At 39.6% G+C, this 108,122-nt stretch overlaps 4 protein-coding genes across 6 annotated transcripts; 2 read left to right on the top strand and 2 right to left on the bottom strand.

Annotated features, from left to right (window-relative positions):
• Window positions 1-1,285: 1,285 nt before the first annotated feature.
• On the bottom strand, window positions 1,286-4,928 carry rpl35 (ribosomal protein L35). The gene is made up of 4 exons (XM_023285232.3): window positions 4,777-4,928; window positions 4,096-4,232; window positions 2,380-2,461; window positions 1,286-1,476 (listed from the first exon to the last, which is right to left on the bottom strand). The coding sequence occupies exons 1-4, from the start codon at window positions 4,777-4,779 to the stop codon at window positions 1,327-1,329; spliced, it is 372 nt and encodes a 123-aa protein (XP_023141000.1). The 5' UTR covers window positions 4,780-4,928; the 3' UTR covers window positions 1,286-1,326.
• Window positions 4,929-5,258: 330 nt separating this feature from the next.
• golga1 (golgin A1) lies at window positions 5,259-29,433 on the bottom strand. 3 transcript variants are annotated; one of them, XM_023285221.3, is made up of 24 exons: window positions 29,253-29,433; window positions 28,256-28,485; window positions 24,701-24,791; window positions 23,043-23,117; window positions 21,666-21,763; window positions 21,546-21,578; window positions 19,486-19,614; window positions 19,031-19,200; window positions 18,241-18,352; window positions 18,066-18,149; window positions 17,527-17,652; window positions 17,299-17,394; window positions 16,745-16,840; window positions 16,420-16,515; window positions 15,358-15,498; window positions 14,611-14,685; window positions 13,926-14,015; window positions 13,621-13,723; window positions 12,538-12,698; window positions 12,027-12,185; window positions 11,848-11,907; window positions 10,502-10,726; window positions 10,287-10,373; window positions 5,259-7,488 (listed from the first exon to the last, which is right to left on the bottom strand). In XM_023285221.3, exons 2-24 carry the CDS (start codon window positions 28,382-28,384, stop codon window positions 7,408-7,410), a joined length of 2,517 nt encoding a protein of 838 aa, XP_023140989.1. In that variant the 5' UTR covers window positions 28,385-28,485; window positions 29,253-29,433; the 3' UTR covers window positions 5,259-7,407. The 3 variants fall into 3 exon arrangements, with proteins under 3 accessions (XP_023140989.1, XP_023140992.1, XP_023140991.1); XM_023285224.3 differs by lacking the exon at window positions 19,486-19,614; XM_023285223.3 differs by lacking the exon at window positions 23,043-23,117.
• Window positions 29,434-32,519: 3,086 nt separating this feature from the next.
• niban2b (niban apoptosis regulator 2b) lies at window positions 32,520-68,907 on the top strand. The gene is made up of 14 exons (XM_023280963.3): window positions 32,520-32,779; window positions 49,939-50,069; window positions 50,752-50,880; window positions 50,976-51,081; window positions 52,425-52,592; window positions 56,725-56,840; window positions 58,828-58,932; window positions 59,536-59,698; window positions 60,111-60,298; window positions 60,556-60,711; window positions 63,088-63,201; window positions 64,546-64,653; window positions 64,758-64,869; window positions 67,195-68,907. Exons 1-14 carry the CDS (start codon window positions 32,725-32,727, stop codon window positions 67,971-67,973), a joined length of 2,430 nt encoding a protein of 809 aa, XP_023136731.2. The 5' UTR covers window positions 32,520-32,724; the 3' UTR covers window positions 67,974-68,907.
• A 3,685-nt stretch (window positions 68,908-72,592) lies between these two features.
• npdc1b (neural proliferation, differentiation and control, 1b) lies at window positions 72,593-107,869 on the top strand. Its single transcript, XM_023280961.3, has 9 exons — window positions 72,593-73,006; window positions 89,230-89,397; window positions 92,463-92,552; window positions 92,645-92,845; window positions 94,143-94,209; window positions 97,256-97,337; window positions 102,512-102,591; window positions 102,738-102,837; window positions 104,037-107,869. The coding sequence occupies exons 1-9, from the start codon at window positions 72,937-72,939 to the stop codon at window positions 104,106-104,108; spliced, it is 930 nt and encodes a 309-aa protein (XP_023136729.2). The 5' UTR covers window positions 72,593-72,936; the 3' UTR covers window positions 104,109-107,869.
• The last annotated feature ends 253 nt before the right edge of the window (window positions 107,870-108,122 follow it).

The raw sequence follows: 108,122 nt of genomic DNA, 5'->3' as shown, positions 1-108,122 counted from the left end.
TCTGTCCTGGACTGTTCCCTGGACTCCATAGAGGAGGTGGGTGAGAGGAGGATGTTGGCAAAGCTCACATCCATCATGGACAATCCCTCTCACCCACTGCATGACACTGTGGGGTCTTTAAGCAGCTCCTTCAGCAGCAGACTGAGACATCCACCCTGCAAGAAGGAGCGCTATCGCAGGTCCTTCATTCCATCTGCTATAAAACTTTATAACATCAGCATCACTGGCTGATGTTAACATAAACTGGACTCATATCATATCATCCCAAACCATAACAATTCGCACAGCAATTATTGCACTGCTACATCTTTGCACTTTTTAAACTTATTTTTTCAAGCCACTTTATATTGTTTAGTGTGTCAATACTGTACCATTTCATTCTCATTTCTCATCCCTGTACATATTGTAAATATTATTACTACTATTTTATTATTATTTTACTATTATGTTTATTGAGACATAAGCTGCTGTAACAATGTGAATTTCCCCTGGCGTGGGGAGAAATAAAGGACTATCTTAGCTTCAAGAGGTATTTGTTATTAAAACAAATACAATAACAATAACATTTGTTTTAAATTATTAAATGTTAACAATAAGTGTAAATAATATTACCAGTGTCATGGCTGTTGTATGCAAAAAACACAGTAGTTTATGCATATATAAAGTCTATAGTTTAAGCAATGAGTTTAATATAGTGTTGCCCTCCCTCTCCATGGCCACCAGAGGGGCGTAAACACCTATAACTGAGGCATAATGTTGAAATTTCAGATTTTTCTTAAATTTCAGATTGTTTTGTAAAAAAATTAAAAAATTCTTCAAATGTGAATATTTTCAGAACATAATTTTTTCCACTAAAACAAAGGGAAAAATGTGGAGCTGTGATTATTTACAGGTTATTATACTGTTATTTTACTGGTGCGGCCCACTTGAGATCAAATTGGGCTGAATGTGGCCCCTAAACTAAAATGAGTTTCACACCCCTGCAGTAGATGCTTTGGGGTAGATTCTAAAGTCTAAAATACGGATACACAACCTCTGCCTGTATGTGAGGGAAAAAGATGCAATGTTAAATTAATAAATACATCTTTCCTACTCTGTTACATCCCCTTCCAACATGCAGCTACACTAAATATTTCCAGAAGATTCACTCTATTTAATCACACCTAAATTCAAACAAGGATTCTTATTGCCGATGTCGTTTGGTTCAACAGAACCAAATAAAACGATTGGTGCAATGACTGACTGAATCCAAGGTATGGTAGTTGTTGAAGAAATACGATAATAATTTGTCTTTTACAGATTTTATTTTGTCAATAGAAAAAGCTTTTAAGCTTTGACAGCAAATTTGCGGATGGAGTAGAGGAGGTCTTTCCTCTGCTGTTTCTTGGTGCGCAGACTCTCTTCATGCTTGTTGAGCCGACGGCGCAGAGCTCTGGTCTTCTTGGGTCTCAGATCCAGGGGCTTGTACTTCTTGCCCTGAAAGAAATTAAATAAAAACTCAGAACTGAAAAAACTATTGTGGCAGGAGGAAAGTGCTGTTGACCTCATCTCTAAATGTTTGATGTGTTATCCAATACATTTCACACAAATGTCAAACACTGCAGACAGCAATGTAGGTAAAGTGTTGAATGCATTTTTGTTTTGCCAAGGAATGAACACACACCAGGGCTTTATTATCCAGGTCAATGATGTTATTTCTACATGTATTTAAAATTGAATACTAGAAATAACACTTGTGTTAGAACGTCGCCAGCTCAGGACACTTGACATGTAATGCATCAGAAGAGGAGAGCACCACACTGTCATTTACTAAGTTCACATCGACTGCAATCTTTTAATATGTAACAGAATTAGACAGGATGTTTTCTGATTAGGGTAGAAGTGGCTTCCCAGATGTCACATTCTCACAGCTTTAAATGAGCTACACTGCTATCCTGCTCTTTCAATTTGTTCACAAGAACACAAGCTGGGCGGCCTTGTCATGTCAGTTTTTTGGGGAGACAATCTTTGCATCTTAATCTGCAGACGCTTTCTGGGCAAATTTTCACCCCAACAAAGGAAAAAAAATATCCCCCAAAACACTGTGTAAATAGTTACACAATCAAGAAAGGACAGCAACACAAGTGCTGCACTTAGCGTCACCATCCAGCCTATATTCTGCAGTGTGCCAACAGTCAATGTGAACATAGTCATCGACATTTAGGAACAATCAGGTCATCTCAAGTCTCAGTCTTTTGGTAAGCAGTTGTGAATGCATCAGCAAAACATCAGCTCAACAATTATCATCTTAGACGAGAGAACCACAGAAGAAAAGTCCCAAGCTGGCATGTCTGAGTGCTCACTGAGAAGCCGCTGTTTGTTCAGTCCAAATGGTCTCACCTTGTAGAACTTCCTCAAGTTCTCCTTCTGTGTCTGGTTAATTACAGTCAGGACCCTGGCGATGGATTTGCGAACAACACGGCTGTGAAGAACAGAGAGTTAAGTCAGACACTTGTGCAAAAAAAATTTGAATTAGAGAGGATAGCCCCAGAATAACAGGACTATACACAAATCACATTAAATTGAGAAGAAACAGTCCACAATAACAGTTACACAACTGATGGATCTGCAGACCTCAATCCCTACTAAAGAGACATCTACATTCCGGAACAGGGGTGTCAAAAATGCGGCCCGTGGGCCAAAACCAGCCCACCAGAGGGTCCAACCTGGCCCAGGATGACTTTATAAAGTGCCAAAATTACAGAGAAGACATTAACTGCAAATTTGTAAAATTATAACTTTAAAATAATTTCTAGACCATGACAAGTGGTTCTGATCATGAAGTAAAACACTAGATTGCTGACTGTTATTTTGTCTCATTTTAATAATTTTTTTCAGTTTTTTTTTGTCTGATTTGTCATTTGTCTCATGTTTTTGTCGTTTTGTGTTTCCTGTTTCGTCTTGCTTGGGTTATTTGTCTATTTTTTGGTTGTTTGTTTCATGCTTGTGTCATTCTGCGTCTCGTTTTTGTCCATTTTTTTGGCGATTATTTAGTAACTTTTTTGTCTAATTGCTGTCACTGTTTTCTTTCATGTCGTTTGTCTCATTTTTGGTCGTTTTGTTTCTCGCTTTTGTCGTTTTTAATCATTCAGTTCCAGATACCTGTGACTAAATGTTGTGTTCCTTTGTGGACATTCTGTGATCTGTAACTTGTAATGTGTAAATGATAAAGTGAAGCATAATGTTGCTGAAATTGAATTTATTTTTTGTTTCAGGTTGTTCATGTTTTGTTTTAAAAAAAAAAAAAAAGTAATTCCTTAAATATGAACTTTTTGCAGTAAAACAAAAGAAAAATTTGGAGTTGTGGTTATTTATAGGTTATTATGTTTCACGCAGCTGTTTTAGAATACTGTAATTTGTAACATTTGCCTTTTAATTCAGTGGCACTATGTAGTCGGTCGAATTCAAACCCGTTAGCTACACATAAAAGTGGTAAACCTAACCTCCCTTTAGCTTAAACTCGCATATCAACATAATCACTCTATTTTACATATCTTTTTAAAAAAATGTCAATAAAAACAAATAGTCAAAAATGAAACAGTGCAGGAGATTCTGTAAAATAATCTAAATTCTGCACTCCACGGTCAACTAATATGCCATTACTGACTCAACAGGACCCACAGTCACAGGAGAAAAATTCAGGTAATTTTCTGGTGCGCTGCTGACAGGGAGCCAGAACGAAGACACGCATCGAAACAAATAAAAAATCTAGGAAGTAAAATTGTACGTAGAGCCCTCGTTGTTCCTGCTATTAGAAAATTTTGGACATGCTTTCTAGCATTGTGAGTTGTAAAAACACCCAGCAAGTGCTTGACGTTTAGATGGTTTACCAGTTCTGAATACACAGCATTAACATGAATAGGTCTTTAAAGCCTGTATTTTGATCACATTTCAGAATAATAGACTGATCAAACCACAAATAATAGCATGTCATCCCCTGGCCGTAATCACCTGTGCTTACTAAAACCATTTATTAGGAGCAGCAGCAATATAAAAACTGGAGTACGCTGAATCCATAGGAACGTGTACTTGTGTGTTATATCATTCAGTACTTACATCTTGGACAACTTGGAAGCAGCTCCTCCGGTAACCTTGGCCACACGGAGCTGGGACAGTTCATTTTTCAGGTCGTCCAGCTGCTTGAGCAGCTCCTCTTTCTTCTTGCCCCGCAGATCTCTTGCCTTGATCTTGGCCTGGATAATGACAGCATAATGAAACGTGTTAGTCGGAGCACCACACTGGCTTAAAACGCGCCATTTCAGAAGCCCTAACAGAGCCATTAGATCGATACCGCGTATACTCTAAAACACATTTTTGGAACCCTGCGCTTCTTCCCTAGGAGTGGGCCAAGCTAACACCATGATTGACAAAATTAAGTCTTCATGTAATTCAGCCGGTAAATAAGCTTTCCTCCACTAATATTTACAAAACGTTAGTTTTACGTGTTCACTATCCATGCAAAGACAACGTTTTACTGTCAATAATATCCAACGGTACTAGCTAGCAGGCTATTGCTAGCCTGCCATATTTTCAGTAGCAACTCGGCTTAGCCGCATCAGTCGGAACTATCGCTCCGTAAAATACCATTTTATTCCACTCCGGCAACAAGCTGCTCAACAACAAGAACACAAACAAGCAACTAACAAGCTTATGTGTACGTATAACACGAGTTAAACGAGTTTTGTTTGCTGCTACGGGTGAAAATTTCATATTTAATTGCAGAGTGTCGCTTCTCACCATGTTCCTTCTCGCTGCCCTGTTGGAAAGGCCGGACGCACCGCGTGCTCACAAGAAGTAGCTTCCGGACAATTTCTTCTTCGTCGAGTTAGTGCAGAGGCTGCATCGCCCCCTGCGGGCCGGAAGTCTGGACAAACATAGAACAAAAAAAAAAAAAAAAAGAGGAACCAGAACACAAAACCAGGACCAGAACAATCTTTACAGTAAAGTATAAAACAAAACAAAACAAACAACAAACAAACAACAGTTTAAAAAAAAAAACACAAAGTAAGAAATACAAAAATAAAAACAAAATGTGCCCAAAGGGAATCTTTGGATTTAATAATCTATATGGTACAAATATTGTTCCCTGGAAATGGAACCTACAAAAAGTTTGACATTTTACAAATTAGTTTGTGTGACAGATGGTGACAGTGTGTAACAAAACATGAAAAAAATGTTAAAATGACATTCTGACAAATATGCCGGATTTGGAGCCTGAATGCATGAATTTCATTTCAGGTTTATTTTTAATAAAAGTTGGAAAGGAAACCACAATAGTGGCAGCAATCTTCAAATCATAAAAAGCAAAAGACAGAAAAGCTGTAGTGATTGTACAGTTGTGTTTTAGGGTTTAACACACAGAAGTTAAAAAGTGCATTCACGGTTTCTTTGATTCTCATGGAGACAGTATATTATCCAACGGAGTCAGTGTGACCACATCAGTCTGCTACCTGTCCTTAGTAACACAACATTATGACAGTTCCACGTTAACAGATGTACTGCTGCAACCCAATATCCAAAGAATGAATTAAACAGGTACAACTTCAAATTTCAGAAAAATAAATGTTGTGACTGACGTCACACTCAGGAGTGGAAGATAGTGATGTGGAAGATAGTGATGGGCAGAGGGACTGAGTGACAAGCCGAGGCAGAAACATGTATGGGTTCAGGTCTATAATGATAAATATTGCAAACTGGTCACATCAAACCATTTACATCCACTGATTTATAAAGATCTCAATGCATACAGTATGTACAAATTTCTATATATAAATAGACAGGTGGAATGTACTTTCATTTAAATTAGCAAAGGCAGGTAAAGGTAGAGCATGTCCTCCAGTCATTTACATAGCATTTAATTTTATTACCACATTGTTAACATTGTCCCACTCTAAAAATACAGCCCATTTCATTCACATTGGTGTTAAAGCACCTCCAACAGTCTGCATGTACACACCGTGTTTTTTTCACCCTAAACTAGGCAACACAGTCAGTACTTCTGATTAATTTACAATTCAACAACAATCTCTACTGTTCAGATATTTAAGCTGACGGGTGGTTTCAGTTAGTTACCAAACTTGGTGACGGAGGAAGGATCTAAGAGCAAGGTCTACTTGGAGGGTCAACTAATTGTAAAAATACTCCAATGGTAAAGCTGTTTTGATACACATTAGTAATAAATCTTTAGTTCTAAAAGCCTTTGTCTGGGGCATTCAAGATTTTAGCTTACCACACATATGCTGGCATATATATAGTAGGTAGTAAAAAACAATGCAGTACAGAAATGCCAAAGTGTTCCAGTTACATAGTTTCTCTATCACAGACACAAAATTCTTTGTAGCCAAATTTAATGGATCCTTAAAAAAATTTATTTCGATGATAAACATTATCATTGTCAGATTTTTTTAAAGTCAAAAATATCAACATTGTCAATATATATTTTAGCCTCAAAAATCTTGAGTCATGGTCTACTTCGGGGCACTGAGAAATGCTGATATCAACTAAGTGGTTACTATAAAGTAAAAAGACAGCATTTACATTTCACTGTTTATAATGGTACTGATGGCAATGTTGTCAAATTCTGTGATTTGGTGGGGCAACTGTACAGCAATGCTGCTTGGAATCCCTTGATTGTTCAGATTGCGTTGATATTTAAGTGACATTGACGTGTGCTAACATACAGACAGATTAAGGTCCTTTGACACCAATATGAAGTATTTATGTCCATTAGACAGATATTATTAAACTTTCGTTGATACAGAAGACAAGACAGTTACAGTATCCTGCACAGATCCTTAAAATGACACATCTTCATCAAATAAGCCCTCTGTGATTAAAATGAAAGAATAACCAAGTAGTAACATGCTAATAGTTCCTTCAGCAATCAAAGGCTGTAATATCTGTCCAGTGAAGACAATTGCATCACATTATGATGCTTATCCCAACAAAGAGTGCAGAAGTGAGGCAGTCCCTAAAATAACAGTCATTTTGTTATTTCTCTCTGATGTCTCATTTTCTTACATGCTAACTCATTTTCAGACTTTTGTCATATGTCAAAAGAAAAATAAGACAGCTGACAAAGGTTGGTCTGCCTCAGCCACTGAGAAAAAAAACGTCATTTTAAAATCAACAGCTGATTATGAATAAGCCTTTATCCCTCAAAGATGTGCTGTCCCTTCTCTGTCCCCACAGAGCAAAAAGACTTATTCCCACAGAGAGCCAGAGAAAACTGTGGGAAGCTGTTCAAAGGTTAAAGCTAAAGTGCTGCTTAGTGATGGAAGCCACACTAGAAGGACATTGTTTGTTTTTTTCCTGGAGGTGGCCCTTTCTGTCCTTTCTCTCCATCACTTCAGCTCTTACTGCTGCCCATCAGCTCCAGTGAGTTGAAGTGCCTGAGATTGACGGCCGGATGATACCCTTTGGAGAAGGTTTGGACCCAAACCAGGACATCTAGAGGACAGACAATAAACCAGTCATAAACTGAGCTGAACATAACTAGCTCTCATACCAACATGTCGTAGCTGACATTGATATAGTCTTGGCTGTGTGAGGAAGTTGGTACAGGGGTATTGAATAACTGCTCAAATTGTACCCTCCAATAGCAAAGCACAGTCACTATATATCTGGTTTAAACTGAGTTATACCCTGTATCTGGCTGTTCTACAGGTAAACAATCTGTTTTCCTATACAGAAAAACATTCTGATATAGAAATACATAGTTTCAGAGTAAATAGCTTTTGAAATTATCAGCAGCACAAAATGATACTAAACCCCAAAATGCAGTGTGGCTAATCTGTGTGTGCAGTTGCCGTATTGTGTTTTTACAGCTGCCAGGTTGCAGTTACTGTACTCTGGTTTGGAAATGTGTGTGCTAAATCCATAGAAAGACAGTTAATTATACAGCTAACACAGCTAATTAGCTAAAGTCATAGACAGACAGCTAACTACACAACTAAAGTCAAAGGGCTGAATTAAGTGAAAGTTAACCAATATGCTAAATGCTAAAAATAAAGCTAATATTTAGTTCATGATTTTACCCTAATAATTACACTATAAATGAAAAAATATTAATTTCACTTAGTTTTTCTCTTGAAAATCAGTATTTTCTTAAATCAAAATGCATTAAAATAAATGTAAATACCTTTATTCAAAGTAACTGGGTCAAACAAATTGTAACAGCTATTATATGAATAGTTATTGCTAATTTCAATGATTTTCTTTATTAATAGCAATACCATCCCAGGTTCATTGTACAAAGCAACACTTGGAAATGGGACAGTGTATGCAGCTGCTTTACAGCAAAATATCTGGTCACAGGATTTGGATTTCTAACTATCATCCTGTAGTCAGCTCCATGACAGAGTAAACTTTAGAGAAAATTTTAATTAGCAGTCATCATTGATTACAAAAAAGAAATTGTTAAAATTAACAAATTACCCTTTGTAGATAGATACAGCGGTAGAAAAAAGCTTTTGGACACCCTTAAAATTTTACACAGGCTGGAGTTACTGAATGCCAACTCAATAACGATTCTTTTTTCCCTTTAGCTTTTAAGGATACAGTCAAAACAAGTAGACATACAGTGGTGGAAAAAAAGTTTTCAGACATCCTTAAAATTTTACAAAATCTCAAATATTATCATGAAGTACTTGTGGAAAATCTTTTTTATGTTTCAACAGGTGTGGCTGCATTAGACAAACACAAATACAAATGATGTTTTTCTTTGTTTATTGTTTACAAGAAAAACAAAACTAAATTCTTGGCAGTTTCAATATGACAGTTCTCAACATTGTTGGTATCAAAGTCAACAAATTACAGAGAATGTGTTCAAAACTGAACAAAAAATAAATAAACCATCACATCATCAAATTAATATTTAGTAGTCCTGACATTAGCAGCAGTACAGCTCTAATCCTGGCTGGATGTTCCCCACCAGCCTTTCATACTGTTGAGGGCTAATCTGGTCCCATTCTTCTTGAATTACTGCTTTTAAGTCTTCTAAATTCTGTGGTTTATGCTTTGAAACAGACCTTTTGATAATCCACCACGGATTTTTAATGGGGCTCTTGTCCGGGGACTGAGCTGGCCACTCTAAAACCTGGATACTGTGCTCCTGCAGCCAAGTTCTACTGGCCCTGGATGTGTGGCTAAGGAGCATTATCTTGTTAAAACATCCAGTTTGACCTCGACAGAACAGTGTACGTGCAGAAGGGAGCATGTGGGTTTGGAGAATGACACAATACTTGGCAGAGTTCAATGTGACCTGACCAACACCAGCAGCACTCATGCATCCCCAAACCATGATACTGCCTCCACCATGCTTGACAGTAGCTGCTGTCCATGCTGGAGATAATGCTTCAGCTGGTCTTCTGTGTATCCTCACATTAGCAGGAGGAAGAGAAAGCTGGAAACTGGATTCATCTGACCACAGAATCTTCTTCCACTTCCTGGCTGTCCAGTTTTTGTGTGCTTGGGCCCAACAACGTCAGGCTAACCTCTGTCTGTCATAGATCAGGGGCTTTATGACAGCCTTGTAGGAACTTGAGCCATGATCTAAAAGTCAGCCACATACAGTGCAGGTGGAACACTGGACACCAGTTTGGTTTGACCACTGCTGCTGAAGCTCCTGTGATGTCATTCAGTGGTTTTCCTGCACATGCTGATCAGGATGCGGTCATTTCTTGCTGAGGAAACCCTTGGACGCCCAGATCTTGGTTTGTCTTCCAAGCTGTTGGTTGGTCTGTTTTTCTGCAGAGTGTATCCAACTGCTGAAGGCCTGCATCTGCATTTCCTGGCTATCTGGCAGCAGCTGTATCCTTCCTGATTTTCAATCTGTATCTTCAGGTGTGTTTCCTGCATTAGGTTCCTTGTTTGAGACATTTTTGTCTGTGAAGAACTTTCAAATGTGCTGGCTTTATATAGATGCAAAGCACGGCAACAAAAATAGTGTCTTTTAATAAAAAGCACGACCTTCATTAGTGGATCACTGGTACCAAAATTACTCAATACTCAAAATTTCTTATGTATTTTTATGGAACCAATCAATTTGAAGTTTTTAATGGCTTTTTTAGGATTTTAGTATTTTGGCTGTGACTGTACTAAAATAATTTACGCTTGAAGACCTAAGAGTGATTCTTAATGCAATATTTCACAAATGCATGGAGTGTCCAGAAACTTTTTTCCACCACTCAAGTAAAAAGCCTCCAATGATGAAGACTGAATACAGTAAGCGTTATTCCAACACTGACCTTGTACTCCAGAGTTTGCTTCAGCATATCTTCTTCCTCACGAGTGAAATTCAGCAGCACAGATACAGCTCGTATTAGCTGATAGGCCTGAGGAAGCAAAAAACAACATGGATTCAGTCTGGGTTCACAGCACAGCCTGGATCTGCCATGCAGTCCATACATAACAGACTGCTGTAGTGGCACACACAAAAGACTTGCTACCAAATGAGACTCACCTCAGCTTCTCTAGATGACATGAACTTGAGGACGACGTGCTTGAGATACTCAAAGTTGATTTCTCGTGAGTCGTTGAGGTCTGAGGTGTTGGTCACTGTGGTGTTGGAGGTCGGGGGGCTTGGAGTGGATGCCAGTGGGGAGTCTGAACAAACTTTCTCCTGTTTTTCAGCTCGGCTTTCTGGCAATTTCTCCTTGCCTTCAGCTTCTGGCTCAGGCTTTATTTTCTACAGATCACCCACAGGAAAAGACACATATAACGTTCATTATAATTTACACTGAATAGGCAGAAAAAATACAAAACTCTGTAAAACGAAGAACAATCTAAAACAATCATTCGGCAACAAATTCCCCCTTTGTGAAGCTTCTCATGTTCCGCTGAAGTCAAAGCTAGTGTTTCTGGCAAACTGGACTGCATTATGTAAAAGTGTTTCCTATGTGATGTTCACTTGCAAGTCATTGCAGGACATTAGGAAGTTTAACATAGTAAACTTCAAATGGAACAAAAAATGTGAAACAAAAAGAATTATTCATCTATAGTTTGGCACTAATGAAATTCATTAAAGGGATTACAGTTGTCATATTATATAATGTACAAGTGAAACCTCACACATTTTTATTGTGCTATGACACATTTTCATTTCTCAAATCAATGTTTCATGACAATGTGTCAGGTTTAATTCCTAATCTGTATCTATGCCAGAACTACTCTGGCTGATATCAACAGTTGTCCTGAGTGTGCTGCAATATGAGAAAACACATGAAAACACAAATCAAGAAAGCAACTTCACCAATTTAAGAACTCCTGCACAGGTTTCGAACAAAATACTACAAACAAGCAAACACACCCAAACATTGAAATATGCTAAAAATACAGAAAGCACAACTAAATACTTGGAGGAACAGTGTAAAAGACTACTTGTCCTCTAGCAGTGAGGTTGTATCTTGTCACCAACTTATTCACCCTCCCTTTCTAAAAATGCAGGAGGACTTAAACTGGTAATACTTCAGTGAAAAACGCAAGTCCTGATACCCGCAGCATTTCAATATTTAAATGTCTTCTGTAATTGCAGCATGCTTCAATATTTGGTTTCACACTTTGCATTTGAATTGTATTTCTTCTTAAGCTGTAGCCATAACTGTGCTTTTGAAGTATTTATATTCAGAGCAGCTTTAGCATGACATTTAGCCTAAACCAGAGCAGAAAAGTATAAAGATGGTCATCCAAATTACATTGCTTCATTTTGTTTTTCTCCCATTTGAAGAACAAAACAGATCAACTATCTTAATCACAACATTTTCAACATGCAGACACATTCGCACCACGATGAGATTGACTGGATCTTACCAGTTCCTTCTGCAGAGTTCTTTTCAGTTCTGCCAGTCTCTGCTGCAGCTGCTTAATGGTCTGCAAAACAGCATCAGTTTGTTTTATGTTCGGTGATATACCTGCTTGTATGTATGTGCAGGTTGCTCAGAGCTAATGTTGGTATTTTAGAACAACAAAATGTGAAAAAGGTGGCCAACCCTGTTCTTGTCACTGAGTTGCTGCTCCAGCTCTCTGTTGACTTTCTGAATATGATCTAGATCGTCCATGGTCACACTGCCATTCTGATCCTCTTCACACACTTCAGGGCTGTGAAGCTGTTCTGTCAGAGTTTCTACTTCTACCTCCAGGTATGAGATCTGTACAACACACATCACACAACACAGATCATGATTTGATATTCCAGGTAAAGTACATTAATTTAAGGTTAGTTAGTTTTAAAGTAAATGCTGCAACCTGGCCCTGGCCTTTTTATTAATTATTTGAAAAATGTTGCCCATTGAATGTTGCGCATTAAATTAAATAATATCAATCACCCATTATCAAGCATTCGCCACTGTTCTAAATCTGCTTCATTAACACACAACTAACCTCAACAATTGCTACAGTTAAAATCTAATTCTTTTTTTAAAAATTATACAAGCATCTATGCTCTATGCGAGAGTATGTACAAGTATGCTCAAAGGTTTTTGACAGTGCGTAGGTTCTGACCCGCGCCTGGCAGCTGTCTAGCTGCTGTGTCTGACTGAGCAGCTCCTCCCTCAGGCTGATCAGCTGGGAGTCTTTGTCCCGCTCCATCTGCTCCAGCTGGGCTCGCAGCCGCTCAGTCTCCTCCTGCAGCTGGTCCAGTGATGCCTGCCGACTCTGCACCTCTGCATGCCACACACACACACACACACACAGACAGACAGACACACACACAGACACACAAACAGACACACACACACACACACACACACACACACACACACACACACACAGACAGACAGACAGACAGACAGACAGACAGACAGACAGACAGACAGACAGACAGACACAGACACACACACACACACACACACACACACACACACACACACACACACACACACACACACACACACACACACACACACACACACACACACACACACAGCAACAATCATATGGAATGGCGAGGACAAATTCTACAGAATCAAGCTACACTTTCTATCTTTCTATTTCTTTAATTTCACAATTTGAATTAAATGTATTAATGTGGAATCTGTTTATAAGGGGCTTTAACAGATGCACATCTTTAGTAAATCCAATACACAGGTAAACATAATCACAGCTTTCCTTTTGGCAGTGAACAACACTGTATGGACCACACCACATCTGATTTGTAATAAAATGGTAAGCTATTGCTTGGTTCAACCCTGACTCCACCATTCAGGTGGTAATTTTTAAAAAGAATTTATAAAATAAAATCTGTAAAGTAGTAGATCATTAGGAATTTGAGTAGAGCAGATTCTGTACTGGCACACGCCTGAAGTGTGACTGGAAATTCTCCACAATATTTAAAACCATTTTATATATAATTGTATATATATGACAGAAGCTCTGCACAGACCACTTTCTCCAAAACTCTGGACAAGAATAGGAAGTTGATATGGAATGGAATTTTTTTTTTTTTTTTTTTTTTAAAGATTTGGCTAATAAATAATGTGAAGCTGGACTTTTGGGGACAGTTTGATTAATAGGACTGCTGTTCATAACAAATACAAATAGCATGTTCTACAGTGTCCAAAATTTCAATGTGTCGTGCATCCATACCAATCTGGAGTGTTTCAACATCTTCATCTCTCAGGACCAGCTTCTTAGTGGCAGTGGCTTGTTCCTGCTGTGAGCTCTGTAGAGAAGTTGTCAGCTCTTCAACCTGACATCATGAAAAGGGAAGCACTTTTAATTACATAGAACACACTTTTACACTTGCAAAAAGAATGACAAACAGCTACGTATGAATTTCTGGATGTACAGATATGTATTTGGAACAAGTACAGAGGAAGACAGCTACATCATTTGCAGGAGACCACGTTTACTATTTCTGATTGCTCCATGAAGTTGATTTACCAACAGACCTTTGTTTGCAACTCTTCCTTCTGTCGTCTGGTTTCTTCCAGAGCTTTGGCAATTTCTGTGCTCACCGTCTGCCGACTGTTCAGCTCTGCCTGAGGAAACACATTGAGGAATACAAATACACTCTACTTCCTTGCTTTTAGGTAGACTATACATCCTATAAAATGTTTAATGTCTTGTTTTCAGTGTTTAAGCAACAGAATTTCACTATTTCTCCAAACTGGAGATGGAACAAATCAATTTGGAAAAAAACAGGAGATAATTTGTGTTACATAAACACGTTACAAATATATATATATAATCTATAACTTGCAATGTTGTTTCTTTTTGTATATAAATAGCAGTTTGTCAATAAATGAACATAACTGATCTGTAGCTTTGACGTAATATTTTTTTTTTTTTTAAAGTATATGATATTGATATTTCTCAACCAAAAATTATATTTACTTGTTAAATTTTTCACAGATTTGGTTTTTGTATTGCACTTTTGTTGTATTGGTTAGTACTCTTGCCAACCTAGTTAGATCTTTAACTGTAAAGAATGTCATTAGCTTAGATCTTTACAGTTAAAGAGTTAAAGGCAAGTTAACTGCATTTAAAACCACAGAATTTCAGAATAAAAGTCATCTTTCAAAAGTGAATAAAATGTGAACATGTGCAAATAATCTATTGTGTTGTAGTTTATACCTTGCATCGTTCCAGCTCTTCTGCCTGCTCCTGTAGAGTGGCGTTTGCTTTGTCTATCTGCTTGTCCAGGTGAGCCTACCACACAAAAACAAGGAGCCTGAAGAACATCAGTCAACATAAAACAGTTTCCCTACTCTAGTCACACTCTTTTCTCTATAATTATTACATACATTTGTTTCCACTAGTAGGTAACCCTTTAAGCCCTTGGTTATTTTTGTGGAGCAAAGTTCATAGTTTGACCTGTTTTTTTTTTATTCTGATCGGTCCTTTCTTCAAGTCGGGATAATTCTTAGCTGAACCTAATGAATAAAGTTACTACATAAATGTGCACAGCTCTCCTTCTCTCTTTGGAGACACTTATCTATGACTACATGTCCATTTATTGATGTGACGGTTCAGTTAAGACTGTTTCAAAACAGACATGGAAACGTTACTCGGTCCAACCTAGTAACATTGCCAGTGCAACTTTTACAGAAACGTGACCAGGGTTCACATTCACATATGTTAAATTGCCATCAGATTAACAGTATGTAATGCAAGTCAGACAGGGGCTTTAGAAAGCTTTGGGGAGCCACGTGTGCCACAATGACAGCAGTGTTTTAGTAACAGGTGTAACCTGAGGTGGAATGACTGGCAACACGATTTAGCCATAGTATTACATATTATTATTATTATTATATATTATTATTACACAAAAGCTTAACAAAGAAATTAAAAAGAGGTGAAAATTAGAAGCAGCAAACATACCACACTGTCAAGCAGTTTCTCTTTGTCTGTCTGTAAAGAAGTGATGTTTTCTTCCAGCTGGCTGGCATTCTTCTGATTCTGCTGCTGTAACAAACACGCCTGCTGGTCGAGAAAGGCTTTCTCTTCACTCCACTCTCTTCGCTGAACAAAACATATAAATGCACAATTAAACAAATGCATACAAAAAATCTCTTTAACCTCATATTATCCAGATGAAAATTTACACCTTCCTATAGAGAAGGACCTGAGTGCACACAGCCAATGTGAAGTTTTTAATAGGAACATACGGTGGCTTTCTTTTATTTGCTCTGGAGTACAAATAGTTGTAGGCTGTAGATTAATAGCCTATATTACTATAGCCACTCTCCAGCCATTGATTAATCCCCTATAAAATGATCTCAGTCAAAAAAAACTGACAGTTAAAAGTGTTTTTCATGAACATAATCCCTTCATGCTTCAAAATGAGATCGTCATTGGTACACTGTAGTTTCTAGGCAGAAATGCTCAGCCATGGCGTTGGCTGAAGTTGAAGTCAAGTTTAGCTTTTGGTATTTTGCTTCCTTAACAAAGTAACACTTTTACTGACACCAGGACTGTGCTATGACAGTTTTGCATAAATGCATTTATTTATACACACAAAAGCGACACAATCAAAACAACTTTCACAGAAACATTTCTGTGTTGCTGTTTGCCAAATTTTTACTCTTGATAGAACCACCAGATGGCACTAAAGTAAAGAACATGTTGGTTTTAGTACTTTGAATTTTGTTTTGTTCGGTCGTTTTCTGAGCAGTTATTTGGACTTTTGTTTAATTTCAGTTAATACCCTTTTATTAACTAATAAAACTGATTTAGTTTGGGATGCATGCCAATTTTGCATGTATGAAATATTACAATATTCTCTATTCTAGAATCAGTACTGATTTACTTTACCTGGCCATTTCTACCCAGCTGGTCCAAGCTCAGAGATCCAATCAAAATGAACAAGATATAAGACCTATTTATGTCAAAAAAAATAAAAAAAGAGACTCATTTTGTGCTCCAAAAGCAATTGGTACTTACTAGTTTATCAATGTGCTGTTGTTTCTCTGTGATTTGCTGCTCTGTACTCTTCAGCCTCTCACTGCTCTCTAGAAGTTGCTGCTCCAGGTTAGCGATCTAAAGAAGAAAATAATACAGTGAATGTGCAATTACTGAATGAATGCTTTATAGGGGATATGTATCATTACCACCGTGGCATTATGAACTTGTGGAGTAACCTCAGTTAGGTTTTCTAATCTCTGTTTTAAATCCCAGGGTAGCTCATGACTTTGCAAATGTGATTGTGTGATACGACCATTTTACTATCTTTTTCTTACAGCAGAATGTCTGGTGTCTGACAACTTACTTGTGTGTCCGTTCTCTCCTTGTAGGCCCTGGAAGAGTCATCTTTGTGTCGGAGAAGAGTCTGCAGCTCAGTAATACTACAGCTCATCCTAGATACCTGAGGACAAACAAGAGACACATGCTCACATTATATATTCTAAAACGGTTTATTTTTCTTATGATAACTTGATCTGTTAAAGGAGATTTTGGGAAAACACCACATTTTTTGCTGATATTGGAACTAAACTCAAAGTGAAAGTGACCAGACTGGAAATGAAGGAAGTCAAACAAGTCACAGGAGTAAATAATGGTACAGCTGTTTTGTTAATCTGACGTGCTCAACTGGGTATGTGGGTGCAGCATTTTGTACAGCTTGTACTACGTAGCGTCTGATTTGATGCGTTTTAATCATCACAGATTGTTCCACTAATTGGGGACTTCTAATTGTAATTACCTCATCAGGTATTATTTTACTTCACTACCTTAAATTACATTTATTTGTATGAGGATTGCAGACTTGGTGTGTGATCACTGCCATGTATTAGATCTTAGGGCTGTATAAATGCCCTGGTTTACCTGTGTCTCCAAAGAGCTGACAGTATCAGCATGGTTTGTCCGCACAGCCAGCAGCTCTGCTCTGGTCTCTTCCAGACTTTGCCACAGGCTGGACTTCTGAAAAGGCATCAACAGCACTGATAAATGGGCGTTTGTGTCCTTGCTTCTTTTTCTATTAGTCAATATGATGTCTGAATATAAATTCTCAAGAACACAAAGATGGCGTGGACATTATAAAATTATATTGACCTCCTGGAGAAGCTCCTGCAGATGCTCATCCTGGCTCAGGTTCCCTTGCAGCCGCCTCTCCAAGGAGGTTACTTTCTTCTGAAGGTCCACCAACAGGCGCTCCTTGTCTTCCTCTGTTACAGCTGCCTGATGATAGATGGCCAACACGTTCAAAACCAGGTACAGAATCCAGGCTTTCTCATCTTTGAAACTATTACAAATTTGCATCAACTAAATTGAAAACTCTATTTAACTTTAAACGAAGGATTATTTATGGGGGTTTTTTGCCTCAAGAGACAAGAGAAACATCTGGAACAATTTGTTGTTTTTCTGTAATTTGACATATTTATAAGGCTCCCTACTATTTCCTCACAACCCCAGAGAACTGATCAAACACACTGACATACTCTGGCTGGAGGACATTCTCATTCTGCAATACCTGACAGTTTTATTTGAACCCAGTTAGATACAGACTGTTTGCCTTTCACCTTTGGCTGCAGGATATTATTGTTATTATTATTACTAGTATTGATAACATGTACTGCTCTTTATGTTCTGACCTTTTGTTGTTGCAACTTCAGGGCATCGTGTTCAGTCTGTAATTCATGGAGGGACTTGTCTAAAGTTGACACCATACTCTGCGACTGAAGAACAACATTTTGCATTTTAACAGAACAGTCAGTGAATGAAGAGCGCAGTACAGTGTAGCCTGTGCAGTTTGTATGTGGGACTCACCTTCTGGAAGTCTTCAGAGACCTGCTGGATAACTGACTGCAGATCCTTGCATCGTCCCTCCAGCTCACCAATCTTCTTATCTGCCTCCTCTCTGAGCAGCAGCAGTTCCTCTCTGTACAAATCCAGTTAGATGCACTTTGACTTCTAGCGCTCTTTAACAATAATTACAGTCCAACAACAAATGCATACTTATTTGTAGAGAAGGATATTTAACTTTTTCTTAGGTTTTTCACCTTTGAACTTTGCAGGCAAATGCCAATAGTAATTGTTTGTAATGTGGTTTGCAGATTTTCAAATTGCGCGGAAATGTTAACACAGACACTTGACCAAAAGTCTCTCACTTCAAAAAAATCCATCCATCCATTATCTATACACCGCTTAATCCTCACTAGGGTCGCGGGGGGGGGGGGGGCTGGAGTCTATCCCAGCTGACTCAGGCGAAGGCAGGGGACACCCTAGACAGGTCGCCAGTCTGTCGCAGGGCCACATACAAAGACAAACAATCACTCTCACATTCACACCTACGGGCAATTTAGAATGATCAATTAACCTCAGCATATTTTTGGACTGTGGGAGGAAGCCGGAGTACCCGGAGAAAACCCACGCATGCACAGGGAGAACATGCAAACTCCATGCAGAAAGATCCCGGGAAAGCTGGGACGCGAACCAGGGATCTTCTTGCTGCAAGGCGAAAGTGCTAACCACTACACCAATGTGCAGCCCAAAAAAATCCAAATTATGATATAATGTCATCAACTTGCATGCTACTGCCTGTTGCAATCTCACTTACCGCTCTATTTCAAGCTCAGAGTTGAGTCTGCAGCTCTCCTCATGCTGCTGTTCCAGAGCCTGGAGTTTCCTCCGAGCCTCTGCTAGGCCTCGTTTGGCTGATTGAACATCAGCCTCCTTCTGCTGAATCTCTTGTTCCCGTTGGCTCAGCAACTCCTCCTTCCTCAGCAACTGATGGGCATAAATGGGTAATAAATCACAATCTAGAATTGAGCCATGCACTGAAAATGTGCTGCTATGAACCCACGATACTTGAATCACACCTCAACAAACTAAGTGCTTATAAACACATTTAGTGCCAAGAGAGCCTGCTTTCCAACACTGAGGCACATCGATAGCACTGAGTACAAAGCGTAGTTCTTTAAATGACCGCCAATCCTTCCCAACTTCTCTCCAATTTTCATTTTCATTGCAAAAATATCATAGAAAAAGTATCCCAGCTCCACAGGTACGCACCATGTGCTTAACTTTAGCGAGCTCCTGTTGCTGAAAGCCCTCCAGTTCATCCAGGTCATCTCTTTTCTGGAAGAGTGCTAAGCTTTGTTCCATCATTTCTTCTAGCCGGGCTGACAGGGCAGCCTTCTCCTAAACAAACACAACAGCTATATTATACCATTATTCTGTTGCATTGTCCACTCTATCCATGTAGGTGGAGCAGAATTTTAAACTGTTCCAGTGGAGTTTATTGCAGCGTGTAGCACTATGGCACCATTTTTAAGGCTACCTTCACATCAACTTATTTTCATTTTAAAACATTGTTTTAAAAGGAAAATGTTCTCCATCCAGACAAGCACTCTAGCCCAGTTTAACCCTTTGATGCACAACATCCTATTCAATGGAAAATGGGTATCTCTTGACCCATGTTGTGAATCAAAGGGTGAAGAAATATTCATTGTGAACACTAGCATGCCCGAAAAGGCAAATCGTAGGAGTATGACCAATCATGTACACTGGGTATGTGGTGCTGGTGTAAACGTAAGGCAGAGGGTTGGTTGCACAGCAATAAAAAACAAAAAAACAAAAACTGGAGAAGCAATGGCAAAAAGAAAGACCAAACACTTCCATAACTGTACAACAGCTGCTAGCACAGGCAACAAGGTCAGCAACATCTGTAACCCAATATCCATGTTCAACTGATCACTAGTTGACAAGGGTGATGGCTTAAGGCTGGGTTGTGCTTTCCGCATGAACGTCCCGGGCGGAAATGAGACGCTTGGAAATCCGCTCGAGAGAATGTGTGTGGCTTTATACTCTATGCGGCGTTCTGCTCCCAAATGGCAGGGGCAGTATATCGCAAGCATATGTCTATCTAGTCTACTCTAGTACTAGACTAGACTAGAAGAAGTTTGCCATCGTTTACACCACTTACAACGTGGCATTTTACCGAATAGTTGCATTTCAGCAGTTAGTTCCAATTTCACGCCATGAATTGCTCATAAGTCGGTTGTCACGGTGATCTCTGTGTGATGAATTGTATAAATGATTGTATTTCTGAACTTCTGCTACTAGGAGCTCCTGTTCTTCCACCAGTTTTACGCGTCTCCGTCCACATTGTTAGAAAAATTTGGAGGTGTACGACATGGAAACTTTCCGCTTGAAAAGGCCGTGTGAGAGGGCTTTGCTGCCAAAATGATGCCATTCGTCCACACCGAGCCACACGGACCTCGCGGATGCGTCAAGCATAAAACAAGCTTTAGTCCTATTTAAGCAAACAGTCATGTGACATGAGCGTGATGAATCAAGAAACAAACCTAACAGTACAGTCCAATCAGACAGCAAATGTGTCTGCTGGCTAGACTAAAACACAACCCCAGAGTTTTAAAACCAAATCAACATCAGCAACATTTCCAAAGGTGTCTATTTTAGGGGTCATACAACTCCAGAGTAATGTGAATACTTGTCGTCAACACAGTAGAAGCTACACATTTATAAAATAAAAACATAGTAATGTTGATGAAGCCTAAATAAGTCTCCAATTGATCCCATGCTTTCTGAGGTGATGGGATTTACAGCTAATGGTTTTGTACAATTCCACAATAGCAACACAGCAAAACATGCATCAATGCACCAGCAAAAGCAGGAAAGATGACCCCTACCAAGTTCTCATGGATATAAACAGTGCTTGAAACCTAACTTTAACTTTAGTTGACACCACAGGGCACCTTCAAGTTAATGTTACACCAGTAAACACTTGCTCCTGACCATAGACTGTATAAGTAGATAGATGACATGACATATTCATGTAATTGAAGCAAAAAATATCTTGGGAATGGCCGCCACTCTCTCTGTACTGAGGATTTCTTTGGCAACCAGACTGCACAATAGTGACTGGGGCTAGAGATGTGGTATCAAGTACCTCAATAGCAAACAGGTTAGGTGGAAAGGAGTTCCAGCTGAAATTTCTGATCCTTTGCATTCGATACAGCCAGGAGTTTGAATATCTTTAATTGCAAAACAAATTGCAGTTGAGTCATACACAATTTACATCAACATCAAATATAGATTTAAAGACGTACCTTTTCTACACTGGCCATCTTCTCCATCCATTCCTACAGGTAATGAACATTAAGAGGTAAGTACACAAACAACAAACCAGCACTGTTCAGTAAAAATAAGTGAGAAAGAGCAGTATTTACCTGATCCTTCTTTTCTAAAGCCAAAGTCATCCCCTCTGCCATTTTGGCTCTGCTGGCCTGATGAGATTCATTCTGGTCTTGAAGTTTCTTTATGGATGCTGAGCATTACAAGTGTGAGAGAGACAAAGAAAAGGAAAGATGAAAACCATACACAAAGGTCTGTAAGTAACCAAAGAGAACAAATAACAGAAGCATTAAATAGCACAGATAGTGGCACTGTTAGTAGCTGTGAAAAGAGTCAGATTAAGAAGTGTGTTCATCCCAGAAGGAAAAACAGGCAAAGACAAGCGATGCATGGCAACTGACAAAAACTAAAATGCAGTAAAGCAACCGTCGCAGTAAAGCTACCATCTATAAGATATCACAACAATGAAAATGCCCATGAGTTTCCTGAAGACCAAGGGAATGCCACCATTCTTTGTTTTGTTTAAAGAACAATCCCAAACCCTAAAGACTAAGTTTGCTACACACAGAAGCAACCATTTTTCACACGATCAACTGAAACAGGAATTTTTTTGTCAATGGTTATTTGACCATCAAATTTGCTACAGATTAGTTCTCTGTTGATTAACTAGGTATTAAATAGAACAATTGCTGCAGCTCAAATTTCATGCTTCAGAGATGCTAGTCCGATATGTAAAAATCTGTGGAGTGGTGAAAAGATGGTGAGTCAGAAAACAAACCAACTGCACACAGTGGACAAGACATTTCTTGCCTGCATAGACTTGGGGTCATATAGTCCTCAAAACTACTCAGGATCATAAATACACTATGAAAACTAAATCCCAACAATATCAGACAGTTCAACAGATGCCACAAAAATTGATCGATGTATCAGTCGTAATTTATCAAAGAGGTGGATACACAAGTTTTTCCATTGGTAGTAAGGACAAGGAGAACAACTCAACTATAAGATATTTAGATATTTAAATATTGTGTACAGTGCTGCAGTCATTACCCGAATGGTCACAGACATTTCTAGAGTAGCCAGTGAACTTTATTTGCATCAGTTTCTGCCCGAAATCAACATTATATCTTTAGGAGTTGCTGCCACACTTTATAGGAAATAGGAAACACCAATTAACTGATGTAAAAACGTGGGGGGAACTGAGGGTAGAGTAACAGACAACGCATACATAACTCTGAAATCAATGTGCTGAACAAATACCAGTGTAGAAGATGAGACGATGGGTTTTTAGATTCAAAGGAAAAAGCATCCAGCCCTCCCAAAGAAAACCTTTAAAGCCCATGATATTAGCAGCTGGAATCAGAAACTATCTTCATGAGAGGAAGTGATGATGCACAGGTTATGGTTATTACAGCGGACAGACAGGTAAAAGAAAGGAAGCTAATTGGGAGGAGAGTAGAGGTACGTACAATCCTGATGCCTTTCTAATGCAATTTCAAGCTTGTCCTTGGTCTTCTGCATAATTCGTAGCTGCTCAGCGTAGTCTGGTGTTGGGAAGTAGGATGATGGGATGGGGTATCAACAGTACACACATGTACGTAGACACACGCGCACACACACACACACACACACACACACCACAAACAACACAAACAACAGTGGGGAGCAGGTAGATGACAGTCAAGAGAGAGGCAGGGGAGGAGGTGAACAAAAGGAGAGGGAGAAAACAAAAGGGAAAACATGATTGAGAAATAATGGAAAGTAAAACAATTAATGATTTTCTTATCTGAGAAAACCATAGTGGTTTAAAGGCAGCATGAGAATGTGCGACCTTCAACCTTTACTAAGGGTGAAAAGTCACTAAAGCCACCTAAAGGAAAGGGGCACTAATGCACTGAGATAAGGAGGGGAAAAATAACAAAAAAAACCCTATCATATCTTATGTCTCTTTCACCTGGAATAAACACACCACAAATATTGAAGCAGTAACAAATCATCATTGTCATTCTGAGACACGCTATAATTGTACTTAACAAAAAAGATTTTTCTAACATCCTTTTTACAGCATGTGGAGCATGGTGACGTGTACGGAGAAATCAGCCATCCTGTTATAAAATCAAAACAGGAGAAGGATCCTGCTCTTCTAAGGCAAGCACAGCTCTAGTTTCTTGGGTAAATATAGATGGCTTTGAGAGTGAAGGGCCAAATGAAAAATAATTTGCATTTTTATCACTAATATGACATTGCTAAAGTGATGTATGCCATTTCCGATAAGCTGCCACCTTCTTACTGTGAAGTTCACTCACTTAAGATTGGACTCTGGATCTCAGGCAAAATTACAGGAAATAGAACTGAATGAAATGAAGCAACCAGGGTCATTAAGTGTTGCAGTTGTGTCAAAGAAAGATTTAAGCTAGCCCTATTCTAATTTACTCTACACTACAACACTGACTCCAGCATTTATAATGTACAGCTTGCAAACTTGTCAGTGACAAAATTTTACCATATTCCTTTGGCAAAGATAGCTGAAGCTGAAGCTGTTGGCAGACTCATAGACTCAGAGGCGATCCTTTAAGGCATACATGAAGGTTTTATTACCAAGATCAATGTTTTATCCACCATAGTGCCTTCAACATGGATATTTTTTATCCAAATGATTCTTTTTGTCTGTTTCCATGGGTGTGTCAATGGTTAGTCATGTGTGGTCATTATTATCCAATTTCTAAAGTGCTTTTGCTCATAATGGGCACGCCGTTTTGCAGAGCAGCAGACAAAGTAAAACTACTTGTTTTGTACTATGCTTGATGTTTGCTTAAAAGTCAATACACTGTTAACTGACAATTTAGTGCATCACTAACAGGCAAATTATTAGTGTAAAATACTCATCAACACTGTAATTCCATCTCTGGTTTATGCTTTAGCTCCCTGTGAGATAATGATCACGAGTTTGAAATAAATCAGATATTCTTACACTGTCCAGCAGGTGGGAGAGGGTTTATCATTTACAGCCTTGTGCACTGAGGTATATGGTGCACTTGGGTTTGACTTTGACTTTTGGTACTGATCTCTCCTGGAAGTTTTAGGCTGAATCTTTCAACTTGCTTAACCTTAGCCTGACATGTCCTACCTGATAGCTTGGCCTCCAGCTTCCTGATCTGATCGTTTCTTCTGAGGAGCTGGGCGGGCAGGTCATCCCTGGAGCTGCTGCCATCAGATGCCTGAAGACACACACAAAGCATTAGAGCGCTGCAACATATCATTGAATGAACAGTGTGACAATCAGTAGAAACTATTTTGATAGCTGACTAATTATTTTTGTGATTTTCCAAACAAAGGGTCAAATATCCCGAGGTTATAGCTTCCTTAATGTAAATGTTTGCTGCTTTCTGTTGTAATATGCACTAGTAAACTAAAAATGTAAACAGCTACCATTACCATTGCCTCTGAGAAAATGCCAATTTAAACATTTCATAGACTAACAAGTACTAAATAAATTAGAAAGTCAGAAATCACCAAGTTGCCAGAGTGTAAGTATTTTAAAAGTAAACATTGCTCTATTTGCTATTTCTCAATTTTGATGACCTGTCAGAATTCCCTGGACATCATTTATCAAATCTAAAAACTTAAATTTATCCTTAATGTTACATAACACAGAAAGATGCTCTGTAATCTCAGTGCGCTGATGATATGCTACAGATATGATATCACATCATTGGTATTTAGCCAACTGGCTGCAAGAAAAGTTTATGAAATGGATGATGTGCAAACAAGATGGATAAACTGTGGCACCAGGCTACTATGGCTGTCATCATACCAAAGGCCTAATGTCACATATCGGCTGGCGGTATTGTTACTCAGCCACTTCACTAAATTATTTAGGAAGTGCAACTGAGACAACACTATAGCCTCAGGAGTCAGTGAGAGATGACACCATCTTGTTTGCACCAATGAACAGAGCTTTCACACAGATACAGATTTTATTTACAAGCATTGACAGCAACATTTCTCCTGAAAACAATTAAGGAAGAATTTGACAAAACTATGACTGCGAGCATGAAGGCATTAAAGCAGGTCCGAATAAGCAGCCAGATCAATGAAACAAAGAGAAATACAAAATCTAATACAAAAAAAGTCAACTCTGAGTATTTTTAATGACACAAAAAGGGAATCTGTCAAGCAGAGTTAAATATTGAGCAGAGCTTTATAGTACACAGTTTGGCCTTAATACTGAGTAAAACTCAGGGCGTCCCAAAAGCCAGAGGGTTAGGACACATACCATATGGGCACATAGACTGTGTGATGAATAGCTGGCCAGATCATTTGCTGCATGTCATTCCCTCTGCTCACTCAGGTTTTGTCTCACTTCACTGTCTTATCAAAGGAAATCTAAAAACTCTAAGTAACACACTGTCTTGAATAAGCATCAGCTGCCAGCCAAACACCTAACCATATATTTAACAATAGCCAGCTACTTTATTATATGACTTTCTTATTCAAATAAAATAGTGTACATTTAAGACCACTAGATGCCCCTTTTAAACAATGTAAGTATAATAATGGAGGATTGTGACTATCTGTCCGTACTACAGTAGTGTCCTGCCAATATACAGCAGAAAATCATCTTTAGTGTTTGATGATTATTAGCACAATAACTTTACAAAATGTGTTGATTGAACAGACATCCTCTTTAGAAGGACAACAGCAGAAAACAACAGCGAAAGTGGACGATTGTGCAGCAAATATTAAAAAGTTCTCTGAATACACAGCGCTTTTCACATCTAAAGCAGAGTAAAACGAGAATGATAAATGGCTTCAAATCAAACAAGATGACAATAAAGATTGGATTTGTTTGAGTACAAGTTGAGTAGATTCAATAGATTCACATGATTTGAGATTCAAGTGATTCATTCTAGTTATTTTTGGCATTGGTTTATTTATAAATAATTTAATACCAATATGTAGGGCCTGATAAGACATGGGGGTAAAAATGTGTTCTCCTTCAAATGCCACTGCTTATGTTGGTTGGATAAGAGTGCATTTGTGCTTCTGGTTAGAAAATCAATTCACAGTATAACCAAGTCTAGTGACTGTTGTTAGTCAGTCAGTCGTCATATAATCAGTCAGGAGTAGTTGCAGTTTTAAACATGACAGGTATTTACAGACTACATATGTGAAGCCTAATTTTCACATTCTTAATTTTATAATATTTCATGATATGTCTACAACCGAGTACGCAACCTGATCAAGATATGGAAAAATTACAATCAGTATATATGATGGAATAAGGATATAACAATGTGCAAAAGCCCACCAAATCTGGACTATGACATAAAAATCAAATAATAATTCTGTCTACTCCCTATCCTTGTTGAAAGCCCTGAATGTCCTGCCAATACACACTCAGCCTGGCTAGTTACTATTTCGAAAAACAGCCAAAATTCCTAGGATAACATTAACCCCAATTTCCAGGATTTTTCTGTGATTTTCAGTGACAAATGACATGCACCAAAGATGACAGAACATAATATATCCATAGTCTCTGATACTGCTGTATTTAACAGTTGGCAATTTAACAGCAGCACAAAATATACAACTACAGTCTTTATAGTTAATTTCACAAGAGAATTAATCAAATGACTGCCTTTCCAATATCATACAAGCACTGAAAAAAATGTGGACAAAAATGGCTTTAATTTATCATGTTTTATTGGTAAACTGCTGATGTTTTGTTACTTTTTGATTAAACTTACTAAATTCAGAATTGAGTTTAAATAATTACTTTTATGTATTCTTCTTCTTGAGAACATTACTGAAAGGAAAGATGCTGTTCTGATCACAACTTTATATTGGCAGGAATGGAGAGGGGTGGTAAAAGCTTTAATACTGCCACAGAGGGGATTAAGAACACAGCTGGACCACAATCATCAACAGAAGCTGATACAGAATCTCTAACATTAAGACAAGTGGGCTAAACATGACAGTGCTGACCCACAGGGAGGACCACCAACATCATTCCAAGAGCTTTGCTTTCATTCTGTGGGTGAGAGGTGGCATCAAATACTAAGGTCTGTCTGCTTTCAAGAGAACTTATTAAAAGTTTAGGCAACAGTTCACACCTAGCTGTTTTATTCAACATGACACAGGCCAATGTATTATTAAGACTTCTGTGTTTCCCTGTTCCAAATAGGTTAAGCGTCACAGAAAAAGAGGCACATGGCATGGACTGGAATTTCTTCTGTTAAAAAAAAAAACTTTTATTCTACCTGTGAGAATTCGGTCAGAGCAAAGAAGTCCTATCAGTGTTGTTTGGTATCCACTCCAGGATGGAGAGTTTGATTTTATCTTACAAAATACAGGCCTTCTTCAGGAGAACGTCAATCAGCAATGAACAGCTTTCACACCGATAGGTGTCGTGATGAAATACAATGTGGCACATGGCGTACAAGACATGGCCTTTAAACATTTAAGAACAATTCATCCCACTTATTACCTGCTGTGATAGCATAGCTGGTAATGGCTTCCCCTCTTCAACTCTCGTGAAATCCATAAAAATATTGTTTGGTGTGCAATAGATCATCCAATCAGTGTTTGGTTATGCACCAAAAACATAGCAAAACATGAAAAAACACACACAAGAAGAAATGGTGAAACATAATTCTAGTGAGGATTTCAGAGTACTTACAAAGTCATCCCCTGAGTCTGCCCCCACTGAGGTGATGGATTCCTTGCTGATGGTGCGGGGTATACGAACACCACTCTTGGGTGCTGTGGCTGCCTCCTCTGCAATCTTCTTCTTCAATTTGGCAAACATATTGTTCCTTTTAGTTTCGCTTTTTTAGTGCAATTTGCAGCCACGTCTTTATGCAGTACCACTTCAAAGAGCTTTGCATTGGTATTTCCATTCTGCTACATCTAGAAAAAGAAGAGACAGTCAAGAAAATGCCACGAACAACAGTAGCAGTGTCTTTCTTAACAATCGCATGTCACTTTGTTGTAATCTATCTTTTTTCTGCCATCCATTATATGCATGACAGAATAGGTGTGCTATTTTGATATATCAATGACAGCTGCAAAATTGGGTGTTGGTTGTTTAGTCTGTCTACTAAAGGCCATTTCCAGCTGATTCAATACTAACAGTGTTTTGTTTTTTATTTATCCGCGTTTGTCAAGCTGACATTTTACAGATACCTGGAAGACAAAATGTTTCCAACAGCTGTCCGACAATTTCGGTTACATCAAGCAGGTGACAACCTTGTGAATACTTCTGTTGTGATACAAACTCCACCAGACTTTTAAATGTTTAGCAGTATAAGACATGTTTTCCAAAAGCTCCGAAAATTTTATATTATAGAAAGAATGGAAGTCATCAAAAACAAATGTTCTGGAGAGCAAAATCAGATTTTGACAAAGCCTCTTTAAAGTGTGTAACTAAATACTTTTCTATGGCTGAGCTCTACATTTTAGCTAAAGTGTGGATGAGTTCGGTCATATGTTGCTGCAAAGCAAAAGCTAAGCGTGTCTAATCCGTATAAATCCAATTATTAAATGTATAATTACACTGTCAGACAATGTTTTGACAGCTAGCTAGCTAGCTCGCTTAGCCTTAACAATGAGAGTCAACCACCGAGTAATGCTAGCTGTCGTTAGCCTGCTGGTTAACTGAAGTCGTCTTTTCTTACCATAAACACTTCGATTAAAATATCCGTCCTTGGCGTCTTTAGATGCTCGGTGACTGTGCGTTTGCTATTTCTCCGTACACACTCAGATACAACTACAGCTTTGGCAGTCGGTGTGTGGTATGAACAGTCTCGTCTCACAAGCTAAAAGCTGCTAGTTGGTGAGCTACACGTAATCAGCCCAACACAGGTGACTGAGGACGTCACGGCGAGGCCGTTGCTCATTGGACAGAAGAACTGAGAGGCGTGGAAACGGAGCTACAACATGCGCCGCATGCAGGCAGGAAAAGCAACTGCTGCAGCCGTTTTAAATCGTGCACATGAATTATTTCCGAAGTGTTTGCTTCATTTTGATTTATTTCACGTTGAATCAATATGATTTGCAAAACTGTTTTAACTGAACTGAAAGTGAAAACAATTTGTGTTCAGTATATGACAGAGATGAGTGCAATATCATTAAAATGTCACCTTACAGTAATAGCGTCACTTCTAAGTTGAACAGTAGGCTATTGGCTCTTAGGTGAAATTAAAAACGAACAGTTTCGATTTACTGTATCAAAAATACATGTCCCACATAAGAACTCAGTGCAACTGTAGTCAGTACACCTTTCCTGGCTGAGATTTAAATATTTAATTTTGTTTTTTTAGTACTTCATATGTCCATCTTGATTTTTGTTGACAGACTCAGTCTTCCTCAGCATGGAGGATACCAGTGTATCACAAATATGTGGAGAGATTTTGTGTCTCTTGTGAGTTTGGAAGTTTCTTACTTTTCTTTCGACTTTTTCCTTCAGGGGTCGCCACAGCGAGTCATTTGCTTCCATCTAACCCTATCCTCTGCATCTTCTTCTCTCACACCAACTAACTTCACATGACCTCTTTCACTACATCCGCAAACCTCCTCGTTGGTCTTCTTCTAGACCTCCTGCCTAGCAGTTCAAACTCAGCATGCTTCTATCGATATATTCACTATCCCTCCTCACATGTCCATGTGATTTTGGAAGTGTGCTTCTCATTATCATGCTGGAATATTCGTCTTCTGCCAATCCTCTACAGACTGGGCATCACCTTGTCATCTAGTATTTTGGTATATCCACCGGCATTCATGGTGCCATTTATAAATACCATCTCACCAATACATTTTGCACTCATGATTAAATTAGATGTTTTTATTTGTCACATGCACATACATTATGGCAGTAAAATGCAGTGACTGTCTACCAGGCTTTATACATACAAAATGTTAAAATAGGTAAAAAGAAAAAATACTGAAGAAAAATACAAATAATATAAACATACAAAAAAATACAAAATGGTAAAAATATAAAATACAAGAAATACAAACAGGTAGAATGATAACATTTAGGGAATGTACGCAGTGCAAAAGGTAGTCGATGTGCAAAAGTGAGGATGTGCATTCAGACAGAGAATGTGCAGTCTATGTGATGTGCAATGTAGCAATATGTACAGTGCCTTGCAAAAGTATTCACCTCTTGTTGGCTTTTTGCCTATTTTGTCACATTACAACCTCTAATTTATTATTTTTTTTTAAAAAATCTGAATTCTATTTGATGGATCTGCACAAAATAGTCAGTTTTGAAGTGAAATTATATATATATATATATATATATATATATATATATATATATATATATATATATATAAATAAAATTAAATAATTAGTGAAATGAAGTCCACTTGTATGTCACATGATCTGTCAGTATATACACACCTTTTCTGAAAAGCCCCAGAGGCTGCAACACCTAAGCAGGAGGCACCGCTAACCAGACACCGCCCTGAAGACCAAGGAACTCTCCGAACAAGTCAGGGACAAAGTTGTTGAGAAGTACAAGTCATGGTTGGGTTATAAAAATATATCCAAATTTTTGATGATCCCCAGGAGCACCATCAAATCCATCAAATCAAATGGAAAGAACATGGCACCACAACAAACCTGTCAAGAGAGGGCTGCCCACCAAAATCCATAGACCGAGCAAGTACAGCATTAATCGGAGGGGCAGCACAGACTCCAAAGGTAACCCTGGAGGAGCTGCAGCATTCCACAGCAGAGACTGGAGTATCTGTCTATAGGACCACAATAAGCCGTACACTCCATAGAGCTGGGCTTTATGGAAGAGCGATAAGAAGAAAGCCATTACTTTTAGCTAAAAATAAGAAGGCACGTTTTTAATTTGCAAAAAGGCATGTGGGAGACTCCCAAAATGTATGGAGGAAGGTAGTCTGGTCAGATGAGACTAAAATTTAACTTTTCGGCCATAAAGGAAAACGCTATGTCTGGCGCACACCCAAAACATCTCATTACCCCAAGAACACCATCCCCACAGTGAAACATGGTGGTGGCAGCATCATGCTGTGGGGATGTTTTTCAGCAGGAGGGACTGGGAAACTGGTCTGAGTTGAGGGAAAGATGTATGGTGCTAAATACAGGGATATTCTTGAGCAGAACCTGTACCAGTCTGTAAGAGATTTGAGACTAGAACAGAGGTGCACCTTCCAGCAGGACAATGACTCAATATACTGTTAATGCAACACGAGTGGTTTAAGGGGAAACATATAAATGTGTTGGAATGGCCTAGTCAAAGCATAGACCTCAATCCAACTGAGAATCTGTGATCAGACTTAAAGACTGCTGTTCACAAGCACAGACCATCAAACTTGAAGGAGCTGGAACAGTTTTCCCTGGAGAAATGGGCAAAAATCCCATTGGCAAGATGTGGCAAGTTCATAGAGACTTGTCAAAAACGACTTGCAGCTGTGATTGCCGCTAAAGGTAACTCTACAAAGTACTGACTTTAGGGGGTTGAATAGTTATGCACATCGATGTTTTCTGTTATTTTGTCGTTTTTTTTTGTTTGCTTCACAATAAAACAAATAATCACATCTTCAAATTTGTAGGCATGTTCTGTAAATTAAATGACGTAAACCTTCAAACAATCCATTTTAATTCCAAGTTGTGAGGCAACAAAACATGAAAAATGCCAAGGGGGGTGAATACTTTTGCAACAAACACACATAAAGTGCCCGACGCATAAACGTGGGCAACAATTTTAATTATAGCAGTTTTCTTGGGGTTTTAAATTGCTGGAGTCAAACTGACCCGAATGATTAAAGATGTTAGTAAATATGAAGATAATAGGAAGGTTAAATCGTGGTCACGGCCCAGATGAACAAGTCTGCTGTTTCCCCACATGACGCGAACGCACCGTCGCTGAGGGTGGGAGTCCCTCCCTTCTTTAAAGGAGGGTGTGTCTCTCCCAGGAACGGTTTGTTTGCTGACCACTTCTCCTCGGCTCTCCGACCACCCCGGGTTGAGTGTTTGACGGCCAGAGGTGCTGCAGTCTGCGGTCAGTTGAGGTGGAGGAGCTGCTGGAGTCCAGGAGTCTCCTCTGTGTGCCTCTGGGACGGCCTGTAGACCTGCGCTGGACTGAGGCTGGGACGTTGAGTTGAGTCCACGATGGGGGACGTGATTTCCAGCCACCTGGATGAATCCAAGCGGGAACTGATCTCAGGTAAGCAGCGGTTTGTCTGCATCTGCTGGTATGGAGTTTCAACACGTGCGTCTGTGAAGGTGAAAGAGTTCAGAAAAGTGAGAGTGACTCGAGTTATCAGAGTGATTCTGGCGCCTCTGGTGGGTTTTTCGTGACAGCAGGTTTTGTTTTCTAACTTTACTTTTCCAACTGGTACTGGTTCCCCGTGCTGTCGGTATTGGACCAGTACTACTGGTCGTTGGATGGATCCTGCTGTGTTGTCGATGGAAGAGACGGTTTGGACACAGGATTAGAAATGGGATTGATTTCCTGCCCACCCCTGGAGTTTCCTTCCAATACTCCATCAGCCGCAAAGGAAATCTGAAATGTTCTGATGTTGTGCTGAACACATTTACTATTAATATGAAAGTGTATTGGTTTTTTAGGGGGGGGGGACTGTTTAAAAACGAAATATATGACTTTAAGCAAGTTGAAGAAAAGCACTGAAGACATGGAACTAAGGAACATTTGCTTGAAAATGTATTGAAATGGTTAACCAGTTATCAAGATAGGTCATTGTCTCTTACCAACAAACTGACTAGTCAGCTAACTGTTGCAGCTGAAATTAACACTCTCATATTCATCCCCTTTACAACAAATTCAAAACTTATTGAATAATCAGTCATTTATTTAACTTTTCTTTTTTTAACATATATACTTAAAATGTCTCAGTGTGAATGGTCTGAGGTTAAAACAACATTAGAGAGAGCTATCAGGTGAAATAGTTTCTACAGAACACACTGCCCCACCCTTTCTAATGACATTATCACAATTTATTAACTCAGGTTAACTTCACTGTCACTTTGTTAAACTTTGGTTTCGCTTTAAATAATGTACAGAACCAGTCAAGAGTTTGAACACACCTTCTCATTCAGTGTTTTTTATTTAAGTGATTTCTACATTGTAGATTAATACTCAAGAGATCAAAACTATGAAAGAACACATATGGAACAGGAAAAGTACTCAGAGAGCAGTACTCCACCAAGGCTGCTCAGTCGTATGATTTCCAGTGCATGAAGTCTTTAAACAATTAGTGGTCCGCAGTGGTTTATTTGTAGTTGGATCACAATCATGTGATCGGCAGCTGACAGTGTAGCATAGTGACGCCATGCTGCTATCTCGCAATGATAAAGAAATCTTTAACAAACCTGTGGAGTGAGACTATAAGCCTCATCACTGGCAAAATCTAGTCACTTTGTCCTTGTGTCATTTCTGACCTTCCCCGAAAATTTCATCCAAATCCGTTTGTCCATTTTTAGTAATGTTGCCAACAGACAAACCAATGCCGATCACTGCATTCCCTGGCGGAGTAATTATGCAGTTAAAAAAAAGGTTAATTAAACCAGAAAATGTTTTATATTTGAAATTTTTGAAGTAGCCCCCTTTTACTTTGATTACTGCTTTGCACACTCTTGACATTCTCCTGATGGGCTTCATGATGTAGTCACTTGTAACTGGTCTGAAATGGTTTTCCAACAGTCTTCAAGGAGTTCCCAGAGATGCTGAGCAATTGTTGGCCCTTTTGCTTTCACTCTGCGGCCCATCTCATCCCAAACATCTGGAATCGGATTAGGTCAGGTGATCTGATGCAGCACTCCATCCCTCTCCTTTTTGGTCAGATAGTCCTTCCACAGCCTGGAGGTGTGTTTGAGGTCATTGTCCTGTTGAAAAATAAATGATGGCCCCATTCAGGGCACACCAGATGGGATGGCATGTCACTGCAGGATGCTGTGGTAGCCATGCTGGTTCAGTGTGCCTTTAACTTTGAATAAATCCCCAACAGTGTCACGAACAAAGCACCCCCACACCATCACACCTCCTCCTCCATGCTTCATGGTGGGGACCATGCTTGTAGAGACCATCCGTTCACCTTTTCTGTGTAGCACAAAGACACAGCAGTTGGAACCAAAGAGCTCAAATTTGGACTCATCAGACCAAAGCACAGATTTCCACTGGTCTAATGTCCATTCCTTGTGTTTCTCTTCTTCTTCTTGTTCATCCTCAGTAGTGGCTTCTTTGCAACAGTTCCACCTTGAAGGCCTGATTCACTCAGTCTCCTCTGAACAGTTGATGTAGAGATGTGTCTGCTACTAGAACTCTGTGTAGCATTTATCGAGGCTCTAATCTGAGGTGCTGTTAACTTGTGATTTCTGAGGCTGGTGACTTGGATGAACTTATCCTCAGCAGCAGAGGTGACTCTTGGTCTTCCTTTCCTGGGGCGGTCCTCATGTGAGCCAGTTTTGTCGTAGCGCTTGATGGTTTTTCTGACTGCACTTGAGAATACATTCAAAGTTCTTGAAATTTTCTTGAGTAACTGACCTTCAGTTCTTAAAGTAATGATGGATTGTCGTTTCTCTTTCCTTAGCTGATTGGTTCTTGCCATACTATGGGTTACAACATAACTAATGGTCTCAAACACATTAAAATGGCAGGTAATCCCACAAATTGACTCTTGACAAGGAACAGCTGTTAATTCAAAACCATTCCAGGTGACTACCTTGTGAAGCTGATTGAGTAGAATGCCAAGAGTGTGCAAAGTTGTAATCAAAGCAAAAGTGGGCTACTTTAAAGAATCTAAAATATAGAACATAGTCTGGTTTAATTAACTTTTTTTGCTTACCACATAATTCCATATGTTTTCATTCATAGTTTTGATGTCTTGAGTATTAAGAAGAAAAAATCGTTGCAATGTTGGTTATGTACCATAATAACAGATATGAGTATTGGCAGTGAGATGTAGCCCAAGCAGAAGCCACTGTACCATGGAAGTAATGACCAACTGTGAAGAAGCTGCTCATTCTTTGTCTGAAAGCAAACAAACGAGCCGCTTAGTAGGCCTCATGCAAATGTGTTACATGGTGACATAAATAACGGGAGAAAAGCTTGGACTTAAATGAGGCGTGTCAGGAAGGCAAAGAGCAGTGAGGAATGGGGAGAATAACTCCATTTGGCATCGACTGGCAAGTTTCCAGACCTTTTACATGCACAAAATATAACGAAGGAAAGGGAGACACCCAAAAAGCATAATAAGGGTTGTTTAATACTGGCAGTCTGACTCTGATCAGCTGAAATATTTTTTAACTGAAATAAGAACAGGTCGCCCTATTCCAAGCGTTTAATTACATCTAATTTCACTTCCATGGAGATGGCTTTCCTTTTCTTCGAAGCACTGCCATCACAAGAGTCTGACTTACGCTTGGTAGCCATAATGAAGGGCAAAAAGTTAGCGAATGTAGCACAATCCAAGGTGGTGTACTGATGACTTTTCTGTCAATCTCAGTTGTAGTTGGAATGTTTTTAGAGTCAGGCTAGTTCCCTTTTCTTTTTTTAATTGATCCAAATCAGAAAATCATTGATGAGCACATAGACTGACTTTTGATGTCAGTATTCAATACATGGTGTAATTAATTTTGATCACTACCTGAGTTTGATGCCTAGCCTAGCCCTGTCCTTAGGCCCCAGATCCTCAAGGGGCCCAGGGAGTCGATGTTACTGTGTGGTAATTTAATTATTACCATGGTACATTGATTATGAGAAAAGCTGCCACGTGTCCTCTGTTACCTGGCAGGAGCAGAAACATAACAGGATACAAATACAGTCCAAAGCTTCTCCCATTCTTTTTACTTTCTGTACAATTTCGTATTTTAACATGTTCAAAATCCTGATGGCCTAGTCTCTGCTCTGACCTTTCAGGTTTACTGAGCTGTTGGTCTTAGACTGGCTTTCCAACATTGCTTTCTGCGTAGTTTAGGAGGAGCTGACTACCTCTTAAGAAGAAATAGAGAGCGAATGCTATGTTTAGGGCAAGTGACTCTTTTCTTTTTATTTATTTCTTTTTCCCTTTACTGGTCAGTTCAAACTGAGGCACACAGATGTAAAAGATGTGGAATCTGAGGAATGCATGAAAGAGTGTGTGTGTGTCTATGTGGCTGGATGAAAACCTCCTCCAGGCCTTGAGCTGCACAGCTAGCGCCACACAGTCTCTGCAGCCAAGAAAACCCCAATGCCTGGCCGGCTTCATGGGAAATGCCTAGATTTGTCATTGCATACTCACAAACACACACACACACATACACATTCCTACACACTGATGAATTCAGTCGTTTTGTTAATTCCTGAAATAGTGAAAATGCAGCAAAGCAAAAAGCCAAGATATCAGATTATTACTTTACATTTTGTGGAAGGACTCCTTATCAGATCTGAGATGATCATGTTCACAGATGGCATCTTCATTCTGTACTGTGATCAGCTGATGAATGAGCTGCACCTATCTGTTGTCATCTCACTGACAGAAAAACATACTCTGACTGCTGATAAGAAAAACTGTAGAAGAATATTTAAGCAGCTAGCAGCATGTTTGAATTCTCTCTGTAGAGCAGTGGAGGAAGATACGGCATTGTGCAGAAAGTGGAAATTACCCAGATCACGTCCCAACTCTAATTTCCTTTTTTAAAGTTGGCATTCATGCACAAGTTTGCTCACATCAGGCGACTGCATGTGGACTTTCATATCGGAAACCTTTTGAGATTTTTATTGAAAGCCAGGCAGTGTCATTCACCTCTGACATGATGCAGTGTGTGCATGGAGGCTTTAATAGTAAAACAAATTACTCTGCCAAGGAATGCGGCGGAGTTATGTGACTATCTGCGTACGTTTGTCTGTCTGTTAGCAACATTACTAAACAACGGAATAACGGATTTGGATGAAATTTTTTCAGGGAACGTCAGCAATGACACAAGGACTGCCTCATTAGATTTTGGCAGGGATGCAGCTAAAAGTCTGGATACATGGCTTTGCTAAGAATTTCCATATCATTGCAAGATATCAGCATCACTGTAACTATGACAAGTGAACACTATGTCCTGCCTGCTAACGATCACATGATTGCAATCCTACTACAAATTGACTGCTGCCTACTTATCAGGACTTATCTGTCGGAAATTATACGACTGAGCAGCTTTGGCGGAGTACTACGCTCTCTGAGTGCTTTTGTTGTTTAGTAAGGGACGATCTAAAGTGATATTTCTATGTTTGGTGTTGTTGGTAGTGTGAACTTTTTCTGAATATTTTGATCTGAAACTGGACAAATGGCTAGAGCAACTTAAAACCGCAAGGTTTTTGATTATACACTACTGTTCAAAAGTTAGGGGTCCCCAAAAATAAAGGAAAAATACAATTTTTATTTATTTTTGAAAGAAAAACAATTCTTCTCAATGAAGATAACATTATATGAATCAGAAATACAGTCTAGACATTGTTAAATGACTTTTCTTACTGGAAATTGCTGATTTTATTTTATTATTATTTTTTTTTTAATGGAATATCTCCATAGGAGTACAGAGGAACATTTCCAGCAACCATCACTCCTGTGTTCTAATGCTACATTGTTTTAGCTAATGGTGTTGAAAGGCTAATTGATGATTAGAAAACCCTTGTGCAGTTATGTTAGCACCTGAATAAAAGTGTGAGTTTTCAAGTAAAACATGAAATTGCCTGGGTGACCCCAAACTTTTGCACGGTAGTGTAACTTGGGGCCAGTGTAAAATGAAAAGTATAGCAGTATCCCCTAAGCACACATAAATATACACAAATGTGAAAAACACATCTTTTTACATTTTTTTTTCTAGCAAAAAGCATAGTTTACTATTACATTAGCTCAGATTTCATACAAATGAATAATAACATTAGCAAAACCACCAAACAGCAAGTTTTTTTTTTCTTTTTTCCTTTAAATCAATATGTTAATACAGTATCTATATTTTGGACCCTCTTGGAAGGTTTTATAAAATCTAATAGGTGACTCAACTTTACTTTTTTTTTCTAAGTTGGTCATTATATTTCATATGGGACATATTAGACAGAGGAAAATCACGTTAAGTGCAATTCACTTGCTAGCTGCTTATATAACTGCTACTAAGTAAAATAATGCTGTTGGTAAGGACTTTGGTTTTAGAAGCATCTTCCAAGACAACAAACAACATTATGTTCTCCAGTTATTATAATCAGGGGTCCAAAGTAGACCACATAAACACACATGCAATTGCCCGCATTCACAAAGAGTTTCTTTGTGCAGTTTTATGTCGAGCCATAGTACTGTGGTCAGTGGGTGATGGGTGAGGAAACAGGAAATCCTAATGTGAGGTGTTTTTTTCTGGCTGTTTCACATTTCCAGGCTCTGTAGTGTGGACCTCAGTGGGCTGGCAAGGTGTGGCACTCCCACCTTCAAAACACACGGCACAGGTCAAAGTGGCTTGTTTCAAACATTTGCAGATAATGAAATGCACAGTTAACACACATACCTCTGTTGGTAATGGTGCAGATCTGATAACTGATCTCATAAGGTAAACCTATGAGATCACTTATTATACTACTGTTCTGGTTGGTAAAATTACAAAGATCACTGCACATTTGATAGTTCAGTGGTACAAAATGCATAAGTACTGGTCTACAGAAATGCAGGAATGAAAGTAATACAATTAGGTGAGTTATCGGTCACCACATTCTCACAAGTGGGCGAGTGCATGTGTCACATACATCAAGACACAACACAGACCTGAATGCTTGATCTCTACAGTGAAGGGATACAGTGGATCTGTTGAACTGTGAAGTGGGTTTGGGGCATGGCTTGTCTCCTTATAGGGAAGATCTGCTCTGAGTGACCAACCTTTATCCTATGATGAAATATTTCTTTTCCATAAAGATTATTTTTGAGGCTCTTTTGCCTTCATTAGACATTGGCAGCTGAAGAAAGGCAGGAAGGCAGGAGAGAGACATGGAATGACACGCAGCAAAGGGCCGGGCTTTATCTGAACCCAGCCTGTGACTCAGCCTTGATTACACTCTGCTAGGTCAGCTGCCAGTGCGCCCCATGATGAAACATCTCTATCCTGGTGGGAGTGGTCTCTTCCAGGATGAAAAGAGGTGCGCTCGAGGTCAGTTGTACCTTGGATGAGAGCAGACAGCAGCAGCAGAGGGCAGAGTTACAAATCGACAGTCAAGACGGACAGTTTCCAGTAGCCTTCAGTCTGTACAGGAGATTACAGAGACATACTGATTTATTAAAATGCTCTCTGATGCATATGTGAGTTTGTGCACAGTCTCAGATAGTTTAGATTATGGCAGGGCAATCTATTAAAATACTATGCAAATGATCAGTGATCTTTGTATGTGGTTCAACCTCCATTTTACACGAACTGTAGATCAGTTTTCCACTGTACATTATTGAGTTGACCAAACCTGTCCCTCTCGAATTAAATAGATTGAAAACACTGATATATATAGTCAAACACAGTAGGAAGAAACACAGTAGAATAACTTCATATTACTAAGTCAACAGATATTCAAAGTTTCGGGGCTGAAACATCTGTACAGATGTTATTTTAACAACCTTACCTTCTGACTAACCTTACCCATCCTTTATGGAGCACTGAATGATTTGATGAGCTTGACAATGATTGTGTTCCATGCCTTCAGACCACATCTCAGCCCAGTTCAAAATCTATGGTAGAATTTGGACTGACTTGTTGCACATGGCCTTCCACCACCATCATCAACGTCAGCACCACATGAGGGAATATCTGTGGGAAGAATGGTGTTTTGTCCCTCCAAGAGAGTTTCAGATACTCGTAGAATCTGTTCGAAGACACATTGAAGCTGTTAAGTTTTCCTTTAATTTGTCACCTGTCTTTAATGTAGCACTTTTAGATTTTAGATTCTGAAATGAAAAGTACATTACAAATAAAATGTATTATTATTATTATTACTCTGCCAAGGAATGGCGGAGTTATGTGACTGCGTACGTTTGTCTGTGAATCTGTCTGTCCGTGTGAAACATTTCTCACAAACGGACAAACAAATTGGATGAAATTTTCAGGACAAGTCAGAAATGACACAAACACCAAGTGATTAGGTTTTGGCAGTGATGCGGCTTATAGTCTGGATCCACGGCTTTGTTAAGGATTTCCCATTGCCAGATATAGCTGCCGACACGGCGTCGCTGTAACCACGACGTGAACGCTGTGTCAGTTACCTGCTGACGATCACATGATTGCGATCCTACTACAAATAGACTGTGATTTATCAGTTGGAAATCATGCAAGGAACAAATGATTAAACTGTGGGGTGTTTCTGAGTCACATCAATTCCTGCCACCGGCTACATATTTAGGTCACGCAGTGTAGCAAACCCCAGCCAGAAAATGGTGAAGCTCCTGGTTTTTCATAAAGCCTTTATTTACGTTCAGCCGTCAGCCTTACTTTGAACACAAATTCACCTTTCTGTCCTTCACTCCTTTCTTCAGGAAACACCATAAGAACTTGTCCCCTTTCTAGCTAGGTGCTTCTAAGTTTAGACACATCCTTTGCTAGACAGCAACAGCATGGAACCGTTTTCTTTCATCTTTATGTGAATTTTCCGACTTTTCGGCAGCGTCTCCTTCATGTCAAGAAACCGTTTCTTAGATAAACACTTCCTGTGCCGCTGGAAAGGTGACAAAATAAAAGCCTGTAACATTAAAAATATGCCTTCAAAATAAATGCCTGGAGGGAACGGTTATTTTAACACTAGCAAAACAAAGGCTTGCCAAAAGTGATGAACTGATCAACAGATCTTTATAAGAGTAATTTACACGCAATTCGGTATCCATACATACCATACACATGCAAAACACGCCTGTGCTCAGTGCAAGGTCATTTTTTAGTAAAGATTTCATCTGTCGGAAATGATACGTCAACTGAGCAGCCTTGGCAGAGTACTGCGCTCTCTGAGTGCTTTTCTTGTTATTATTATTATTATTATTATTATTATTATTATTATTATTATTATTATTATTATTATTAATGATCACTCAACAGATTTAATCAGCCACCGAACCATCTGCTGACCTGGAAAAGGAACTGCAAGAGATGCTCTGGTGCCTTTCAATCTGCTACTATACTGACAAACTATAGATTTCTAGCTACCTTGCTAACAAAGCAAACAGATGGAATAAGTAAGGATGCACCCTGATGTCTCCATTCATAGTCTGATATTGCCTATCAGGCTAAAGTTTTACGGTTTTGTTCGAAAATATTACATAAAAATACATATGTTGTACTTGGTGAGTTAAAGTAGTTTTCTTATGTAGGCTAGTTATTGTGTACCTTTTTTAAAAAATGTATATATATTTGTAAGCTGACCATCTTTAGTAGCTTTAACAGGTTTTCTAACTGTCTCACATCAGATTATATCAGCACTGGTGGTCCAGTGTCTGAGCCAGGAGCAGTCCTGGAGCAGCCTTTAAAAAACTGCCATAGTGAAATGTTTGAACTGAAACTGCTGCTCTTCTTCTAATTAATTACAGCAAATGCGTAACAGAAACTAAATTGTTTGGATTTAGTGTTCTAGATCCCTCTGCAAGCACAGCCACGGCCTTGCTTCAGCTCTGATGGGAACACAGTCTGGATTTATGAGTCAGCCTGTGCGTCTATCTCAGTGGAATGTTTTTGTTAAGGCACTGTGGAGAAAGTAGGAGGGGCTGTGGGGGTTCTCTTGTGGGTCTATTAAATAACCGTCTGCTCTCAACTCAGATCTCTGTGATCAAGACATGTTGACAGTGGTGATCTGACAACAGTGTTAAGATGGGCTGACACGTAAACCAAAAGCCCTGTTGGTTGTATTAGATATCCACAGCAACGGAGGACAGCACAGTGCTATCATTAGAGTTGCTAGATAGTGGGCCTCAGCACTGCAGAGGTTCCCTGGACAATTAGTCTGGTAGCTGGCTGAAGCACAACAAAGAGTCAGTTAGACTCACAGCAACTCCTAGAGCTTCCTGATGTGTTAGAACTGCTAAATTTGACCTGTTCGGTTGTGTGCTTACTGGAAAAAGAGTATCTGTTGAATATGATCCCAGGATAGAGTTGTGAATAGTGACCTGCTAGTTTATTTTTCAGTTACAGAGCTTTATTTTCATGCTATCTTCAGTGTTCCTAATCTTCTGTATCATTTACCATTGTAACTGGTTTATGTTATTGTCTTTAGCTTTAATTATTACTCTATCAAAGAGATTACAGAATTTGTCTTCACTTTGTTTTTGCGAAACAGTGTTTTTCTTGCAGTTTGGTTTGGCTGTTGGTGCTCAATAGTACATTACTGAAGAACATGTTTCAACTCCTTAACTTGTGCATATCCATTTCATGCTACTTTTCTATGTCTACTCTACAACAGTTGTGATAGAAGCACAGCACTTTTTAATACTCTATATTTAATTGACAAATATAGCACAAGTTACTTTAAAATTAGGTCCCCCTCGAGAATCTACATTTATAAAAGGCAATTAAACTGAAAAAGCAATGTTAACAATCTAATAATGCCATTTAGAAAAATCTATCAGTTACAGAGTACATAAACACAAGGAGTAATACTTCTGTAGCTTATTACTCCGCCAAGGAACGTGGTGGAGTTATGTAACGATCGGCTACGTTTGTCCATCTGTTTATCTGTCTTTTAGCAACATTACTCAAAAACAGATTAACGGATTTGTATGAAATTTTCAGGGAAGGTCAGAAATGGCACAAGGACCAAGTGATTAGATTTTGGCAGTGATTCAGCTTATAGTCTGGATCCAAAGATTTGTTAAAGATTTCTGTATCATGGCGAGATAGCGACACAGCGTCACTGTAATCATGACAACAAGTGAACACTATGTCAGCTGCCTGCTGATGATCACAGGATTGTGATCCTACTACAAGTCTGCCGCTGCAGACTTATCCTAACTTATCCGTTGGAAATGACACAAGGAACAGTTGATTAAATTGTGGGGGTGTTTCCTGCCACCCGCTACATATTCAGGTCACGCCATTCAGTATCCGTACATAACGTACACATGCATAACACATGCCTGTGCTCAGCGCAAGGCTTCGAGTTTGATAATGAACATATTTAAAATGCTCATTGTTTTGATGAGATGTATAAAAACACACGCTTTAGCATAATCTCCCTCAGAGCAGGACATTAGAAGAATTTTAAAACAGATGATTCGATTCATTTTTACTATCTACATTCGTAGCCTGGGCAACATATCTAGCTACACAAATGAAATTCTGTACTAAAGTCTCATGATAACACCAGATAAAGTTGCAGAAAAAGACAACTTAGCAAATATTTTTGGAACTTTTCTATTTTGTCAATTCGCTCAGTTGCTACATGAATTCCTGGGCTGAGGCTTTTAAAGCAGTCCTTGGGCCTGTACTACGAAGTGTATTCAGCATATCCAGGGTATCTTTTAGGTATGTGGTTTCATTTAACGTTACTATCGTAATTGGATAAGCGGTCTTACAAACCTGGTTATCAACTCGGTAAGTCAAACCAGGGCTTAGGAATCTCTCTCTGAGCAAGAAGCAGAGTTGGCAACAGCCGATCACTAACATGCACAGGTCTACTGGCACCACTGTGGCATATTTTATGAATGAAGAGCAAATATTGGAGAAATACGAGCATTTTAAACTTATAATAAAGACTGAAAGCAACACAGCTGCAGCAGTTAAAGAAGGAGGAAAAGCAAAATAAAAATTCAGACTGTAATGTTGACAGGCTTATCGATGTCACTACCAAAATATTAGAACACAAATAGATCTGACTGTAATTAGAACTGTGTATTTTATTAAATGAGCATGCTGTTTAGCTGTATTCTTCTGGTGTGTAAGACAGTTTTATTGCTTCTGCTCCATCCATGCAGTGTCAAAAGGTCAGAGAGCAAGTAAAACACAAAAAAAATTTCAAAGCGGTAAGTAGGCTTAGTCTCACATTGTAAGGAAGGAAAAGTGTGTACAGCTTCATATCTTTCTCTCAAGAAGAGCAAGGACACACAAGGAAATATATAACACACATTGAGTAACATAGATGATACATGCCAAGTACAAGTCAACATTGAAACTGATTCATACATTTACTGTTATGGTGTCAGGCTCTGGCATTAAATATACTACATATATACCTGGTAGTAAAATGCAAACAGTGTGTAGATGAGCATTTCATATCAAGTAAGGGCGATGCAGAATAGATAGGTGGAAATGTGCAGTGGGCTGGAGGAAAGTCAGCAGCAGCATCCCACAGTGGACATGATGGAGACTAAGCCAGTTGGTAAGACAGCAACCACAGATCTGAAGCATCCAAATCTGGGCTTTAGTGGCATAAGTAGGAGCATAACTAAGGGACGTCAAAGAAGAAGTAAGTCGTGCCCTGTACATGCAGACTCCAACTGACCCCCTCAGCAGCACCTGAGTCGCTCCTAACTGTAAGTTTTGTCAAACAGGAAGGTTTTAAGCCTGATCTTGAAAATAGAGGGGGTGTCTGCCTCCCGAACCAAATTGGGAGCTTGTTCCACAGGAGAGTCTCCTAATAACTGAAGGCTCTGCCTCCCATTCTACTTCTAGAAATTCTGGGAACTACAAGTAAGTCTGCAGTCTGAGATTGAACAGTTCTGCTAGGATAATATGGTAATACATGGTCTTTAAGGGACGAAGGAGATTGGTCGTTAAGAGCTTGTATGTCAGGAGAAGGATTTTAGATTCTATTCCAGATTTCACAGGAAGCCAATGAAGAGAAACTAGTATAGGAGAAATATGATCTCTCTTGCTTACTCCCATCAGTACTCCGGCTGCAGCATTTTGAAACAACTGTAGGTGTTTCAGAGAGCTATTGGGATATCCTGGTAGTAAGGAATTGCAATAGTCAAACCTGGAAGTAACAAATGCATGGAGTAGTTTTTCTGCATAACTCAGACAGGATGTTCCTGATTTTTACAATATTTCACAAGTGAAAGAAGGAAGTCCTACAGACATGTTGTATGTGCGAGGGAAAGGACATGTCCTGGTCAAAGATAACTCTGAGGTTCCTCACAGTAGTACTGGAGGACAAAGTACCAGAGTAACTATATGCTTTGAAAGTGAGTTTCTGAGATGTTTAGGGCCAAATACAATGACTTCAGTCTTGCCTGAATTCAGTAGCTGGAAATTACAGGTCATCCAGGTCTTTATGTCCTGAAGAGAATCTTGCTGTCTGGCTAGCTGATTAGTTTCATCTGGCTTCATAGATAAATACAACTGAGTGTCGTCAGCATAACAGGGGAAGTTGATACAGTGCTTCCTAATATTGCCTAAAGGAAGCATGTATCAATGTATTAATTAATTAATCAAACCCCTAAAAACTCATCTTCATTGATTGAAAATACATATTTCTTAGATTTTTTGAATGAAAATAATCCAATCATGCCTTAAAATAATCTTTATGTAACTCTACACTGTAGAGTCCACTTCCTCCAGAATGTGCCGATCTATGGATTCTTCACTTCTCTGTCCACCCACCCCTCCCTTCTCACTGCAGTTCAAACTGCCAGCTCAACTATGACTCTACTCAAACTACTCTGCGCTACATATTGGGAGGTTGTGATATTGGAGCAATGTAGTTATATGTGTTCCTACCAGAAACCAGTTCTGAATAAAAATGATACTTTACAAGTTGACAGGATTGGTTCCTTAGATTTGTTACAAGTAAAACCCAGAAATCTGAATTAGTGTTTTTGAGATGGTTTTTGGTACACTGTAGTCTCAAGGTGGGCTGCACAGTGGTGTAGTGGTTAGCACTTTCGCCTTGCAGCGAGAAGGTCCCTGGTTCGCGTCCCGGCTTTCCCGGGATCTTTCTGCATGGAGTTTGCATGTTCTCCCTGTGCATGCGTGGGTTTTCTCCGGGTACTCCGGCTTCCTCCCACAGTCCAAAAACATGCTGAGGTTAATTGATTACTCTAAATTGCCCGTAGGTGTGAATGTGTGAGTGATTGTTTGTCTATATATGTAGCCCTGCGACAGACTGGCGACCTGTCTAGGGTGTCCCCTGCCTTCGCCCGAGTCAGCTGGGATAGGCTCCAGCCCCCCCCGCGACCCTAGTGAGGAATAAGCGGTGTATAGATAATGGATGGATGGATGGATGGATGTAGTCTCAAGGTCAAAATGCTCTACCATGGCATTGAGTGCTTATTTTACTCATGTTGTTTTCCAGTATACAAACAAAAAACTTGTCTTGGCCATGTTAACAAGGTAAAAACAAAAAAAATGATTCTCACTGCGTTTGTGGATCTTTAACATGATGCCATCAAGGCTTTGATGTCAGCAACGGCAGCTAGAAGATCCCTGGCCTTCCTGGGATCTTTCTGCATGGAGTTTGCATGTTCTCCCTGTGCATTTGTTGGTTTTCTCCAGGTACTCCGGCTTCCTCCCACAGTCCAAAAAACATGCTGAGGTTAATTGGTGATTCTAAATTGTCCATAGGTGTGAATGTGTGTGCTTGTTAGTCTCTATGTGTAGTCCTGTGATAGACTAATGACCTGTCCAGCGTGTCTCCTGCCTTCACCCTAAGTCAGCTGGGATAGACTTCAGCCCCCTGTGATCCTACAGGGGGATTAAGCGGTGTATAGAGGATGGATGGATGGATGGATGGATGGATGGATGGAAAGCAGATCAAATATGGTTTTGGGTTCCAGTTGTTTTTTATAGAGGTCAGAGATTTGGGTCTGAGCATGTTGTCACTGAATTCATGAGCTTGGTCTGATTGCTCTCTTTAGGATTTCCCTTTAGTCTGTACAGTGTATGCTATTATCTGTCCTCTGAGATATGCTTTCTCTATAACCTTCACAAAATTTTTATCTGGTGGTAGAGTTGTGGTAAACCACCAGTGCCTGGCCTTCAGTAGGGGGACTTGAAATAACAGTAAAAAACAACAGAGGCTTGGTCTGAAATTACAATTCTCTAATTAGCAAGAATGAAGATAATGTACCAGCTGGATAAGTCGGGTATCAACAAGATAGTAATCAATTAATGTGTGACGTAAAAAAGAAATATTTTCTGTTTGAGTGTAGAATCCGCCACGCAGGACGGTAACCATCATCTGAGACAAAGGCTTAGATGAAAGAGGTTGATTTATTGCCTGTGCAGGTACTGGTTGAGGATGGGTCTAAAAGCAGGTCTACACAGTTTTTGCAATCTCCCCCAATTTTGAAAGAGTATGCAGCGAGATCCAGTGGCAGTGAGAATAGCTGTTTATATAAGTCCACATCATCTGCATTAGCAACATTCATCCCACAAATCACCTAAACCTCAGCATTCAGTGTTCATCTAACCTGACCAAAGGTGGTCACTGTCTGAACTACAAATGTGAGTTTTTGCAGAAAAGCTATTTGTGTTTAATTTATGTTGTGTGTGAATATTTATTTTGTGAGCTACAGTGAACCAGCCCACCCCTTCCTCTACTGCCAGGGGTCCAAGTTAAAGCTAGTGGGAGGACGATAGAGTAGATAACGAACTTACCTCTTACCTCTTTTTGACAGTGGAGCCTAGCAGATAGTTTATTTCATTTTACTTTCCAATCATGACAGCATTACTACCAGTAAAGGGTTTTGTTCAAAAGATTACTTGATTGATTACTGTTTGTTATTTAATCTTTTTCAAAATTACAGAAAGATAAGAGTACCGTTAAAGTATCGGATTGATAAGCAATATCAGTAAGAGTAGTAGTACTGATCTTAATGGTACCCATCCCTACAGAGAAGTAAGTCAGGGTTTGAAATTTTCTCTCAGCCCTTGTTTTTATTCTTGACGCAATTGTACTACTGCTATGCTGTGAAAGCACATGCAGAAGTAGTGTTTTATAACTGCAATACAGAGCTGATTGGATCTAATAGATCATCCTTCTCACTATAGCAGTTACAACTAGTGAACATATTTCTCACCAAACACAGATGGAATTTCTCTTTGCTAATTACGACACTACTATTACTACTGCATGTCTGGCTATTTTATTTATTACCAGTCAATCAAAGCATTTAGAATCAAAAGAGGGTCTACAACCATTTTAGGATCCAAGTACTTAATTAAAGAGCTTCTAAAAGGAAAACTCCAAATACAAAATAGATAAGTGCACCTCTTTCCCCTAAAGAATCGAGGGGAACATTCTAGGTGGTTCTACTGGTGGTTTTAAGTCGGAAAGATCCATTCAGAACTCCTGTGCAATTATTGTTCTCACTCCAGCTCCAGCAGTTTGCTACCATTTAAGCAGCTGTGTCTTCCATTCAACATTATTTGGATTCACATTCAACCACAATGAGCATACCATTCTGAGGATTCCTGTGTAACCTCTGGTATATATTTAAGAGCTGGAGCTGGGCTGTTCTCTGCAGATCTTCATCATTAGGGGGAAATGAAGACATTTTAATAATGCTAGACACGTCTGACCTTTTGTTAGTTTTTTAAAATTTTGTTTTATAGCACTAATAATAAATAAATCGCAAATAAGGGAACACAACAGTCAGATAGTTGGCACGCTGAACAAAATCCAAACTAAAAAATATGTTTTGACTTATTTCACACTTTTTTGTTTACTACATAATTCCATATGTGTTCATTCATAGTTTAGATGCCTTCAGGTGAGAATCTACAATGTAAATAGTCATGAAAATAAATAAAAACAATAAATGAGAAGGTGTGTCCAAACTTTTGACTGGTAGTGTACATGCAATGAAGGGCGAAGAGAACAGTGCAAGATGCCATTCTTTAATCAACTCACATTTTCCCACTGAAATAACTCTTGGTTCTATATAACTCAGAATATCACGGATGCACTACGACGATACAGTTTTATTTTCCCTTCAGTGCTAATTTAATTGTACTCTATATGAGGGAAATCAGGTTGACACTTTATACTCTCTGTGTGAAAATGCTTTACTTTGTGTATATTTTCATTCCTGATGTTACGGGGACATATGTGTGTCCGTGTGTGGTTAAAACATATTCTAATGTTAACACAGTAAATTTGATTCTTCAGCTGTTTGAAGCGTTTTAAAAAGGTTCTTATTTACTGAGTTCCAGTATATTGATCTGTTCTGAATCATACTGATTAGACCCTGATGCAAATTAATGTTAACATAAGTCTATTGTATGACCATCTTTACGGATCCTGAAGTTGTAATCTGATTCCACTAATTGTGAGAAACACAATAAGCATTATAGTCCCCAGTCATTGCATATTGAATAGGAAACGCCTAAGACCAGTTTGGACAATAGGTCTTGTTTTCAATACCACTATTGCTCTAACAACATGTGTCTGTGTTGCAGCTCGCACTGGAAATGTGATGGGAGAGTTTGGCTGTTTGTACGAGCAGCAGTATGCAGTGGCTCTCTTTAACAAAGTTCGCTATGACGTCGAAGGAGTAGGTGGCCCACAGCCTCAGCTGCTTCACCGCAAGGTAAATTCAGTTCAGTTAGCACGAATTACAATTCAAATTTTCTCAAGACGCTTTACAGAACTCATATGTATTATGCATCTTCTTCCACCACTGTAAGATTAACAGCACTGATTTTATTCCATGCATTACCTCATTGCCTTTTTAAATTTTTTTTTTTTTTACTACAGACGTTTTGTTTAGTCATAGCAGGGAAACATAGGTAAACTAGATTTCATAAAGAATAAATCAGCCAGGGCAGTAAGGCAGTGTGCACAACAGCAGGACGCTGGATCTTCACTCACCTAAATGGAATTATAATGTCATTAACAACATTTGTGGTTTTATGACTATAACATGCTAAAATAAGTATGTTTTGAGAAGATCTATTGTAGACCTTCCCCAGTTTTCTAAAAATCGTGTGACTTTACCTTAAAATTCAACATTTTAACAAAGTCGAAAACAAATTCTTCTTATTTTTACTTGGAAATCTAAAGCCAGACTTACCAGTATTTTTGTTTTTCTTTTTTATCCCCTGGTTTTGTAGAAATGGTCTTACATACACATCAAAAAGTGCTGAATAAACAGATGAAGTAACATGAGTTAATGGTAATTTTAGATGTATATTTTTATGAAACACGTTGGCTTTTCTGCTTCTTCTTCCTTAATTACTCTGGTTTGGGCTGGAATGTGTCCTCTCCCACAGATTCCCCTGGAGAACAAGTCCATCTTCTCTGGCTCACTCAGTCAGTACCTGGAGGAGAACAAGAAATGGAGAAACCACTTTGTCTTCATCCCAGATTCCTACAACATCGACTACTATGACAACAAAGCGGTAAAGCAGGGGAGCTGGATGTATGGACTGCATTACATGTTGCTGGTTTGATTTGTTGTCTACCATTTTGCTCTTTATCCGGTCTTGACTTCCAGTCCCATGACAGACGCCACCATCCCAAAGGGACCATCAACTGTGCAGGCTACAAAGTGCTGACATCTATGGAGCAATATTTGGATCTGATAAGCAACAGCCTGCCTGGTGAGGAGGAAAAGGGGAGCAGAGGCTGAAGTTGCATTATTTTGTGTTGATAATTACTCTGCCAAAGACTGCAGCGGAGTTATGTGACAATGTGGTCTGACTGTCCATCTATCTATCTGTTAGCAAACATTACTCAAAAACTGACTAGAAATGACACAAGGACCAAGTGATTAGATTTTGGCAGTGATGCCAAAATTATAGTCTGGTTCCACCGATTTGTTAAAGATTTCCGTATCATTGCGAGATAGCAGGAAGATTTCTATATCATTGTATTATTATTGTTCTCTCAAATCTTATGTCTTAAATGAAAAACCCTGTTTCTTGGAAATTATGTTTTAATAAATTCCAGTTGTTTTCCCCACTTGCTTTAAGGAAGCATCATGCTGACTGGATTACATGTACAGGCATATATTTTTTTAAGCGATGAAACATGGAATTTATTAACCATTTTTTTGTTTTGTTTTGCTTTATTGCAAGCAAACTACTATCTTTCCCTGATCTTAACCAAAACCTTAGCCATAAAAACATATACTATATAGGGTTATTTTGGACTGCAGAATCAGGAATGTTGATGGACAATCATACATTGTCAGATCACAGAAAATACAAGAAAAGCACTCAGGGAGCACAGTACTCCGCCAAGGCTGCTCAGCCATTGTATCATTTCCGATGGATAAGTCCACAGCAGTGGATTTGCAGTTGGATCGCAATCATGTTATCGTTAGCAGACAGCTGACATAGCATTCGCTTGTTGTCATGGTTACAGTGCCACCGTGCCGCTTTCTCGCAATGATACAGAAATCTTTAACAAATCTGTGGACCCAGACAATAAGCTGCATCACTGCCAAAATCTAATCACTTGGTCCTTGTGACCTTCCCTGAAAATTTCATCCAAATCCACTAGTCCATTTTTGAGTAATGTTGCAGATGGACAGATTAACAGACGGAAGGACAAACATACACCAATCATCACATAACTCTGCCACGCTCCTTGGCGGAGTAATAATCTACTCTTAGTTGTGTTTATTTGTTTCTTTTTAGTTGTATAGAAATATAGATCCTCTGAGCTGGAATATACTTCAGTGGATGATCCTCCAAAGTCTCCTGAAAATATGAAGACATCTTGTGCTGCAATTTAGTATGACAAAATGTATTTGTTTTGTCCAAAATGATTCAGTCTCAATTTATTTGGGGTGTACGTCCTGGTAATGATGACATTCACCTTTTCAAATACATATAAATCCACATGTTTTAAAAATGGTTACATGATGCATGCTTCAGAAGACGTGCAGAAAGTTCAAACTGACAGCAAAGTGTTTTTATGTTGTGTACATTTTTTCCAGGTGTGAAAGCAAAGGTGGGAAGTTCACCCTTCCTAAAATGTGCCACCCAGTTTCCTCTGATCCTGTGGCACCCTTACGCCCGTCACTATTGCTTCTGTGCGTTGACTGAGAAAGAGCAGCAGAAATGGCATGCAGTCCTCCAGGACTGTGTCAGACACGCCAACAATGGTAAGTCTAACCAACCAATGATCAACACAAATTACTGCACAAATGCGCTTGCTAATTGCATTATTAACACACATTAAAATGCTTGGCAATGAGCCCTACCCTGACGCTCCATCGCAGGTTTATAGGATTAATATATACTCAAGCCATTTCATCTAGCCTGTGGTTGCCCAGGGCTACAAACTGGATGGACTAGTCCAAAGCCTTCCCACAATTGCTTTCTAGAAGAGTGTGTGAGACAAAATTGGTCAGATATATTTGGTCATTTCATTTCAATTCAGATCAATTTTATTTATATACTGGGGTCCTTGACTTATGTTGGAGTCCCGTTCCTATGGATCAGTGTAAGTCGATTGTCACTGTAAGTCGGACCTCCGCCGAAAATGTAAACAAAGCCATGATGTGCATCATGATATCGATCAGTTCTTCATGTTCCTAGTGTTTTATTATATCTAATTTCACTTCCATGGAGATGGCTTTTCTTTTCTTCGAAGCACTAACATCAGATGAGTCTGACTTGCGCTTGGTAGCCATAATGAAGGGCAAAAAGTTAGCGAATGTAGCACAATCCAAGGTGGCGTACAAACGGAGAATGTAAACAAAGCCGTCTCATAGCGCCGCACGACGACATATTCGTCCACTCCGCTCGCCACGTGGCGACGTATTTGTCCGCTCTGCTCGCCAACTAGTTCCTCGTAACCAGTTCCGACGTAACGATGAAACACTGTAGGTCGAGGACGTCATAAACCGAGGACCCCCTGTAATGTTCAGAAACGTGGTCTTAAATCCCGTTTATTATTGAGGTGGCAGTGGGTGGGGGTGGTGGTTTACCAGACTGCATTACATTTTAAGGTGCTGCTGATGTTTTGTCAACCTTCTCAACATACATGAAGGGGGAAAAATATTAGGAACAACACCACACTATGACCTCAATGATAAAACTGTAATCATCACTTTTTTTGACAATGCTAACAAAAACTGAAAATGTAGAAACATCATAAAAATAGAATATATGTCAGAGCTGTTGTGTACCTAATAAAGTGGTCACTGAGTGTATGTGATGACATCATCTGCATATATCTGAAAACCTACTCCCCTGATAGTGAGATGTCATTGATGTATAAACTGAAAAGAAATGAATGAAGAACAAAACCAGGTATGAGTCCTTCTTAAGTCTTTAAGAGAGACAATACATGTCAAGCTAAGATTTCACTGACACCATTTTATATAGGTTACGCTAAAAAAAAAAATCAAGCAAATCAAGGATGCTTGAACAGAAGAAGAGGATTTAAGATGGAATAACCAAAATGTAAAGCTAAGGGGCAATCAGAAATGATGGTAAGTGTAGGACAGATTTGAAACCAATAAATGAGGACTGGATGAAGAATCACCACCTCATTGGAGGGGTTTGCGATTCTAGTAGTTGTGTTGTCAGTGGCAATAGCCCTTAGTAGGGTCTCCCAAAGCAAACTGGTCCTCAGGTAGGGGGTCGACACAACGCGATTTATGAATTGACATCGATGGAGCTTCTGCCCAAGGTATCTCCACTCTTGTACCAATCTTCCCTTTTCTGTCTGACATTCAGCTCAGCTGTCTATCAAATCAGAGTTTACCACAGTTGCAGGACCAATTTGTGAACGCACCTCGGAAGATACCAGACTGTGTCTAGCAGGACTCTAATGTCTGATGTTGATCCGTTCGCCAGTTGCAGTTGATTGTACACTTTTTTTTCCTGAGATAGTGGCATAAGTCTTTGATATTGACTTGACCAGAGCACCAATCATGTGAGCCATTGTGATATTGGTTTAATTAAGTTCTGTAAGAGCCACATACCACTAGTAAATCATCTGTGGTTTAAAAAAGTCCAGCAAGCTCTTCTAGAACACTGATACAGATCAGACTTGCAAAACCTTGTATTGTTGTTAAACTACACAGTAAGAACACTCACTGCCTTTGACTTTACATGTAAAATGTCTCAATTCAGAAGTAAGCTTCACAGACCTGTGAATCACACATCAAATAAAGTGCAGCTCTGGTTAACTATAGCTCATTTGAACAAAGGTCCTGTTATAAATGACAGGTTCCTCCTGGGTTCTATTTGTTGCACACTCCTAATCTGAAGTGTGTGCCATGGCAACCAGATGAATATGTCCTGGTATGATCCCACAGTGTATTAACCCCTATTTGCACTTTTAGTCCTGTGCTAGTTTAACATTCGCCTCTGATAGTGGCAGCACATATAGAGCTGAGAACTCAAGGGTCCAGTTAGGGCTGCGAAAACCACAAATACAGATAAACTCTCCATGCTTTGCAGCAATATACAAACTAACTGTTATATCAGCGGTTGCATTAAGGCTCCAACTCTCTTTATTTAAAGGAGAAGGTCAAGTGAAAATCATAAAGAAACATGTGGGACACTGCTTTTTTGGCACTCTGGGATGGTTTCGTCATTCAGAAACCTGTGAAGAACGACCCAAGTTATCTATTGATAAACAACCATGTACAGTGCTGAAGTGTGTCTGCTGGACAGTGTGGTGCTGAGATGACTTGAAATACAGGGAGTCCTCGACTTACGTCGGACTTCCGTTCCGTGCATGTGTACATTATGTACAGATACCGAATCGTGTGACCTAAATATGTAGCTAGCGGCAGAAATTGATGGGACTCAGAAACGCACCCACAATTTAATCAATTGTTCCTTGTATCATTTCAGACGGATAAGCTTGCAACGGTCGATTTTTAGTAGGATCGCAATTGTGTGATTGTCAGCAGGCAGCTGACACTGATGTAATGTTCATTTTCTGTCATAGTTACAGTGACGCCGTGCTGCTATGTCGCAATGATACAGAAATCTTTAACAAATCCGGGGATCCAGACTATAAGCTGCATCACTGCCAAAATCTAATCATTTAGTCCTTGTGTCATTTCTGATCTTCCCTGAAATTTTCATCCAAATCCGTTAGTCCGTTTTCGAATTATGTTACAGACAGACGCCGATCGTCACATAACTCTGCTGCATTCTTTAGCAGAGTAATAAAGTTAAATATTTTCAGTAATTTCTCATCATGCTTGATTTAGAATTGGCAATATTGATAGATAGCCTCATCCAGGTAGAACAGAGTTTCTCTAAATATAACAGAGCGAAAAAAACATCTTAAAGGCATTTCACCTGTCATCCAAACCAGGTGACCCAACGGCAACAGCAGCAATCATACTTATGGAGTTGCTGGTTTGCACAACAAAGGATGTGAATTTTTCAAGCCAGGAGTGACTCAAGGTGTTAAGAATGGTGAAACTTTCTGTGGAGAGACCTTATCACTGTGTTATAAGTGCCTGATGAGTGGTGTCACAGACCCCCTCCTCAGTTTAGAGATGGCTGTTCTAATTTGACATAGATGGCTTCCTTTACTCCTCTCTCAAACCATCTGTCTTCTCTGTCCAAAGTGTGTACATTGCTGTCCTCAAAGGAATGTCCCTTTTTCTTCAGATGCAGGTGGATGCTGAGTGTCCTGTGTTGAGCCACATGCTTGTGGAGCTGTTGTGTGTGTGCCCTCTGTTCATGTGTGGGTGTTTTATCCATGGGGTGAACCCGTTTTTACCTTACTGTTGGTCCCAAGTGCATGTTGTGAAATCCTTCTGAGTTTCTCAGACATTCCAGCTTCATATGGGACGATTATGTTGTTCCACCTCTTCTTCCTCTGTTTGGTATAGAGTTGGTTTTTTTTCCTCCCAGACATTTTTGTTGACTTTTTGAAGGTCCAGTTGGACTAGCCACAGTTAGCACATGATAAGTGCCGTCATATCATGTGTGTTCCCTCTCTTTAAGCTCTGTGTTAGTAGGGAAATTCCCAGTCTGGTTCTGTAAGGTTCTGATGACCAGTAGCTTATGTTTCAGTGGGTGGTGGTTATCAGTCAGCAGATACTGGTCTGTGTGTGAGGGTTGTTTGTAAACCATGCTGAGGCTGGTGTCTTCTTAAATGTGTACAGCATAGTCAAAAAAACGCAGTTTGTTTTCCCTCACATCCTCCCTTGTGAATCTGATGTTGCTGTCCAGCGAGCTGACATGTCCTGTGCTTGTTGGACATTGACCATAAATGTGCAATAAGATTAACAGCAGCTTATGTCCCCATCTCAGGTTTATCCGAAGAAAATAAAGTCCAGACGCCGGCCTTCACTGATGCAGTGCGAATCTACCGCCAAACTCAAGGGCACTATGGCACGTGGGAGATGATGTGTGGTGTTCCATCTCAGGTAAACTTGGAAGTAACAGCTGTCATGGGCCTATGCATTGTAATGGTTCTATTTAGAAACCTGATTTATGACTTACTTCGTTTAAATGGGGCTGAATGCATTAATCAGTTAATATCATGTAGCCATAATCTCCTGCTATAACCTGCTTTCTCTAGGTGAGGCTATTTAATGTCTTATTATTGCCATTTAAGACCTGTTCATACTTTGTGTGCACTGAGGCAGTGGTCCTCAACCATCGGGCTGTGGACCGGTACCAGGTCCCACAGAGAGAATAAAAACGGTTTATTTTATATTTTATTTCTGGAGCAGTCTGCAGGATGTTTTATTTTGAAAAATGAATAGATCGTCTTCCTGTCACGTCCATCTGTACTTGTTTTCCACATTTGATGTTAAACTGAAGCCCTCAAACCAAAGTTAATAAAAAGCAACATCTCTGGAGAGGTTCTTTAAAAGAGGGAGAGACTTGATGCTGACACAGAAGAAAAAGTAAGGAAATATTTAATAATAACAAGTTATGTTATTTGTTTAGGATTATTTTTAAAAAGATAAAACAATCGTTATTACACCACCAAGGAATGCAGTGGAGTTTTGTGACAATCTGCGTATGTTTGTCTGTCTGTACACAACATTACTCAAAAGCAGACAAATGGATTTGGATGAAATTTTCAGTGAAGGTTAGAAATGACACAAGGACATAATGATTAGATTTTAGCAGTGATGCAGCATATAGTCTGGATGCACGGATCTGTTAAAGATTTCTGTTCACTTGTCATGGTCACAGTGACGCCGTGCCACTATCTCACAATGATACACGTCAGCTGCCTGCTGACGATCACATGATTGCGATCCTACTATAAATCTATCCCTGCAGACTTTTTGGGACTTATCTGTTGGAAATAATACAGGGAACAACTGATTAAATTGTGAGGATGTTTCCGAGTTCCATCAATTCCCGCCACCCGCTACATATTTGGGTCACGCAATTCGGTATCCGTACATAACATACACATGCATAACAGACGCCTGTGCTCAGCGCAAGGTAACTTTTTATTAAAGATTTCATCCGTCGGAAATGATACAACAACTGAGCAGCAGTGGAGGAGTACTATGCTCTCTGAGTGTTTGTCTTGTTTTTTATGTGCGTGATGACCGGTCCGTAGAAAATTGTCTTGCTTGAATCCAGTCCATGGTGCGACAAAGCTTGGAGACCGCTGCCCTTAGGGGCAGTTATAAGACAGGTGTGGTCAGGCCCAGATTATTACACCACTGGCACTGAACAGGTTTCTGTGGATGCTACAAACCTACAAAGACATCACATTATAGACAGGATTTATATGACAAAAACAAGTAGGACTATCTTAAGACCTGACATACTAGTCTGTGGTTTAGAATAAGTTTCCCACACATTCCTCTTACATGGTCGGCTAAATTAACTAACTTTTGATAGGAAGATAGTTTTCCAGCTTGTTTTTGGGTAGGCCTAAACCTGTCTGATCTTTGATGAGGGTCTTAAAGTTGAATACAATGTTAACGTGGTGATTAGAGGTTTTGTGAGTCTTTGTTTGTCAGTGTATCGCATAATGTCTTCCTGTTGTGCGTTATACGAAGAAACATACATTTGTAGTTGTTAGAGATAAACCGTAAAATGGTGTTTGAGCAACTGTTTGGAAAGATGCATTCTAGATATGACAACTCAGCTAGAAAAATATATGTACACTACCAGTCAAAAGTTTGGACACACCTTCTCATTCAGTGCTTTTGTATAGCACCTTTCATTCACAAAGCGCTTTGACAGGTAGAACATAGTGAAATGTGTGTATTCTTTTATAGTTTTGATGTTTTCGGTGTTAATCTACAATGTTTAAAATAATTAAATAAAGAACTTTTAAGTGAGAAGCTGTGTCCCAACTTTTGACTGGTAGTGTATATAGCAAGTGAGACCATTGTGCTTGTGGTCCAGTGTGTTATGTGTATCTTATTTTCCTAGATCCTGTCTAACTTGGTGATGGAGGGCCTCCTCCCTGAGCTGAGGGAGCTCATCTCCTCCCGTCTCAAAGGCAAACTGCACGAGAGGCAGAGGAACTGGATGCTGGTAAAAACCCAAGTTTAAGCTCCCTGTCATATTATACAATTGTTGTGTCCTTTTGATCAAGAGTATAGCTTATGAGGCATCACAGCTTTGGAACTCCTGCCTGATCCAGGGCTGTCAAAATGATCTGCTTTCAAATGTTTTGACCAATTGTAGAGCCTCACATGCTTGAAAAAGACTATTTGTTTTTAGCTTAAATATTACTATTGGGGGTTGTAGTCCATTTTATTTTTGTGTTATTTTTCACTGAATGATTACATTTGTTTCATTGCAGTACTGAAATGTTTTATTTTGGTTCATCCCTTTGGTGACGTAGTAAACACATAAAGTCTATTCTGAAGCTATTATATTAATCATTTAAAATCACAAGCATATGCAGTCATATCAAAGGTTCAGCTTTACAGTTGTACTGATTAACTGATACTAATTAATCTCAGGACATCACTTATTGGCTGAAGGCCAATTAATGCCTGATCACATTTTGATAAGGCAGCCTGGATGATGAGGGCTGTACGTCCAGCTACAGCAAACATACCATGTGCTACAGAGGTGTGAGTTTGGCAGCACGAGTTGAGCTTCTTGCAACTGTGTGTTCCTGACATATAGATCAGTGATGCAGTGTACAGCTTGGTGCAGAGGCAGTGCAAGGACCAGTATGAGGCGGTGTTGCAGAAATGTGAGGCTGCCCACTCCTCTCTAGAGGCCTCCATACGAACAGACATGGACCAGATCATCACTTCCAAGGAGCACGTGACCAACAAGATCAGAGGTAGCAAGAGAATAACATTCTTACCCACCAAATTAATGGTAATCTAAGAAATGAGGGAACAGATTTTTGTTTTGTTTTTTCTTAAAATTGAACATTTATACACCTCATAATTCCAGTTATGTTAACCCTGTCAGACACACTAAAAGTATTTATTTTGATTTTATAAAGTCAACTTCACTTCTAAGTTCTCAAGTATCTAATATTGGCATTCAGTAATAAAGTACAGTATTCCAATGTATTTTATACTTTTTGCTCTAAATTTCATTTAAGTTTCTTCATTTTAATGTTTTAATATCAAGCATTTAAAAAAAAAAGGTTCAAAAAAAGTCTGTCTGTCTCTTTGTCTGTTTGTCTGTCTTTCTCTCTGTCTGTCTTTCTTTCTTTCTTCTTGTCTATTCTGTCTCCCTCACAGAGGTGGTTCTCCCCAAGGCTGAGAAGCTGCTGAAGGTGAGTATCAAGCCTTACATCAGCTCCATCCTGGACGCCCTGATGGAACCAACGAGCAGAGGTTTCTTTGAGGTCCGGGATGTTTTCTCCAGAGAGCTGTTGGACATGAGCAAGAACACTCTGAATGAGAGCACAAAGGAGACTGTGGCACAGGTATGAAGAAAGAGGTTCAGCTCCTAGCATTTGTTAGAGTCTTTGCTGTGATGGAAAGATGACTTTTATGCAAATGATCAGACTTTTGAAGAGCAGAAATATTATAAATGGTTGATCACCATATAGTTATTGGTCATCAACTGTCCAGTAATTCAGTGAAACTGTAACTATGAAATCAATCACATAAATCAAAACCGTTTTAAAATTCCAGTGTTACGTCCAAATAATGTTCTCCTTCATCCGTGTCTTCTCCTCAGCACATGGAGAAGATCTTTATGCTGGCCTTCCATCCGGTGAAGATGCAGGGCTGCTATGAGAAGGTGGAGAAGCTGAGTCTGGAGGGTCTGCAGCAGAGGTTTGATGTCTCCAGCCCCTCAGTGTTCGTCCAGAGGGCCCAGATTCTCATGCGAGAGGTGACTAGGATACCCAGCTGTCACTTCACCTGTAACTGGGTTTAGGTTAAGTTCCAGTATGGGTTTTAAATGATACAATGATAAATAACTACCATGGCCCACAGTTATTACTCCGCCAAGGAACGCAGCAGATGTTATGTGATGATCGGCGTACGTTTGTTCTTCTGTCTGTTATTCTGTCTGTTCGCAACATTACTCAAAACAGATTTGGATGAAATTTTTAGGGAAGGTCATAAATGACACAAGGATCATCTGCTTAGATTTTGGCAGTGATGCAGCTTATAGTCTGGATCCACAGATTTGTTAAGGATTTCTGTATCGTTGTGAGATAGCGGCATGGCGTCACTGTTACTATGACAACATGTGAACACTACGTCAGCTGCCTGCTGACAATCACATGATTGTGATCCTACTACAAATCCACCACTGCAGACTTGTCGGGACTTATCTGTTGGAAATGATACAAGAAAAAGTTGATTAAATTATGGGGGTGTTTCTGAGTCCCATCAATTCCTGCCGCTCGCGACATATTTAGGTCACGCGATTCGGTATCGATGCATAACATACACATGCATAACACATGCCTGTGCTCAGTGCAAGGTCATTTTGTTTGTGGGTACATCGATATTAAATGGCCACATTCTATGGTGCCGTGATTTGTGATCATCAGTAACTCATAGATAAATGCTGCATTTCTTTAAAAAAAAAAAAAAAAAAAAGTGCTGCATTTCTGACAATGCCATATGGGAAATGATCCGCCTCAGCAGAGTACTGCTGTCTCTGAGTGCTTTTCTTGTTGCTACTGTTATAAAAGTTTGAGTAATGTTGTTAAAAGACAGACAGACAGACAAACGTACGTTGGTCGTCACATAACTCCGCTGTGTTCCTTGATGAAGTAATTACTGCCGTCTTTCACCGCTTTAGAAGATGATCAGGACAGAGGATTTGTAGTTTTCTATTCATTCATAAATATTTCTAGGATATGCTGAGTATGCACACCACTGTAACAAAGCTTGGGCTGCATGCGTCATTTAGAGTTCATGTGCTAATTAGAAACTGGGAAGCCTTTCCACAAATCCTGCAAAGTAAAGTAGTAGCAGCTGTTTTCTGGATGAATTTTTCCTGTGGTCCCTGGTCATTCAGCCCATTGTTCTAGGAAGAACAGAAAACAAATAAACATAAATGTCTGAAAATGCGCTTAGAAGGAGGACACTTTAAACCTTTTAGGTAGTCATCCCATTTTAAAGTTGTCTTCATTGTCATAGTAATCTAGACTCTGACCTGGCTGTCTGTACCTTCATGGGTACATTATTAACACCAACAGGGATTGTTAATTTGGTAACTTTTAATGGGACCACTATGGCAAAGTGTAACAAAAATATCCCACAAAAATCCGAGTTTAAAAGAGAACAACAGTAGCAGTAGTACCTGGAGTGTAGCTCTCCTGCATGCATTTAATTTATTTTTGTTTTCATATTGGTTGCCAAATAGGCCTCCATTTCTATACACCAACAATCTAAACTGGATTGCTGTCATTGAAAATCGCAATGATTGTAATTGAAATCGCCCCACTTCCCGAAGAGAACTACATCCCATCTGAATGGGAATGCCCTCTCTAAATTAGTCACCAGACACTAATGTAACTGTTTGCTGTATATTATTATATATACTTGGGAAAACCCTATTCCAGTATTTATAGTATATACAAAACAAAGGATGTGTTCTGTAATCTGCTCACTTGGGATCTTATGGGTATCTCATAAAGACCAATAACTGTAGGTTAGCTCGGAACTAGATCTAACCAGGACTTTATCATTCAGTCATTATTCAGTTGAACACTTGATGGTGCTGCAGAAGCTTAGCGGTCATTTGAATGTTTGATTCTGCCTGTCCAGTTTCAGTTAGCACAGTTTTTCCTGCAAGTCGGTGCTTTAAGTCATAAAGCTGCTGTATCTTAGAACAGAGTGAGTTCATTTTATTTATTTCCAACTCAGATTACTTGCAAAAAATAATAATAAAATATGCTGTAGCTTGTGGAGAGATTGGACAAGGTTAAGTTTGTACTGACAGCCACAATAGAACTGCACTTTCCAATGGTGGTGAAGTATCTTGATAGAAGAGTGAATGAAGGGGAAGTATGAATAGTTGATAGAGTGGCACTGTATGTGTGCAGGCTCATAATAGGACAGTGCCAGCAAGACTGGGAGAAGCAGTTATGATAATTTACCCTCTGAATGTATAGATATTTCACCAGTGACATCTCTAATTTGTCTCTTACTTTTCAAATCCAGAAGATATGCAAATGTACTGATACATTTTAATGCAGTCCTTCTAACTCTGTGAAATCTCTCTCAATCTTTATGGATCTGTCCACAGCAAATGGACAATGTAGTGTACACGTTTGAGCAGATCTTTCACCAGAGTCTGGAGTCTCAGGGTACTGAGGATCTCTGCAAGACCATTCAGCGCTGCCAGGACAGAGTCATTAAGGTAAAACACAAAAACTCAGCAGTAACACGCTAGTAGATCATGTCACTATAATCCTAAACCAAAAACACATGGGGAGAGATTTCACGTGACTACACCGCCTTACAGAGGTAAAACATATTAGCCTAATGTTTGTGCAACATTTGGGTCATTCCAGAACCACACATCAAATTTCAAATAATCCATGTACAAAATACTCAAGCATGCAGTTGTTCTGTAAATGTACTTGTCCTGAGACCAAATCTAAAAAACTGGGAGAAAAGAATGTTTGAAAATATTTTTAAAATACCAAATAAGTCTGGAGCTCCCCCTAAAATGCCATTTTTCTTTTGTCCCAGCCCTCTGATGACCAAACTGAAAGTCAAATAAAACAATTAAAATGACATTTAAACCCCCCCCCCCCCCTTTTTTTTGGTATTTTTTTTTTTTATACGTGGAATGTGTGTCCCACAACATGCACCCAACCCTGTTGATAACATTTTTGTCTTTTGTGTCTTGTTTTTGTAGTTTTATGTCTTGCTTTTGTCATTTACATCATCAAACAGTTTTTGCAAAGAATGGGAGAGCATAGATATATATATTTTATTGTATATTTTTCATATTTTCATAACATTGTCAGCCTTGATTGAATGTCTCATTCTTCCTCATATTATCAGGATCTGACTAATTCTTTTGACTGTTTTCCATCAGTCAGTTTGTCCTCTTGGTCAGCAGTAACAGCTAGCTAAATATCTAGCTTCTACTGCTGAGAAAAAGCTAACATTAGCATGGATTAACAACCCTGTTACTATGATTAGAGTAGGGTTAACAAACAACACAGAAAACATGGTATAAAAATGGTACCATTGATGTGTAAAGCTGCACCAATCAAGTTTTTTATAGTTTATTATTGATCAATATGTAGCAGAAAATTTTACAACAGCAGGTCTATTTTTCAAAAAAATTGAAGCCTAAATGTCTTCCAATTCTGGAAAGACCCATTTAACTGTAACTTGTCAGTGACCTCTACTTGATTGTACTGAAGATTATTTTGCCATAGAAATGTGTGAAGTAGCAGTAACTACCACACAGATCCTAAAAACTGAAGGAATATTTAGGCTTTGGGTGTGTAGTTGTTGCATTATCTCTTGGTATTGCTGCATCTACTGTACTCTGGCTTGGTAATATGTGTGCTGTAGCTCCACCATAGAAAGGCCACACAGTTACAGAAGTACAAAGCAATATAAATCATAAATACTCAAGTACAATTGAATACCTCAAAATGTTATTAAACTACAGTAAATTAGTCAGTTTGTGTAAAACATTCCAATACTGTTTTTTTTCTTGCTGCTTCTGTTTTTGGTTCAGAAATTTGACTATGACAGCAGCACAGTGAGGAAGCGTTTCTTCCGTGAGGCTCTCCTACAGATCTTCATCCCTTACATGCTGAAGCAGCTCAACCCTCCCTGTGCCTCTGTGAGTTTCTCTGTTAGGAACACAGAACATTTCTAAAAGATGTTAAGTGAGAACAGTGTTCAGTTAAGATGTGGAGATGATTTGACTGTCGTTGTGAACACCAGGAGCTGCCGCGCTTCCAAGAGCTTATCTTTGAGGACTTTTCTCGCTTCATCCTGGTGGAGAACATCTTTGAGGAGGTGGTACTGCACTCTGTCATGAAGGACATCATGTTGGGTCAGTCTTCTACAGTGTTTTCTGTCTGTTTTTGTACTCATATGCACTGCTGGAAATGGGCCTCTGTAACCCTATGTAGTTGGATACTCCATTAGAAATCAAGTGTTTCCAGCTAGAATAGTCATTTACCACATTAGCAATGTCTAGACCAGGAGTGTCAAACATGTGGCCCACCAGAGGGTCCAATCTGGCCTGCGGGACGACTTTGTGAAGTGTAAAATTTACAGAGAAGACATTGCCTGCAAATTTTTAATTATTTTAATTTAATATTAATTATTATTATTAATTATGAATAATTTCTAGACCCTGACAAGTTTTTTTGATCATAAAGTGCGATACTATATTGCTCATTGTTCTTTTGTCATTTTGTGTGTCATTTTTGTCTTGTTTTTGTTGTTTTTTGTCTGACTTTTGTTGTTTGTTTAATGTTTTTATTGTTTTGTGTTTCCTTTTTGACTCGCTTGTGTTTTCTAGGGCTGAATATCCGAATATTCGGTCGTCTCAGTGGTATCCAAATATTTATTTTGAGATCCAAATATTCGGATTCCTTCACCTCCACCCCCGTCGGACGATGTCACGTGATCGGTATTCGACTGGTCCCTTCGTCCCCACGTCGAACATTACGATCCAATCCGAATATTCAGATGTTCGTCATTAATCGGGGCCGAATATCCGGAGCCCAGAAATTGCTATTCGGGCCAGCCCTCGTGTTTTCTGTCTTATTTTTGTCATTTGGTGTTTCGCTTTATCCGCTGTTTTGTGCATCGTTTTTGTCGTTTTCTGTTTTTTTTTTTTTTTTTGTGTCTCGCCTGAGTTGTTTGTCTATTTTTTATTTTTTTTGGCATTTTGTTTCTCGCTTTTGTCATTTTTTGTCTTGTTTGTGTCATTTGTGTAATATTTTGTCTCATTTTCTTCATTTGTCCGTTTTTTTTTGTCGCTTTGCAATGCTTTTGTCTAATTTTCTGTCTCTTTTTTGTTTTGTCCTGTGTCATTTGTCTCATTTTTTTGTCATTTTGTTTCTCGTCTTTGTTGTTTTGTGTCTTGTTTTGTAATGTTTTTGTTGTTTTTTTGTCTTTTTTTTGTCTGACTGATCATAAAGTAAAGTATTATATTATTCACTTCCAGATTACTAAATGTTTTGTGCCTTTGCAGACACTCTGTGATCTGGAACTTGTAATGTGTAAAAGATAAACTGAGGCATAATATTTTTGAAATTGAATTTATTTTTTTTCAAGAAATTTCAGGTTGTTCATAATGTTTTGTAGAAATATAATTCCTTAAATGTGAACATTTTCAGAACATACTTATTTGCACTAGAACAAAGGGAAAATTTGGAGTTGTGGTTATGTATTGGTTATTATGTTGTAATTTTACTGGTCTGGCCCACTTGAGATCACATTGGGCTGAATGTGGCCCCTGAACTAAACTGAGTTTGACACCCCTGGTTTAGACTGTGTTTCTGATTAATTTAATGTTTTCTTCACTGGAAAAAAAATGCTTTTCTTTCAATAATGAGGACATTTCTAAGTGGCCCCAAACCTTTGAATGATAGTGTATATGAAGAGAAGTAGCAGATTCTAGTCTGGACTAGTTCGTTCCACTGTGTCAGGAATAATTTATTCTAAGCATTTTAATGAAGTTACCTGCTGTTTTTCCACTTCTGCAAATGTGAGCACCTCTCTCAGCTTGCTTTGGAGGCACTTGTATGGATCCTGCTGCTGGTTGAGCTGCAGGTATTTCATGAATTTAGAGGAAAAACTACTCTAAGCAGGTTTAGGTCCTGTTAACATCTTGTGGGGAACATGTTGTAAACCGGACCTGCATCAACTAGTAGACCAGAAAGCTCACAAAAGCAGTTGTGAAATTATACGGCATTTAATTGAATGTTTTACAGTCATTAACTTCTGACACTGTCCTCATACTCACTGCAGCCAAACAGCACCCCTTCTTATCTGCTCCTGGTGTTATTTCACTGTGCAAGTATAAAACAGGTATATAAACAAAGAGATCAGTCATATCCCCTCCTCCACAAATGGCTGGACAGTAGAGAGAGTTATGGTTTTGCATGTTAAAGTTCAATCAGATTGAACTATGCAAAACAATGGAAGTGAAGGTGTTTAACCATGTTTCACCCAAACATTCATGTTTTTTCCAGGAATTCTCATAATGAAATTTCTTTCTAGGATTTTTTTAGGTAACTGCAGGACCCCTGTACACAACATAATCAAGAATCAGTCATAATCTCGCACTGTGAAACTTGAATGAATCATATACAGTACACTCATCACATGGTCACATATTTCAACCTTTTCTCTCCCCCTGTAGCTGTGAAAGAGGCTGCAGTCCAGAGGAAACACAACCTGTATCGGGACAGCATTTGCCTCAGCAACAGTGACCCCAACCTGCACTTACTGGGAGAAAACCCTTCTGTCAACTGGGCCGCAAAGTATGCGAGAGCCCAGGAGGAGAATAACGGAGCAGGAGAGGACGTTGAGGATGACAGCGATGCCAAATGTGGGGAGTCTCAGAAAAGGAGGACAAAGCAAGTGGTGTCCATGATCCAGGTGGAGGACTCAGTGGCTCTTCCTAGCGAGTCATGCTTGGAGGGATCCAGTGTTGAGGACATGCCTGAGGAGGATAAAGATGAAGAGGATGAGGATGAGGAGAATGTGGATGAAATGGCTTCCTCAGAGCAGAATGAACCTGCAGTTTCCACAGTGTCAGAAAACACTCCAGATCTGACCAGTGGTGCTGTCTTAAAGGAAGAGGATGGTAAACCAGAGGAGCACCAGAAAGAAGGCATCCTGCTGAAGAATGAATCGGCTGCAGAAGGTGGTTTAGCTGTAAAAGAAGAGGATGAGGGAACAGACAGCCAGCTGGTGGAGGAGGAGCAGCCTTCCTTTAACCAGGAGTCAGGGGAAGCATTGCCGCCTCCTGCCAAGGAAATCCCACCTGGAACTACAGAGACTGCTTCTGTCAGCCCTCCAAAGGTGACATCTGACTCTCCTCCATGTCCACATGATGACAGTCATAACCAGTTTCCCACCAGTGAAGTGGAGAATGAGGAGGAGGTCTCTAGCCCAACCGACCTACAACCCACATAGGTGCACCTGAGGGGGAAAAGGAGGCAAATGTAGCCACAAAACCTGTGACTCTGAGACCAGAGATGACATCATTTCCATTTTTCTGACCTAACCGGAACCCTGCCTTCTTTTGTTTTTGTTTTTTTAACATTAAAAGACATTTTATAGCATTTTGACCACATGAGTTTTCCACAGCAGTAAATCACTCAGCAGAACGTCAGCTTTGATCAACACAATCCCCACGTCTAGTTTCTCTTCACCTGGTGGAAATATGAGCACAGTGGAGGACCTTGAGTTTATAAGGGTGTGTTATAACCTGTGACATGTTGTAAGAACACCCTAGTTGGGGTGCCTTTGGTGAAATATGCGTTGATTTAGCTCCCAAAATTGTCTTGATTAGCTAGTAGGTGACCTGCAGTGAATAGATTCTTTTCTGACTGTATTTGGTATAAAAAGCAGTTAGTGTTGTTTGAAACTTAGTAAGGTTGTCACACTTGATTCATCTCAAACCAAGTGTGAGAACCAAAACTCCGGCTTCTTACTGGACCTAATTAACAATTAGAAAATATTTTCCAGAATGCAGAAAAATTATTTTTTTTCCTTGTCAAACTTGCATTTGATTAATTGTCTTAATGAACACACAGACATCTCAAGACTTGACCATTTCTTTTGTGTTATTGAGGATTACTTTATTTTATATGACTTTATTCCATAACAAAGAAAGCATGTGTATATTATATATAAATGTGTGTATGAACCAATGAACTGCCACACTGTCATTTTGCATCATTTTATATCATTTCGTCAGTGCCTTGGCTGATCTCTTCACCCCCTGTTTATTTATTATTTGGCATCCTTCTATTTTGTGATTGATATGCTTTTAGATTTATTTTACTCTTGTGTGATGTAAATGACTATTATTGATAATAAATCATTATTGATTACATAAAGTCAATTTGTCATTATGGTTTCAGTTGGTATTGGAGGAAAACTGTGCTTTCAGAGACATTCATTGTTCCACATGCCTTTGTTGAGTGATATGACCCTAAAACAGAAACTGAAGAAAACACTAAAGGCTTGCGCTTGTTAACCTTATAAAATCTGCAATAGGCCTACTTACAGGCTTGAATTATGTTTATTTGTGCTTTTATTCTGTATTTGTTTTTTACTTGTTCTCAAAACCATTTAACACTGATGGTGTTGCAGGTAAAAGAATAAGGCTGAAACTACATGATTAGTTCTGGCTATATATCAGAAGAATACATCTAAGATAGGGTTGTAATCATAGTCAGATCTACTCATGCCCTAAGGCTTTGGTAATGATAATATACAGAATATAAGCCTATTAACATTCACACAGTCTGCAGGTTTTTTGCCAGTTTCCCCTCCTGCTTTAGCTGCTGCAGCTGTATTACTTTTAGTCTGGAGTATGTTTTTAAAACATTTGTATTTCTGTAACACTATAATTTGATTTTCATTTATAAAATATGCCACTCTTATGTCCTGCCCGTGGCTGTGATTGGTCATCTGTTGCCAACTCTGCCTCCTCCATGTGAACACGCCCATAGACAGGGTCAGAAGCCCTGGGTTTCTCACCAAGCTGATAGCCAGTTCTGTGAGGCTGCTTATCTTGAATGCAGTTGTTAGGTAAAGTGAAGCCAGATAACGAAAAGATACCCGAGGTATGTTGAACTGGCTTTGTAGTACAGTACAAGCCTCAAAAGGGTGTACCACAAAAGCATTTTGACAAAGCCAGGCTTTCTTTGTGTAAGCTAGCCCAACAAATGCTATAACCCAAGGCAGAGTCTGGACCTGGTTGTTTCTGGTGAAATTGTAAGTGTGACTGCAGAAAGCTGTTATAGTCCCCAGGGCATGTGTCGCTTAGCATATGTACAAGAGAAACCTCCTGTAAAGAAAGCTGAAATACCAATAGAAGGCACTCAAAGACTACAAATGCCTGCCACAGCACTGTAGAATTCAGTAGTCTGATCTGTTTTTGCCAAATGAAATTCAACAAATGCATAAATTGAGGGAGTGACCCAAAGTAAATGACAAGTTAAACTATTATCAACTGACTGCTCTCGAGAATATCCAACATTCATACAGACAACAATATTACTCACTGAGCTGTAACCAGAAACCACTATAGATGATGAGAACGTCACATTTTGTTGAAGAATAAGTGGGTTACGTCAAGGATACATCTTTCTTTAGTTGTATCTTAGGTATTTTCACAAAATGCTTAGAGTTCATAAAATATAAATATATAAATCTAAAAATGATGCTTAGTTGTAATACAAACTACTTAGCAATAAATACAAGTCGAGCTGAAACCACTATTTGATTATGTGTTTTACCACTAGTCCCTCTTTTATATCCCTATACTTACAACTGTAATATTGTCTGGCAAGTACTTATTGTATATTTATTGCATGCTTTATTGATACCTTACGGGGAGCTGCAGTGTTGCAGTAGTAATTTAGATGACAAAACACACATAAACTACATTGAGCTGTCATGAGGCAGGTGATAAACGCACAACTTTCAAAATATATACACATGTGCATAAAAACTACTGAACTAAAAAAATAATTATGTGCAACCTGAAGATAATTGTACAAAGTCACTCAGAAAATTAAAGCTGAACGTGTCAAGTCCCTGAGAAGATAAATCTCTTCTCTTTGCACAGAAGGGAGTCCCTGTACAGCATGGTTGTGATGGGCAGGATCGGCTTTCTGTTGTGTTCCTCACTACAGTGGAGTTGAAGAAACCTCAGATTTCTAAGTTATGCAGGGCATGTGAAGTGTTGTACATTATGTTGAGCAGTTTGTGCAACACGTTCCTCTCAACAACCAACTTCAGTGACTCAGCAGCAGTCCATGGAGAAAGCCAGCGTTCTTTGTCAGTTTGTTCACAGTCTTATTGCCACTGGCTGCTGCCCCGACAGATGGCTGTAAAAAACTGCACTTCCACCAACAGACTGGTAAAAGATCTGCAAAATCCTGCTGCACACGTTAAAAAACATAAGATTCCTCAAGAAAATGCCTATTGTCCCTTTCCATAGACAGCCTCAGTGTTACACTTCCGGTCTAGTCTGCTGTCAGGGTGAACCCATGGATATTTGTAGATATGTCTTGGTCACATTTATTAGGAGGCGGTTATCCCAACACCGTGCCACAGTGGTCCACCAATTCCCCGTAATCAGTCTCCTCTCCACCACTGATAGACAACACAGCTGCATAGTTTGCAGAGAATTTCTGCAGATGACAGGACTGTAGAGTACCAGAGTCCAGAGTCTGGGGTGTACACCGTACTGTCCCCTATGGTGGTCTCATGCTGCCGGCCACCTGGTTAGACACAAACCCTCTCAGTCACACAAACTCAGGACTGTCTGTCAGGTAGTCCATCATTCAGGAGGTTTTTGAGGTGTCTCCCTGTATTTCCCAGAGCTTCTCTTGTTGCAGCAAAGGATGGGTTGTGTTAAATGTGCTGGAGAGATCAAAGAACATGATCCTCACTGTGCTTCTAGCTCTGTCCAGGTAAGAGTAGCGCTTCTGAAGCAGGTAAATCATGGCATCCTTAACACCAGCCTCGGGGTGGTAGCAACCTGAAGTGGGTCAAGGAAGGTGCCCACCTGATGTCTGAAATGGGCCAAAACCTCTCCTCAGTTTCTCTTGGACTTTCATGATGTGAGATGTTAAAACAACCAGCCTGTACTCATGAAGTAGGGAAGGTGTCTTTGGTAGAGAAAAATGCAGAATGTCTTTAACAGCACTGGAACCTTTCATAGTTCAGGCTAAGGCTGAAGAGGTGCTGTAGAATCCTGCATAGCTGGACTGCACAGGCCATCGGGACCCTGGGTTGATACTATCTGGATTGTAGTTACCCTGCCAAGGAATGCAGTGGAGTTATGTGATGATCGGCATTGGTCTGTCTGTCTGTTTGTCAGTTAGCAACATTTCTCAAATACGGACTAATGGATTTGGATGAAATTTTCAGGGAAGCCAGAAATGACACAAGGACCACCTGATTATCATTGCGAGATAGTGGCAAGGCGTCACTGTAACCATGCCAACAAGCGAACACTACATCATCTGCCTGCTGGCGATCACGTGATTGCGATCCTAATACAAATCCACCACTGCTGAGTTATCTGTTGGAAATGATACAAGGAAAAACTGATTAAATTGTGGGGGTGTTTCCGAGTCCCATCAATTCTCACCGCCCGCTACGGTTTGGTATCTGTACATAATGTACACATGCATAACACACGCCTGTGCACAGCCCACATTCTATGTTGCCATGATTTTTGATCATCAATAACTAATAGAAATTTGCTGCATTTCTGACAATGCCATATGGGGGAATGAGCAGCTTTGGTGGAGTACTGCGCTCCCTGAGTGAATCAGTGGATCCAGACATTTACCCCTGGTTGATGAAAAAATAAATGAATATAACAGCCAGCCAGTCTTTTGAACGGCTCTTTGAAATGAACCTCTCCTCAAGACCCGGCTCCTTTCAAAGAGCCAAAAATCCCATCTCTACTCCTTAGTCAAGTGAGCTGTCTTTAAGCTTGCATATTGGATGTCCAGCAGCACCTGAAGGCAGCACGTTGGCGTGCTGACGTCACATCCTTAGCGTGCCTCCGCCGCAGCTCAGCAGAGAACCGAGCAGTCATCACCTCCAGCGGACAGCTGCTGTGGGCTGAGGACCCGGAGGAGAGCCGGACGCCTGCTCTAAACAACACAACAGCGCCTGCCTGGACACCGCTGACCGTCTCCGAGCTGCTGTACTCGTCCTGTCCTCGGTATTTGCTTGTTTCTTCGGATCACTCCCTCCTGAGCATCAGGGGATGGAGGGATGATCAATACCGACTCCCCCCCCCGCCGTCACCTCCTCCTCCCCCTGCTCTTCTCCTGCTTCCTCCTGCTGCTCCTCCGCTCGGTCTTCGTGTCTCCCGTCAGCCGTTGCAGCTCTGCCCAGGATGCGGGCTTCGCTGCGGGACCAGGCTGTGGTGTTTGCGGCCCTGATGGCGCTGACCACCTGCCTGCCAGGTAAGGAGCTTCAGCCACACATCATCACAGACCACAAGGCCTGCAGGGCTGTCAAGTTGCTATAAGAACTTGTGGTTCTCTATTCAGCCTGGATTTCATACCCTGGTGATCCTCTGTGGTGTAACAGACTGTTTCTTAAAATCTTTGGCTTTTAACCCGTTTCTTACGAAAAAAAACCCCAGCAGTCTGAAGATGCTACTTTGGCCATGAGGAACATACATTGTATAATTTTGCAATTTTCTAACATCAAACTGATTAAACATTCAGTCATTGAACTGAGGGAACAGTCTTCAGATAATCAGTTGTAGAAACATTTTTGTCCCAATTCAGTCATTTTTATTTTTATTATTATTGTTGTTGTTTTTTGGAGACTATAAAAACTCAGCTCAGTGCATATTTACTGTAAATAATGGAGGTCATTTAAGCCCTCCAGCTGGGTGAAGAGGCTGCTGTAATCCCCACTGTGTTGTGTTTATTCGCTTGTACATTTGCTGTATTGTCTTTATTCTCATTTCTCAGATTAAACATGATGCTACTCTCTAGCCTTAGCATTAGTAGACAGAAGAAAAGCTGAGGACAGTTTTCATGATCAGTTTTAAAGCGTCCTGCAATCTGTATATTTCAGGGTTTTGAAGTGTTGACTGGAAAAAAAAAACAAAGACTTTATCAGACTGTGCTTTCTGGTCAGAGTAATCCTTAGGGGCATGTCCTCTATAAATTCATTTATATGGAAGAAATCATTAGTTTGACAATGTACTGTATATCTGTTTTTGGTGTCGCTTTATATTCACATCCAGCACTGCTGCTGGCCTGTCTTTTCTGAATTCTGTGAATGTCTCGTCTTGTGTCTTGTCTCTTGTTACTCCTCCAAAGAACGTGGCGGAGTTATGTAATGATCACCGTACGTTTGTCTGTGTGCAACATCACTCAAAAATGAAATAACAGATTTGAATGAAATTTTCAGGGAAGGTCAGAAATGACACAAGGACCAAGTGATTAGATTTTGGCTGTGATGCAGCTTATAGTCTGGATCCACGGGTTTGTTAAGGATTTCTGTATCATTGTGAGATAGCAGCACTGCGTCACTGTAACTATGACAACAAATGAACACTACATCAGCTGCCTGCTGACGATCACAAGATTGTGATCCTACTACAAATCCACCACTGAGGACTTATTGGGACTTATTCGTCAGAAATGATACAAAGAACAATTGATTAAATTGTGGGGGTGTTTCCAAGTCCCATCAATTCCCGCTGCCCGCTACATATTTAGGTCACGTGATTCAGTATCCATACATAGCATGCATAACACATGCCTGTGCTCAGCCCAACGTAATTTTTTTAGTTAAAGAATTCATCTGTCAGAAATGATACAAAGACTGAGCAGCCTTGGCGGGGTGCTGCACTCTCTGAGTGCTTTTCTTGTTGTGTCTTTTAACACGCCTCTTGACAGAATTGCTGCAGTTTGTTGGCTTCCTACACAGACTTGTTTCTTCATCACAGGCCACAGGTTCATGTTGGGTTTAAGTCAGGACTTTGGCGAGACTGGTCTAAAACCTTAATTCTTGCCTGATTTAACCATTTCTTTATAACTTTAGATGTGTGTTTAGAATCATTGTCTTTTTGGAACACCCAGTTGTGTCCAATAGCCAATCTTTTGGCTGATGATTTTAGGTTCTCCTGAAGAATGTGCAGATAATCCTCCTTCATTATTCCATTTACTGTGCATAAAACACCAATGAAACTGAAGATATGACTGCTTGAATATTACATATAGTCCACCTTGACATATGGATGTGAAGCATAGACACCGACATCCAATCTTGAAAAGAACATAGAAGCAACAGAAATGTGGTTCCTGAGGAGAATGCTCAGGATATCATATGTGGACAGAGGAAACCAACAAGGGAGTTCTGAGGAGAGCTGGGACTAAACAAGAACAATTATCAACAAAACGACTGCTTTGTTTCCTTGGCCGTGTCAGCAGAAAAAATGGTCTAGAGTCTTTTGTGTTGCAAGGTCGTATTGAAGGCAAAAAGGTCGACAACAAACAACATATCTTGACAGAACTAAGAGACTGACAAGAACAAAGTCCCACTCAGACATTGTTAGCTGTGCTCGCGATCGTTCTTGCGTTGGAGAGCCGTGATGGCCCAAGCGTCTATCATTCACGGAAGAAGAAGAAAGCGCCAATTCCACTGGCACCAAAACAGTCCCAGAGCATAACACCACCACCACCATGCTTGATGTAGGTTTGGTGTTCTTGGGGCTAAAGGTGTCACTTTCTCTCTTCTAAACATATTTCTGGTCATTGTGGCCAAAAATATTGGTTCATCTTACCACAGAACTTTCCTCCAGAAGTCCTTTTCTTTGGTCGTGTGATCAGTAGCAAACTTCAGTCAAGCCTTAAGGTGCTGCTTTGAGAGGAAGGGCTTCCTTCTTTCATGGCAGCCTCTCAGCTCATAGTGATGTAAAACACTGAAGACACTGACACCTGTGTTTAAGCAGCTAATTCATTCTAGATCCACTTTTTGGTGATTCTTGGTTGATTCTTGACCATCCTGACCAATTTTTTCTCAGCAGCAGGTGATAGCTTGTGTTTTTTTCCTGATCGTGTCAGTAACATAACTGTACCATTCACTTCATACTCACAAACAGTTGTTTGCACGGATGATTTTGGGATCTGTATCTGCTTTGAAATGGCTTCAGGTGATTTTCCTGTCTTGTTTAAGTAAATGATTTACTTTTTCAGATGTTTCTGAGCTCATCATACTTTCCCACTGTAGTCTTTGTGGCTGAGTCTAATGAGTGTATCAAGTGGGCCCTAATTAACTTGACTCAGAGGAGTCAGCAGCTGTAGTCAATCGCAATCACTCCAGAAAGGATAGAGGCCATGCCATTGATCATTAATATCAATGCAAATTTTCAGATAGCATTTTCAATATCCATAATTTGTGAAAAAATAAAAAATGGTAAAGGCAGTTGTTTAAACATGCCTGTGATTTTTGGACAGCATTAGAAGGTAAAGGTTTTGTGCCTGTGTGTCATTGCAGTCATTACAAAGACTGGTGCAGCACTGGTTGTGGGCTTTTACACCCACTGACGTGTGATGTTGCATCTGGCTGAGAAATCATACAACAGAAATCTTATTAGACTATGAAGAGGAGAGTTGATCATTCTGAGCCTGCGAAATGGATGGAAGATGTTTTCAGGGTTTGTCAATGCTGGTGGGCAGACATAGTTATTACAGCAGAGGTGTTTGGTGTGGTCTGGTCTCTCTCAGGAACACATTCCTGATGTCAGAGCTGAAGAGCTCCTTGTCATTTGATAACCATATAGCGTCACACACATGATTATTGTCTCTACAGCAATGTGATTGAAAACACTGGAAACAGCAGTTTGACCATCATGTGGCACTTTTGTTCACAAATGGCATATTCATGGCAATTTTTTTGAAAGCATACACTCTTTTCAAAGTACTGAAGATCTTAAAGAAACACCTCAAAACATAGTTTAGAAGAAAATATTCCGACACTTGTAGACTATTTTCAATGGCGTAGTAATCCTTACTTGATGTTCTAGTGGGTATTGTTCCAGCAGGAAAGTGTATGTGGGACTGAGTCATAATAAACTACAGTGTGTGTGTGTGTGTGTGTGTGTGTATGTGTGTGTGTGTGTGTGTGTGTGTGTGTGTGTGTGTGTGTGTGTGTGTGTGTGTGTGTGTGTGTGTGTGTGTGTGTGTGTGTGTGTGTGTGTGTTTATGGTATATTTGGGACTGACACATAATAAACAATAGTGTATGTGTATGTGTTCATTCTACAGAGGGAACACAACACCCCATAAAGCAATGTGGCTCACTGGTATGTTTCTAATGTTTTATGAACAACAATGGAGATTTGGAGCAATGCTTGCTGTATAGGAAAATGATGGTACAGTCACAGCCACTAAGTTCATGCTGAATCAAGTGTCACAAAAATAGTTCCAAAAATATCCTGACTGCCTTCAGCCTCTAATGAGGTGCCTACCATCAGTTGGCAGCACATGGAGGGTCTGTATGTTCTCATCTTGTAATGCCACACTGGCCAGCAGGACAGTCTCTAAGACTGACTATGTCCTGTGCTCTGTGAAAGATGCCACTACTTCTCTCTTATTCCAATGAGACATGCTATTCTGTATTTGTTCAACAGCACATGGATGCTCTGCTCAACAAATGGCCTTTTCACAAGGTGAGGTTTGGATTATTAAAAAAAAATCTAAAGACTGTCTTGTAATGGAATCACCCCCACTCTAATGCTCATCATCATGTTGACATTTTGACCATTGAGCACTGCTTTCATTACTAATGACTGGATCATACCCATTTTAGGATATGGTCTTCATTTTGATATTGACTACATACCTGTAAAGTTTCATGATTGCATCTTGCACTTTTTAGAGTGCAAGATAGAGACATTGTGTTGACAAATGTCTGTCTGTCCACAGACAGACATACAAATCGACATACACAAATCCTTAAGCTGCGTTTGTGATAGTTGCCATGAAAGCAGGTGTGTCCAGGACTAGGGATGGGTACTAAGCCCCTTGGATACACTTTTCAGCCAGGCAAATGATTGCTTGATCCCTACTAACTAGTACCATATTTTGCTATGCTGAAACACACACACACACACACACACACACACACACACACACACACACACACACACACACACACACACACACACACACACACACACACACACACACACACACACACACACAGACTCGTGTAATATTTTCAACCCTGCCAAGAGCTCATGTTTCCAATGATGGAAATTCAAATTATGTCAGTGGGTTGTATATCATCATCACCAGAGGCTCTGACAACATGTTATACTTATAATGTGTTTAGAAATCTTATCCACATATAGATTAAATAAGTAAAATTTTACTGCAGCTTTCATTTTCAAGGTCAGCTCATACCAAAGCCCACGTTATACTTCTCCAAAGATACAAAGAAGGAAATGTGTTGTTGAAGAAATCAGTCAAATCCTCTTTTAACAGTGTAAACTTAAGTTGAGAGGAGGACCCTCCCATTAAATATCTACAAGCCTTGATTCTAAAAAAAAAACAACTAGTGTCCTGCCTTTGGAATTGGCATTGAGTGATGAGTGATCATTGTAGCAAAGTAATGATCAGCAGAATCAGAAATGGATTGACTACGCAATCCTTTAGCCGTTGCTACGCACAATAGGTTTTTATGACATGGATTAATTTCCTCACTGGACTAAAACAGAATTAATATAATCACTTCCAAATGTATATTAATGCTATTACCATTAGGGCCTGACACCCACCTAGCATGCAGAACCTCAGTATGTGTGTAGTGTCAATGTCAGGCCTGTGACATACACAGTATCAAAGCGTCCCTGCTGCCTGACATTTCCATCTCAGGTCATGTCAGAGCTGTAGACTGATGGGAGCCTGCACTCAGTATAATTTTCCCTTCTTTTCAAGTCTGTTGGTGTGATTACTGTAGCAGTGGAATGTGTTATAGATAATTTTTTAATGGAAACACTGTTTCTGCTGTAGCAGTGTTGCAAAAAAGCTCATTAGCTCAGAATTGACAAGTGAAGGTTTTAGCAAAAACAAGTGTAAAATTATCAATCTTATGACAGTTATGAGTCCACATCATGATAATTGATGTAAAAATATCTCACAGGGGATTATATTATTAAATGCTATTTGATTTTGCACAAGTTGAGAAATGCTTCAATCATAAAATCTATGTGTTTTATGCTGTCTCTCAGATAAGCAGTGCTGTTAGTCAGAAATAACTCTCTGGAGTCACGACAGTTTTTGAAGCTGTTCCTGTTTACTTCAAGACATCTGCATCTGTGACCTTTCCAAGTCAAACACTGGACTAAAGGCAACAGTTGCTGGCAGTAGGAACACTGTTGTATTTCTCCAGTAGTATGGTAGTAATATAGATGTTTCCGATATCTGCTGGAGTAAAACATTTTCAGATGACTGGGGTCGCGGGGGGCTTGAATCTATCCCAGCAGAATTAGGGTGAAGGTGGTTGACACCCTCAACAGGTCACCAATCTATCACAGGGCTGCACATAGAGACAAACAGTCACACTCACTTCCACACCTGTGGTCAATTTAGAGTTACCAATTAACTTCAGCATGTTTTTGGACTGGGAGGAAGCCGGGGAAGCCGGAGAAGCCGGAGAAAACCCAATATGGACAGGGAGAACATGCCAACTCCATGCAGAAAGATCCCAGGCCCAGGCTGGGACACGAACCAGAGATCTTCTAGCTGCAAGGTGACGGTGTTAACCACCCAGACAATGTACAGCCCACTCTTAAGTGTTTACAAAGTAATCATTGAAATCCATGCGTCTTTGCCACAAAAAACAGTCATGCATTTTGGTCCTACCATAGATATATTACATGTCTGCTGGGTCAGTAGTACCGCAATGCTAATATTTGCCTAAATGTCCCTTGGCATTTTCACCTCAAGTAAATGCTCTTGGTAACTGTTTACAAACTTCTGGTTGTATCTTTGACCAATCTCTTGAATTCAATTCATTCGCTTTCTGACACAGTTGTTTCTTCATCACAGTCCACAGGTTTTTGATGGAGTTAGAGTCAGAACTTTGGGGAGACCAGTCTAAAACCTTAATTCTGGCCTAGCTTATTCACTTCTTTACCACCTTTGATGTTTGTTTGAGGTCATTGTTTTGTTGGAACACCCAATTGCGTTCGTGACCCAACCTTCTAACTGATGATTTTAGGTTTCCCTGAAGAATGTGGTGGTGATCCTCCTTCTTCATTATTCCATTTACTTTGTGTTAAGCACCAGTTCCACTGGCACCAAAACTGCCCCAGAGCATAATATTACCTGCTTAGTGTTCTTGGGGTTTAGGGCCTCAGCTCTCGCTGCCAAACATTTGTGGTCATTGTGACCGAATAACTCAGTTTTTGTTTCATCTGACCACAGAGCTTTCCTCCGAAGGCCTTTTATTACTCCGACAAGGAACGTAGCGGAGTAATGTGGCCATCGTATACGTTTGTCCTTCTGTTAATCTGTTTGTCTGTGCGCAACATTACAATTTTCAGAGAATGTCAGAAATGATACAAGGACCAAGTGATTATATTTTGGCAGTGATGCGGCTTATAGTCTGGATCCACAGATTTGTTAAAATTTCTGTATCATTGCAAAATAGCGACACGGCATCACTGTAGCTACGACAACAAGTGAACGCTACGTCAGCTGCCTGCTGACGATCACATGATTGTGATCCTACTACAAATCCACTGCTGCGGACTTATCAGGACTTATCCGTCAGAAATGATACAAGGAACAACTGATTAAATTGTAGGGGTGTTTCCAAATCCCATCAATCACGTCACTGTTGTGACGTGCAGAAACATAAAAATTTCTGAAGGATTCACAATCTTTCAAGCACCACTGTATGTAAAGAGACAATACCAGTGCTGCCTTTTATTTTATTTATTGTACACTAATGGTATATTGGTGGGTAGCACAAAGGGATATGAAGGGAGGTGTTCTGTTGTCTTGTTGAGTTTTAAGAGTTTTTTTTTTGTTTTCTTAATTTCTTAGACTTTGTCTGTAAAATATGTCGTGGTGATAGTTAAGTTGTTAAAATATTCTGCATAATGTAATGTAATGGATATTTATATAATGACTTTCCTGCCAGCAATGCTGACCCGCTAATAAGAGTCAATATATGAGCTGAGACAATGAATATATATATATATATATATGTATATATATGTATTTATATATATATATATATATATATATATATATATATATATATATATATATATATATATATATATATATATATATATATATATATATATATATATATATATATATATATATATATATGTAACCCTACCTCTTACCTGTAGTGACTGGTCATTTAGTACAACTCTCAAATAAAATGACAAAGAAAATAGGCTTATTTTTCTATGATCAACTACAGGCTGAAAGGTTGCTAGGAAACTGTGAGTTGAGAAGAAAGGTAATTTGATACTGTGGGAATGCCAATCGTGCTTAAGTATGATGATGCTGTGTGCGATGAAGGATTCAAAAACAGTGCAGTCGAGATAGTTGGAATTTATTTTGTTTGCCAATTGCAACAGGTGCTTATGCATTATGCACTGCCTGTCCAAAAAAAAAGTCACCACCCGGATTTAACTAAGCAAATAGTAAGAGCCTTCCATTGGATAATTACTGAAGTGATGAATACATTTCAGATGCAACAACTTATTTAAGCCTAGATGATGCAGTGAGGAGCTTCTCATTTCTTAAACAACTATGTCAGAAGACATATACTGTGGTCATGGAAAGGATGTCAGTCTGTCTCAGAAGGGTCAAATTAGTGGCCTGCATCAAGCAAAGAAGACATCTAAGGAGATTGTCAAAACTACTAAAATAAGATTAAGAACCATCCAACACATTTTTAAAACCTGGAAGGATAGCGGAGAACCATCATCTTCAAGGAACAAATGTGGTCAGTCATGTGGTCTGATGAGTCCAGATTTACCCTGTTCCAAAGTGATGGGGGCATCAGGGTAAGAAGAGAGGCAGATGAAGTGATGCACTCATCATGTCAGGTCTAGGTTCAGCAACATTATGTTCCCAATGAGGTCAGCTGACTACTTGAATATACTGAATGACCAGGTCTTTACATCAATGGCGTTTTTCTTCCCTGATGGCACAAGCATATTCCGAGATGACAATGCCAGGATTCATGGGGCTCACATTGAGAATGAGTGGTTCAGGGAGCATGAGACATCATTTTCACACATGGATTGGCCTCCACAGAGTCCAGACCTCAGCCCCATTGAGAATCTTTTGGATGTGCTGGAGAAGACTTTGTGCAGCGGTCTGACTCTCACATCATCAATGTAAGATCTTGGCAGGAAATGAATCCAACTCTGGACAGAAATAAATGCTGTGACATTGCAGAAGCTTACTGAAAGATGCCACAGTGAATGTGTGCTGTATTCAAAGCTAAAGGTGGTCCAACAAAATATTATAATGTGTGACTTTTTTTTGGATAGGCAGTGTATTATACAGTCCAGAGTTGACTTTTATGTACATCGTATGAGTAAAAATAACTTAAATGTGATCATTTTTAGGTTCTTTTATTAGTTGTGCACTTCATAGCTTATTTTTCACTCCAGTCATATTTAGTTTATCTCAAGATGGATATTTTTGCTTCTCAAGTTCCACTCTTGTTGCTTAAACTTCTGCAGTTTCAATATACTTATGATGTTTCCTTAAGTCTTTAGACATACAGTATTTCTTTTTAAGCTCTTTTCATGCCTAGAGACAAGTCGGACACATTATATTTGCAAATTGTTCGTCTGCTCCCGTTCTCATGAACATGGTATCTTAGAAATACGTTGAGGGAAATTTTGCATAATTGTTTTCTCAGATTCAAGGATGACCTGAGTGTAATTTAGTCGTCAAAAGTCACTGTGGCCCCACAAAGCATAATATCGGCCATAACTCAAAAATTAATTTGCAGACTTACAGACAAAATGTCACACAAATGCCTACCAGGATAAAATTCCAAAATAATTGACATTTCATATCCAAATTGTCAAAGGTCTTGACAGACACGGATGTAAACTACAACCTGACTGATTTTAGAGGAAAGCAACTGCTAGATGGTATTTCTAGTTAGTATGATGGCACATTAATCACACTATTGTTATGTTCACTTTGTTATTATTAGTGTGATTGCACAGCACATACTCAGCTTTAAAAGTGCTCTGCTCTAACATACACCTACAGATACCATTAAACGCTTAAAATACTCCCAAGGCTTTGATCCTTTAATGTTCAACTTTTCATTTGCTTTAAATGTTTAGTTCTGGAGACACATACCCTCAAAATCAAGACTTTTGCAGCTTTTATCAGCCTGGTCTATATTTCTGATATAGATTAATTTTACTAATTGACATGAAACGTGCTGTCAAGCTCTCATTCACTGCAAATGAATCTGTAGGCTGACTTGCCCTGCAGCCTCTCTCTGGAGTGGAGAACCATGCTATATATTATTATGTTCAGTAACTCAAGCTCTAACCAAAAAAGAAAAAAAATACAGCTAAAAGTTACAATGTTAAGTTCATACAGTGCTAACTGCCATTGACAATGTGAGGACAATAAAGCTGATGCATTGACAGTCCTGGTACCAGCAAAAAGTGTAGCCATCCCATAATAGACCACTTTTCAATACACTGAAAGTGCTTCAGTTTACAAAAAGTCTTAATATGTTGGACATAATAGCTATAGTTGGACTTTAGTTTGAAGTAACCTGTGAATGTAGTAGACAGATGAACAGATAAATATAAATGAAAACAAACATTTTTGATGTTTAAGTTCACGTATATATGTCTATTCATCGATTCAGTCATCAACCAAAATGTATTTCAATTGGAAAACTTTTCTTATTGTGCCAAATATTGCTATTTGACAGAAATGTGATTAATTGCGATTCATTAATTACAATAATTAATTATATAATTTTTTTTAATAGCATCTCACCACTACTTATTTTATTTTGTCAGTCCCTCAAATGATGCATTTGTTGTATTTTATGTGACTAAAACATATCAGACTGCTGAATACCGAAGTGTTATTAGTGATCTTTGAGTGCTTTCTAGTGGAACTTCCACTTTACAGCATCAAGATTTATGTGGAGAAACCAAAACATGGTAAAACATGATGCACATGTTGCGGTGAGCAAGGCTGAGTCATTACAGTGTGTTGCTTTTGAATCTAGAGCTTGCAGATTCAATACCTTTACCTCCCGTATATGTGGACAATTATACAAGCTCTCGTAACTGCAAACAACTTACAGCAATCACACTAGCAATTTCTCTATGAATTGATTGACAAGTTTAGTTATTATTATTCTTCCATTGTCATTCTTTTCAGCATGCAATAGCTCCAAATACCCTTAAAATGAGAAATATGGCCCACAAATGTAAAAGGACATTGTGATGCATACTCTGACTTTTACTTCTGATTTGTCTGATGATTGATTTTATTGCTCTCCCAAGGAATGCGGCAGAATTATGTGACGATCAGCGTATGTTTGTCAGTCTGTTAGCAACATTATTAAAAAATGGAATAACAAATTTTCAGGGAAGGTCATAAATGACAAGAACCACCTGATTAGAGTTTGGCAGTGATGTGGCTTATAGTCTGAATCCACGGATTTGCTTTGGATTTCTGTATCATTGCGAGATAGAAGCACAGTGTCACTGTACCTATGACAACAAGTGAACACTATGTCAGCTGAGATTTCATCCGTCGGAAATGATACAATGACTGAGCAGCCTTGATGGAGCACTGTGCTGTCAGTGGTTTTCTTGTTATTTTAGTCAATTTCAAATGAAAAAGATCCTATAGGATCCACTATGGATGTCTTATTTTTGTCGAACGTACGTAATTTCAAAAGTTTACTGATTTGATGTATGTCCGTCTACAGACTCTATTCAGTACCTTAAAAGCTTCAGTACACAGCAATAAAACAGCACTAAAATATACATCCAAAAGAAATAAAATTGTGCATCTTTTGGAGATTGCATTAGTGTGTCATGTGAACGTCTGCAATGTGGAGAAGTGGTTTTAGGAGGCTAGAAAACATGTTTTCACTTGTTTAGCAACTCAGACTCTAAGTGAAATACCTAAATAACAGCTGGAAAACTATTCTTTAGCGAAACACACTTATTCTTGAACTTCAGTGTGAAACAAAATGTTCAAAAGTGGTGTCATAGTGGGCGGAGGTCATGCCTGCAGAATGCCTTTTAAGACCCAGAAGGGACAAAGTTGGATTGGAGACACAACAGGCAAACCACTTTAACAAGACTGTAGCTCACACAGGTGTGTGGTGTTTGTGCTTAATGAGTGCCAGTACAATGTTGAGTTCATCCTGACTATTGTCACTATGATCCCTGTACAAACTTGACAGGCTTTTCATATCTCAAAACATAATGTGTGTCTTCATGAATCTAAGATTTTCTTAGGAGCAGTCGAATGCTGTTTTTATTTGGCTGGGAAACCACAACATGATAAAACATGATGAGCATCTTGTGGTGGCTGTGACTTTGTTGACTGAGGGGTTTTCCTGGACTTGGAAGGTTGCATTCTCAGTACCAGCTCTCTTCCACTCTTGCGAGTTGTCCATGAATTGCCCAGTCAAGTTAAACTGGTGTCTTCTTCTGTATGTTTTTCAAACTCCAGTACTCTTAAAGAAAGAAGCATGGTTTCAAAACTAAAATGTAAAGCAGATAGATGAAATGCTTGCCATGACTTTTAGTGCTGATGCATGTAGGATCGATTTTATATTCACATTTTTAGGAGTTTTGAAAGAAGTGGGATTCTATGGGAGGCATGACTCAACTTAATAGCAGCAGCAGGTTCGAGCAATTACACTGGCCTTTTTTTTTTAGAAATTGCTCAGTCTGGTTTTGTCTTTGTGTTTGGTTTTGGAGATGACCTTACTGGTTCCAGGTAATTCAACTCAGACACAGAGAATCTCTATGATCCACACTGTGGCTCTGACAAACAGGGGTGTATATTATCCCACTGCATTCTGCTGTCGATCAACTAGTTGTAAAGCTTTGAATTGATTAGCCACTGCTGTTGCTGCTTTCCATGGCAAGCCATTGTGTCTGTGGATGAGGTGTGCATTTTTATAGCTGCTTTAGCAGCAATAGTCATAGTGCTGTGAGGACCGTCACACAAACACATTCACGTATGTTGCAAAAAATTATAAAGGCTTATTTCATTGCGCAATTATATATATGAAATTAGATTTTTTATTATGCTACGTAGAAGAGTCCTCTATAGCCCCTCAAGCACTTTTTGTTTTCAGTGTTTAGTCTGAAAAAAAATCATCCATATAATAGCCTTTCTTTACATTTTTCCCGTGTATATCTCAGTCCTTAGTGTGTCTACTTGACACATCAGCCGAAGGCAAACCTTCCTTCCTTGACTTGTAAATTCATGCAGTGACTCATCCCCTTGATGATGTCACTCCTCGACTGCCATGGCAACTGAAGAGTCTATGTTCATGTAGCAGAGATGAGAGTGACTCTCACTATGAAGCTAAATGCGTTAATATCCATAGCCAAGAGTATTCCAAGAAGCTCTTCAGGATGGAGATTCTGGCTTTATTCTGCTATACACACTGGTGTTGGCCTCAGATGTCTTCTGTTCAGTAAGAAAGCATTGTTCGTATGTGAAGTAAATGGATGCGCTGTCACACCAAGACCTCAAGAGCAGAAGATACTACCTTTGGAACGCATTTTCACCAATGCTCTGATGATCAGTGGAGCACTGTAGGTGTGTAATAGTAAATAAACCCAAATAGGGACATTAATATTTAACTCTTATTTGATTAATTGCTGTTTAAAAAATGATCTGATTAAACATATATTAACTGATAAAGCAGAATATGAGAGACATGAAGTTTAACCGTCAGAAAATATGTTGTAGCTGTGCTGTTGTAACTGAATGCACCACCATTTGGAGCTGCTTACTGATTACAGAGATGGACATGTATTTTTCTGAGCATAAATACATTTTAGAGATGGTCATAAATACTGACAAATAACCTGGGCTGGTAAAATTGATGGAACAGTATTTATGGACAGTTGCAGCTGGACTGCTGGACTATGGTTAACTACAGTTATTAAATCACTTCATGATTTAGATCAGATGTAAGCATTAGATGTAAGATCAAACAACTGTCAGGAGATTAATAACCTTACAGGTTATTTACTGTGTGAAGTGCAGCTCAATTTCTGTTTATTACTTTTACTGTTCAGTTTTTAGTTAAAGGAACTTGGTATTTACTCTATTTGTGTTTACATTTCTAATGTAACAGCCGATTTTGCAGTGAATATGAAGTGTCATAGGCTAAAATACAGATTTGACTGTTACAGGTGACTACCTCATGAAGTTCGAGAGAATCCCAGGAGTGTGCAAAGCAGTAATCAAAGCAAAGGGTGGCTATTTTTGAAGAATCTAAAATATAAAACTGTAAAATATAAAATGTTTTGACTTATTTCACACTTTTTTGTTTGCTACATAATTCTATATGTGCTCATTCATAGTTCTGATGCCTTCAGTGAGAATGTACAATGTAAATAGTCATGAAAATAAAGAAAAAACATTAAATGAGATGGTGTGTACAAACTTTTGACTGGCAGTGTATATCATGGCATTCTTGAGTTTCCAGTGACTCTCCTATGACTAAAAATCGTCTTTACTGAAACATATGTATCTTTGTCAGAAAAAAAACATGCGTTTAGGTTCTGGCATAGATGTATTATGGCATCTTTTGGAAATATGATAAAAGCTGATTGGTCAAAGACATACATACTTCAATGCTAGTATTTAGTTAAATGTCTCTTGGCCAGTTTTACCTCAACTTTTTTTTCCATTTTTGTAGCCATTCACAAGCTTCTGGTAAGCTTATTGCTGTATCTTTGACCACTTCTCTTGACAGAATTGAGTTAAACAAAATTTGTTGACTTTCAGACAGATTTGTTTCTTTATCACAGTCCACAGGTTGTTGATGGGGTTTATGTGAGGACTTTGGAGAGACCAGTCTAAAACCTTAATTCTGATCTGTTGTGTGTTTAGAGTCATTGTTCTTTTGGAACACCCAACTATGTCCAACCGTCTGGCTGATGATTTCAGGTTTTCCTGAAGAATGTGAAGGCAATCTTCCTTTTTCATTATTACTTTTACTTTGCAGAATCCTACCACCACCGTGCTTGACAATAAGTCTGGTGTTCCCCGGGGTTGAAGGCCTCACTTTCTCATCTCAATATATAACTGGTCATTATGGTCAAATGGCTCAGTTTTTGTTTCATCAGATCACAGAACTTCCCTCCAGAAGGCCTTTACTTTGTCCATGTTATCAGCAGCTAGTCAATTGTAATCCCTCACAAGAAGTTAAGAGGCCATGCTATCAACCAAATTTGATTAACACAACCTTTGATATCACCAAAACTCACATTTGTAGTTGCTGTATGTATAATCTGTCTCTGTGTCACAGTGCAGTGGTGAACCAAGCCGAGAACACACAGACTCAGGGCAGCATCAGATGGAAAACAATTCAAGATTTATTTAAATACAAATTATAGCAAACAGTAGGAACTAAATAGGGATCGGTGAACTAGCTAAGGTGGGGTAAATAACAACATAGCTAAAGCCAGGAAACAACTAAGTAAAACTCACTAATGGGCTGGGCAGGGGGCGGACAGGCTTCTGGAGACTAGTGGCCCCACCGTGCTCTCCGCTGGGGTGCGAGAGTGGTGAAGAGTGGCTGTGGTGGTCCAGGGGATCCCAAAGCTGGGCAGCAAGGACAAGGCAGAGGCAGGCAGGAACACGGACACCTCTTCCAGAGGTGAGCACAGGATTTAGGATTTCTGGCTGGTAGGGATGACTGGGCAGCGCAGCCAGCGGAGACTGTGGGCACAGGAGAACAAAGATCAGAAACAATTGCAGAAGAACAAGAGCCAAAACTAACAGCTCGAGCTGAAGCAACTATCTGACAGGGTGTGGAGTGTGGAGCCGGTTTTTATTGTAGAGGATGGAGGACAGGTGTGCTGCCCGGAGTTCTGCTGATGGAGCTGATGAGGCTGACAGAAGATTGCAGACAGCTGCTGCAGAGAGTGAAGGTGGAGGGAACAGAGAGAGAGGCAAAAGAACTAAGAGGAGTGTAGAAGAGAAAGAAAAAAGGAAAGAGGGAAGGGAGGTCAGGTGGGAGCTGAGGCAGGGACTAGAGAGGGGGCCCTGACAGTCTGTCACATTTGGATTATTTTTGGAAGACCTAAACAATCACTCAGTTCTCAAAATAGTTCTGTCAGCTCAAAAGGGTTGGTCGGTTTCTGGATGAGGAAATAATGAAGCTTCCATGTGTTCCCAGGGTCAGTTGGGGCATCACAATAAATAGTTGATTTGGTTTTCAGCTTATACACTGGAAGAAAGCGAAGCAGAGTCTTTTGAAATGTCAAACTGATCCTATCAGAATCAGCAAGACAAAACATGAAAGTTGAAATCAGAAAGTTGTCTGCTGAATAGAAATGAAGAATGTGAAAAAGAAAATTTGAGCAATTTCATTTCAAAGCATGAACACTAATGGCTGTTTTGGGTCTTCCTCCGCAGGCTCTCATATGTGCCCACGGAGTTTAGACTGTGCCCGGGCCGGACGACACTTCTGTCAGCTTGGCAGCTCTTCCTGTGGCCCCTGCCTACACCCTCTGGTGGAGAACTCGTTTGGTCGCTGTGTGGTCAAGAGGAGACATGCTCCTCACACTGCTCCATCCATTAAAGGTAGGTGGAAGACCTTCACTGTGGCTAGATATATGATCACAGTTCTGGTTCTTTCCGCATTTTGTTAACAAGACAAAAGTCAAAAACTCCTGCAAAGTTTATTATAGTTCAAATTAAAACATCTGTCGATCCATTATCTATATACAGCTTAAACCTCATTAGTGTCGCTGTGGGGCTGGTCTCTGTCCCAGCTGATTTAGGGTGAAGGCAGGGGACACCCTGGACAGGTCACCAGTCTATCATAGGACTACATACAAAGACAAACAAGTGCACTACGGACAATTTAGAATCCAGTGAGAACCCACGCATGCACAGGGAGAAGATGCAAAGTCCATGCAGAAAGATCTCAGGCCCAGGCCGAGACGTGAACCAGTTACCTTCTCAGCTGTGAGGCGACGATGCTAACCACCGAACTACTGTGCAGCCCCTACTTAACACAGTTGAGGTCAACCTTACATAATCAGGCTTTTTAGAGGATGATCAGCACTATCCTATGAGTGAAAGTTGTTTTTTTTTTTTTCCCATGTATGCATGTTGTGTTCCGGTCACGCCCTAATATAGATCCATGCATTCTAGAGGAAACAATAGAGTAGAGTTGCACCTAAGTCATTTTAGAGTGGGAAAGAATTATTTTCGGTGTAAACCTTCAAAATATATTACTTTTAGGGATAGACTGATTATTGGCCTCTCTGATTATTGAGGTCAGTATTTGTAATTTTTCCGATTATCTGTATCATTATTCTTATTAACCGATGATCGATAAATTAAATGCACTACTTTGGGTCTGATGCCCCCTCTGTGTCTGCAGTCATTCTGTGGTGGTCTCTCTAGCAGAGACACAACTCGCAAACACTGAACACTAACCACAAGTTGTCACCACAAACCAGGACATTTGCTGCTTTCACAGTGGCTAAGCTAATGGCTAGCAGGTAAGTCAGGAGGCAGCTACCTTGAAAGCAGTGTCTGGAAAACGGTAACTAATAATGCTGTAGGATATGGACTTTAGTGGGCAATACGAGTTACAGAACAGAGAAAGATTAAGGAAACAGAGAAGAGTGGTAGACAGAGCTGCAGGGGACAAACTGTTTGATCTCAATCAATCGATCAATCAGTAAACAAAGGAGACCCTCATAGCATCCTGTGATATTCTGACATCATCACTCGTATTGCTAGGAGCTGCTGCGACAATGAAAAACCTAGTCATGAATAACAGGCTTCCTGCTATCAAATGCTGCTAAAGTATGACAGGTAATGCGTATTAGTTAAAAATACTGGTTACTGGTATTTTTTGATGATCAGTAATCAACATCAGTGTCAGCCCTGAAAAACCCATACCGGATGATCCCTAACTGATACGCAGACATGAGTTTTTACAGGTTATTCTCTTCGTCTTCTCTCCTCCCTGTTGCCATAGTGACACATTTCATTCATGGATCTGTTGAAGACTCACTCCACCATCCACATCTGCTTCTCTCTCTTTCATTTTATCTTTGTCTTTTTCTTTCTCCTTGTTGCTATCCACCCACTTTGAACAGCTTCTCATGACAGCAAAGCACCGAGCCATCTGTTCACACACAATAACACACACACACACACACACACACACACACACACACACACACACACACACACACACACACACACACACACACACACACACACACACACACACACACACACAAATTTGTTTGCCCACTAACACTAAATAGAATGAGATACAGTATACATTCTTTAAAAAATATACTTTTAAGACATCAACGCATTTCCACCCTAGTTGATCCCTCTACACACATGTTCATCTTCCCACACTAGTTTAATGTGCAGCACACACACACTGCATCACTCACTCTCACACTTGTGACTTCTTCCCAATCTACTCCCATGCAGTGTAATCTGCAGTGCAGCACAGGATATCGGGGCTGGAGGTAACTGTAGGAGCCAAATTGTGATTTGTGTTGATTTTCACACATTCTTTCTTTTTATTAGTATGTATATGTGAATGGGAGGAATGGGAGAGAGTGAGTGTGTGCAGGTGTGCCCTTGAGAAAGCTGAAGGTGGAGCCGAAGGTGATGGCTTCAAGACTAGCTGCCTCAGCATCTGGCTGTGGCTGAGGAAGGAAAAAGTTTTTTGACCATGTGGCTGCAAGAATGAACAAGGCCTTCTAAAAAGACTCTTTAGTTTAAAGCTTTGTCATTTTATTTTTCAACTTATCTGTACATTCATTCAAGCAATAAATGGTCACTGGGAAGAACTGGATCCACTTCTACTCATCTTTATCTGCATGTGTCAAGACACAAATCCAACTCAGCCATCAGTAATAGTAAAGCAGCAAACTAAAGGGGTTGGCTGAAATTGCTGTTACAGAAACATTAACACCAGAGGTCTTGAAAGACGTTGATGTATAGTAAGAATGAACATCAACAAAAGTGCCACAGAGTTCTGTTCTGAAAATACAGTGCATTTTGGGATCTTTGGTGTTTGTTGTGTTTGTTGTGTCTGCCACTGACTTAATTTTGGAGTCAGCCTCAATTGGCCTTTTGAGGAACTGTTTCTGACACTTCTGCATTGTCATAATTTTTTAGTACTAGTTGCCACTTGATGAAAGGAACTGATTAATTAATGGTCACAGTGACCTTACAAAACAGGTTTATTGCTACAGTTAAAGAACTACACTACTTGGGTGCTAATTATGACGTAAAATTCACACAATTGTCTCATAACATAAATGTCTAAGTGATGAGATTGTATATCTGAAAGCCAGGTCTGGACAAAGAGGGATGTAAACTGCAACATGACTGATTGGCAGATACATACAACCCAGAGACAGTAATTCTCATGATCTGCCTCTTGTGGCTCCAACTTCTAATACTAAATAAATAGGTCATAGAAAAGGAAAAGCAGCTAAAAATCACTGCACACCATTACTCAATCCTACTGACTACTCAGTCCAACTGTTGTTTCACCTCTTTTAAGGATTGGAATAATGATGGGGTGTCTGGACTGAGCCTATGTTAAAATTAATAATGATTAAAGGCAGTGATGGTTTCTGATTTTGATCCTCTAGGTAAGGTTGGCACTTATCCTCAGCTTGATGAAGAGATTGACTTTCTGTCTGCCATCATCAGTGAGCAGAGGACTTCATCAAGGCTGCCAGGTACTGGACAGGCAACTGATTTACCAGATTTGTTTTGTACAAATACATCCAAGTTGAAGTAATGACACTGAAGTTTTCATTCCTTATCTCAGCTCCACCCTCTCAGGATGTCACATCCAAGCAGCTCAACGACCCCAGCTCTAGCCTCAGAGCACCTCTCACAAAGCAGCCCACCAACCAGAGCTTCCTGTTTACCAGCACAGCTCCAGCCACCACCACCGCAAACCACACCCCTGCTCTACTGAGTGATCCCATGATCCTCCCCTACCCCTCTAATGACCATGTCTTCATCAGTAAGTCTCTTCTGTGCTGTGGTGACATGTACATATTCAAATCACTAAAACAAACATTCTAAACAGATAATGCGAGTGTGTCTATTTTGATTGAATGTTAAATTAACTAAACTGCTTTGGAGAGTGTTTAAAGCAAGTTAGTCAAAGTTTCTCACCCTCGCCATGTGTCTTTTAGCTCTTCAGCTCAAAATGCTAAAAGATGCTTCATTTCACCATGACTCTATAACCCCTGGCTTTGAGGCTGCTCTAAACATTCTGTTGTGCTCTGAAAAACAAAGAGCTACTTCTGCCCCCTTCAGGAAGAAAACACTGTCTGCATGTGCAGCTCCATCTGTCACAGTTTGTGCTACTGGTTAGCTAGGCATTACAAAGCACAAACCAAGTCAAATTCTTGTTAGTTTCTTGCATGAAAACCTGATAGATAAACTATTGTGGGTGGCTTAAGAAATGGCAGAAGTACACGTTTTCATGTCTTGTCAGCTTTTATTTTACAACTCCAAGTTTCTAACAACCACAAACACAATTTAAATGTATTTTCAAAATATGTGACCTTTAAGATCAATTCAGTTCACATCTTTTTCTGACAAGAGGCTAAAAGGCAGCATAAAACTCCATAAAACATAGTTCTAATAATACAGTTAAAACCTACACTGCCCAGTAAAAGGTTGTTTGAAAAAGCCAGGGGGAAGGATTTTAGGTTCCAGAGAAACAGGATGACTTAGATCTGCTATGGTTAGTGTGTGGATGCTCACATGTTCATTCTCATAGGCTTATGCAGGGGTTTGAGAGCACACTTTGGGAAAATTTGTTAGGAAATTCCAGGACCTGATTGCCTGGTAATTATTTTGCTGTAATGTCGCATTCGTAGAAAATGTAATTATGTTGAAATATAGCTGTTTTACACATTACTTGTTTTGATCTGAAAAGGCATACTGAAAACGTCACAGTGAAAAACATTTAGATCAGTTTTAGTTCAATGATTTCCTTTGTCTGACCAGATGTTAGCTTTGCATGCACTGAGATCTCGGGACTGATCTTCAATTTGTTATGGGGTTGTACAAAACAGAACTCATATATTACTGTCATTTCGTTCTGCCACACTGCATTACCATCATCAATGTTGCTTTCAGTGTTGGCATTGCAGGGCTAGGCCTGACACTCAGTTATTTTCAGTAGCTCTTCTTTCAGCACTTACACTTTACACTCAGTCCTACAAGCTTTCAGTCAGGGATCATGTCTTCCTTCAGACCTGCACAGCGTTCCCGTCTCCTGACTGTTTGTCTGTACTTCTTTTCAGTCATGAGTAGCGTCTTCATTGTGGCTGGTTCTCTGGCATTGATCATAGCAGCAGCCTGTTGGGTCAGGTAAGATTTTTTTCTCTCTACACTATTGAACGAGATTTCAAACTTTACCATTCTCTCTTTTTACGATTTGACAGAATTGGCAGATTTTCTATCAGCATTAGAACCCGAAATATTAAAATTCAAAAAATATGTTGAATATTAACTGAAACTATGGACCATACAATATTTTCAATATTGAGAATCTGTGATTAGAATCCCACTGAAATGTTCTTGAATGCTGTTTTAAGTTCCTAGAGTCTAAGGTGGCATCTTCAAGTTTTTTTCTGACCAGCAATTTAAAACATGAAGAATGGGGCCACCCTGAGTGGTTAGGCTGCATACCACATGGTGAGTGTTCCCATAGCATAGTCAACACAAAGAAACCCAAAGATAATCAGCTTAATCATAGAAGACAGAAGTTAACCAATAAATATGCGAATAAATATACCAGTATAGTGTGTCAGCTTCTTCCCACAGTCCAAACACATGCTGAGGTTAATTAATTATTCTAAACTGGCCATAGGTGTGAGTGTGACCATGCATGGTTGCCTGTCTATTGTCATGGTGTACCCTTTATCAGAGCCCTGTGATGGCCCAACGCAGTATAAAGCATATATAGAAAATGAAAGGATGGACATCCATAATGCTGTGAAAGCTTTGAGCGATTTTTTTTTTTCAGAAAGTGATCAAGATTAAAATAGCCGACGCTACAATTCTACAGTTCTACAATTTCATTTAGCAGATGCTTTTATCCAAGGCGATGTACATCTGAGAGTAGATGCCACACAAGACACAAAACAACTTCAAGTGTGATCGGACCTTGGTGTCTACAGGCAGTGCGGGAGGTAATAGGAATTTTATTTCAATTTATTTTGGATTTTTTTGCTGTCTGTTAAGTGCAAAGGTGTTCAGTGAAGAGCTAGGTTTTTCATCTTTTCTTAAAGACTGAGACAGACTCTTCTGATTGAACAGACTTTGGTAACTCGTTCCACCTTTGGGGAACCACAGAGGAGAAGAGTCTAACTATCGACCGGCCCTGTTGTGAAGGTTGTATCAGGCGCCTTTTGTTGGTCGAGCGTGAGGTAGTGTAGACCTGAATGAGAGACTTCAGGTTGTAGGGAGCTGTTATCTTTGTAGTTTTGTATGCAAGTGTCAGAGTTTTGAATTTTATGGGGGCAGCAACTGGAAGCCAGTGAAGGGGTCTGAGACAGCGGGGTGATGTGCTGTTTTAGGCTGATGTGCTGCTACATTCTGGATCATCTGCAGAGGTTTGACTGTGCATGAAGGAAGACTTACCAGTAAGGAGTTGTAGTAGCCAATGGTGATATTACGAGAACCTGTACCAGGAACTGTGCTGCATGTTCAGGCAGGAAGGGTTGGATCTTCCTGATGTTGTGGCGAATTGACACAACCAAGCAACAGAGGCCACATGAACCTTGAGAAGGTTAGTTGGTCATCAACTATGACACCCAAGTTTGTAGCAGACTTCGTGGGTTTGAGATGGGTTGATTCAAGCTGGATGTTGATTTCTTGTTATATGGAGGGTAGGGCTGGCCCGAATAACAATTTCTGGCCTCCAGATATCTGGCCCCGATTAATGACGAATATCCAAATATTTGGATTGGATTGTAATGTCCAACGGGGAAGAGGGGTGGGGAGAGTTGGCGAAGGAATGAGCCGAATATTCAGATCGGATCACAGTGTCCGACAGGGGGGAGAATCCGAATATTCTGATCTCAAAATAAATATTTGGATACCACTGTAATGACCAGATATTCGGATATTCGGGTTCAGCCCTAGTAGAGGGACTGACTGGGATGGCAAGGAGCCCAGTCTTGGAGAAGTTGAGTTGAAGTTGACATTTTTTCATCCATGCTGAGATATCTGCAAGGCATGGTGAAATCTGGGCAGAGACAGTGTTGTCGTCGGGGAGTAACGACAGGAAGAACTGGGGATCATCAGCATATCAGTGGTATGAGAAACCATGGAAGTGGATTATTGCACCAAGTGAGGTTGTGTATACTGAGAAGAGGAGTTGACCGAGCAGTGACCATTGAGGAACCCCTGTGGATAGGCTGTGTAGTTTGGACACTTTACCCCGAAGGTATTCTGAGGTATCTTCTTAAGAGGTCCACAGTGACAGGCCTGAATGACTATCAACCAGTAACCCTCACACGGCAGCTGCTCCGCTGCAGAGAGGAAGGCTCTACAGAAGGCTACACAGAGGATTGTGGGGAGTAGCCTGCTCACCACCACAGACATTAGCACCAGTAGATGCAGAAAGAGGGCCATTTGTATCATGAAGGACCCACCCTGCACACTCACTCTTTGCCCCTCTCCCCTCAGGCAGGAGGCTGTGGAGCATCCAGAGCAGGACCACCAGATTGAGGAACAGCTTCTTTCCAGAAGCTGTTAAACTGTTGAACTTTGGCGATGCTCTGTAGCTTTCCTCCTATCTGAAATTATAGACACTTTTTTTTCTACATGTGCAATACAGGTCACTTGGCCAAATGGACATCTACCTCATAGCGTAGTTTTTGCTCATGTACCTATTTGTTTACCACTGGTAAACACTTGTGTATATTGTTTATATTGCTTTGTAATTCCCCTTTTTTAAAAAATCTTTATTTCTTGACTCCCGACCCGAGTATTAATTTTGTGCCACCTCATGACCTCATGTGTATACGTGTGCTGGTATGACAATAAAGAACCTTGAATCCTTTAGAGAGGAAAGCAAAGACCTGGTTGAAGACAGTTCACTCAAGGCTGAGCTATCCTGACTATTACACCCTACATAAAAAGGCTGTGACCACACTTACAATACATTGTCTGCTTTTGTTGTTTTCTTAGCTTAAAAATGTTTTGTCTGTTTGCTAGTGTTTTCTTGAATTGCAGTGTACTGAGCTGTCAAGGCCATAGCACAAACACAACAGAACCAAGATTTTGAGACCACAAACAAGATGTCAGTTATTCCAAGTTATAACTTCAATGACTGGCACCCTTCTCTCGTATGTTCTGTTAGTCAGTTTCAAATGCGTTACTGTGCTGCTTGTTTTTTTCATTACAGATTGCAGAAAGGTGCGCGTCTAACTCAGAAGTTGAACTTTCCTGCATATGGACTGATGTCAGCCCATACCTTTGACAATTTGGTGAGTACATAACTGCTGTGGGGTGACAAACGAGGAAGGTCACACTGACAGATGGGGTACAACAGGATGAAAGCACTTCTTAGATTCCTTCTTCGATTCTTAGATTCCTACACAAACCATCTGTTGATGTCCAACCACCAAGTTACATTCTGTTAAACAATGCAATGTACAGATTTCATATTCAACCCATATGTACTTCATTGAAGTAGGCAACTTACATTTTGTTGTGCTATAAATTTGCGTATTAATGTTTTTTTGAATAACTTGATACCTATGGCCATCTAAGTTCCTCTCTTTGTCCAAATGTCTTGCTGTCCGATCTGTCACTACCTGATGTGAGTCTCTACTCAATGTGAGTCACATGTTGGCATTAACAGTTTATGGCACATTAGTACTAGATAATATAAAATCTATAGATGAGGGCATTGACCACCTTCCTGGAGTCTGGAGAATTTCACTTAGCACAGGAATAATAGAGGAGCACTGGATTAGCCAAAACTAAACACCCCTGTCTTACTTAATAATATGATATGACATTGTAACAAGAATTACAAAACACACATTTTATAAAAGTAAACAACAGGATAGGTATATGTAGGTGCAATCAGTTATTAAATCAATCTCAATAAATCAGTCTTGTTAAAAACCGAGGCACAAAAAAAGTAGAATCAAAGATCAGTCACATAAATCAGTCAATTACAATTTACAAAACTATAAATTCGTAATAATAATTTTGTGAAGAAGTATGACCAAAACTAGCCAAGATCACTACTAGATCAATAGGTTGAGGGGATTTTAGAGTTCTAAAGTGTAAAGTTTAGCAACATTCACTCGTTTGTAGCACTGACGAGCACATACAGTGCTGTGAAAAATTATTTTAAAAGTAGTTTCCTGATGTCTTCTATTGTTGCATATTTATCACATTTAAATATTATGACATTTATTAGTCTGGAAAGGGTCACAAAGCTATTGCTAAGACTTGGGGAGTCCAGAGAACCATAGTGAGAGCTGTTATCTACAAATGGAAAAAACATGGAACAGTGGTGAACCTTTCCAAGATGGCCAACCAACATTTCTCCACGAGCGCATCAACATCTCAGGAGGTCACAAAAGAACCCAGACAAGCATCAAAAGAACTGCCAGACTCACTGGCCTCAGTTAAGGTCCGTCTACATGATTCCACAATAAGCAAGACACTAGACATAAATGGCCAGGCACAAGGCACAAACCACTACTGACGAAAAAGAATATAATGTCACGGGGCGGATCAGAGACTTAGGTTCAGACAGCAACAACACAGCAGACAAGTGGTTATAGTAAAATGAGTTATTACAAAATTAAGCTTGATACAAAGAATACAGGAAACAACAAGGAACTGACGTCACTAGTTGGAAAAGTGAAAGTCTAGACTGGAGTGCAGCATATGCTAGGGAACACGAAAGTGGGACTTGGCTACGGAATCAGAGACAGGACAAAAAGCTAAACAAAGGCTAACCTAATAAATCAAGCAATTTACAGTTACAGATGATATACATAAAGTAGAGCTAACCTGGATTTGGTAACACCTAGCTAGGAAACAATGACGCTAGATGAGTCAGGCAATAACCCCACGGCGCGGTATCAGAATACACACACTTATGATAAATGCGTTAGAAACATGCAACAGTAAACACAAGCACAGTTAGCGCTAGACCTTCAGAATTAAAACTATAGACGACATCACTAAACTAGTCAAAACTAGACTTAGTTGGCAGTCTACGTGTGGCAGAATGGTAGAGGGAATGCAGTCGGAAGAGGTGTGTGGCATGGCACACACCTCTTCAGGTCGGCAGGTGCAGGAGGCAGGAGGGAATCTAGAATGAGGGGGGATTTGCAGTTGAATCTGGTTGGAGATGGCACAGTCGGGTTTGGAATTTCCACGGAGGTAGATGGACAGGCAGGGAGTGACAGATGACTGCAACAGAAAAGAATGCAAGTTAGCAAACGAAAACTTAGAACACTCATTCTGGCCACAGAGGGAGCAGGCGGCCACAAACTCCCAGGTGTCCTTCTCCACGGACAGCCACCAGAACTCTTGTCAGAGAACACCCAGGGTTTGGGAGGTTTCAGTGTGGCAAGTGAATTTGGAGGAGTAGGCCCACTAGAGGACCTGAGGACGGACAGACGTGTCAGTGCTTGGCGGTCTCTATCTCCCAGGTGAGGGATGTGACTACACAGGTCTTAGACAGGATAGGTTTAGGTTCTCCAGGGGAATCCTTGATGGAGAATTGCCTACATAAGGCGGTGGGCTTGGACCCAGGATGATAGGTGAGGGAAAACCTGAAGTGTCTGAAAAGCAAGGTGCAATGAGCCTGACATGAGTTGAGCTTCTTGGCAGTTTGAATGTATTCCAGATTGTTGTGATCAGTCCATACCACAAATGGTTGGTCGAAGCCCTCTAACCAATGCCGCTACTCCTCCAGGGCGAGTTTGACCACAAGCATTTCACATTTGCCGATGTCAAAGTTCCACTCGTTGGGTGATAGTCGCCTGGAGAAAAAAGAACAGGGCACTTTCGCAGATTCGGATCAGATGGTAAGGATTTCTGAGGTCCAGTTCTGTGAATATGGTGGCCATGCAGGGGGGTGAAGACAGAGCTGATTAGTAGTAAAGGATGTTTGTTAAAAGTGACGTCATTGAGCCCCCTGAAATCAATGCAGGGATGCAAGGATCCATCCTTCTTATCCACAGAGAAGAAACCCGCCTGAGAAAGGAAGAGGGTCGGATGATCCCGGCAGCCAGCGAATCCGTGATAAGAACCATTCTGCAGAGAAGAGTGGGCCATTCTTCCATCGTCATGTAAAAGACTGATCACATGCTACAGTTAACTACAGCTGTTGCTGCCAAGTGTGGCCCAACCAGTTATTAGGTTCAGGGGGGAAATTAATTTTTCACAGTGGTGATATAGGTTTTCAATAATTCTTCAGTAAACCACAATTTAAAAACAGCATTTTTTGTTTTGTGGGTTATCTCTGCACAATATAAATATAAATATTAGTTTGATGATCTGGAACATTTAAGTGTGAGAAATATGCAAAAATAGAAGATTCCAAATACTTTTGCATAGCACTGTGTATATATACACTAGAGATCAAAATTAGAGAACAATTTATGAACACTTCATTTTTGCAGAAATAATGTAATCTTCATTGCTTAACAGTTGAAGGATTTTTAGTTGTGGCGATACCATGCTTCTAGAACTTTGTTTTACAAAATAACCAGGGCAATGCAACAAAAAAAAATTATTTTGCGGAAAACACAATGCTCAAAATTGTTTATGTGATAAATGATTATTTTAGCTGGAAACAGCTGATTTTTAATGGAATATCTACATAGGAGTACAGAGGAACATTTCCAGCAACCATCACTCCTGTGTTCTAATGCTACATTGTGTTAGCTAATGGTGTTGAAAGGCTCATTGATGATTAGAAAACCTTTGTGCAATTATGTTAACACATGAATAAAAGTGTGAATTTTCATAGAAAACATGAAATGGTCCAGGTGACCCCAACCTCTGAACAGTAGTGTACATGTTGGAAAACATATCAAGGGTAATGTAACAGTCAACATCATGATTGAGCTTTTCTGCCTTCAAACTGAAGAGTACTGACAGAATCAGACAGCCATACTTATTTCCATTTGGTTTCACATGTAACAAATCCAAGGAACAATTCCTGTCAACTTACGGCTACATACAGCATAGCAGCAACGTCAGGCCTCAGTACATCTATAGTACGTGAGAGTCCTTTGTTCAACTCACCGCTCTGCAGAAGAGTCCACAACCAGGGCAGCACTGGTGCTTGACCATGCCGGCACGGTGGTCCTCGCACAGAACCAGCAGATGGACCGTGTTGGAGGGTCGCATCATTTCCTCCTTCATCACTCGCCTCTGACAACGACTCAGCTGGGAGAAACAATCAAACAATAACTGACCACACTGCTACAACATTAATACCAACAGGGTGTCAACTACCACCAGGCCTTTCAAATCCCACAAACCTCAACTAGCTGCAGATTTCATAGAGAGTTTTGGTTAAATATGAATGGATCTTAAGATGAAAACCAGCTTTAGCTCATTGGACACCAAAAACCGGTTTATGCTGTCAGAACAAATGGATAAGACACGTTGTCTGCCCACACCTCAGATCAGAATTTTTCTGGATCTGACCAGCCATGCTGGAAAGCCACATGAAAACTCAGCAGTCATGGAGATTGGGGAGATGTGATATTGCTTAAATATGAGGCTAACAAGTAATTTTCAGACTTTCTCTTGAAAATAGATGACTACTGAGCCCTGGTACTATACAAGCTCTGGGGCGAAATAGGATCGATAAGCTCCGAAATGAACAGTTTTATTAATGGTACTTCAGAAAGTAAGAAAAATGTTGTGCTGCACATTTTAAGTTAAGACAGTTGTCTGATGTGTATGTGTCTGTGATGAACTTTCACTTTCTAATTCCAAAATGGTGTTAGAGGGGTGGAGCAGCGCTGTCACTCACCTACAGCTCCATGCAGCAGCACACAGGTGACAAACGTTCAGTTCTGTTATGAAACTTCACTACAATTAATGCAGAAGAATGTTCGTTGCCACAAAAGCAACAAGTCATTCGCATGTCAGAGCAGACACATGATCAATCTATGGAAAACTGATGATTAGAAAACCCTTTTGCAATTATGTTTGCACATGATTAAAAGTGTGAGTTTTCACAGAAAACATGAAATTGTCTGTGTGACCACAAACTTTTGACCAGTAGTGTATATACACTATCGGTCAAAAGTTTTAGAACATGCCAATTTTTCCATTTTTTAAATTGTAAATTATGCACATTAATGTCTCACTGTACTCTGAAATGAAATGGAAGGCTCTTACTTATTTATTCAGGTAAATCCAAGTGGTGACTTTTTTCGGGGGGGACAGGCAGTGTATCTCAGATTAATGCTATGTGGGTTGGATAAATTCTTAAAATTGCTATCCCGAATTTTCCTGAGACAAACACACCTGTCCGTTTATGAGTGTCACAGCACGTGCAGTAGAGACACATGCTGCAAAGTAAATGTCAGCTTAGCAGTGTAAATGAGTGTGGATGAACACCCCTGACTTTCTCATGTCCCCTCTGCTCCTTGGTGCGTTCCAGCCTGGCGACAAGAAGCTGGCCCACAGTGCACAGATGTACCACTACCAGCACCAGAAGCAGCAGATGCTCTCCTTTGATAAGTGAGTCGTTCTCCTGTGCTAGACAAACTCATCTTTCTTGACCATGTTTGTCTGTATCACACTCCCTCTCTCTCCCCTCTTTCTGCTTCATTGGATCTTTGATATCCTTGTTGAATATTTCATGACTATTTGTGTGACCTCTGCAGACACAGGGACGAGCCAAAAGTTCCTGACTCAGGAGCGTCGACAGACGAGGAGAATGAAGACGGAGATTTCACAGTGTATGAGTGTCCTGGACTGGCACCAGTGAGTAAACTCAGCATTTACATCTCCACTTTTATTTGTTTCAATCGGGTTAGTGTACTCTGTTGTAGTGCTACAGTGGAAGTTTTCAGTCTGAATTGAAGAATAATATTATGACAAATTACTAAATACTGCTAGTTTCAAATCATAATGCCGTGTTCAGACTTAAATCTGTCGCCAGAAAAATAACCAACACAGATCAGTTGTCCAGAAGACAATCATTGACACCCTTGATATGGAGGGTAAGACTCAAAAGTACATTTCCTAAAGGGCTTTATCAAACAATATTAATGGAAAATTGACTGGAAAGGAAAAAAGTGGGATAGGAAAAGGTGCACAAGCAAAAGGGAGGACTGTAGACTTGAGGGGATTGTGAAGAAAAGCATATTCCAGAATGTGGGCAACATTCACAAGCAGTGAACTAAGGCTGAAGCCAGTGCGTATGGAGCCAAAGCTACCATAGCAGACGTGTCCAGGAAATGGACTACAAGTGTCCTATTCCTGCTGTCAGTGATAGATTGGCCAGCCAACTCATCAGATCTGAATTCTATAGAAAATCTGTGATGTGTTGTCAATAGGAGAATGGGACAAACCAGACCCAACAATAAAGAAGAGCTGAAGGCAGCTATAAAGGCCACCTGGGCATCCATAATGCCTCAGCAGTGATTGCCTCCATGCTGTTGCTGCAGTAATTCAAGCAAAGAGCCCCGACCAAGTTTTGACAGAGCATACATGCATATACTTTACAGAGTTTGTCTGTATAAGTCCTTTTTAGATAGCTCTTTGTTGATCTTTTGAAATATGCTAATATTTTCAGATTGATTTTGGGAGGTTTCATGAGCTGTAAGCCATTATCATCAAAGTTAAAATAAATAAAAGTTTAAAATATTTCAGTTTATCTGTAATGAGCCTATTGTATATACAGTTTTCACTTTGAGCAATGTCTGATGAAAAATATAGGACTTTTCCCATCATATTCTAATGATATGAGATGCACCAGTCGCCTGTCTAAATTTTTAATTTACCTACCATGACTATGTATCCTGATAATGCAGATTTTTATCCAGGATGATACAATATGAGTTATTATCAGTTAGTGAAAAGGAAAAACAGTATTATCTTCTTCTTCTGCTATACTGTGTATATGTGCATTGGGATTTTTTTTAAGTCAGAACCCTTTCCCCCTCTGTGTGTGTTTTTAGACAGGGGAAATGGAGGTGAAGAACCCACTGTTTGACGACTCCACCCTTTACATGCAGCGATTCCACAAGTAAACTTGGACCTTAAGATGTTTTCAAACTCTGCTGTGTTCTGTCTAGCCCTTTACTCGACAGGATGGAGTGACTAAAATACAGGGAGGAGACAGAGATTTAGGAGTGCGGCACTCTCTGACATTCAAAGGACGTGACTGTACTGTTTTTTTGTTTGGAGTAGGACTGATCTGGGACCATTGTCACCCATCCTACAACCATGTTATGTCATGTTTTATGTCATCTCTCTTTTTTGCTGATTTTGTTCAGAGCAAACAACTTCTTCTGGTCAGGTAACAGACAGACATTAAATATATTATCTTGTGCAGAGCCCAGTACACAGACCATTTTCTGATGCTATCAAACTGCATTTAAGTATTTCTGTCTGTTCATTCATAACTTTTCATGGATTTATTTATTAATCAGTATGTGCTCATTTACTTGTAGAGTTATCACTGCAGCCTTTGTTTTTATTTCCTTCTTTTTGAAACAAGTCTATGTAAACTCTTGTTCATGACGGTGTATATATTTATATAGAAAAATGATCTTTTGGGTTCTGTAGTTTGTGGGGTGGGGACCTCTGTGGATCAGGTTTATGCCTGATCAGGTGGAAAACTGTTGAGTTTGGAGGCTGGTCAACAAACCTTTTTCTTTAAATCTATTCCTCAAGCTGTTCCTGTTTTTACTGTGTGAAATGGCACACAGCATAGTGGAGACTGCTACTGTCTCCCCCATATACTGTACATGGGGAAGACACTGTACACAGTAAGTGCCATTGTAATAGGGGAAGGTGTCTGTCAACAGCAGTGTTTAGGTGGACATTCAGATAAACGGTAGGACCCAGGGTTTCCCAGCAGAGCACTGCATTGTAACAAGATGATGTCATGTTGTCGTTTGTCCTATCATATTACAATTTGGCATTTCCTGATCAGGTTTATTTGCCCCGGATCCAATCCGAGTCATTTAATATTGAGTATCTGCCAGTACTGAGTCCCAGTCTAATACCATTTTCCTAGATGATACAGTTGCACAGCACACACATTAAGAGTTAAAGTTATTGAAAACAATCTGATGTATATGCTTGACAATTGAATAGCCTTCCAGTGCATTAAGAAAAACAATGCCTTCATCCAAGCTGTTCCTAAATGTTACTTTTATTTTACAAATAACACATTTTATCAAAATAAAATATGTCTCAGTAGCTCTTATCACAATTATATATAGCGCTGCATTATCGTAGGAAAACTAGAACACTTAAAATGACTAATACAATCCCATTTTCAATTTAGCTTGGTGTACTACATTAAAGTTAACATTCAAACTAAAAAATAAAAGAAATTTCCATTTCAGTCAAAATGGTAAAGCCAATAGGGTCAGATCGTAGAAAACGTGACATTTAGTCAAGAGCCTTGTTGTAAAGTTCAGGTACTGCATAAAAAATCAGTGATTTGATTTGAAGAAGAAGCAAACAGAGGCAAATGATGGCTTCTCAAACAGAAAGCTCCATAGATGGGGAAAACCTCTTATTCTCAACCACAACGATGGATTAGAATTACATTCTCTCCAATCTTCGTGGCCTTGTTGCTATCATGAGGAAGTTTCTCTCCATTTTTTGTTGTCTTGGTGGAGCCCCTTGCTTAGCTACCTGAGTAAACCTCCTGTTTTCTGGTCAGTGTTTACTTTTCAAGTGCCATATTGACGGTAGTATTGAATGCAGATGTTACAAGCAGCTTATTTACTGGTTTTGGTGTTCAGTTTTAAAATATGTCCACACTCACAAACTAGTATTTGTGGGGTTCTCAGACATGAAAATGGCAGTGCTAGAGAGGTAGTCACGTCCAGGTTTTGAACATATATTTGACCCGTTTTATTTGTGGCCTGATACAAATAGCTTTGTATATTAAAAGGGAAGCAGAGAGAATCCATACCGTGTTGCGTAACATGGCCTCCTATTAGAACAGAACAGCCAAAAAATTCTTCATTGGGCAAAGAAATGACAAAAGACAAAGGTCTGTGTAAAGCTGACTGTCATGCTGATGTTGAGGACAGCCAATAAAGCATATTTAGACTTTTAATTTGACACTCCCGACATATTCTCATAAAAGAAATTGGTATTATAGAGATCAGACAATTTCTACGGAAACAGTGTTTACATATAATTAGGAAATTTCAAAATCTCATTGACCTCAGTTGCAGTTCTAACGAAAGCCTGGGACCCTTTCATGACTTGAAACTAATAACTTATTCATACTAGGCACGGAAAACATAGCAGCAGAATTAGCAGTCAATCTGATGTTCCATACCTCTGTGCCAATGAGACAAACGGGAAACATTTTGCCAATGAAGAAGGAAACAAGTACATTTTGAAAGAATTTCATGCTCAGTTTCACTGACACAGTTGCAGTGTTTTAACTGCACTGTTATATTTACTCTGCTAAGAAACACGGGGGAGTTATGTGACGATCGGCATACGTTTGTCTGTCTGTGCACAACATTACTCAGAAATGATATAACGCATTTAGATGAAATTTTCAGGGAAGGTCAGAAATGACACAAGGACCACCTCGGTAGATTTTGGCAATGATGCAGCTTATAGTCTGGATCCACAGATTTGTTAAAGATTTCTGTATCATTGTGAGATAGCGGTACGGTGTCACTGTAACTGTTACAAGTGAACAGTACGTCAGCTGTCTGCTGACGATCACGATTGCGATCATACTACAAATCCACCACTGCAGACTTATCGTGACTTATTTGTTGGACATGATACAAGAAACATTTGATTAAATTGTAGGGGTGTTTCTGAGTCCCATCAATTCCCGCCGCTTGCTACATATTCCTTATCCATACATAATGTACACATGCATAACACGCCTGTGCTCAGCGCAAGGTCATTTTGTTTGTGGGTACATCACCAGTCAAAAGTTTGGACACACTTTCACATGTTGCCATGATTTATGATCATCAGTAACTAATAAAAAAAATGCTGCATTTCTGATAATGCCATATGAGGGAATGAGCAGCCTTGGCGGAGTACTGTGATCTCTGAGTGCTTTTCTTGTATTTTAATTTTGCCATAGCTAATTACAATCAGATTCTATTTTAGCCTAAATAAATGTGGACTATACATTAAACCATATGCACTGTAATGTAAATGTATTGGGTACATCCAGCTGATTCTAAAGCAGTCGAATCCAACCTACTGCTGTCTTTCTAGATTTCATTTCAGTGGTCTGCAATGGCTGAATAAATATAGCAAATAGTTGAGACAATTTTAAAATGGATGGAATAGTCACTGTTAGACTTATCTTTTACAGAAGCTGTTATTGTCACCTGGCCAGTATAGGCTGCATAGGACTAGATGTGCACAAGTACCTGTCTGTGTGGGTCATAGTACCCCACTGCATGGGTCATACAATTTCCTTAGCGCCCACCTGACTCTTCAGCTCACATGGCAACGTGTGGCAGAGAGCCCTCGACATAACTGTGGCCTCTTGCTGTCATCTCTCAGGAAAGCTGCTCTCTGTAGCTCCTCTCTACAGCCTGCTCTCATGTTTTAACCCTATCAGCTTTCACACACACGAGTGTCTTTATGTAAAAATAAATATCTACAGCTGATACCAGGGAATATTAACTCTTGAGTTCTTTAACTCTGTTGTAAAAACAGTTTTATCCACATCCTACTGAGCTTCTGGAACAACGTGATGGATATTTTATTGGTTGGGAGAATGGGGCATTATCAGACAAGATACAATTCTAATGCTGTTTTCCTTTTTTTTTTTTTTTTTTTTAAATGTCACATAGCTCTGCTTTCCCTTCAGCAGTGGTGAGAGCTAAACAAAAACTCAGCTGGTTGTCGTCTTCTGCTTATTCTCTCTGATGATGAACTAGTCTCATGAAGGAAATGTAGAACTACCTTTGATATGGACTGTTTTTAAGCTGTATATGAGTTCTGTACACAAAAGGGAACTTCTTTACCAGCATGTTTAGCATGTATGTGGAAATGCCGGAGCTGAAATGAAAAAAATAAATATTTCT

Source organism: Amphiprion ocellaris, chromosome 6 (genome assembly GCF_022539595.1).
Source record: "Amphiprion ocellaris isolate individual 3 ecotype Okinawa chromosome 6, ASM2253959v1, whole genome shotgun sequence".
Lineage (NCBI taxonomy): Eukaryota > Metazoa > Chordata > Actinopteri > Pomacentridae > Amphiprion > Amphiprion ocellaris.
The sequence above is the reverse complement of the archived record's forward strand: the minus strand, read 5'-3'. Positions and strand labels throughout refer to the sequence as shown.

Coding starts and splice junctions, on each gene's coding strand:
- rpl35 (XM_023285232.3), bottom strand. Junction 2,462..4,095: donor GCTTCCAAGTTGTCCAAGAT/GTAAGTACTGAA, acceptor TGTTCTTCACAG/CCGTGTTGTTCGCAAATCCA. Junction 1,477..2,379: donor ACTTGAGGAAGTTCTACAAG/GTGAGACCATTT, acceptor AATTTCTTTCAG/GGCAAGAAGTACAAGCCCCT.
- golga1 (XM_023285221.3), bottom strand. CDS start 28,384: ATGTTTGCCAAATTGAAGAAGAAGATTGCAGAGGAGGCAGCCACAGCA. Junction 16,516..16,744: donor AGGAGAGAACGGACACACAA/GTAAGTTGTCAG, acceptor TTTCTTCTTTAG/ATCGCTAACCTGGAGCAGCA. Junction 15,499..16,419: donor AACAGCACATTGATAAACTA/GTAAGTACCAAT, acceptor TGTTTTGTTCAG/CGAAGAGAGTGGAGTGAAGA.
- niban2b (XM_023280963.3), top strand. CDS start 32,725: ATGGGGGACGTGATTTCCAGCCACCTGGATGAATCCAAGCGGGAACTG. Junction 60,299..60,555: donor CAAAGGAGACTGTGGCACAG/GTATGAAGAAAG, acceptor TCTTCTCCTCAG/CACATGGAGAAGATCTTTAT. Junction 63,202..64,545: donor GCCAGGACAGAGTCATTAAG/GTAAAACACAAA, acceptor TTTTTGGTTCAG/AAATTTGACTATGACAGCAG.
- npdc1b (XM_023280961.3), top strand. CDS start 72,937: ATGCGGGCTTCGCTGCGGGACCAGGCTGTGGTGTTTGCGGCCCTGATG. Junction 73,007..89,229: donor GCTGACCACCTGCCTGCCAG/GTAAGGAGCTTC, acceptor CTTCCTCCGCAG/GCTCTCATATGTGCCCACGG. Junction 89,398..92,462: donor CACTGCTCCATCCATTAAAG/GTAGGTGGAAGA, acceptor TTGATCCTCTAG/GTAAGGTTGGCACTTATCCT.